Source organism: Choloepus didactylus, chromosome 27, assembly GCF_015220235.1.
Source record: "Choloepus didactylus isolate mChoDid1 chromosome 27, mChoDid1.pri, whole genome shotgun sequence".
In the NCBI taxonomy this organism is placed as follows: domain Eukaryota; kingdom Metazoa; phylum Chordata; class Mammalia; order Pilosa; family Megalonychidae; genus Choloepus; species Choloepus didactylus.
Genome location: NC_051333.1, coordinates 8349411 through 8472553, shown reverse-complemented (window position 1 = coordinate 8472553; position 123143 = coordinate 8349411). Strand labels below are relative to the sequence as shown.

Genomic DNA, 123143 nt, shown 5'->3' with positions numbered 1-123143 from the left:
CGTCTGTAGAGGAAACTGAAGTTCAGACAAAGTGCTTTCGCCAGTGCATGGAGAGCTGCCCCAGCCCTGCTGCCAACACCAAGGCCCAAGCACTTACACTCACCACAGTGACAAGGGACTCAATGCAGAACCCTGTGAGGCTCTTGAAGGGACGGAGGGGTACCAAGGCCATGAAAGAGACTCAGGGAAACTCCTGCCTGCAAATACTTGAAAGCCTGTTTTGGGGAAGAAATGATTCTATTCTAGAACCCCAAGGTAACCGGAGACTCATGCACAAGCCATGGCTGGAGGGGCCAGGCAGTTAACCCCAAAGAGCAAAGCACTCATCAAAGGAGTGGTAGGGTCAGAGGGGGCCACGTTAGACCACGAGGGCCGTCTGAGAGGCAGCCTCACATCCCAAGCATCGTTCTCCAGTTGAAATATAACGCGAGCCACTCAGGGACGTTTAAATTGTCCAGTAGTCGCATTAAAAAAAAAAAAAGTAAAATGAAACAAGTGAAAAGTAATTTCAATATAGTTTATTTAACCCAGTATACCCAAAATATCATTTCAGCAAGCAATAGAAAAATTAGTAAAGGGATATTTTACATTCTTTCAGATGAAGTTTTCAAAATCTGTTGTGCATTTTATACTCACAGTGCATCTGAATTCAGGGCCCCATATGGCTGGTGGCTGCTGATTGAAGAGTGCAGCTCTAGAGCCATTTTGTTTTTTTTTTTCTAGAGCAAATGAACATGCATTTTTGAGTTTTAAATGTGAAATGAGTTGGCAATTAATTCAAAAAAATTTAAATGTTGTGCAAGCCAAACAAAAGGCATCCACACAAAGGCCTGCAGACCATTGGTTTACGAACTGGACAGATGGGAGTTGTGGGGAGTTTAAACTGGGGTTCCCCGGCCCCTTTCTGGAGACTTCCTGATGGCAGGTGCTGTGCTCAGTTCTGGGGATATAGAAATAAATAGGATGTGCTCCCTGTGGGCATCTGGAAGAAAAGGTGGCAGTGCAGCGGATGCAAAGAGCTCTGACACAGGAAATGGGAGGAGTCGAGCTCCAGGCCTCACCGTGTCGCTTCCATGAGCATGTCACTTGATTTCTTCGGGCCTGAGCTGTGCTGGCTGTAAAACCAGAGTCGGGCCAGATTTAGGCTGATGACGTCCAGACTATCTTCAAAGAGGCACCTTGGGGCCGAGCAGGCAGACACCTCCCACCCCATCCCCACAGTCAAACTAAGCAGCCCTGCTTCAACCTTTTCCATATCAGACATCTGGACAAAATTCCTCCAAACAGAAGGCCCCTTGGCTTCAGAGACGGAAAGAAAACCAACAAAAAGTGTTAATTATAGGGTGGTATATGGGAACCCTGTATTTTATGCATGATTGTTCCGTAAACCCGTAACTTCTCTAATTTTTTTAGAAAAAAGAAAAGGCTGGAAAATCACACAGCAGTGTTAAACAGCATCAGGAAGCCCAGGTGCAAATCTCACCTCTGCCTCTCACCTGCTAAGCCTCAGTGTCCCCATGTGCAAAGTGCCCCCTTTATAGTGTTCTGAGATGTAAAGCTGACGTAAAGCTCAGTGCCTGGCACATACCCCATGCTCAGGAAATACCAGCTACCTGCCTCCTGAAGCCTCCCCTCCAGAGCCGTCCTCCAGGGGAACTGAGGCAGTGACGTGGAGGCTCGGAGTGACTCTGCAGACGTGGAGGAAGTCTGACTAAATCAGGGATCAAAAATCTAAAAGCTTCCAAGAGCCAGGCAGGGAACAGAAGTGGAAGGAACAGGCCAGGTATGAAGCAAATCTGGAGAGAAACATGGAAAATATTTCACGTTCCCTTTAACGCCACAATAAAAAATTAGCACCAGCTCAATAATAGATGGTAACAACCAGTTAGCCAAGGCCTGGGCCCGCGGTGAAAGGCTCACATCCCATCTATTCAGCTGCAGCATCTGTTGCCACGCAGAAATGAGGACCCAGCATTGTCAGATTGACTGATTTTTTTCAAGAGAAGCCAGAAATACAGATTTTATTGTGAAAATCTGTTTTTAAAGGCTGGCAACCAATTCTTTTTCTTTTTTTTTTTTAAACATAATGCAGCTCAACAAAATGCCACACAATGCTAAAACGAGGGTGGGACAGGAGCTGCCCATTTGCAACCTCTGAAATAAATCATCTGGAAGGTCCTCTGCAACCCTGAGATTCTGGAGAACTGTCAAGGAAGTTTCATCCCAAGATAAGAAGCATCTTCGGGGATTTCTCCCAGACCTCTTGCCCAGTGGAACGACGAGGAGTCGAGGTACAGCTGAGTCTTAGGAAACCCAGTTTCTCACTTTCCTGCTCCTTCCTGACCTCTGGTTGCCGGCAGATGGGCAATGAGGCAAAAGCAGAGGTGGAAAAAGGGGCTGGGGAAAAGGCTTGCAGACACCAAAGAGAGAAGGCAAGGAGTAGCAAAAGAGAGAGGTTTCATTTTCCTCTGTTTATTTCAAGAGAACAAAGAATCAGTTGCTCAATTCTGTACAAAAAAACATGGCATCAGAGCAGTGATGATTCTTGGGCCGGGCCCCTTCCCACACCCGGGCCCCTCTGCCCTGCTAATTGCCAAGAAAACAGGACATGATCAAAAAACCCAAATGCTGGAAAACATTATGAAAAAATCAAGGGAGACCCTCGTGGGCTTCCCCTCTGCACCATCCCCAACCCAGAAATGGGGAAAGGGCTGTGCTCACTACCTATGGTGGGAGGTGGGGTGTTGGCAGATTTCCTGTTTGGCAACCAGTGGGGTTGGGGTGCGGATCTGGAAAGGAGCTGGGAGGTCTGGGGGAGCGAAAAGATCTCCAACCCCACCTCGCCCCAATGGACGCTCCAAAAACAGTTTATAAAAATCAGGGGGCCGGAGAGTAGAAGAGAAAGGAGTCATCAGAATCAAAAACCAAATGGTGGAAAGATATTTTTTTTCTTTTCTAAAAGGCAAAAAACTACAAACAGCCCAGGTCCTGAGCTCCCCAAGACATGGGTCCTTGCGGCCCCCACAACCTGGCAGGAGGGGGCTGGGGAACGGAGAGAGATTGCTTCTTAAAAGAGTCACCCCTGGGTGGGAAGGCTCTTCGTCTTTTGCCACCTTCCTGGTGTCTCCCGCTGCCGAAAGGGGTCGCAAGGGTCAGGGCTATGCTGGCAAGCTCAGCTTCTTCCCCTTCAAGACTGTGAGGAGAGAAGAGGGGGTGCACGTTACTGCCAGCATGCTGCAGGGTGGGGGCAGCCTCCAGGACCCCGGGATGAGAAACTGGGGGGATCGGCCTGCATTCCCGAGGGGACAGAGGACGCTGGGCTTGTCCCAAGGGCTGAGTGCTGGAAGCTGAGGGAAGGCTCTGTCTCTCCCAGTGCTGGCTGCTCCCTTTTCACCCTCGAGGGACTCCCTGGCTGGGGACCTTACGCGTCCAAGGGACGTGGGATCAGAGACCACCCCCTGCGCCCTCCTGGCCTGAATCCCGAGGGGCTGGGGACCACCTCCAGGCTCTTACTCTTATTACACCTTCTCTCTCCGTCCCTCTACCAGTTCCATAGTTTTCAGATCTCCGCGTAAACATCATCTCCTCTGAGAGGCCTCCCCCCACCCCTAAGTGGGCCCCCCCACCCTCCAGTTGTCCGTCACATCCCTGCCTTATTTTCTTCACCCCCTTCTCCCTCTTTGCAATCAGCTTTCTTTACTTGTGCAATCACCATCTCCCCCCGCTAGAAAACAAGTCCATCTTTTTTCCTAATGCCATATCTCATCAGGCCAGATATGCCAGATAAATTTGTTGAATGAATGAATGAATGAATGAACGAATGGGCGGGACTGAGTCCCCGAGGATGAGGCCAGAGACCAAGTGACAGTGGAGGTCCTCCCTTCTCTGAGTGCCACTAGGGCTAAGGAGATGGAACTTCTGGATTTTTCATGTATGTGAGGCTGAAAAGCCACAAGGCTGGAATCCCGGGGTAGAAGGAGGGCTTGGGACAAATTCTGAGAGAGGGAAAGTCAGAGGCTGCCCCTGCTGCACCCCTGGTCCTGTCCCCACCCCACGCCATACACTTATCCAGGGGCTGGGCAGAGGGCGGCCCGGTCTCCCTGCTCAGGAAAGGAAGAGCAGGCGGCCAGGGGAACTGGGTGGAGGAAGCACAGACTTGCAGGAAGCCAGCCCCCGTCTGCCTGATCTTCACTCAAGGCCACCAGGGCCAAGGAGAGAAGCCCCCGGTCCTTAGGGAGGCAGGGCAAGAGGTCTGGATTCCTGGGAGGCGGCAGGCCTGGGGCCCTTCCCTCCCACCCCGCCGTCCACCCTGGCTACCTTTGGTGATGTAGAGGTAGAAGAAGTCGCAGTAGAGAACCGTCTGGACTAGGCCGGCCACGATGGCGATGAGGTCAAAGAAGCCCTCAAAGTGGTAGCGCCAGATCCAGTTGAAGAGATAGAGTGTGCGGTAGACGCCCAGCGCGAACAGGTAGTGGCTGGTGATGGTCTCCGCCTCGCCCGTCTTGCTCACCATGAACAGCTGCGGCAAGATGGCCACCGACTCCAGGTAGATGGAGAAGGTCCAGAGGATCTGCGGAGAGGCCAGGAGCGGGGTCAGGCAAGGCCGGGCAGAGGACAGGGAGGGAGAAGGCAGAGGGTGGCCTCGCAGTTACAGGCACAGACCCGGAAGTCAGAGAACAGACGGAGACACAGAGAGGGTAAGGGACTTGCTCAAGACCACACAGCGAATGGGCAGTTCGGAGCCAGTGCTCCTGAGTGCTCTGCAGTGAAGCCTCTGCAGGAGACCAGGGCTGGAATCTCAGCCCCAGGATCCCCCTCTTCTAGGAGACCCAGATTCTCTGAGCCTCCACTTCCTTCTCTCTAAAATGGGGATGATTTTCCCGCTCTCACAGGGGCGTCACTCGATGTACAGTCGTTAGAATCATAAATCAGGCAATGTTGTTCCTTGGCTTAAAACCCTTCAGTGGCTTCTTCCCATTGCAAACAGAATAAAATCAAAACTCTTTCCTTCCCCCCATTATTAGAGAAGTTGTGGGTTTACAGAACAATCATGAATAAAATACAGGATTCCCACACACCACCCTATTATTAACACCTTGCGTTAGTGTGAAACATCTGTTACAACTGATGACAGCACATTTTTATAATTGTACCAGTAATTAAAGTCCATGGTTTCACTTAGGGCTCACTGTTTGGTACTGTAGTTCCATGGATTTAAAAAAAAATTTATTCTGTTACCACATATACAATCTAACATTTCCCCTTTTAATCATATTCAGATATGTATTTCAGTGCTGTCAAATGCATTCACAATGTTGTGCTACCATCACCACCACCCATTACCAAAACATTTCCATCATTCCCTGTGTATTTTAAGCCTCAAATTCCCATTTCTTATCTCTCGTCCCCCGGGAACCCATAGTCTAGATTCTGACTCTATCATTTGCTTATTATAATTGTTTCATATCAGTGAGCTCATACAATATTTGTCCTTTTGTGTCTGGCTTATTTCATTCAACATAAATCTCCTCAAGGTTCATCCATGTTGTCACATGCATCAGGACTTCATTCCTTCTTACAGCTGAATAACATTCCATCATATGTATATACCACGTTTTGTTTATCCATTCATCGAAAGATGGACACTTGGGTTGCTTGCATCCTTTCACAACCACGAATAGTGCTGCTATGAACATCAGCGTGCAAATGTCTGCTCACATCCTTGCTTTCAGATCTTCTGGGTATATACCGAGTAGGGGGATTGTCAGATCATATGGCAGTTCTACACTTAGCTTCCTGAGGAACTGACAAACTGTCTTGCAGCATAAACGGCTATACCATTTTACATTCCCACCAGCAACGAATGAGTTCCTATTTCTCCGCATCTTCTCCAACACTTGTTATTTTCCATTTTTTTAACAACAGCTATTCTAATGGATGTGAAATGGAAAATCGAAACCCTTTACCTTAGCCTTCAAGACCCTTCCCTGATTCAGTGTCATCTCCTAGTCGCTGCCCTCGCTCCCCTGGCTGCAGCCACCCAGGCCATCCAGCTGGTTCTGCACACTCCTTCCCACCTCAGGACCTTTGCACGTGCTATTTCCACAGCAGGAGGCTTGTCTGCACACCGCCTCATGTCTGCCTCCTCAGCTCATCAGGCATCTCCTAAGATACACTGTCCTGACCGTCCCTGCACCCCGAGAGCTCCAGCAGGCCCACGGAGACCCTCGTTCAGGGCCTGAAAGAGTGAATGGGAATGAGCGGGTCTATAAAAGCTTCCCATGCACTCAGCTTGGGCTCCTGGGCAGCAGGGGACACTCAACATCGTGACTAGGATGGGGCACCCAGAAAGGGGAAGAAGCGAATGCAAATCTCCATCGGCCCTGCATTCAGTCCCAGGCTCCCCGAAAGTCCCACCTGGGGTGACTCATGATCTGCAGGGCCTACCGAAACCTCCCCTCAGAGAACCAGGCCAGGTGGCAGGTGGGGTCCCCGTCAGCTGTTCCCCTCAGGGAACATCAGGATGTATTTATAACAACTCTCGCTTACATAGCATTTACCACGTCGGAGGCACAGCTCTACATACCATACAGGTATTAACTGGTTTCGGCCTTAACCCTACGAGGTTAAGTACTACTGTAATCCATCCCCATTGTACAGATGAGGAAAACTGAGGCCCAAGGGGTTAAGTAATCTGTCCAAGGTCACACAGCTAGGATGTGGGTAAATCCGGGGTTCCAAACCAGGCAGCTGGGCTCCAGGGCTTGCTCCCACAGTCACCCAGAATCCTCCAGTGAGAGTCTCAGAAAGCCAGGTGAGTTGAGGCCCTTGGGTAACACACCCAGTAAATAGGTGCACACCCAACTCTTAGCCCTGGGTTCCCGTGAGGAAGAGAATCGGGGCATGGAAGAGGAAAGGGAGGGCCGATCACTTTTATTTATACATTTATTTCCGTGACACCTCAATTTTTTTAAACAAGAATATTTTCCTTCTACGATTAAAAAATAATACTGTTTTTTTCTCTTTTTTTTTTTAGCACATGCCAGGTGATAGCATGGGCTTAGGAAGCAGGGTTTAAATCAGGTGACCTCTCCCCTCTGGGCCTCACCCTGGTCCTCCAAATAACGGGACAAAGATGCTTCTGGGGGTCCCAGATACCAGGTGGGATGCTCCTGCATTCAGAATGGCCAGTGCAAGGCCGGGCACACAGCCGGTGCCAATACTCTGCACAAGGGACTTCCCCTTTTTGAAATGTGGGACAGCAAAGGCTGAGAGTTGAGAGGCCCAGGTTCCAGCCCGGCCTCCCTCCTGCATTGCCTCCCAGGGCCTCAGTCAGTCTCCCCATCTGCAAAATGGGCACAGTACCCTCCACTCAGCAGGGAGGTTATGAGGAAGTCGAGGGCCTGGGCAGGTGCTCAGGCAATGAGGATTATGTTTGCAAAGTCCCAAGGGCTAGAGCCTGGCTCAAGGTCTCCACCGTGGCAGGGTACAGCTCCCTCACTGACACTTCAGAATGGGGGCCCACGCCATGGCCACCTTCCATCAGGATTTGTCCGGCCTGCACCGTGCCTTTTGAAATATAGTTAGAATCTATGGAAAAACTTTTAAAACCGGGAGATCTCACATGAAGTGTCCTGAGTTATGGCTTCTTCTGTGGGAAACATCATTGGGGCCGGCTTCCAACCAGGTAAGAGTGGGCCTGGGGAAGGAACAGCTGGCCTGAATTTATGATCCCTGCCAAACCCTAGAAGGCATGAGTACATGGCCTTAGCAAGCGGCCTCCCTGAAATTTCATCCAGGAGTTTGTACAGGTCCCACCAAAATACCACGGAATGAAAACCACAAGAGCTAAATACTTCAGTCACTGAGCAGACACCGGCATGGCACTTAGGACCACGGGCAGGCACTGTGCTGTACAAGTGTTAACCACTTGTCACAACCCTGTGAGGCAGGAACTGATTATCCCCATTTCACAGATGAGGAAGCCGAGACACAGAGAAGTCACCTGACTTGCCCAAGGTCCCAAAGCTGCCAAGAGGCAGAGGTGGGTTTTGAATCTCCGTGCTCTGGTTCCAGAGGCTATGCTCATTGATGGCAGTAAATCCTCACAGTAATCTGACCCTCACTTTACAAATGGGGAAACCGAGGCACAGAGAGTCCAGAAATACGCCCAAGCTCACATTAATGGTAAGTGGCCACTGGTTGAAATTCAAGCAGCCTGCAGGCTCCAGAGACCCCGTTCCCAAGGCTTGTGCTCTCTAGTCTGGAACTTACCAGGCTGACAACCTTGGACGAGACACTGAAGACTCTCTAAGCCTCGGTTTCCTCATCTGTGAAATGGGGCTGTCATGAAGAGTAATGAATTAACTTCATAACGTAATGAGTTAATTTCCATAAAACGCTTACAGCAGTGTCTGGCACAGTGAGTACTGTCTGTTGTGTGGAAATCACCTGACTCCAGGTCCAGGCACTGAACTTTTATGCCCTGAAATCGAGACATTTGACGAACCCTGCAAGAGAAGAAGCCCCCGAGGGGGTGGCCTACCTCTAGAGGGGTGAAGTCATGGTTGACCAGGAAAGCCAAGATGGCCGTGGGAACGACTAGGAACTCTACCCGGAATGTGTCATGGTTCCCGTCGTAAGTGGCTTTGAACTTGCTGTAAATCATCCAGACCGTGGTGAAGGAGCAGGCGATGTAGACCACCTGACAAGGAGGAAGATGAGAAGGAGGCCTCAGCTCACAGCACAGGATCCTGCCCCCAAAAAGCTTGGACCCAGCCCCTCCTCCCTCGGACCCAGTAGTCCAGGACCCCAGCCCCTCCTCCCTTGGACCCAGGAGCCCAAGCCCCTGCCTCTCCACCCTCAGACTCAGTCAGGGTCCAGGCCCCCAACTTAGGCCCATGAATCCAGGCCCCCCCCTTTTCTCACCCAGCTCCCCGCTCAGGAGGCCGGGGGAGGTGGCTAGAGTGTTTACCTTCATGCACGTGTTGTAGAGTGAGATGTAGTTGGTGAAGAGATCCAAGTAGCGGGCGGTGAACACCACAGCAAACAGGACCTGGCTCTTCCCCGAGATCCCTGTGGTCCGGAGAGACAGAGGAGGAGGAGGCTGGGGTGGGCCCGGCACCCGGGACAAGCCAGGAGGTGGCCCCGGAGGCAGCTGTCCGCCGAGGCCTCCCCAGCCCGCCCTGCCTGAGAGCCGCCCTTTCCCAAGGCCGGCAGCCAGGGGGCGGCCCGCCCGGAAGCTACTCCAGCCCCAGGCTCCGTCCCGGAGCTAGGCCTCACAGCCGCCCCAGGGCCCCTGAGGATCCCCCCACAGTCTGGACCCAAGTGGGGCCTCGGGAGCACCCAGCCTGACCGCAGCACCCGGAACCAGTCCCCTCCCTCCACTCCCTTCCTGGCCGCCACCATCCACGTCACCAACTCCCAGCCATCTCCCAGCTCCCTGTTCCCAGCCCCAGAACCCCACAGTGCCCAGACGCAGGCGGGCAGGGGTTAGAAGTGGGGGCTCGGAGCACCCCCCTGCAAACTGTGTGCACCCCTAAGCTGGAGAGGGGAGCTGACCCCCTGGTGACCCCAGACCTTCCAGGGAGATCCCTGCAGCGACGGTGGGGGTTGGGGACTTGTCTCCCTAGAGCCCCCCCAAACCCTTTCCAGAGTTCTGGGCCCCCCCACCTCCACTCTTCCCCCCTTCTCCCGCCCCGGTGGTCTCACCGGCACAGGAGCGGGACTTCCAGATTTTGAGCAGTAGCAAGATGATCGCTAGGAGGTGGGAGAGGTCTCCCAGGAATCGGAAGAGATTCATGGCTGGGGGGCCGCGGGCACGGCTGAGCTGGAGGGAGGGAGGCTGGCGGGGCTGCCCCCGGGGCGGCTGGGCTGGGGCCGGGAGAGGCGCCCTCGTGCGGGCTCAGCTCCGGGGAGGGGGGCGCTGGGAGGCGGGGAGGGGAGGCCGGAGCTGGCGGCCGAGCGGGAGCCGGGAAGAGGGAGGCGGGGAGCGGAGGGGCGGGGCCGCCGCCGGAGGCCACGCCCCATGGGGGCGGAGTCCTGGCTCCCCGGCGCCCCCTGGCTTTCCTCCCCGCCTGCAGAGCCTGCCCGGAATGCGCCCCGGGGCCGCTGCCAGAGCCCCGCGGGGTCGCCGAGATCTGAAACTCCCGAATCCGGCGGCGGTTCCCCCCGGCAGTCTGGCTCTCTGGAAAGGGCACATCCAGCCGCCCGGCCACTGTCCCTGAGAGGGACTCATGAGTCGGGCCTCGAGCTTTAAGATCCCGGGCAGAGACCCGAGGCTGGTCAGCCGGTCTGCCCCTTTCAGGAGCCTACAGCTCCAATGCACCCACGAGGCGAGAAATTGGGTCCCCAGCCCCTCCTCCCTCAGACCCAGGCCCCCCTCCTCCCTCAGACCCAGGAATGTGGGCCTCCTCCTCCAAGCCTGAGCCCCTTTTAAGCACTGAGGCATCCTGACCCCCAGGACAAACCACTCTAAGGGACCCACCAGCTCCAGACTCAGGGATGTCATCCTCAGGCACCCAGGCCATCCAGCCCTCTGAGGAAGCCAATAGCTCTGCACCCCTTCTTTCACCGAGAGGCCCCGGCCTCCACCACCCATGGGTACTCAAACACCCAGAAGGACCACAGCATCTGCCCTACGTGGACACAGGACTGCAGACCACAGCCCAGGCCCCCTGAGGGTCCCCCAAGTCCAGCTGCTCAGCTCCTGCGTGTCCCACTAGGACCCAGCCCAGCACATGTAAAACCAGTCCCGCGGAGCAGTGGGACACAGGAGAGTTGGCCTCTGAGGGCCAAGGCTGGGAGAGGGGAGCTTGGGGGAGCAATCTTGGGGCAGGGGCTGAAACCCAGGTGTGGGTTCCTGAGGCTAGTTTGGGGTCTGACTTTCGCCCCGGAGCATGCTAGATGGGCTCCTGTTTCCTCCATCACCGAGGTCAGGAAGCCAGGGGGAAAGGCTCACGCTGCTGGAAAAAAAAAGTCTTAAGGCCTGAATTTGTGGGTTCCAGAAGGAAGAGGGTATCATGGATCTAGACTCCTGGGGCCAGGATGCTTGAGCCACAGGGTGGTTGAAGCTGAGACCAGAAATCCCAAGGAAGGGGTAGGAGGGGCTGGAGGCCTTGACTTCTGAGTCTGAGGGAGGAGGGGGCTGGGGCATTGGTCTGAGGGAGGAGGGGGTCATGGGTCTAAGGCAGGAGGGGCTGGGGGCCTGGATCTGAGGGAGTTGGGGTGCGGGGACCTGGATCCTGGCATCCTGATAGAGACCTACTTTGCTGGCCTGGCCCTGGGAGCCAGCGGCCGAGACTGAGGTGGGGAACGTTCTCCTGGTCCTCAGGCCTCCAAAGGGGGAGAAGCTGGAGGTCCAAAGCCGGTGCCTCAGCGCTGGTTCCGAGCCCCTGCCCGCCCCCCCACACACTTCCTCCCATTTTATTCGCGGCTCCTCACTCACTCCCTGTCCCAGGAGGAAGGCAGAGACCAGACCCAGGGGGCTGGGCTGGGGGGCTGGCCCCCATCCCCAGCCCTGGCAGGAGGAGGGGTCCCCAGGGAGGCCAGGAGGGGGGCTCTGGGTCTCCCAGCAGGGGCGGACGGGGACTGAATGTTAATCGCCTCCCGGGTGAGTGTGTGTGTGAGAACACAGCCAGTGTGCGCGTCCCTCCCGCTCCAGCTCCTCCAAGCTGTGGCCGCGCCGCCACCCTCCGCCCGCAGCCTGCCCGGGCCGCCGGAGCCCAGCTGGGGGGTGCTGGCCCGGGTGGGTCCACCCGGCCCCCAGGGGCCTCCCGTGCGTCTGCCATCTGCCCGGTGAGAATCTGTGTGTCCGGGTGTCTGGGGCTGGGCTGGTGGAGGGGGGGGTGTGTCTGTGTAAGGGCTGCGGTGGCCGAGGGAGGGAGGGGTCTGTCTGTCTGTAGGAACCCTGGACCGCCTGCTTGGGTGTCGCGGCCACCTCCACCCCCCACCCCGGGTCACCCCCCTACCCCCCCAAGCCCGGAGGGATGGTGTGTACCTGGGTTCCGTGCCTCCCGCCTGCATCTGGCTGGGCGTCTGGGTGTCCCCAGCTGCCAGTGTCCTCCTGTCTGTCCAAACATCCGCGGACAGCAGCAGCGGCCCGGCCCCCATTGCACACCCCCTGTGTGTGTGTGTGTGTGTGTGTCTCCCTCCTCAAGCTCCGGGGGTGTTGAGGGGGAAACCCAGGGAAGTGAGGTTGTGTGTGTGTGTGTGTGTGTGTGTGTTTGTGTGTGTTTCTGCCTGGGTTTGAGAGTGGGGGTGCTGAGGGGGGGGGGTCTGGAGGTGGCCAAGTGAGGAAGGGACAAGCAGTTCCCCAGACTGGCAGCCTCCCTGATACACACACACACACACACACACACACACGCACGCACGCCAGCCAACGGCTTCAGAGGTGACCCACACAGACAGACAGACAGACACGGAGGGGGTGGGGGTGGGGGGGGCGCTGAGGGCACAAAGCAGTGTGGGGGGGTTGTGAGTGAGCCAGGGGGAGGCGGGACCGGACACATGGACGGAGGGAGGAGCCGGGGCTGAGGCGGCCGAGGAGGGGTGGGACCCCAGGTGGGCGGAGAGGGGATCCCCACGGGGTCGGGGCCGCCGGGAGGACACCCCGACAGCCTCCGCAATGTCCGCGGCCCAACTTCCAGCGCAACATGTGTAGCCGCGTCCTCGCCTAGTCCGGGTGGCCGCAACCTTGGGGGGACAGGACCGAGGAAGAGGAGAGAGAGACGGAGCCAGGGACAAGCAGGAGGTCCCCACCGCCGCCGCTGCCGCCCCAGGGCCTGCCCCCCACCCCCACCCCCTCCATCGGCTCCCTGAGCCCTCTGCTGAATCTTCGGGTCGCTGGACTCCGGGTTCCTGTCCTGACCCCCCAGTCTCTCCCCCCACAGATCAGGGTCATGAAAAGGTAAGGCTGGGGCAGGGGAGGCAGGGGTGGCAGTGGGAATGTGGACCCCCAAATCTAGGACAGGGAAAGTTGGCCAGGGGCCTGGAGGAGGAGGGGTGCGGGTGGATGGTGAGCAGAGGTCTTTGCCCCCTACCCCAGCCTGTCCCTTGGAGACTCTCCTCCATCCCCTCTCTAAGCCCCTTTTTCCTGTGTCTCTACACCTCAGACCTCCTACCCACCCACCCCATTTCCCCGACACTTTGCTCCTTCTCCCCAGCCCTACATACCTCTGACATCCCATCTCTTTCTTTTTCCCCATCTCTCCATTTCACCTTCTCTCTGCCTCCCCTCCATCAGTCTCCCCCCTCGCCAGCCAGCCCTCCTCTGGCTCTCCCCTCCCTTCTCAGAGCTATGAGTCTGCTATTAATACCCCTGCCAAGGACCTTGAGGGCATCCAGGCCCCCAGCACCCCTCACCCCAAACCACCACTCCTTCCTCAAGGTTCTGGAACAGCCCTCCAGCCTCCTCCGAGCCTCAGGATTAGGGTGGGAGAGAACGGTGCTGTGGGGGCATGCCGTCTGCAGCACGACGCGAGGGGGGGCGGGCTGTTGATCAAAGTGGCCTCTCCTCTCCTGTGGTGGATGGGGGGAGCGACGGGGACAGGGACGCCCCAGGAATCTCTGGCACCCTCCTCCTCCTCAGCTTGGGGACAGGCTCTGCTGTGTATAGGACCCAGTGGGGTGACTGGGAGAAGCCCAGGAACTGGGGATGGGGGAAGATGCCAGCTTGTTGGGGCTGATGGGGTTTAAGGGGGCTGGAGTCTTGAACTCCCGGGTCCTGAGGGCGGAAGAGGCTAGGCGTCTGTTCACCTGGGTCTGGGGAGGGAGGGGAAGAAGGCCTGGACCCCTGGGTCCTGGGAAAGGATGGGGCCCAGCACCCATCCTCCAGTCCCATCCTTCTGGGTCCTGGGGCAGGGGGCGTTGGGAGTCAGTCCTAGGTCTTTAAAGAAGTTGGGAATCTAAGAGAGGAGAGGGCTGGGGGCTCAGTTTCCCAAATCCCTGACAGGGCAGGGGATGGAGGTCTATGCGAATGGAAATGTAGTCTGAGACTCAAGAGGAAGCTGAGATTAGATTGGGGGCTGGACCCCAGGATCCCTGAGCATGTGGGTTCTGGCGACTGGGCCTCTCGAGTCCTGGAGGACTAGGGGATGCCACGAATCCTTTTTGGGACTGGGCATCCAGGGTGCAGCTGGGGGCTGCGCAGCTAGGCCTCGGCAGGGAGCAGGACTTTGGGGTCCCCAAGGGCAGACGCCAGGCAGGGGTGGGTCTGCAAAAGGCTGAGTAGGGGCTGAGGGGTGAGCAGCCGCAGGGAAGGGAGGGGAGAGCCAGTGTTCACCCACAGGGGCCAGGCCACAGCTGTGGGTTATTTTGGGGTGGAGGGGGGGGTTGAGCGCTGACTGAGCCAGCTGCTAGGGGAAGGGCAGAGGAGGGGTGGGGCGAGGGGGGGGGCCAGGATTGGGGAAGGATGGACAGGCTGAGAGCCCCCACCCCATCCCTGGGGAGACAGTGGCCCGGGATGGCTGGGGAGGCAGGAGAGGGGGGGCTTTAGGCAGGGGATGGCCTCTCTCCCACCCTAGCTGTCTGAGGAGTGGACTTGGTCCGTGCTACCATGGCAACCAGAGAAGAGACTGACAGCCAAGAGAGAACCCTTGTCTGCCTGGACCCTCACCCCTTTCAGCAAGCCCGGGGTGCAGGTTCTGATCCCTCTTGGGAACAAGGAATCCAGGCCCCTGGCCCCTCCTCCCGCCAATACCAGAGACCAAGCTCCCAGCCCCTCCTGCCTCGGACCCAGGAGTCCAGGCTCCCAGCCCTGCCACCCCAGGCAGTCAGAATTCAACAGGGGGAAGAAACACTGTATTTCCTCTAATTTACTAAATTACTCCAGGCTGGGAGCCAGGGACCCTACCCCCACCAGCTCTTCACAGCTGTGCCCCCCCCCCGCCCCCATTAAACCTGGCATTCTAGCCCAGGCCATGACCCCCCTGTCTCGCTCTCATTGACAATGGAGGGGGCAGGGATAGGAGTAAGGGGCAAAAATGGGGTGGGGGTTATGGTGGGGTGGGGAGTTTGGTCACAGGGCATTTTCTCCTTAGGATGCCCCACTAATTTCTTCTTCTATCTCTCCCCCATACACCTGACCCCTTTTTCCGTTTCTGTCTCTCTCTCTTTCCCACTTTTTCTTCCTTTCATTTTTGCTGCCTCCTGCCACTCGCCTTCCCGGCCTCCTTTCATGTCTGTGCTGGGCACTTTCCTGGTGGGGGTCTCGATCCGGCTCTGCCTGGCTATATTTGTCTTCCCGGGTCTGCTCTCTCCAACCGCCTCCCTCCATATCTGTTTCTGCCTGTTTCTCTGCCTCTTGTGTGTCGGTGTCTCTTGGTGGCCGTGGGGTCTCTGTCTCTGTCTTCCTGAGTTTCTTTCCATCTTCCCCTCCGGCTCAACTTTCCCGGCTCTTCTCTCCCACCTTCCGGCATCCATCTCTCCATTTCTCCCTGCATTTATCGCTTTCCTTCATCTGTCTCTCTTGCTTGCTCTCCATTTCTGTCACTCCGTCTTATCTTTCTCTCCCTCCTCGCCCTGTTGCCGTCTGTCACTCTCTGAGCCTCTCTCCCTGCCTGCCTCTTCTCCATCCTCCCCTCTGCCCCCCATCTTGCTCATTTCATCCTTCTTTCTATCCCTCTGGGTTTTTCCTAATTTCTTTCTCTTCCTCTGTATCTTCCCCTCTCTCCATCACCCAACCCCACTCTGTCTTTGGGTTTTTCCTCCTTCCCTATAATCTACTTCTACCTAACTCTGTGACTTCCTATCTCTGGGTCTTTCTCCCTGTCCTCTCCACACCTCTCCCTCTCTTTCTGGGGTCCTTTCCCCAACTCTCTCTTCCTTCCACCTCCTTCCTTGTGCTCCCCTATCTCTGTGCATCTCTATCTCTACCCCCAACCCTTCCCTCTCCTCCCTGTCTCTGCACCTCTTCCACTCTCTCCTCATCTCCGTGTATCTCTACATCTTGCCCTCTTGTCTCTGTCCTTCCATCTCTGTGTCTCCCCGTCTGTCTCCCTCTGATCCCTGGTCCCCGGGTCTCCCCGTCTCTGTCTCCCCCCGGGCCCCCGCGCACAGAGGCCGCCCGGCGGGGCCCGCAGGCGATGCGCGGCGCCGGTGGCCCCCGCGGCCCTCGGGGCCCCGCTAAGATGTTGCTGCTGCTGGCGCTGGCGTGCGCCAGCCCGTTCCCGGAGGAGGTGCCGGGGCCGGGCGGGGTCGGCGGGGGCCCCGGCGGGGCGCGGCCGCTCAACGTGGCGCTCGTGTTCTCGGGACCCGCGTACGCGGCCGAGGCGGCGCGCCTGGGCCCGGCGGTAGCGGCGGCGGTGCGCAGCCCGGGCCTGGACGTGCGGCCCGTGGCGCTGGTGCTCAACGGCTCGGACCCGCGCAGCCTGGTGCTGCAGCTCTGCGACCTGCTGTCGGGGCTGCGCGTGCACGGCGTGGTCTTCGAGGACGACTCGCGCGCGCCCGCCGTCGCGCCCATCCTCGACTTCCTGTCGGCGCAGACCTCGCTGCCCATCGTGGCCGTGCACGGCGGCGCCGCGCTCGTGCTCACGCCCAAGGTGCGCGGGACCGGCGGGCGGGGGCGGGGCCAGAGGCCGGGGCGGGGCGGCCGGGGAGAGGCGGGGCCTTGGGGGCGGGGCCAGTCCTGAGGCTCAGCCTGTGGGACCAGGCGACGGGGAGGGTGATCAGGTCTAGGTGAAAGGCGGAGCTTACGGGGAGGGGCGTGGCCTGTAAGATGAGCCGGGGTGTCGCTATCGAGAGGCAAAGTCTGAGAGGGTCCGAGAGGGGCCAAATATCGATGACTAGGGTCTGGGGAGGACTTAGGCTCAGACTTTGCAGGCGAGGGTCTGCAGGATTGACGACTCGGGAGGACAGAGGAAGGGGAGGGGCTAGCAAGAAAGGGGCGGGGCCTGGGGGCCAAAAGGGGCCACCCAGAGATGGCCGAAATCTGAGGGAGGGCTGGGGTCTGGGTTCAGAGACCCAGGTGTCAAGAAACGGGGTCTAGAGGGTGAAGGCTAGGGAGGAGGTGGAAGGGGGGGAGAGTCAGGGAAAGGACGGGGCGAGCCGGTGAGTGGGGAGACGAGGGAGGGGGCGGGGCCTAAGCACTGGACGGTAGTGAAGGGGCGGAGTCTAGAGAGAGAAGGTCCTGGAGATCTTCTTGAGAAGGGGCCTTCTTTAGCGGTGAGGTGTGAGGTGAGGAAGCAGGAATGCAGGGGATGGGCCTAGGAGGCCCGCAGTAGAGGCGGGGCCAGCCAAGGAAAGGTCAAAGCCAGGAGACAGCAGGGGAGGGGTAGGGTAGAGGCTGCAGCTGGCTGTGGCCCGGGGGGGAGGTCTGCCTCCCCGGGGGCACAGGAGGGGGCAGCTGCAGCGGACTTCTGGAAGCGAAGGGGAGAGTTGCACCAAGCCTGGTCAGTGGACTGAGAAGGGGAAAATGGGAGGGGTCACCTAAGAGGAGTTGCTTGAGAACAGGGCGGGGCCTATTTGGAGTCAGTGGGGCAGAGAGGTGGGACTCCCTGGAGGGTGGAGGCCCCTCAATGGGTGGAGGCTAAGTCTCCACCAATTCCCTGCTCTGAGGACAGGTGGCTTGGTGACCGGACCACTGGTGCATGCCGGGACTCGCAGTTCTCTCCTGTCCAGAGCATTCTGGGAAGGACATCTGTCCAACTTTCTTTGTGTCCTTGGCATGGGGTTGTCCAGATTTGTAGGCAGATCACCATCGAGGTGAACTAATTACTTCCTGGCTGCCACATGCATGGCATACTGAGAAATGTGATCTCTCGTGCCTCCGCTGCTGCTGAGAAGTTGTTGTCTGTCTGCCCTGTTTCATTGTCTGCCGGGCATTGTCATCTGCTCAGTGTACACTCATTGATGCCTGGGAAATGTAGTCCCCTCACTGTCCTTGGATGGAAGAAAAAGTGGTCCTCCTAGTTCCCTTTGTGCCCCCAGTGAACACTGGGATTGTGTCCCTTAAGCATGCCTCCACCTACTGAAGGGTGAGGCCCCCTCAGGGTTCTCATTGCATGCTGGAGACCTCAGCCCCTCAGGACAGCTGCCTTGTCACCTCCTCAAGAAGGCTTTCCCTGACTGTCCCATCTATTGATGGGGCACACATATCCCCACAGGCACACACCTCACTGTGCTCATTGCACTGCTGGAAGGTTTATTGAGGGCCGATTCTGCACCAGGGGTGTTCTAGGATCTGGGGAACAGAGTTGTGGGGAAGAAAAACACACAAACAAAAAGAAAAGGTCCCTGCTCTTATGGAGCTTGCATTCTAAAGGGGAGTCAGACAAAATGAGTAACAGATAGTGAAATCTGTTATGGAGGTAATACACAGGGTGATGTAAGAGGGAGCTTCAATAGATGGCGCAGTCAGGGAAAGCCTCCCGGAGGAGGTGACAAGTGGTCCTGAGGAATGAGGAGGGGTAGATCCACTATGAGGAGCTGGCAGAGAGTGTCCCTGGGAGGGGCAACTGCAAAAAGCAAAGCTCCTGAAGCATTAAGGAACTTGGTGTATTTGAGGAAGATGGAGGAGACAGGTGCAGCTGGGGCAGACTTGAGGGGAGGGAGTGACGGAAGATGAGGTCAGAGAGGCAATGGGGTCTGGTTCACGCAGGGCCTTGTTGGCCCCAGTGAGGATTTTGGCTTTGATTCAAAGAAGGGTGGATTGCTATTGGAAGATTTTCAACTGAGAAGGGAAGTGGTCCAATTAAGATTTTTAAACAATCACTCTGGCTGCTATCTGGAGAACGGACTGGAAGATGCAAGGTTGGAAGTATAGATGGGCAAGGAAGCTGTTGCAGTTTTCCAGGCAAGAGAAGAAGGTGGTGGCAATGAGGGTTGTGACAGTGGCAGGAATGCAGAGTGGACAACTGGGGTTATATTCTGAAGAGAGAGCAGAGAGGACTTGGAGATGGCCTGGATGTGGGTGTGAGGGAAAAGAAGGGAAAGGATGATCTAGGTTTGGGGACTGAGCAGCTGGGTGAATATGGAGCACAGAGGAAGCAGGTTTGTAGTGGGGGAAAGATCACAAATTCTGCTTTTGACATTGCTGCTTTTGAGATGCCTCTTGGAAAGCCAAACAGAGTTGAATAAAGGGGGATAGGTTCATCCTAAGCACACTGGAGAGGTTGTGACTGAGGATAGCAGCCATCAGCATATCCAGCTCGGTCCAATAGAACTTTCTGCAATGATGAAGATGGTTTATACCTACCACTGTCCAATATGGTATTAACCACCTGCAGCTGTTGAGCACGTGACAGTGGTGGTGCAACTGGGGAAGTACAGTTTAAATTTATTTAATTTTTATTAATTTTAATTTAAATAACCACAGGTGGCAAGTGGATACCGTATGGGACAACACAGGAAACAGTATTTAAACCCATGGGTCTGGATGCAATTGGAAGGGTAGCCTCCTTAGCGATGAGGTGTGAAGTGTGGGTCTCCAGGAAGGAGACAGAGAAGGGGACAGGGAGATAGGACGAAAACCAGAGAAGGGAAAGTCCACTCAGTAAAGCCTCTTCCTGTCAGGAGATACAGTTACCTTCAGCATCCTCATTACCGGATGCTGGGAGTTGTCGTTGCTTCACTGGATCCTGGGACTATTAAGGCAATGTTAGCTGCTGTAACAGATAAACCCCCAATCTCAGTGGCTCAACCCAATAGAAGGTTGCATATCACTCATATAAAACCCAAATGGGTGTTCCTGATTGGAGGCGGCTCTCCTCCAGGGGTGACTCGGGGACTGGGGCTCCTTCCGTATTGTCGCTCTGTGATCCCCTAGGACCTCAGAGTTATTTTCTGGGGCCTCCGCATCTATCTACAGACAGGTAAGAGAGCGAGGTTCATAGGGTGAGGGGTAGTTTTATGGGCAAGCCTTGAATAACTCAGTCGCATGACTAAACCTAATCCGGTCTGGCTCAGTGCCCGAGGAGTAACCGAGACAGGCTTGGTGAATAGCTCCTCAGACCGTGTTGAGAACCGTGACCCGCCGTGGCCACTAGGAGACAAGCCTTCCTCATTGGCCGCTGGGAGACGAGCTCCCTCATTGGTCTCTGGGATACGAGCTTTCCTCATTGGCCACTGAGAGATGAGCTCTCCCATGGGTCGCTGGGAAAGGCGCTCCCTCATTGGCCGCTGGGAGCTGTGGGTTTCCCGCCCCCTCCCCCGCGCGCTGGCTGCTGGGAAATGTTGTTTCTTCTTGATTGCTGGGAGGTCCCTTGTGGGCACTGTGGGCCCCACTTCTGGTGGCCTGACGTCCTCCAACCTCCTCGCAGGAGAAGGGCTCCACGTTCCTGCAGCTGGGCTCCTCCACGGAGCAGCAGCTTCAGGTCATCTTTGAGGTGCTGGAGGAGTACGACTGGACGTCCTTCGTGGCGGTGACCACACGTGCCCCTGGCCACCGGGCCTTCCTGTCCTACATCGAGGTGCTGACCGACGGCAGCATGGTGGGCTGGGAGCACCGCGGGGCGCTGACGCTGGACCCGGGGGCGGGCGAGGCCGTGCTGGGGGCCCAGCTCCGCAGTGTCAGTGCGCAGATCCGCCTGCTCTTCTGCGCCCGCGAGGAGGCCGAGCCGGTGTTCCGGGCAGCCGAGGAGGCAGGCCTCACCGGGCCTGGTTACGTCTGGTTCGTGGTGGGGCCCCAGCTGGCTGGAGGCGGGGGCTCGGGGGCCCCTGGGGAGCCCCTCCTCCTGCCAGGAGGCGCCCCACTGCCTGCTGGGCTGTTTGCAGTGCGCTCAGCTGGCTGGCGGGATGACCTGGCCCGGCGGGTGGCAGCTGGCGTGGCCGTGGTGGCCAGAGGAGCCCAGGCCCTACTGCGCGACTACGGCTTCTTGCCCGAGCTCGGCCACGACTGTCGCGCCCAGAACCGCACCCACCGCGGGGAAAGCCTGCATAGGTGAGTGGGCTCCGGGAGGGAGGGCTATAGGGCCCGGGGCACTCACTGGCTTTGTGAGCTCAAATGGGTCACTTCCCCTGGGGGAACCTCAGTTTCCTTTTCTGTAAAATGGGTGTCATTGGGTCTCCCTTATGGGATTGAACCAGGTAATTTGGAGGAAGCACCTGAGGCCCAGTGAGTGTATTATCATATTTCATAGTTCTGAGATCCACGTTTTAACGTCTTTGAAAATCAAGATGGGTCTTACAATTGATGGCTTACTGTGGTTTAATGGGCAGTACTTTTTCTTTGTATATAATATAGCAGCATAGCTTTCAACTGATGGCATCTTAGGTTCAATGAAATCTAGTTAAGAGCAGGAGCTGAGCTTCAGAAACAAAAAGACTCAACAATTCGGTGGCTGAAAAAGAGAGAAGTTTGTGCCTCTCTCACACAACAATCCAGAGATGAGTGGTCCAGGTTATCAGGGGGCTGGTGTTCCATGTGACCATCAGGGACCCAGGATCCTCCCTTGTTGTTGCTCTGCCATCCGCTTTTCTGCACAGTCCAAGCTAGATCGTGGGCATTTCTGACCCTTGCTCATAAGAAGGGGGAAAGAGGATGTGGAGAGCAAGCCATTTCCTTTTGAGCCAGCAAGGCAGGAAAGAGCACATCTCACCTCTCATTGGTGAGATTATAGTCACATGGCCAGGATGAGTTATTAAGTAATTTGAATATCACTCTGGCATGGGGCCAGAGCTTCCTGCAAGGAAGGCTGGGAAATGTAGACTGTGGCTGGGGGGCCATGTCTTTATTACAGTTTATTATTTTATTATACTTCATTATTTTAGAAGAATAGAGTTTGGTGGAAAATAGCATCTCCACCACAGGAAGCTTTGGAAGTTGGGGAAATGGACGAGTTTGGTGGCAGAACAGTGGAGGGCCCCTTCATCTTGAATGAGGGTGAGGTGACCTTGGGGAGAGGCACTGGGTGAGGGGAGAAGATCTAAAGGAGGAGGACTGAGAACTGGTGGGTTGGGAATCAGGATCAGCACCAAGAGGGTGGGAAAAGCTTCCCTCCTTCATAAATAGTTACTGAGCACTCTCTAGAAACCAGGGCCCATGCTGGGCGCTGGAAACACAGAGATGAACAAGACTAGGAACTTGACTCCACAGAACGCAGTGTCCTGTAGGGGTGGCAGACAAGGATGGGGATAACGGGATAATGATGACGCAGCACAGAGCCTGCAATGACAGAAGTAGCTCAGGTGCTTGGGAGCCCGGGCAGGAGTACTGTTCAAGCCAGGGGTTTTTTTTTGTTTGTTTTTTTTTTAATTAGAGAAGTTGTAGAAAAATCATGTAGAAAACACAGCATCCGTATGGTACCTTTGTTACAAATGATGAGACAATATTGTACTATTATTATACTTCAGCTATTAACTATAATCTATGGTTTATATTAGGGTTTACTGTTTGTATTGTACAGCCCTAGGTTGTTTTTTGTTATTGTTATTCTAGAAACATATATTCACCCTAAAATTTTCCCCTTTAACCATGTACAAATACATAATTCAATAGTATTAATTACTTTCTACCATCACCACCATCCATCATCAAAACTTTTCCGTCACCCCAAAAAGAAACTCTGTCCCCATTAAACAATAACACTACATTCCCTACCCCCACTCCGCCCCTGGTGACCTGTATTCTAGTTTCTGACTCTATGAATTTGCTTATTCTAATTATTTCATGTCAGTGAGATAATAGAATATTTGTCCTTTTTTGTCTGGCTTACTTCACTCAGATGATGTCTTCAAGGTTCATCCACATTTTCACATACATGTATCTCAACTTCATTCCTTTTTACAAGTTGAATTAATATTCCATTGTATATACATACACTATATGGTGTTTATCCATTCATCTATTGATAGATACTGGGGTTGCTTCCAGCTTTTGTAATTGTGAATAATGCCACTATGAACATTTGTGTGCAAGTATCTGTTTGAGTCCCTGCTCTCAATTCTTTGGGGTATATACCTAGAAGTGGGATTGCGCCGAGTCATATGGTAATTCTATACTTAACTTTCTGAGGAACCACCAAACTGTCTTTCACAGTGGCTGCACCATTTACATTCCCACCAACAAAGAACTATTCATTGTGTTCCTTTTTTTCCACATCCTCTCCAACACTTATTTTCTGTTTTTTTTTCAGTTGTAGCCATCCTAGATTGTGTGAAATGGTATCTCATTGTGGTTTTAATTTGCATCAAATCAAATAGCTGATGATGTTGAACATCTTGTCATGTACTTTTTGGCCATTTGCATATCTTCTATGGAGCAATGTCTATTCAAGTCTTTTGCTTATTTTTAAATTGGGTTGTTTATCTTTTTATTGTTGAATTGTAGGGTTTCTTTATTATTCTGGATAGTAAATCTTTATCAGATATGTGGTTTCCAAATATTTTCTCCCGTTTTGTAGGTTGTCTTTTTACCTTCATGATGAAGTCCTATGGTGCACAAGGGTTTTAAATTTTTATGAATTCCCTTTATCTTTTTTTCTTTTATTGTTCATGCTGCTGGTGTAAAGTCTGAGAAACCATTGCAACGCAAGTTCCTGAAGATGTTTCCTTATATTTTCTTCTAGGAGTTGTACGGTTCTGGTTCTTGTATTTAGGTCCTTGATCCATTTTGAGTTCATATTTTCATATGGTGTGAGGTAGGGGGCCCTTTCATTCTTCTGCCTATGGATATCCAGTTTTCCCAGCACCAGTTGTTGAGTGGACTTGGCTCCTTTGTCAAAAATCAGTTGGCCTTGGATGTGAAGGATTGATTTCTGAACTCTCAGTTAAATTCCCTTGTTTGTCCTTGTGCCAATACCATGCTGTTTTGATTATTGTAGCTTTGTAATAAGTTTTAGAACCAGGTCGTGTGAGTCTTCCAACATCGTTCTTTATCAGAATGTTTTTGACTATTCAGGGCCCCTTACCTTTCCATATAGATTTGATGATTGACTTTTCTATTTCTGCAAACAAAGCTGTTGGAACTTGGATTGGAATTGCATTGAATCTGTAAATCACTTTGGGTAGAATTGACATCTTTACGATATTTAGTCTTCCAATCCACGAACATGGACTGTCTTCCATTTATTTAGGTCTTCTTTGATTTCCTCTAGCAGTGTTTTGTAGTTTTCCACATATAAGTTCGCCAGGACATTTTTGGTTGCAAGAAACAGTCTCATTCACGTTTCCTCTGGAAAAAGGAAGTTTATTGGGAAGGTAAACATGTACAGAATCTGAGACATCAGGAAGTGAGGCCAAGCCTGGGACTGGTCACTCTTTGATCTCCTTCTGACTCTGTCTCTTCCTTACTGTCTGTCTCTCTGCCCACCTCTCTCTCTCTCTCTATCAGGCTTGCCTCTCCCCAAGGCTGGTCAGTTCTCTCACCACCACTTACCCAGAATTTCTGCTCCCTCATAACTTCAGCCTGTCCTGGCCACTACCTGTCCCTCCAGATCTCACAGCTAATGTCTTTCAGAGAAAGGAACGTTATCAGCCCCATCAGCTTTCCAAAGCAGCCTATGCTAGTCAATATGTGGAGTCAGGAAAGCTTCTGAGAAGAGAGAATATCTAAACTGATACTGAAGAATGAGTTGCTCATTCATTCATTCATTCATTCATTCATAAGCCCTTTATTGAGAGTCCACTCTGTGCTGAGCACTGCTTTAGATGTAAGGTTATAGAATTGAACAAGGTCCCTGCTCTCACTGAGCCTACAGCCTAATGGGGAAGACAGACAGTGGACAAACAAGAAAAGAAAGAAGAGAATACCAGCAGGTGATAACCACTGAGAGGAAAATAAAACAGGGAGAATGTGATAAGGGATGCTGACAGGGCTGGGTTAAGGGTGATGGTCAGAAAAGGCCTTTCAGAGTGGGTGAAGTTTGGAGGTCAATTATGAATAAAGGGAATGAGCCAAGCCTTGGAGGATCTGGAGAGAAGGGAGTCAGACTGGCAAATGCAAAGGCCCTAGGGCTGGGACAGCCTGTTTGGGAGCCTGAAACAAGGCCAGTGTGGCTGGAGCATGGTGAGCCAGAGGGGAGGGAAGAGGAGGGGTTGGAGAGACACAGCCCAGCTCATATAGGGCCTTTAGGCCAGGGTAAGGTTTGTTTCTTGTTTTTTGTTTTTTTTTATTCTAAAAGTGGTAGAATTGCTCTCAGGAATAGATAGGAATAGAGAGGGAACAGAATGTACAGAACTCAGGAGGGGAGAAAACCTTGGGCAGGTTGATGGGACTGCTGTAGTTCAAGGTGGATGAAAGAAGTGGAATTACAGGTTGGGGGTGACAGGCTGGGGAGGTGGACAGGACCAGGCCACAGGGGCCCTGGACACCAGATTGAGAAACCCTGAGCTTTGTTTCAGGGCTCTGGGGCACCGTGAGAGGGTGTGAGCAGGGGAGGGAGGTGGGATCTCTTCTTCTGGGGCCAGGGGGTAGGGGGACAGACTGGAGGAGAGAGATTGGAGTCTGGGGTGCCCTCTCAAAAAGGGGAGGATGAGGCCCAAACCAGAGCCAGGGCCATGGATATGGAGAGGAGGGGACTGGGCAGAGAGAGCCCCCAGGGCAGGGAGGACAGGGCTGGGGACTGATAAACTGGAGGAGGAGGGAGGGAGAGGCAGTGGGTGAGGATGGTGGCTAAGGGGAAGTGGGTAAGGGGCAGTCACAGATTTGCAGGCGATGTTGCATAATGAAGCTATCTAGGAGTCCAGACACTCCCCCGGGCTTCTTCCCAGAGAAAGTAACATTTGATCAAGGTCTTAAAGACACATAAGAGTTGGTCAGGATGAGGAGGATGTAATAAAGCGTCCCAGGCAGCGGGACCCGCACCTGTAAAGGCCTGGGGATGGAAATGCCCTTGGTGTGTCTAGGGGACACCTTGTCATTCATTCTCGGTGGAGCACGAAAAGGGTTTCAAGGTTGGAAGAGCTCGAGAGGGTGAGGTGATGAGATGGGGCTGCAGAGGCAGGTGGGACCAGCCGAGTCAAGGCCAGGCTGGGGGGCTGGGACCTTGCCCAGTAGCCAAGGGGAGGGCGCCGAGCGGTGAAGAGGCGTATCTGTGCTTTCAGAATCTCAGAGGTGCGGGAGGAGAGGTTCCAGCTGGGGGCCAGGTGGTCAGTAGAAAGGGGACATTCTCTGCCCTCAGCCATGGAGGCACCAGGTCCCCACATGGCCCCGTTCCTCCCGGGCAGGTACTTCATGAACATCACCTGGGATAACCGGGATTACTCCTTCAATGAGGAAGGCTTCCTGGTGAACCCCTCCCTGGTGGTGATCTCACTCACCAGAGACAGGACTTGGGAGGTGGTGAGTCCCAGCCCAGCCGAGATCTCAGGGCATGAGAGAGAGAGAGAGAGCCCAGGGTGGGGAGGAACTGGGAGCCTGGGGGGAAGATGGGACTGAAAGCCTAGACTGCTGGCTTTAGAGGAGGAAGGGGCACTTGGTTCTGGAGGGAGGAGGGAGATGGCTCCCAGACCGACTCCTGGAACTGGAAGAGGAGGGGCTGGGGACCTGGAGCCCATGTTCCCAGGTCTGGGGGAGCAGGGACATGGAGGCCAGGACATCCTGGAAGTCCTGCCAGGAAGCCTGACTCCCCTTCTTCTTGGCCAAGGTGGGCAGCTGGGAGCAGCAGACTCTCCGCCTCAAGTACCCACTATGGTCCCGCTACGGCCGCTTCCTGCAGCCGGTGGACGACACGCAGCACCTCACGGTGGCCACACTCGAGGAGAGGCCATTTGTCATAGTGGAGCCTGCCGACCCCATCAGCGGCACCTGCATCCGGGACTCTGTCCCCTGCCGGAGCCAGCTCAACCGCACCCACAGGTGACAGCTGGGGATCCGGGAGCTCCAGCCGCAAAACCTTCCTCCCTGGCTGCCCAGTAGTCCTGGGCGACCTCAGCCCCCTCCTCTCCCGGGACCCAGGCGTCTGGCCCTCCAGCTGTGTGCTCTTGGACAAACCACTAACTTCTTCGAGCCTCAGTTTCCCCAGAGAGCGCGCACCGCAGTTTAAAGGGCCGCCTGCCCTCCCAATCCCTCACCCCACGGGAGAGTCTAAGAGTTCCCAAGCCCGGTTGCTCCCTGCAGCCCTCCGCCGGACGCCCCCCGCCCGGAAAAGCGGTGCTGCAAGGGCTTCTGCATCGACATTCTTAAGCGGCTGGCGCAGACCATCGGCTTCAGCTACGACCTCTACCTGGTCACCAACGGCAAGCACGGGAAGAAGATCGACGGCGTCTGGAACGGCATGATCGGGGAGGTGGGCGGGCGGGGCAGCGCGGGGGCGGGGCCTGGAGGAGAGCCTCGGGCGGGAGGGGCGGGGCTTGGGGCTGAGACTTGAGCAGGCAGGGCCCAGCGGAAGGGGCGGGGCCAGGAGGCTATCGCGGCGGGATCAGGAGGGAGCGTCATGTTTGGAAAGGGCGGGGCCTGGGGCAGAGAGGACAAGGGTGGGGTGGGGTGGGGGTGGAGCCAGGAAGGAACTTCCAGCCTGGAAAGGGCGGGGCCTGGGGTGGAGTCGTGAGAGAGGGACCCCTGGGTCAGAGGAGGCAGTGTCAGAGGGAGGGAGCTCATGCATCCCAGGGAGGGATCCCTGGAGGGCAACTGGGTCAGAGGAAGCAGAGCTCAGAGGAAGGAACTTTAGGGCTGGAGGAAGCGGGGCTAGGAGGGGGAACTCCTAGGAGGAGGCGGCAGGGCCTGGAGGGTGGAACCCGAAGCCTTAAGGGGTGGTGATGGGGGCAGAGGCTGCCTTTTCCCGCCCCTGTTCCCTGTCTCTCCCCCCCCACCCTCCCCTGCCCCACGCTGCGTCCCCCTTATCCCTCTTTCTCTCGCGCCTCCTGGGCCGGTCCCTGCCCTCCATCCACCTTTGCTGCCGCCCGGCTGCAGCCCCTCACCTGGCGCCTCGCCCCCACCCCAGGTGTTCTACCAGCGCGCGGACATGGCCATCGGCTCCCTCACCATCAACGAGGAGCGCTCCGAGATCGTGGACTTCTCCGTGCCCTTCGTGGAGACGGGCATCAGCGTCATGGTGGCGCGCAGCAACGGCACTGTGTCCCCCTCGGCCTTCCTCGGTGAGCCGGGGCCCCGGTACCCGGAGCCGGGCCTACGGCAGTGCGGGGTCAGCGGTCCCCAAGGGCGTGGGCCCTGCGGTCTGAAAACCTGGGTCCTACCCCGGTAACACCTGTACCGGCTGCATGACCTGGTGAAGTGACATCACTTCTGGGCCTCAGTTTCCTAATCTGTAAAAGGAGAGAAGCAGTTTTATCATGAAGCTAAGGAACACTGAGCTTCTGGAGCTTTCTCTGGCTTGGCTCCTTCCAATATCCTGTGTTGGTTTTGTATGTATAATTCTGTATTATTTTTTCTTAAAGAGGGCCCCCCAAATTCTATAAGCTTCAGGCCCCACCAAACCTGAGTCTTCCCCTGCATGTAGGGGTGAGAGGAGGAAAAGAGATAAGCACCGTGCTCCAGGAGGCAGATGCAAACCCTGCCCCTCAGGAGCTCCTACCTGCTGGGGGAGACACTAAACTCTTGAAGGGACACACTGAGAATACCACTTCAGATGGTGATACATATCACAGAGAAAATAAACCATGGTGAAGCATGAAGAGAAACATGGAGGGGACACTGTGGGTGGCCAGGCAGTGTCCCTCTGAGGAGGCACCCGGCCCTGTAAAGATCTGGGTTGAAAAGTATCCTGGGCAGTGAGAACAGCAGGGGGCCCCAAGGAGGGAATATATGGGCAAGTATTTGGGAAACAGCGGGAGGCCAGGGTGGCTGGGGTGGAGTGAGTGAAGGGGACAGGGGCTTGAGGTGAGGGTTGACAATGAGTGAGGCAGGGAGGAAAGGGGGAAGGGGAGCAGGTCATGCAGGGCCTTACAGTAGTTTGGGTTTTATGCTTATTGCAGTGACAAGGGTTTTAACCACAGGTGACCTGGAGGGAATGTGAGCAGATCTAGGCTTTTAACATATCTTGCTGGCAGCTCTGCAGAAGCAGGAGGCCGACGAAGCTACTGCAGTTATCTGTGCCAGAGAGAGGTTGGGGTGTGGGATAGGAAGGTGGGGGTGAGACAAGTGGGCAGACTTGGGTTCTGGTTAGGAAGCTCATGCACCAGATGGGCTGGTGGTTTTGATGTGGATCTGGAGGAAAGGGGAGTCAAGGCTGACCCCCAAAGCTCGAGCCTTCGGGTAGAGTTCCCATTCATTGAGCTGAAGAAGGCAGGAGAAGCGTGCTTTGGGCCAAGGGTAGCAGTTCTCAGAGATTCCCACTTGCTTTCTGAGGTCTGAGCAGAGCTCCCAGGAGAGGGGAGGGGCCGGGAGAAGGGTCGTCCCTTCCTTTGGTTTTGTTTTCTGTTTATTTCCCCCAGCAGGGTCTCCAGTGGCCTCTTTGCATGGAGGTCCCTGCAGGGCACACTCAGAAGCACAACATGGGGCCCTTGCCCTCAGGCAGCGCCCAGCAGGGGAGTGACAGGGTCATCTTTATGTCCCATCAAGTTGTTCAGCAGAGGCAACAGGCATGTCAGCAGCTGCTGCAGTGACAGTCCAGGGCGGTGACCCTGCTGTGATGGGGGCAGCCCTGGCAGCTCGCCCAGGGAGGTCAAATCACCCGGTTCTTCTCTCAAGAAAGTGGTGGTTTGGATTTGCTTGCCCGTGAACCGCTGGCAGCGATGCACAGCTAGCTGATGTGAAGAGGGCGCGAGAATGGGAGCTTAGTTGATGGACCGTCAGGGTGGTGCCTGCCTGTGGCAGCGGGAGCTGCAGGGCCAATGCAGGGAGGGTGCGGAGGGAGAGTTCTGGCTTCTTGAGGAAGCAAGGCTGAGGGGCTGGGACCCTCCCATGGTGGCACCAAGGGAGCGGGGCAGGGAGCTGTGAGCAGGGGAAGGGTAGAGTGAGCTCTGGGAGGGTGCAGGGGAAGGGCTGAAGGGAGGGACTGGAGGCTGTGGGGCCGGGAGATGGTCTTGGGGGAGAGGAGGAGGCCAGGGCTGCAAGAATGGAGAGGAAAGACCAGGGTGGAATCAGAGGGCTGGAGGATGGGGCCTGCGGGCTGTGGCAGGGAGGGAGAGAGGGAAGGGGTGTGGCCAGCACCAGGGGGACCCGAGAGGAGGCCTGGAGCATTGAAGATGGGGCGGGGAAGGCTGAGACTCAGGTCTGGGGCTCAGGAAACAGGAGACATTTGGATTTGGATGTGGTGGTTGAACATGCAGAAGGGGTCCTTGAGAGCCTGGTCTCCCAGGGGTCTGGGTGGGCATTGGGGCTGTCCCTGAGATGGGTCAGATCCAGACCAAGTCCACAGGTCGGCCTGGGTGTCTACACCCACATGCCTCGGGGTGAGCGGGTCTGTGGCCCTCCAGCCCTCGCCTGACTGAGCCGTGACCACACACCCCTTGTCCCCAGAGCCCTATAGCCCTGCCGTGTGGGTGATGATGTTCGTCATGTGCCTCACCGTGGTCGCCGTCACTGTTTTCATCTTCGAGTACCTCAGTCCTGTCGGCTACAACCGCAGCCTGGCCACGGGCAAGCGTGAGTGCCCTTCCTCCATGGCCCTGCCTCAAAGCTCCCTGGCTGCACAAGGAACTACGTGTCCCAGCAGCCCCTGGAGCAGAGCCCTGGCCCCTCAAGGGATCAGAGGCCGCAGGGGCCTCTGGGAATTGTAGTTTTCTGCTCCCTCCTCTAGCAGAGGGATCTGGGGTTCATGTCCCTCTCCTGGCTCCCTGCAGGCCCTGGTGGCTCAACCTTCACCATCGGGAAGTCCATCTGGCTGCTCTGGGCCCTGGTGTTCAATAACTCGGTGCCTGTGGAGAACCCCAGGGGGACCACCAGCAAGATCATGGTGCTGGTCTGGGCCTTCTTCGCCGTCATCTTCCTCGCCAGCTACACCGCAAACCTAGCCGCCTTCATGATCCAGGAGGAGTACGTGGACACTGTGTCTGGGCTCAGCGACCGCAAGGTATTGGGGGGTGTGTGGGGAGGGGAGGCCTGGGCGGAGGTCACAGAGCTTGGCACATGGGAGGGCAGAGGAGGATCCAGTGGGGGTGGGTGAGCTCTTCCTAAATTAGTTCCAGAAGGAGAGGATGGAATGTTCCAGAAGGAGGGAGGGTATGTTTCAAAATGAACCAATTAAATATTACCAGGGTGTCACCAAACTTTTTAGAGGCAGAGGTCTGGAATGGGAGGATCTAACCCAGTATTTCTCTCAAACTGTGATGAAGGGCTGCCTTTGAAATTTCTAATCCATTGGTTTAATAAGTTCATAAACGTCAGCATCAACTGCACAGACTGCGGTAACTCAATTCAGTTCAATTCTGACTCTAACTGCCCGGAGCGGGCCAGACCCCACAGGTTCAGGGCCCTCGGCTATGTGACTGCTCTGCAGGGAGCTGCTGCAAGCTCAGGGGCCCGGGTCTGGCTCTTCTAACCCCCTGGCCACGAATTCGGAGTTCCCACCACCCCCTCGGGTTCGCTGGGACAACTCCCAGAACCCCCTGGAAGCATTATACCGAGAAGCCTGGTTTTATTAAGTGAGAGAATACAAATCAGAAGCCAGAGAAAGAAGTTTCCATTGGGGAAGCTCACTGGAGCTTCCAGAGTCCCCAGGTTATCTGGGGGTCTTATTGAGTAGGGTGATTGGTGGGGTCTGTGCTCACGTGGTCTCCAGCCCCCCTTCCCCTTTCCAGAGGGCAGGCTGACAAGACACAGCTCCGAGCCCCAACCCTCTAATCTCAGAGTTGGTCTTTCTGACCAGCTGCCCCCAGTCTCGTTAGCACATGAACTATCCGGGGCCTGGAACCACCGTGAATAACAAAACAAACCAAAACACTCCTTCTGTGGGAAAGCCCAGGGCTGTTAAGGTTACCTCCTCAGGAACTGGGGGCAAAGCTGGCCAGGTTTTTTATTATGCGACACTTGCAGACCAGTCCTTTTGCAAGATGCAATAGAAATGAATTACTTGAAAAATGAAATGAAATTTTAAACCGATAAATAAAAAATTCAAGCCCAGATTTTGATTTATTGGAGTCCACAGACGGAAAATCCTGCCAGCAGCCTGCTCCCGCTGGGTTCGGTACTCACTTTAGCAGGGACCCGTTGGATCAGGGTCTGGCTGTCTGCAGAGCGCACTTTAAGACTAAAGTGGTTAACGGGACGTCTTGACTTATTAGCAGGTTAAAAGATCAATTCAGTGGATGCAACAAGCATTTTATTTGTAATACGATGGAAGAGAATAGACTAGAAAATATGTTGACCTCATCTTTTGTAATAAGAATGAATATTGGCTGTATGAAACTGATTTTAGTCATAAACACAACCAGCCTGGCTACCTTTGTTGGTGAAATGTTTGTGAACTAATGGGCAAGTGGTGCCCGCCCCCAGCCCCCAACCATGCCGGCTCTCCCCAGGGCAGGGGTGGGGGGGCGCCTCGCATGGTGCAGCACCTTAAGGATTAATGCCTGACCTGTCGGGCCTTCGGGACCCTTCTCCAGCTCGGTAGCCAGTGTCCTTTCTGATTGAACCATGATCAGGCAATTTTGGGTTTTAAAATATTTCAACATTACTCCTGACTATATCCACGTATCTGGGGGGTGGGGCAGGGTGCTGGGTCCGGAGTAGAGAAGTATCTCTTGTGGGTCATAGTCAAACAAGGTAGAGAAACACTTCCAGGCTGGGGTGGCCACCAGCTGATGGGTGGCCCCCAGATCAGGGCATCTGGGTCTAGATGCCCCCTGGGGACTCTCTCCTGACTCCCCTCCCCATTCTTCCCCAGTTCCAGCGGCCCCAGGAGCAGTACCCACCCCTGAAGTTTGGGACGGTGCCCAACGGGTCCACGGAGAAGAATATCCGTAGCAACTACCCTGACATGCACAGCTACATGGTGCGCTACAACCAGCCCCGCGTGGAGGAAGCGCTCACACAGCTCAAGGCAGGGTCAGCGCAGGCTGGGGCTGGGCACGGGGGTCCACGGGGGGCATAGGTCAGCCTGGGAGGTGTAGGCCCTGAGGATGCTCGGAGACGGGGAGGGCTCAGTGCACTGCCCTCTGCCTCAGGTCAGGCTGGGGTGGATGAGGCTGGAGGCCGGAGACCACTGGGGGTGGGAGAGGACTCATCCCTCCCAGGAATAGGGTCCCTGTGATGTTTTAAAGGATCTATTAGTTACAGATTCTGGGGCTAGATTGCCACGGTTCAAATCCTGGCTCTGCCCCTTCTTGACTGTGTGACCTTGGGCAAGTTACTCAACCTCTCTGAGCCTCCATTTCCTCTTCTGAAAAGGGGTGATCACAAGAGGACCCACCTCATAGAGTTGTTGTGAGGATTAATTTAAGTAACCCATGCAAAACACAACAGTGCCCAGCAGGCTGTAGGTTTTTGCTGCTGTCGTCGTTGTCATCATCATCATCATCATCCTATCAGCAGATTCACTAGAATGAATACTTGGATTATGGGTTTTTCACAGCAGTTCTCAGATCATTGGGATAAAGTTAAGTTCAGGCTCCAAAGCATGGACAACAATGCTAGATGCTTCCACTCTCCCTGCCTCTCCTGTATTTAGTCATTCGAGGTGCATTTATTTTCTTAGCCCCTACTCTATGCCAGGAGCAAACAGACAATTCCTGCCCTCAGGAAGCTTAGAGTCTAGAAGTGGGAAAGAAACAATAGATACATAAACCGAAAAATCAACAAGGTCTTTTCAGCAAGCCCTAATGGGCCAGGGTAACTGAGGAGGGGTATTTTCAGCAGGTAGTAAGGGTGGGCCTCTGGGAGGAGGTGAGGGAGGAGGCTGGTGGACTTCTGGAGGCAGAGCCTTGCAGGGAGAGAGAATTTCAAACGGGAAGGTGGGTGATCTGATTTCTGTTTTTAAAGGCCCCCCCTGGCTGCTGTATGGAGAATGGAGGGAGGAGGCATAAGCGGGACCAGTTTGGAGGTCATTGCGTTGTCCAGTTCACCTCCTCCAAGGCCCAGCCTCTGCTCACTCCTCATGTAACCAGTCCTAACCAGATTTTTTTTAATCCCTCTCTTTTGACTAGGATTGTTGGGGTACAGGAAAAGAACCCACTCCATCTGGTCTAAGTAAAGTAGATGGTTTAGCATAAGGATACAGGGGAATCCCTCAGAACCTGTTGCAAAAGTAAAGCTAGGCTTCGTGGAAAGCAAAAGTCACTCATTCATTCATTAAAAATTTTTTAAAGAGCACCGACTGTGTGCTAGGCACAGTTCTTGGCACTGGATAACAGTAATCAACAAAATAGGTGAGTTGGATGAGTTAGGAGTGCCTAAACAGACAGAGGTTTGTCTCTTACAATAAGAAGTCCAGGGCTGGCGTGATACTCAAGGATACGGTCAGGGATCCAAAATGGTTTCCACGTTTTTGTTCCATCCAACCTTGGAGTCTAGACCTTCCTGGTCATTCTGGTTGCCTTGTGGCTGCAAGCTGGCTGCTGCCCCTCCACAGAGCAAGCATATCTTACTTCCAGGCAAGGGTCAAAGAATGCAGGGCTTTCTCTTGGTGAAGCTTTGCTTTTTTATAGGGGAAACAGGGCTTTTGCAGGGACTTCCAGCTGCATTTCAGAATGTGTCAGATTCTGCAAGGGAAGCTGGACAATGGAGCATGTTAGCCTTCCAGCCTCTGTTTAAAAAAGGGCAAAGGAGGAGATTGTAAATGACCTGTGGTAGTCAAAGTGTCATGTCTGCCAGAGAACTGCCCTCGTGAAGTTTGGATTTTGCCACCTAGCAGGTTCTCTCTCCCTTCCTTTTCCTTCTCTCTTTTTCTGGGGGTCACGTGATCGCTTGTCTTGCATCTTTCTCTGTGTCCTCTCTGTGCTTCCCCTGCACGTCCCTCATTTCTGATACTGAGAACTTCAGCACTTCCTTGTCAGTCCCCTCTTCATCTCGCCTCTGGGAACTGCTGCTCTTTCTGCCCCACTTCACGCCCTTTGTGGAATTGCCTCTTTCTCCTCCATCCCCTCTTGAATCACCATGAACTCGAGGTTGCAATAACAAGCCTTTCCTTTTGTAACCGAGGCTTAAGGCAGCCTCTCCCCTAACACTGGTGCTCCCGTACAGATGCCTGAGTATTTAAAATCTGTGAATAAGCCAGCAGCCCATACAATGTGTTTGGCCCTCCTACCTTGACAAATATACCTTTATAACAATCTGTCAGGCTAAGTTCAGAATTCCACGTGAGAACCTGACCCCTTCTCTTCCCACTGCCAACTCCACTTTGCCTTGGGAGGGTCTCAAAGTGGGCAGTTCAGTCCTCACACGTCCACATCCGGCACAAACAGCCTTACCTTAGCCACACCTCAGGCAGGTGGCCTCCTGGTGAGGCTCTGCTTTTTTATAGGGGAAACAGGGCTTTAGCAGGGACTTCCAGCTGCATTTCAGAATGTGTCAGATTCTGCAAGGGAAGCTGGACAATGGAGCATGTTAGCCTTCCAGCCTCTGTTTAAAAAAGGGCAAAGGAGGAGATTGTAAATGGCCTGTGGTAGTCAGAGTGTCATGTCTGCCAGAGAACTGCCCTCGTGAAGTTTGGATTTTCCCCTTCCAGGGGAAGGGCTGCCAGGCCCTCGGTGTGAGCTTGCGGTCACTGGGCAGGGCACTCCAGGCTCTCAGGTTCTGTATGACTTTCCTGTGACTGCTGTAACCAATACAACTTCAGTGGCTTAAAGAAACACAAATTTATTCTCTAACAGTCCTAGAGATCAGAAGTCTAAAATGGGCTGTGCTGCCTGTGGAGGCTCTTTGCCTTCTCCAGCTTCTGGAGGCTTCCCACATCCTGTGACTCCTGACCCTGAGCACTCTGACCCCTGCTCCTGTCGTCACACCTTCTCTGACTCTGCCCCTCCTGCCTCCCTCTTCTAAGGAGTCCTGTGATTACACCGGGCCCCCCTGGATAGTCAGTCTCCTCTCCCTGTCTCAGGATCCTTAACTCCATCTCAACTGCAGGGTCCCTTTTGCCATGTCAGGGAACATATAGATTCCAGGGTGGTAGGCATGCCCCGTTGGCCCGAGGGACTCCTCTTTCTGTGGGAAGGGGCACGGCTGGAGGAGGGCCCCCAAAAGTCACAGGGTCCAGAGCAACACCCACTTGCTGGGAGCTAAGGTGGGTAATGAGTTTGGATAATCACGAATCACAGACAGAGTTATTAGGGCACAGCACAGAACAGAAAAAACACATTAATCTTAAATCTGCACATTCATCCATCCGCTAGTTCTTTCAACAAGTATTTATCGAGGGCCTCTGATGTGTCAGGCGGGATTCCAGATGCCCAAGTCCTCCTTTCCTGGAAACTTCCATGCTAGTGGGGGACGGTGGGAAACCTGCAGTTATAAAGGCATATCCCTTCAAGTGGCTCGGATCTTCCCACGGGCAAGTTTCTCTCTGGCCATCTTCCTCCCAAACCCTGCTCACCTCCGTGTGGCTCCCCACTGGCTTCCCCTCTCGCTGGGGACCGGGTGTCCATATCTCACCCTATACCCCTGGGGTTATGGGGTTCCCGGTGGTTCAGGAGTTCGGATGCTGGATTCTGGCGTCTCCGATGCTTCGGCGTTTATAACACAGTCCTGGGGCGCTCACCAGCACTGCTGTTAGAACCAGATGGCCCTGGGTTTGAAAGGAGCTACATCTCCTATTTGCTGTGGGCCCTGGGCCAGCCCATTTGGCTCCTGAGCCTCGATTTTCACCTCCGTGGTATGGGGTTCCCAGTCCCACCCGTGGATACAGTAGCTCTGGGAAACTGAGCGGCAGCAGCCAAGGCTCCCCTTTCTTCTCTGCCTCTCTTTCACTGGGGCCAGCGGCCCTCGTCCCGGTCACTGCACAGTGGGTCAGGGCTCGGCTTCAGCAGCGCCCGCCACCTCCGCGCAGCCTTCCGGGGACAGCGTGCGGCCCTGCGGGAGAGATTGGCCTGGAGCAGCCGATTGGTCCAACTGTCGTTAGCTGCCCACGCCTGGGCCAATCAGCGGCGGCTGGGGCGGGGCATGGCCACGTGGTTCGCAGGGCTGTCCGTTTCCCACTTGGGGCTCAGTTCCTAGGAAAGACAGATGGGACCTTGCTGGGAGTAAGGACTCGAGATCCTTTCTAGGATACCCTTGCCCCGTCCAGCCCCCTACCCAGGGCTCCTGGTCCCGGGAACGCCCCCTTTTCTCTGTGCCGGGCATCCTCACTCTCCACTTTCACCTGCCTTTTGAAGGAACTCTCCCCTTCCCAAATTCTTTCTTCCCCTCCCTTTAAACTTTTTATTTACATAACACTTGCTTATGGGTAAAATAATAACGTAGTGCATAAGGCAACAAGCGGAGACCCTCTCATCTTCTTCCTCCTCCTCATTCAGTTAATGGTTTGAAGCGTTTCCTTCCAGCCTTTTTTCTAGAGCAGAGCTGATCAAAGAAACACAATGGGAGCCTCATCTATGTAATTACATTTTTTCTAGTGGCCACATTAAAAGAAACATGTGGAACCAATTATACTAATATGCTTGATAGCCCAGTATCTCCAAGCTATCATTTCAGTCTGCAGTCAATATGACACATTAATGAAATGTTTTACCTTTTAATTTTTTTGTACTGTCTTCAGGATCTGGCCTGTAGGTTACAGTCAGCACAGCTCTATTTGGACTAACTATATTTCAAACTTGCAATCGCCACAGGTGGCTAGTGGCTGTCATATTTCACAGGGCAGAGCTAGAACTCGGGCGTATTTGTTATTGTGTGTCATTTTGTTATTCTCCATCCTCTCCTGGCCTTCTGTCTTCTTCTACTTTTTTTCCTCCTCTTTCTCCTTCTCCTCTTTTTCTTCCATGTACTTCTCCTCCTTCTCCCTTTTCCACTTCCTCTTCCTTCCCTTTCCTACATTCCCAGATGACATCCAGGTTCTCCCTGCCCCTTAGGATCTAGTTCACATTCGCTGCCACCCCATTCCTCTCCCCATTCGAAGTCCAAAGCCCTTCCCAAGAATTCTGCAAATTCCTGGGCTGAGTACCTTCCCACAGTTACCTGGCCTCAAGCTCCTAAATTTGCCAGATTTAATTCCCTTGCTTGCCACTCCATCTCGCTGGCCGGGGTGCATCTTCCTGTCCCCAAAGCCTGTTAACCACAGTAACAAGGCCCCGGTGCCCTCAGGCCTAGGTGTGTGGACATCACTGAAGACTGGGGACCTTAAGGTGCCAACAGGAACTCAATGCGGGCCACCGCGTCATTCTAAAGATCCTAGCAGCCACATTAAATCCATCAAACAATACAGGTGAAGCTAATTTTGAGAATATATTGTACTTAACCCAATATATCCAAACTAGCATTCCAACCTGTAATCAAATTAAAAACAATTGAGACCTGTTGCGTGTTTCGGCCGCCCTCTGAAATCCGGTGTGAGTGTGCCCAGGACGTCTCCACTCAGCTCCCTGTGTCCAGGGCTCCACAGTCTCAGGGAACTAAACTCGCCAGGTGCGACAGCAGCAGCCACCTTGGACAGCACCGTACGGCGTCGCCAAACACGGAAGGTTGCATCTTGAACGTCATGAACACAGAATACAAAAGGGCTCTGGCTGCCCTCCAGCCCCCCTGGGGCTTTTTCACTTCCTTACTCATTCTTAGAATTTCCTCCCCAGCTCTCCAGCCTTTCTTCTCCGTTCTTGCTTCTTCTTCAGCCCCTCCCTCCAGGAAGATCCCTGGCAATTTCAGTTCCCCTCACTCTCTTACTCAAAACAGGGATGCTCTGCCAGGCTCTGCCCTCCACCCCTACTTCACTAGCACAAAGCCCCTTCTCGGAAGGCAGGGAAGGCTGCATGTGGAGGGGTGGCCTTTCTCTCTTCCCTCTACAGGGATTCCTTGCAGTCCAGTCTATCCAGTCGTGCATTTGGAAAGCAGGAATTCAGATATTTGGGGGACCCCATTTTCCAAGTCCATTTGGATCCTGAGTTTTGGATAGCAAGTCAGAAGAGGGTGACTAGCAAGAGATACCAGCCCAATCTCAAAAAATGAATCCAAACCTATCCAGTCCCTAAATTCTGTGAGCAAGGGATGCCATCAAACATAAAGTCTCCCGTTTTAACCATTTTTAAGGATTCAATTCAGTGGCATTAATTACTTTTACAATGTTGTGCTACCATCACCACCTTCCAGTTACTAAAACTTTCTCACCATCTCAAACAGAAACTCTTTACTCATTAAGCACTAATTCCCCATTCCCCTTTCCCCAGCCCCTGGCAACCTCTATTCTACTTTCTGTCTCTATGAATCTCCCTATTCTGGATATTTCATATAAGTGGAATCATACACTATGTGGCTTTTTGTGTCTGCCTCATTTCACTTAGCATCGTGTTTTCAAGTTTCATCCACACTGTAGCAGGTATCAGAACCTCATTCCTTTTTATGGCTGAATAATATTCCATTGTAGGAACAGACCACATTTTGTTCATCCATTGGCCAGCTGATGCACATCTGGGATACTTCCACCTATTGGCTATTGTGAATGGTGCCACTAGGCATATTATCCTGTGCCCATTTTATAGATTTTTCACTTTTTAAAAATTGAGGTATATAGTAAAGTCCACAAATCTTAAGTGTGCAGCTTAGTGATTGTTTACACATGAATATACACCCATGTGAGCACACCCAGAAGATATAGAAAACCCCCAGCTCCCCTCCAGGCACCATAGATTATCACTGTATATTAATTTTGCCTGGATTTGAGCATGATTCAAACAGAATCAAACTGTGTACATACTTTTGTGTCTGGCTTCTTTTCATCCAGGTCGTCCAGGTTGTTCATTCTTTTTCATTGCCATGGTGAATGTCATTGTATGAATATATCGTAATTCTTCTGTTCTGGTGATGGTAGTTGCGTTGTTTCCAGTGTTTGGCCATTATGCATGAAATTACCCTGAGGATCTTGTTCAGGTCTTCAGTGGACACACATTTTCATTTTTCTTGGGTATATTCCCAGAGGTGGAACTACTGGGTCATAGTGAAGGTGTCTGCTTAGCTTTAATAGCCACTGCCAAGACATTTTCTAAAGTGGTTGTACCAATTTACACTCTCCAGCAATGCAGGAGAGTTCTAGTTGTTCTACCTCCATGCCAAGGGTTGGTGCAGTTCCTGCATCTCTTAAATTTCCTATAGTGTTTATTATAGATCAAGTTCGATTCTACTTCATTTAAGTTCATAACAGTGTTACACGGTGTTTTCATTTCCTAGGCTGCTCAAGCAAATATCATGAGATGGGTTAGCTCAGAGAGTGGGAATTTATTAGCTTATGGTTTTGAGGCCAAAAGGAAGTCCAAGTCAAGGCGTCATCAAGGCGGTGCTTTCTCCCCGAAGACTGTGGCGTTCTGAGGCTGGCTGCCAGCGATCCTTGGCTCCTCTGTCATATGTCAAGGCACATGGCAGCAGCTCCCAGTCTCTCCCTTCTCTTCCGGGCTCCCTCAGTGTCCAGGCTCCTGCTTCCTGTGGCTTTTCCTCTGAGTTTCATTCTGTTTATACAGGACTCTAGTAATAGGATTAAGACCCATCCTAATTGAGGTGGACCATTCCTTAACTGAAGTAGCCTCATCAAAAAGTGCTAATTATGGTGGGTTCACACCCATGAGAATGAACTGGATTTATGAATATATTTTTTGGGGGTACATACAGCTTCAGACCACCACAGGTGGATATTATTATTATTATTCCCAGGCAGGGCCCTCAACTTATAACTGGCAGAGCTGGGATTTGAATCCTGACAGTGTGATTCTGGAGCTCAGGCTCGCAACCACCCTCTCCACCCCAGTAGCTTCATGGAGTCACAAAGGATATCCTTGTTTCTTGTTCTCACCTCTTGCTCCAATTTCCTGCTTTTGCTGATTTCTTTTCCTCACAATATTCCATTTTATATTTTTTCCCCTAGTTTTTAGTTCTACTTTTATCAGAGTTATACAGCCACATGGTTTGGAGAGTCAAATACAAGTTTTGTTTTGTTCTGTTTTAATGAAAACCAACAGTCCCCATCTACCCACCTTCTATTTCTCCTATCACAGAGGAATCTATAGTCACCTCATGTATTGTATCCTTTTGCTATTTATCTTTCTGTCTCTAAACACCACGTTTGTGTGGCTACCTCTTGCTTTTTCAATTTTAGCCATTTCCCATTCACTTCTCACTATGGAAGACACATACTCATACTCTTTAAGCCACTCCAGCCACCCACATTGGAATTCTGGTTAGATGAATATTCAGTGTTTACATTATGACTATGTAAACACTCTTGCAGCTGCCAGAAGTAGTAATCTGTGATTACTTTCCTCTCCTACACAATTCTTTGTTTTTCCTGGAGTTCATAATTGTCTTTTTTTTTTTTAATCAATTACTTAGTTTTCTTTGTGCCTAATTCTAACCCAGACTTTCTGCTAATTGCCTCAATCTCAAGAGAGATGCTCAGAAGCATTGGCTACTTTATTAATTTCACTGTACTGAAGAAATTTCTCCCACGGCCTCCTGGCCCACCCCAGTTTTAAGTATAGCTGCCATTTGGGATTACGCTTTACCTTCATCCCTTCATCTTGCTCTTTTTGGACTTTTCTCCCTTGTTCTTGTGAGCTTCCTGACAAAAGGTGCATAGGAGGTAAATTTTTGGAGACATTGCAAACCTGAAAAGTCTTTATTCTGCCCTCACACTTGATGGGCAGGCTGGCTGGATGTAGGAAACTGGGTTAGAGATCATGTTCTTCCAAAATCGTGAAGGCATCCCTCCATCATCTTCTGGTTTCCAGTGTTATTGTTGAGAAATCCAAAGCCATTCTGGTTCCTAAGCCTTTGTGTATGACCTGGTTTTTCTTTTCCCTGTCCTCAGTTTGCTAACATTTATCAGCAGTGTGCCTTGATCTATTTCCATCGCTGTGCTGGGCACTCAGTGGGCCTTTCAATCATGTCCTCCTGTCTTCCTTGGGGGAAATCTTCTTGAATTCTTTCATTTATGATCACCCTCTCCTCTTTATTCTTCTGCTGTTTCTGTCTGGAATTCATATTAATTTGATCTTGGGCTCTCTGTTCTGTTCATTGATTTTCTGTTATTTTTCATCTCTATCTTTTTGCTCTGCTTTCTGAGATTTCCTCAGTTTTATCTTCTACTCCTTTACTAAGTTTTTCATTTCTGCTAGTATATTTTTTTATTTATTTATTTTTATTGAGACTCAGGCAGGTTTATCCTCTCCTTTGCAGTAACGAGCTTCATAAGGGCAAGTACCGTGATGGAGGGGGCTTGGCACATCAGACCGCCAGTCCTCGATGTTTGTGAGAACATTAGCAACAATCCAGGTGAAGAAGTCCAACACTTCACATTTCCCCCCAGCTCCTCAGAGCGGCTCTTCTGCTAGCGTATTTTTAATTTCTAAGAACCCTCTCTCAGAATGTTCCTGTTTTATGGAATCCTATTCATGCTTCATAGTTGCAGTATCTTGTCCTATCCCTCTTATGTTACAGATCGTTGCTTTTTCGTTGTTGTTTTTATTCTTCCAGTCCTTTCCTTCCCCCTTATTTGTTAGTTTTATTTCTTTCTCAGTACAGCCTTTATCTGATGCCTAGCAATCCTTAGTAGCGTGTTCCTATTTAGGAGTGGGGGTCTAAAACTCTTGAGTTGCGCTTGTGAGTGGGGGAGTGGGGTTGTTGACACTGAGCTTCATTTTAGGGTGATCTGTCTGGACCATTTTTGTTGGGATAATTCCAATGTCAGTATTTTTAGGTCTCTCTTCTTGGGGGTATTTTTACACACACACACACACACACATATAACATAGACAGGAACTAAGAAGAAAATAATGAACTCCAACAAGATAACCCCTAGTGCTATGCTATGAAAGGGAAAAAGCATTCATGCATTCATTTCCTCATTCGATAAATATTTTTGAAGGTTTTCTTGTGCCAGGCACTGGGCTGGCTAACAGAGGTATAGCCATGACCAAATCAAAGTCCCTGCTCTCCTGGAACATTCATCCTTGTGGATCAGCATTCTCCAGTGGAACTTTCTGCAGTGACGGAATGTTCTAGACTTTTGCAGTTCAATACGGTAGCCACCAGCTATTGATCATGTGAAATATGGTTTATGCAAGTGAATAACTGAATTTTTAAAATTTTAATTAAAATTTAAATTCAGACAGCCACATGTGGTTACCACAGTGGACAGCACTAGAAAATTCTGTCCTAACTGGGTGGTATGAGGGAAATTTGGCAGCCTCACTGGGCTTTGGTTGACTCACATGCCAATTATGGGCTTACCCTACAGCTGAGGGCAAGCAGGTTTCACAGGAAAAGAAAAGAAACGCAGCACTTAAGAAATAAGGAAACACAGCTTTCCTCCCAGTCAGATCTGGAAGATGTAAAATTTCTTTTCCACACAGGAGGGCCAAAAATGAATCAGCCAGTCCCCTTTCCCAAATGTAACATTATTTTTTATTTCTTTCCGATCAGTTAAAACATGCCTGCATACACACACATCTTTATATATTGTTTTCTACAAGTCCACAGTGTTCTCATCTTGCTTTTTCCATGGAGGAAACCTCTTGGCATTCTTTCCATATTAATGACATCTTACCTCTCTGCTGCAGCGCCTGGCCCAGAGAACACCTTCCTCGAGCCAGCACAATTCATTCATTCAACAACTCTTTACTGAGCGCCTACTGTGTGCCAAGTGCTGTTCTAGACTCTGCGGACACAGCAGTGAACCAAGCAGAGCAGGTCCCTGCCCTCACGAAACTTAAAATTCCAGTGCAGGGGTCACGGGCACCAAATAGAATAGATCTAAATATCTTATAGTGCATTAGAAGGTGGTAAGGGCTTGGGGCAAAATAAGAGTAGGGTGGATGAATTTGGGGGGGCTGGGAAGTAGGGTACAGGGTGCAGAATTATCTGGGGTGCTGGGGAAGGTATCTTTTGAGCAAACACTTGGAGGAGAGGGGACCAGCCAGGCGTCTCTCTGGGGGAAGAGTGTTCCGGAAAGAGGGAGGAGCCAGTGCCAAGGCCCTGGGGCAGGAGTGTGCTGGATTGCCTCAGGACCAGTGCAAAGGCCAGTGGGGCCGGAGGGGAGGGAGTGAGGAGGAGATGAGGGCAGAGGGGTAAGGAGGCGTGAGGGGGTGTTGGATGCCATAAGGCCTTGTCACTCTGAGTGAAGTGGGGAGCCAGGAGAGGGGGGCAACCTGAACAGGGAGGGGAGCTGACACAAATGTTAACAGGGTCCCTCTGGTGACTAGGCTGGGAATGAACAGGAAAGCACAGACAGAAGAATTTTTATTTTTCTTAAACCTACACCCAAACACTGTAGGACGTGGCTGAGCTTCCCTGGAGATTTAGGAACAATGCAGGGTAGGGGGTGAGGTCATAGAAGGCATTGACTCCCAAAACAATGATTAAAAGTATTAGACCCCCTCCCCTTTTCTTGAAAGCCCCTCAAACATTCCCCACACTTGAAAGCCCTGATTTTTAGCTGCCTTGGCTCCTTGGATTTCTCTGCCTCTCCCCAGGCCCCCCAAGGACCCTTGAAGATGCTTTTTCCATCTCATCCTAGTTCCCAGCCCCTCACTCCCTCCTCTTCAGCCTGATCCAGGCTACTTCAGAGCCTTCCCACTTAAAAGATGTGCAGTAGTTCACTTTTTGCCCCCAAGGTCATTTTCCTAAACAGAGAACTCTAGACAGAAATTACAGTTTGCCCAGGAGACAAAAGTGCCCGCAGGCAGTTGTAGGATTTTTCTTGCCTGTGTGTATGTTTCCAGATGTCAGCTGGGACCCTCCCTGCTGGGTAGGATCCATGTAATATTAATTCAAACCCTGAACTCCGATTGTAGGATGGAGAATGCCCTCCCAATGATTCTGCTAATTCCCCTGAGTTTTTACTTTCTTTGTTTCACCTCCAAGTTTTTGCTTCAGCCAAACCAGCTCAATTTGGGGAATCCTCTCACTGTTCTGTCTCTCCATTTGGGGTGCAGGGGACTAAGACTTGGAGTTCTGCCCTTGACTCTAATTTCCAAGAAGCTAGCCACGCAAAGGCACTTTTGTGAGCGTGTAGGGGGTGCTTTACAGACCCTTTGGGGACACAGCGGAATTTACATCACAGATGGACAAACAACTCAAAAGGCGGGGCCAGGTATTCCTGTCTGGAAGACCCTTTGCCTTCTCTGCATCCAGCTGCGGGTCTTCATCTCTCTTGCTTGTCCCCGATCTGCACTGTCCTATGCTATCTAAATTTCAATTAGTTAAAATTAAATAAAATTCCGGGTGCTCGATAGCCACAAGGAGCTGGTAGTTGCCGTGCTAGACACAGGGAGAGGGACTATTTCCAGCATTGCAGAATGTTCTTTTAGACAGTGTGGGACTAGAAAAAGACAGGTATCTCCTTTGAAGAGCTATTCTGGTATCTGCAGTTAAGATGATAAAAATTCCATCCCACTGTGTATATAATTAAAACAATTAAATAAGGAGTTATACTCTGTAGGGTTCTGAGACTAGTTTTCTTCATTAATACACCCTGGACATTGTAACATCAGACAATTAAAAACTTACCTGATTTCAGAGAATGGTCCCACATTGTTCCATGATGAGATTCATTTATTCACTCATTCATTTACTCTGCAAATATTTATTGATCACCCCTAGGTGCCAGAGTGTGCTGGGGCCAGAGCTGAGAATGGGGCTGGCTGGCCGGGGCGTACAATCTAGTGGGAGAGGCTGAGAGGAATCAGATAATCACAGAAATTCATGAAAAGGGTGGCAATCCTGAAGAAGAGTAGCTGTTCCTTGATGTGCCGGGCTGGAGACCAGATCCCACATCCCTGTCCCTCTTCCCGCCAAGCCGTGGAAAGCATGGCTTGGCATAAGGACCCAGGGCAGTCCAGATCAGTTTCCTGGGCCTCCGACTCCCAATCTGAAAAACAGATATTATTTCCTGAGTCACTCGACTATGTAGTAATGTGTCTGGCACAATATAATTGATAATTATCGTTATCATCTTTATGCATCCCCTTTCTGAGCCTCAGCCCTCCTCCTTAAATGGAGGCATAAACAGACCCTTCTCTGAAGGACTGCAGTGAAGATTAAGCAAGTAATTACTCCAATAATTAACACCCTCCAGGTCCTCCTATGCACGAGGCACATCCCACCATGATGGCCAACCCTGGAGGGGAGGTATCGCTGTGAATCCCATTTTCACAGATGTGGAAACTGAGGCTCCAAGAGGTGCGGTGACTTGCTCAGGAGCTGATGGCTAGTTAGGATTCGGCGCAGTTGGGGGTCAAAGGGGAGGGCATCTGGGTGGACTGACGCTACCTCCGTGGCCCCCTGCCCCCAGGAAGCTGGACGCCTTCATCTACGATGCGGCCGTGCTCAACTACATGGCCCGCAAGGACGAGGGCTGCAAGCTCGTCACCATCGGCTCGGGGAAGGTCTTCGCCACCACAGGCTACGGCATCGCCCTGCACAAGGGCTCCCGCTGGAAGCGCCCCATCGACCTGGCGCTGCTGCAGTTCCTGGGGGACGGTGCGGCTGCGCGCAGGGATCCGCGACCTGGGCCGGGGGTGGGGGGGTGGGGGGTGGAGACCAGGGTCCCAGCGAGAGATTGGGACACCAATGTGGGCGGGGAGGGTCCTCGCAGGGTTTCCGTGGCAGGTGATCCCACCTGACACCCCTACCCCCACCCCACTGGCCCCCCAGACGAGATCGAGATGCTGGAGCGGCTGTGGCTCTCCGGGATCTGCCACAACGACAAGATAGAGGTGATGAGCAGCAAGCTGGACATCGACAACATGGCGGGCGTCTTCTACATGCTCCTGGTGGCCATGGGCCTCTCCCTGCTGGTCTTCGCCTGGGAGCACCTGGTCTACTGGCGCCTGCGGCACTGCCTGGGGCCCACGCACCGCCTGGACTTCCTGCTGGCCTTCTCCAGGGTACTGGGCGAGGGGGAGGCCGAGCGCGAGCACCGGGGGAGACGCAGCCCGAGGCGCGCGGGTGCACTGACCCTGCCCTCCTCTCCCCGGGCCCCCGCAGGGCATGTACAGCTGCTGCAGCGCCGAGGCCGCCCCGCCGCCCGCCAAGCCCCCGCCGCCGCCGCAGCCGCTGCCCAGCCCCGCGTATCCCGCGCCGCGGCCCGCGCCGGGCCCCGCGCCCTTCGTGCCCCGCGAGCGCGCCGCGGTGGACCGCTGGCGCCGCGCCAAGGGCCCGGGGCCGCCGGGGGCTGCCGGCCTGGCCGACGGCTTCCACCGCTACTACGGCCCCATCGATCCGCAGGGCCTGGGCCTGGGCCTGGGCGAGGTGCGGGCGGCGCCCCGCGGCGTGGCCGGCCGCCCGCTGTCCCCCGCCGGCCGCGCAGCCCCCGCAGAAGCCGCCGCCGTCCTACTTCGCCATCGTGCGCGACAAGGAGCCCGCCGAGCCCCCCGCCGGGGCCTTCCCCGGCTTCCCGTCGCCGCCCGCGCCCCCGGCCCGCCGCCGCCGCCGGGCCGCCGCTCTGCCGCCTGGCCTACGAGGACGAGAGCCCGCCGGCGCCGACGCGCTGGCCGCGCTCCGATCCCGAGAGCCAGCCACTGCTGGGGCCCGGCGCGGGGGCAGCCGGCGGGCCGGGGGGCGCGGGCGGAGGGCCCCCCGGCCGCGCCGCCACCGTGCCGCGCCGCGCCACCCCCCTGCCCGTACCTCGACCTCGAACCCTCGCCGTCGGACTCGGAGGATTCGGAGAGCCTGGGCGGCGCGTCGCTGGGCGGCCTGGAGCCCTGGTGGTTTGCCGACTTCCCCTACCCGTACGCCGAGCGCCTGGGGCCGCCGCCCGGCCGCTACTGGTCGGTCGACAAGCTCGGGGGCTGGCGCGCCGGCAGCTGGGACTACCTGCCCCCGCGCAGCGGCCCGGCCCGCCTGGCACTGCCGCCACTGCGCCAGTCTAGAGCTGCCTGCCGCCGCCGCGCCATCATCAGCTGCTCGCACGACGGCCTGGACGGCGGCTGGTGGGCGCCGCCGCCCCCACCCTGGGCCGCGGGACGCCCGCCGCGGCGCCGGGCCCGCTGCGGGTGCCCCAGGCCGCACCCGCACACGCCCGCGGGCCTCCCACCGCGTGCCCGCCGCCGCGCCCCCACAACCAACCGGCACCGGCGCGCCGCGGGGGTCTGGGACCTCCCGCCGCCCGCGCCCACCTCGCGCTCGCTCGAGGACCTCAGTTCTTGCCCCCGCGCCGCCCCCGCACGCCGGCTCACCGGGCCCTCCCGCCACGCGCGCCGGTGCCCCCACGCCGCGCACTGGGGGCCGCCGCTGCCCGCCGCGTCCCACCGGAGACACCGGGGCGGGGACCTCGGCACCCGCAGGGGCTCGGCGCACTTCTCCAGCCTCGAGTCGGAGGTATGACGCGGCCCGGGAGGCCCCGCCGCCCCCTCGGTCAGCGCGGGCCACGGCCCGAGGGGGCGCGCGCAGTGGACAAGACCCGCGTGGGCGGGCAAGGAAGGAAACCGAGCCTGTCGGACCCCGCCTGGAGCAGCGCCCCACGCCCCCCTTCGCTTGGGGGGAACCGCGAGCCGGAGGGGACTTGGTCCCCCAAACTCCCCCAGTTTGAGAGCGAGGGGCTGGGGTGGGGGGACGAGGTCTCGGCGCTCACCGAACATTTTTTAAACCCGACAAGGGCTTTTTAACGTCACCAGATGGGGCGGGAAGTGGGGAGGGGGCACGCCCCGTCCGCGCCCCACCCCCACGCCCGGGGCCGTGGCCCCCACATCACTGTGCAGCTCCCCGGCCCCAGCCACGCCTCCGGGGAAGCCCGTTTTTAACCTTTCATCCATGGGGACTCAAAACTGTGAGACGCGTTCGCCAAACTGTGACCCCAGACTTGGGCCCCGCCACCCGTAAAGTCTCTGACCCCAGACTGTGACTTCCGACCCCTCAGTTGGTCATCCGACCCCAGAATGTGACCCCTGACCCCGAACTGTGACCCGACCCCCAGACTGTGCCCCAACCAGACCGTGACCTTTGACGTAAACCATGACACCCCTCCCTTCCCAAACTCGGTTGCTTTCCCCTACTTTGACTTAAAACACGCCTCCAACGGAAGCCCCGCCTCCTCCCTTCACATCCCAACCCTCTCCCGCTATACCCCAACCTTCCTCAGGCCAAACGACCTGCCAAGCCGCACCTCTCTACCATGCCCAGGGGTCCCCAACCCACATTCTTTCCACATCCAACCCTTATTCGTGTCCCTTCAGTGATGCCCCCGCCAGACCCTCCCAAGCCTCCTCTTCCCGGCTCCCCAGCCGGGTCTGGGGCCGAGTGGTGGAGGGGAGGGTCTGGAAGTCCGCACCTCCCTCCCCACGCTCCTGTTCCACATTGCAGTGTTTGGAATAAACCATCTTTTTATGCCTCCTCTATCTGAGCGTGAGATCCATATCTGTCTCCTGGCCCCCCTCAAATTCTCTGGAGAAAACAGACACTGAAAAAAGTTGCATAGAGGAAGAGGGGTCAGAGAGAGATTTAGGAGGTAGGTTTGGAGGGGGGTGGGCAAAGACAAAGCAGATGGTGGGAAGAGACCCCAAGAAGAGAGGGACAGAGGCGGGGAGGGGGTGGGTGGAGGGAAACTCAAGAGGGAGGTGAGAGACTTCAGGATCAAGCCTAGGGACCCATTTCTGCTGCTACAGGCAACAAGCCTTGCTAGATTCTTAATACCCTATGCATGTAAGCGAGGAGAGCATCTAATATATCCCAGCAGTTCACATCTCTTCCATACCATTCATCTCACCAATGTGAATCGTACCAATTAGGGTCCTGGGTGGGCGATCCGGAGAGCCAAAGCATTTACAACAGCTGCCTCCGGAGGGCAGAACTTCTGATTAAGTGCTCGCTGACCCTGGCTGCTGTGGGAACGCCTGGTTAGGCAACTGACTGCCCGTAGAGGGTGCATTCGACCGGCTAACACATAATATCATCCTGTCTACACTAACGCATTTTGAAGGAAATTAAAGCCATCGTAACAGGGAGGGAAGGAGAACCGGCTTTAGGGGTCCTCAGGGAACAGACTCCTCGCCAGTAAGGGCAAAGATTTGCATACATGAATAATTAATTAAGTGGAAAGAAAGCCCTGGGAGTCAAAGGTGGGAGATGGAGTCCGGGCTCGGACCTCTTCTAGTTGCTGGGAAAACAGGACTCCTGTGGAACTATAACTCCCAAGAGGCCCTGCCACTGCTGCACGGCCCAAAGGCACGCGGGAGATGTAGTTTCTTCGTATCCGCAGGCCTTTCGCTAGGCCTTACTTAGTGCGCCTTCTCTTTCCCCTTCCCCCACCGCCCTCTCTAATTGGTAAACAGGGAGGTTTCCAAGGTAACCGAACAGCAGGGTGGAGATCAGAGGCTGGAAAGCACAGACCGGAAGTGACGTTCTTAACTCGCGCCCGCAATCAGAGGGCTGGAAGATGGCGGCTCGCAAGGGTCGGCGGCGCACGTGTGAAACCGGGGAACCCATGGAGGCCGAGTCAGGCAACGGAGGGTCGGAGGGCCCGGCGCAGGTTTACCTGCCCGGTCGGGGACCGCCGCTGCGCGAGGGGGAAGAGCTGGTCATGGACGAGGAAGCCTACGTGCTGTACCATCGAGCACAGACCGGTGGGGCTGGGGGCCCGGACTCCTGGGTCTTGGGGAGGAGGATCCGAAATTCTGCGTCCGAGAGGCTGTTTCTGGGCCCTTAACTTCAGAGGCTCTCTGGAGGAGAAGGCTGAGGTCTAAGAGACAAGCTGTCAGTCTCGAGAGGGCTGTTCCCTGAGGGCGGTGGGGGCTGAGCTCCCTTCGGGCCCTTGAGGGCTGAGGTACAACCGTCCCATCCTAATTCTCTATCCCCTCCTTCCATCCCCAGGCGCCCCCTGTCTTAGCTTCGACATAGTCCGGGATCACCTGGGAGACAACCGGACAGAACTTCCTCTTACACTCTACCTGTGTGCTGGGACCCAGGCAGAGAGCGCCCAGAGCAACAGGTAGGTGAGGCCTGAGGCTTTTTCAGAACCAGGAACCCAAGTCCCCAGACTCTTCCTTCCTCAAGATCCAGGAGTCTGGGCCTCTGTTCCCCTCCTTCCTCTGGACCTAGAAGTCAGGGCTCCCACATCATGCCTCCCTCCGACACAGGAGTCTGAGTTTCCAACTTCCCTCCATCCTCAGGACCCTGGGGCCCAGTGCTTTAACCCCACACTTTTTTCCAGACTTATGGTACTTCGGATGCACAATCTGCATGGGACGAGGCCCCCACCCTCAGAGGGCAGCGATGAAGAGGAGGAGGAAGATGATGAAGAAGAGGAAGAAGAAAGGAAGCCACAGCTGGAGCTGGCCATGGTGCCCCACTATGGGGGGGTCAACCGAGTCCGGGTACAGACAGTCCCACAAGCCTGTTCTGTGTTCTCTGGCGCGTGTTCTCCCATGTCTGTACTTGTCCCACACCTCATGCCCCTCAGTGTTCAGAAAAGTACCTGGCACATAGTTATTTTTTTATATATATTCTAGGCATTATAATGCTGTAAGGCTAGTTGCTCTTTTAGCCTGTGGTGTGACTTTTTACGTTTTTCACTTTCTATTTTGGTAAGGTGGCAACGGTTACAGAATTTACCTGCTGGGGCTGATGTGAGGATGAAATGAAGTAATGTGCAGTGCTTAGAACAGCATCTGGTTGTAGTGTAATGAATGTGTTTCTGGTTATATTATCACTCAGGAGCTGTTCTAGGCTTTTGGGATACTGCATTGCTTCCGAGTTCCAGCATTCTCTGATCAGTTTGATGTGAGAATGAAATAGAATGATACATGAGCAGTGGTTAGATCAGTACCTGGTTCATAGCTTGTGATGTGTATTTCTGTTGAATTATTACTACTGTGTCTCTGGTACTTTTCTAGACCCTGGAGATTCAACAGTGAGCAAAAGGTCTTTGGCCCTGTAAAATTTACACGCTAGTTGAAGGGAGGGAACGACAACAGAAAACTAAGTAAAGGAATAGTATCCAAAAGGTGCGAAGTGCTGTGGGGGCAAAAAAAAAAGAAAAGTAAAGCTGGGTAAGGGGAGTAGTGTCTTCCTCAGGTGGTGAAGAATTCACTGATAATGTGCTATTTGAAACTAGAACCACAGGAAGTGAGGGAGTGAGTGAAGGATATCTGCGGGAAGAGGTAAGGGGCAACCAAGAGCAAAGGCCCTGAGTGAGCATGTTTGAGGAGCTTCAAGGGAAGCTGAGAAGGCCAGTGTGCTTGGAGCAGAATGGAATGGGGGCAAGAGTTAAGATTTGGGGGAGGGAGTACAACAGAGGAGACAGGTTTTAGGGTCTAGTGGGCCATTGTAAGGACTTAAGCTTATATTTAGGAGAAATTGGGTGCCACGAGAGGGTTTAGAACAGGGAAGAGATGGAATCTGACATGTGGTTTAAAAGGTTCTCTGGCCGTTGTGTTGAGAATCGATTGCAGGGAGGCAAGAGCAAATGGATAGAATCCTGTGAGGAGACCGTTGCTGTAATTTGGGGGAGAGAAGATACCAGTATTAGTGTGGTGACGACTGTAGAGGTGATGAGCAGTGAGGGAAGTGGTGCAGTTTGAGGGTAGCCAGGGTGCATGTTGGGTACGAGGAGTAAGAAACAAGACAAGAATGGGTCCTAAGCTTTGGGCCTGAGGTGGGGAAGATGGCGGAGGGGTAGGTTGTAGTTGGCAATCAGGAATTTGGTTCTGGTCAAGTTAAGTTTGAACGGTTGCCTTAATACAAGTGGAGTGTAGGAGCGAAGTTAGGCCTGGGGGATGCTGGGAACCTTGAGGCTGGCAAGGGATCTCCTACAAAGGCAAAGAAATCCCAGGGCTGAGCCCCAGGACCCTCTCCCATTTAGATGGTTACTGAGAGTTGGAGTCTCCTGAGGGCTGCTGGGAAATCATAGCCTCAACTCCCAGGAGTTTGGGGGCTTCGTTCCTGACCCACCCAGCCCCTGCCACTCCCACTACTCCTATCCCCCAGAATGGGTTGTTACCCCAGTTGCCAAGCTGGTCTTGCGGGTGCTGATTCCTTCCCCACCAAGCCCCAGGCCTGGATGAGCTAAGGAACCACAGTCCTGGCCCTCAGGGATGCTGGGAACCGCAGTCTCCACCCTGAGCCTCTCGTCACCCCCACAGGTGACCTGGCTTGGTGAGGAGCCCGTGGTCGGGGTCTGGTCAGAGAAGGGCCAGGTGGAGGTTTTTGCGCTGCGGCGGCTGCTGCAGGTGGTGGATGACCCCCAGGCCCTGGCAACCTTCCTCCGGGACGAGCAGGCCCGTGTGAAGCCCATGTTCACCTTTGCCGGCCACATGGGCGAGGGCTTCGCGCTCGACTGGTCCCCCCGTGTGCCTGGTGAGTCCCTGGGCTGGGCACGTGGCTCCGGGAGGTGGGAGAGAACAGTGTCCACAGCCAGGGTGGACAGTTAGACTCCGGGGAGGGGGGTGAGGTCGTTTCCCGACTCCCCTCCCCAGGTCGCCTGCTGACTGGTGACTGTCAGAAGAACATCCACCTCTGGACACCCATGGACAGCGGCTCCTGGCACGTGGATCAGCGGCCATTCGTGGGTCACTCGCGCTCCGTGGAGGACCTGCAGTGGTCACCGACTGAGGACACAGTGAGGGCGCGGGCTCCTGGGTCCTTTGGGAGGAGGGGGCTGGGGACCTGGGTTCTGAGCCAGGGTTGGGGCCTGAGAGAAGGGTAGGGGCCTAGATTCCTGGGTTGATGTTGGGGGGATCTGGGGACCTGGAATTCTGCATTCTGGGGAGGAGGGGTCTGGGAGCCAGATAGAGATGCAGCTTGCAGACCAGGTCCTCAGGAGATGGGCACCGAGAGAGAAAGGGGATCACCCCTGGTTCTGTCTGGTCTTTGGGGAGGGGTGGGTACATCTGGGTCACTCTGTCTCGCCGCACCCAGGTGTTCGCCTCCTGCTCGGCCGATGCCTCTGTTCGCATCTGGGACATCCGGGCACCCCCCAGCAAGGCCTGCCAGCTTACCACAACTGCCGCCCATGACGGGGATGTCAACGTCATCAGCTGGAGCCGCCGGGAGCCCTTCCTGCTCAGCGGCGGGGATGACGGAGTCCTCAAAGTCTGGGACCTGCGGTTGTTTAAGGTATTTCTCCAGCAGGATATTTGGGGGCCCGAGAAACCAGTGCTCCCAGCAGCCCCTGGAGCAAAGAAGCCCCCAGGCTTCTCAGGTTTTTCCCTCCTTTAATGATTTTATCAAACCAGAATTAGGGAGATCCTTAGGATTGGAGCCCAGCCCCTTCATGGTACAGATGGGGAAACTGAGGCCTGGCGAGGGGCAGGGTGTCAGTCTGCCGGGTGAGTCGTTGACAAGGGATGGAAGAAGGTTGGGGCCAGCAGAGACGACAGCGCCCATCTGCCCACAGCCTCGAGGGCTTCAGGGAGTTGTAGTGTTTTTTATGTTTTAGTGGGTTTTCTAGAATAGAGCTCACTCATGGCAGGAGAGGAGGCTGAGGCACAGAAAGTGCAGGAGCCAAGGTCACCCCACAGCTGAGCTCCAAGGGGATGTGGTAGAGCTGAAAGGGGCCTGGGGCAGGGGAAAGTCCAGCTTTGGCCATCCCTCTGATGGAGCCTGTAACTTCTATAGCTTCCGGGGCCATCATGTTTTAACCCTTGTTTTGTCTTCTAATGTAATGGGCTTTAGAAAATCAATGCTAAAGATGGATTCTATTCTGGAGGCCCAGAGAGGGCAGGTGGATGGTTGGGTCATGTGGCCGGGTTGACTGACCACTGGAACTTTGGAGCTGCTTCTCCAAGAGCAGAAACTTCAGTTCCCAGCAGTGCTCTGTGCTTTAGTGGAAGTGCTCTGTGTAGTTCTTCGGTTCGGCCGCCCGAGGAGCTTCTGGTTGCTGTGGTTCTGCCCTCTTTAAGTTTTTCATAAAAGTGCTCGAAAAACCCACCTCTTCCTCTGATGAGAAAGGAAACCAGGGCAGCCCCTGGGAGGAATGGGGGTTGGGAGTGTGTGTTCCCTGGAGCTGGGAGGGGCTCCCTTGCAGGTGAAACCACCCCTTCCTGGGGCAGGAAGCCTGAACGTTGTCCTCCGTCATTTTCGAAGCAATTGGGCTTGCGGGGGGCTTAAAGGGTCCTGGTTGGAGGAGGCTGGAGAGGGGTGGGGGGCTCTGCCTGGGTCACCATGGGGTGAGGCCGAAGCATTCTGAGTCCCCGACTGTCCCTTCCTCGCAGTCCGGCTCCCCAGTGGCCACCTTCAAGCAGCACGTGGCCCCCATCACCTCCGTCGAGTGGCACCCCCAGGACAGCGGGGTCTTCGCAGCCTCCGGCGCAGACAACCAGATCACGCAGTGGGACCTGGCAGTGGAGCGGGACCCCGAGGCTGGCGACAGGGAGGCGGAGGCTGACCCCGGGCTGGCGGGCCTCCCCCAGCAGCTGCTGTTCGTGCACCAGGGCGAGACGGACCTGAAGGAGCTGCACTGGCACCCGCAGTGCCCCGGGGTGCTGGTCAGCACCGCCCTGTCCGGCTTCACTGTCTTCCGCACCATCAGCGTCTGAGACACGCTGGGGACGCTGGCTTGACCCTCCTTCCCGCAGGATGGAGTCCTTCAGCTCCGCTGGCTGCTCCCCTCGGCCACAAAGACTTGGTTTGGCCACTCGGCTGCCACAATGGGCTCTGCTAGGCTCATTTTTGTCTCCCAAAGGATTTGGTTTGGTCCAGTGGCCCCTGCAACCGGAGGACCTGGTTTGATGCCTGGCTCCCCAAAACCACATAATTCGGCCCCAGGGACCCGCAGCTGCCTGGGACTTGTCCTGTTTCGGTAGCCTGGGGGTGGCCTGTGTTGTAGTGGTGGTTTTGTCAGCTGTGACACCTGACTGGTGGCCCTTTGACCTCTCTGCCCAAGGACCCCTGGGGACCGTCACTGCTTCTCAATGGCTGAACCAGGGTGGGGTGTGGGTTCCTCTTTGACCTGCTCTTTGACTTCCTCCCAGCTGGATTTGGCCAGGATTTCCCGGTGAGGTGCCCCTCCTCCATCCCTTCCCTAAGCCCAAGGTGGGTGCTGTAGGGGGTGGGTCGGGGCCCCTGGGAGGCAATAAAGGACCAGAATGAGGCTTGAAGTCTGGGTGACTCCCCTGTGGGTGAGCCGATGGCAGGAATCCGGGAGAGGCCACTGAAGGGCCCTGCACGTTCTGTCCCACCCTCAACCCCTGGTGCTGTCCCCTTCTGCCTCCCCCCAACCCCTCTGGAATTCACTCTGGGTCTCTGAAGTAGGGCCCCACCCTATGTCCCCAGCTCTTGAGCACCCCTTCAACATCCTCTAATCATTTCTCACTGTCCCCTCGTCTTTCTCTACCCGCCTGTGTCTCTGCGTCCGGCCCGGGTCTGCTTCCCTGCCCGCCCCCCCCATGCCTGTCCCCGCCGCCGCCTCTGTCTACCTGGGCCGCAGCCCAGTGCCCTGCCTGGCCAGCCTCCTGGCTCCCCGCTGCGGCTGGGAGCTGGCCCCGCCCCCTGGCCCCCCTCCATCCAGGCCTTTGATCCGCCTGTGGGCTCAGAGGTCGGTGCCCAGCGCAGGGCCCCGGGGGCCGCAGACGGACCCACAGCCCCTGGGCGCCCAGGGACGGAGGCTGCGGAGGCCATGGGGGTGGGCCGCCCCACCAGGTAGGTGCAAATGCGCGGGGGCCTGACAGCCACCCCCGCTGCCCCCCACATCCTCCCACTGCTTGTTTCTGGCCGGGGCCACCTCTGCTCCAACATTCCCCTGCCCCCCACCTCCCCCAGGGAAAGCCTGGCTGCCTCACCCTTCATCACGGATTCTCACCAGAATCTCATCCTCTAGCTTCAGTGCCTCCAACTGTCACCCCCCAGCCCACCTGCCCTCTCCGGAGCCTGTGTTGCACCTCGGCTGTCTGCACAGTGCCAGCTCCTTGGCCCTTGCCATTTAAGACTTGATCTCCATTTCTCTCTGGGTCTCTCCCTCCCCTCTGGGGCTGTTCCTTCTCTTGGGTCCCTGTCCCCCCCGGGTCCTGACCTTCCCTCATTCCCAGGGCCCTCAATAGACTCTTCCTGCCCAGTCTCGGTACTGTCTCCCTCTGTGGTGTGTCCCTTGTCTTTCTCTCTGCAGTCTGCCCCCACACTCCTTTTCTGTCCATCTCTGTTTCCCAACCTGCCAGACCCCATTGGTGGGGAGGGGGGGCAAAGTGTGGGATTTGGGGGGGAGGGGGAAGGTTGGACAAGGCTGGCCTTGGGGCGGGGCCTCTGGCCCCAGATTAGACGGCGACTTTGACTCGAAGTTGACCAACCTTAAGCCCCGTGGCTCCTTTATATGGAACATTAAGCTGCTCTCGTGGGTCAGGTGGGGGGCGGGGGAGGCTGGATCCTGTTCCCTCCCGTCGGGCAGCCTGGGAGCTGGGTGGGCTGGGGCGCGGGGACTGGGCACCCTGGGGGCTAGGACCCTGGCTGCGCTGAAACGGGCACAGGCACGCCTGGCTCAGCGCCCGAGGCCGGCCACGAGGATTCAGGAGGCAGAGTCCAGGGTCCAAGAGGCTCAACGCCAACCAGCACCCCTCAGCTCCACCCCTGGCACCGAGTGGGCCTGGCCAGGGCTCCCGGCCTGTGAAATGAAATGGGGTGACGGTCTCGACCGCCCAGGGGCCCCAGGTCTGTATGACTGGGAGGACCTGCCTGGCCCCTTTGGACTTTATTCCCCCATTTCACTGTTGAGGAGACTAAGGCTTTGCTGAGATAGGATTCATGTCCCATACAATTCACCTGTTAGTGTGTATATTCACGTTGTATACTCAAGTTTGTGCAACCATCACCACAACCAACTTCAGAACACCAATAAGAAACCCCATACCCTTTAGCTATCAACCCCCCCCCAAAAAAAGATCATTGCCCTAGTTCTAAGCAATCATTAATTTACTTTCTGAATTGATAGATTGGCCTATTCTTGACATTGTGTATAAATGGAATCATACAACATGGGCACTTTGTGACTGGCTTCTGTCACTTAGTATGTTTTCAAGGGTCATCCGTGTTGTAGCAGGCATCAGTACTGCATCTCTTTTTATTGCCAAATAGTTTTCATTGGATGGACAGATCACGATGGACATTTGGGTTGTTTCCACCTTTCAGTGGTTATGAATAAACCCCACTCTGAACATTGGGGTACAAGTTCCAGTATGCACGTTTTTGTTTTCCTTGGGTATGTATATACCTGGGAGTGGAATTGCTGGATCATATGGTAACTCTCTGTTTAATTTTTTGAGGAGCTGCCAGACTCTTCCAAAGCGTGTGCACCATTTAACATTTCCACCACCATGGTGTGAGGGTGTCATTTTCCACATCCTCACCACTTGTTACCCTTATGGTTATGGCCTTCCCTGTGGGTGTGAAGTGGTATCTCATGATGGTTTTGATTAGCATTTCCCTGGTGGCTTACGATGTTGAGCCTCTTTTCAGGTACTTACTGGCCATTTGTATATCTTCGTTAGAGAAATGTCTAATCAGATCCTTTGCCCATTTTTGAATTGGGCCGTTGGTCTTTATTATTATTTTAGACACAAATCTTTTATCAGATAGATGATATGGAACTATTCCATCCTGTGGGGTGTCATTTCACTTTCTGGATAGCATAAAAGTTTCAAATGTTGGTGAAGTCCTATCTATCTACTTTCCCCTTTTGTTGTGCTTTCCCAGCCTTTTTCTGAAGGGTACTGACCCAGAGCCCAGCCTCATTTCTCCGGGCTGTGATGCTCAGGTCACAGCAGCAAATTCACAACTCGGCAGTTATGCGCACAGAGGCTGGCGCTAGACCTCCGAGTTCAAATCCTAGCTTACTTAGCAGTGACCTTGGGCCGGCTACTTAACCTTTCTGCACCTTGGTTTCCTTATCTATAAAATGTGGATAAATAATGCTTGTCTCACAGATTGCTGAGGCTCAAAAAAGTATACACATGTAAAGTGCTCAGAACGGTGCAAGTCACTGTGTAAATCTCTGCTATAGTAGAATTATTGTTGGGGGGCTGGCTATAGTGCTATAGTATTGTTACCCATACAGTCAATTTCTGTTTTCACTCTCCGAGTACCTCCACTCTAACGACATGCACGGTGGACAGTGTTCCCCAAGTTTACCAAGTGAGGCCAGGAAGACCCAGAGAGCGTGCCTGGGTCCTCCATTTCTGGCATCCCTGACGATCCTGCCTGATTCTTGTTCCCCCTCCCCAGCAGGATCCCCCGCCGAGCGGCCGCCCCCCACTAGGCCAGGTGGAGGGTGGTCCCCCCCCCACTAGGCCAGGTGGAGGGTGGTCCCCCCACCCAATGAGCCTGGCCAGGTCCCTGCGCCGCCTGAGCGGCGCCCTGGAGTCAGAGGACGGCCAGACAGGCGACGAGGAGGAGGCCAGGCCGGGGCTGTGCCGCAATGGGTGGGCGCCCGCGCCTGCGCCTTCACTGTCGGGTCGGCGCCGCGGGCGCTTCGTCAAGAAGGACGGGCACTGCAACGTGCGCTTCGTGAACCTGGGCGGCCAGGGCGCCCGCTACCTGAGCGACCTGTTCACCACGTGCGTGGACGTGCGCTGGCGCTGGATGTGCCTGCTCTTCTCCTGCTCCTTCCTCGCCTCCTGGCTGCTCTTCGGCCTGGCCTTCTGGCTCATCGCCTCGCTGCACGGCGACATGGCTGCGTCACCGCCACCCGCGCCCTGCTTCTCACAAGTGGCCAGCTTTCTGGCCGCCTTCCTCTTCGCGCTGGAGACGCAGACGTCCATCGGCTACGGCGTGCGCAGCGTCACCGAGGAGTGCCCGGCCGCCGTGGCCGCCGTCGTGCTGCAGTGCATCGCCGGCTGCATGCTCGACGCCTTCGTCGTGGGCGCCGTCATGGCCAAGATGGCCAAGCCCAAGAAGCGCAACGAGACGCTCGTCTTCAGCGAGAACGCCGTGGTGGCGCTGCGCGACGGCCGCCTCTGCCTCATGTGGCGCGTGGGCAACCTGCGCCGCAGCCACCTCGTCGAGGCCCACGTGCGCGCGCAGCTGCTGCAGGTGTGTGGCTGCCCCTGGCCACGCCCCCTGGAGGGAGGGGCCCTTCGCGGGCTGGGGCTGCGAGTCCTGGGGCACTGTGGGAGTTGTAGTCCTGAGAGTGAGGCCTGTGGCAGGCTTGAAGGGGGCCTGGACTACCATTCCCAGCACCCTCTTGGAGCTGGTTGCCCTTGTGGACTGAGGTCGGTTCCCTGAGCGTTTATAGGAGGTGGAAACTCAAGGAGAGGTCTGTGAGCAGCTCTTCCTGACGCCCTGGACAATTATGGTCCAAGGATCTTAAAACATGAGATTCCTGTGACTTGAGGATAGATCCTCCAAGGGGCTGTGGGATATGTGGACCTGTGCCATCCACACGAGACCGGCACAGCCTCTGAATTATCAATCCCAGATGCCTCTGGGGCAGGGAAAGCGCCCGGATGGGGTGGGTTGAGGCGATGTAATTTTGTTGGTGGGATGGGGTCTTTATGACCCCTTGAGGACACAGGTTTACAATTCCCAGCGGACACCGTGGCACAGAAAGGCCTAGGTCTTGGAAGAGGCACCTATGGAACTCCTGAATCTGGGGGCTGGACGTTGTCTTTGCCCAGAAGTCTGTGAGGCAGTGAGGTGGGGCTTGGGAGCTGGAAATGGAGCCAGTACGTAGGTGGGGTGAGATGGCAAGTACCTGTAGGCCTGGGGACTGGATGTTCACCCCCTAACCCCCACAATGGGATGGATGTGGTTGGGCTGGGGAGGGGGTGCAGAAGATAGCCCAGGGGCTAGCCTGAGGCAATGGTGGAGTTAAGGGTGGTTGTATTGAGCTTGTCTCAATGCCCCGTCTTGCCAACTTGGTTTGTCTTCCCTAGCCATATATTGAAAGCCATTTTTCTCTCCCTTTCTTCCTTCTCCAACTGTTGGTTGCTGAATATCACCCTCATCTTCCATTGTCTCTTTCACTTTATGTCTTGCTGATTTCTGTGCTGCTATGGTTATGTCATTGGGTCCATTTCCCTCTCTCCCTCCCTCCTCCCCTCCTTGGTTTCCATCCCCAAATTCCGTCTCTCATTGTCCCTCTCTATCTCTGGGTCTCTGCCCTCCCCACCCTGGGCCTCTGTCTCCCCCTCTCTCTGGGCCTCTGTCTCCTTCTCTCTCTGTGCCCATGTTCCCACGCCCGCCGGTCTCTGCTCTCTTCTTTCTCTGCCTCTCCCTTCCTTTCTCGTGCTGTCTCTGCCTCTGCCCATCTCTCTGTTTTCCTACTTTGCCCTCTTGCCTTTTGCTGCAGCCCCGCGTGACCCCAGAGGGTGAGTACATCCCGCTGGACCACCAGGATGTGGACGTGGGCTTTGATGGTGGCACTGATCGCATCTTTCTTGTGTCTCCCATCACCATCGTGCATGAGATTGACTCTGCCAGTCCCCTGTATGAGCTAGGACGTGCTGAGTTGGCCCGGGCCAACTTCGAGCTTGTGGTCATTCTTGAGGGCATGGTTGAGGCCACGGCCATGACCACACAATGTCGCTCGTCCTACCTCCCTGGTGAGCTGCTCTGGGGCCATCGTTTTGAGCCAGTCCTCTTCCAGCGTGGCTCCCAGTACGAGGTTGACTATCGCCACTTCCATCGCACTTATGAGGTTCCAGGGACGCCTGTCTGCAGCGCCAAGGAACTGGATGAACGGGCAGAGCGAGCTTCTCACAGCCCGAAGTCTACCTTCCCTGGCTCTCTGGCTGCATTTTGTTATGAGAATGAACTTGCTCTGAGCTGCTGCCAGGAGGAAGATGAGGAAGAGGAGGCCGAGAATGGGGACGGGACACAGGCAGAAGACAGGGCTGCCAGCCCCCGAGTTCTCACACCAACCCTAGCAGTGACCCTGCCCCCATGATGCAAGCTGGTGTTCCCACATTTGTGCCCCCTTCCCAGAAGCAGCGAGATGGAGAGATCGTGCCCTCTCCTGGGATGGGGGCAGATGTTTCCCCAAGGCCGACAAGCCTGCTGAGTAAATTATCTGGGCAGACCCTGCCATGCCTTGTGGACATACCAGAGCTTCAGCCCTCTGTGTTCCATGCTCCCTCCTGAGATTTCTTTATGAACCTAATTCCTGAGTCTCAACAGAGCTGAGGAATCTAGAATTTTGGACCACCCCAGAGGCAAGGACTAGTGGTTCTAGATTTCTCTGTATGGCTGGTCCCGGGTTGGTGAACAGGGTCGGGAATCAGTGGTATTGACCACCTCTGGGGGAGGAAGTTGACAGTTCTCAAACACCAAGAGGGATCAAGAGATTGTAGGTCTGAACTGATCTGAGATTCAAGAGGCTGTTGTTTCTATACTAAACCAAATCATGTGTTCTAGAGCACCTAAAGAGGAAAGGCTATGGAATGCCCCAAGTGTTCAAGACTATCTTGAGTGATAAAAGACAAGGACCAAAGGTCTGGACTGCAAGTCAAGAAAAAGACCTGTGGCTCCAGAAATCCCAAGAGTTGAGATTCTGTGAGTCTAGATTAACCACAGAGGCAAGCACTGGTGATTTTCAACTAGGTTTGACCTAGAGAGTCAACTACTCTAGAAGTTAAATAGTTGTTTCTAGAGTGCTCAAAATAATGGAGAGTCTGTGAGTCCAGAAGGCTTAAAGTTATAGATTGGGAGTTTCAATATTAGATGTCTTCAAACCACTGACTGCAGAACATCCAAATGAAGGGATAATCATTGCTTCTGAATGATCCACTGTATGTGTGTATGTGTGTGTGTGTATGTGTGTGTGTGTGTGTGTTTAAGTGTCATTCTCAAATGCCCAAAGAAATCAGAATTCTGTGGGTCTAGAATTATCAGTCAAGGAAGAAATGGTGATTCTAGATGTCTGAGATTTGCTGGTTCCAGTTTGCCCAAGTATTCAGAATCTCAGTGATTCTGGACTGTTAACTGACAGAACAGACTTCTTTGTGGTTCTGTAATGCCAAAAGGAATCAAGACTACAGGGATCCAGAGTGATCTATTACCAAAGGCCTACAAAGGCCACCTGTTCTAGCAGGTGGACCCAGGAATTGCTAAGCAGCATTTTGGGGCTATCCAAGAAGATGCAAGCCCTGGTGGAACCCTTTAGGTAAGAGGGCTGGTTGGTGAGCAAGGGGAGGGGGAGACCCAAGGCTGGTGAGTCTAGAATGCTCTGGAAACCTACACCTAGTGATGTATATCTTTATTTCTTAAAGATGTTATACCTATAGGTATTATATATATATGATATCTATTTTGTTCCCCTGGTTTCTACAATAAGGTTAGAAATTGAGCACAGTCCTTTACAAGGATCTGGGAAGCTTTACTCTAAATCCCAACTTGGCACCAACTTACTGTGTGACCTTGGGCAAATCACTCTCCTCTGCCTCGGATTCCCCATCTGTAAAATGGGGCATTGAAACCTGAAGTTCTCCAAGGGCCCTTCCGGTAGGATGGCCTCTCACCTGACTGAAGGTGAGGGGTGGGGTGAGGGTCTCCCTAGCCTTGGAATGCTGACCTGGGAGGATACTCTTGAAGGCTGGCTCTGAACTCTGGTGTCTGAGTCACAGGGCAGAGGGCAGGCAAGGGGTGCTGTGGGCTGTGACCAAGGGCAAAAATCACCTCTTCCCTGGCTCCAGCTTGAACGGTGGGGAGAAGCTGGGGAAGGAGGAGGTAGCTCTGACTGCTGGGACTTTTCCCAGTGTGGTGGAGATGTGTGTTTTAGGGGAGATCTGTCCCCCAGATTAAAGAACTGGGAGCCCTGGTGGATGTGTCTGGGAGAGTGTTTCTGGGGCCTGCCCCCCACCGCCTGCCCGCCCATGTTCCCATCTACCTAAATGCCCAGCAGGATCGGAGCCAGCCACAGAGGGAGCCAGGGCCAGTGAGGAGGGCACGGTCTCACCCCTGTGTCCTAGGCCACAGGGGCCTGCCCAAGTGCTGCATCAACCCGGGCTCCCCCCTTCTGTCCTCCCCAACCCCCTCTATTCTTCAGAATCCCCAAGTAATAACCGGATGGGATTAATTAGCTGGCTGCTCTCTCCCAGCTCAGAGTGTCTGGGATAGGGACTGGGGACAATGGGAACACAGAGGTGGGCAGGGGAATTCAGATGGGAGTGAAGGGATGGGGAGGGGGGTCTGCTGGAAAGGAGAGAAGGGGTAGGACCGGCATGGCCTGGGTCTCCATTGGGGGGGGGGAGGGGAGGGTCTGGGACGCTCAGAAAGGTCAGTAAGGGGATTAGGTGGCTCCGTGTCTAATCCATCAGCTTAACCAGGCCCTGGCCCTGAATCTGTCCCTACCTGCCCAGCCCAGGGCCAATGAATGAGGACACTGCCCAGACACCACCTCAGCTCCAATTAGGGGCCTGACCCTCTTGAGCAGTACGCAGGTTTCCAGGCTGGGGAAGGGGAGGGGCCTCAGAGGAAGGAAACGATTCAGAGGGGGGAAGCATGCCCAGGAAAGGGGAGTTTTCTTAGGGGGAGGGTACTAAGGTAAGGGAGGAGTTTGGGGGAGGATATTAAGCCGGGGGGGTGGAGTTTAAGAGGAAGGGTGGAGCCTGGAGGGGAGGGGAAAGGGGGAGGAGCCTGAGGAGCAGAAGGGGCCAGGAAGGCGGAGCCTGCGCTCTCACTATATTTGGCCTCCCCTTGTCCCAGACTCCTTGCAGATTCTAAATAGCACAGAATTTGGGAGGAAAAAGTCACCACTCGTTAACTCTAAAGAGTCTGAGGTGGATGGGGAGGACACAGGAGAGTTTAAAAAAAAAAAAAGGTGCGCCAAGCTGCGCCCGGTTGCATAGCAACCGCTGCCGTCAAAAGCCAGCCTGGCCTGCTTAGGAGGCGTGGCTCAAGGGAACAGCCGACAGCTGTGACCCCGCCCCCTGGCAACAGGGCTAACAAAGTACCAACCCCCAACAACGCATTACTAGAGGCGGGGCTCAGTTGAACAAGTCTCCCCGTGCCCAGAGCCCTTGCGCAGGCGCATTTCTCTTCGATCCCGCATAGTCCCACCTCCATGCAACTCCACTCCGAGGCTTCTCATTGGTGGGCACTCCTGCCAAGAGCTTTCTTTTGTTCCGGAGGCGGGGCCTGGCGCCCTGACCGCGCTCCGATTGGCCCCTCCGACCGTCTACCTCTATCCCGACATTGCTATGTCCGCTCCTCGTGCACCCATTGGTGCTGGAGGACGATCTTTCGGCATCGGGGGAAGAGCAGGCCAGGGACCCCGCCGTGGATTGGACGATGTCAAAACGAGGGGCGGTCCCTACTGGCGGGGCGGTTGGGAGGCGCAGGGAGAGTCTTTTCAGCGCTGAGGACTGGCGCTGAGGAGGCGGCGGTGGCTCCCGGGGCGTTTGAGCGGGCTCATCCGAGCCCGCGGGCCAACGCGGATCCCGGCCCGACCGGCGGCACCGCCCCGGACTCCCCGCGGGCCTTCCTAGCCGCCATGGAGGACGGCGTGTACGGTAGGTCGGAGAGGGGCGGGGCCGGCCGGGCGCGGACGCGGCGTGTGGTCCCGAAGGTTCCGCCGCGGACGTCCCCCCCACCCCGCGGCCCCGGCCCGCGCCGCCCCGTCGTCGCCCCGCTTTTGTGGGGTGCGGGACGGGCTTCTGGCGCGGCTCGAGAGCGGGGCGTTCCAGGCCATTGTTTGGGCCGAGCCTGTTTCCGGTGGCGGCGGGCGGGGGCGGGATGGAGCGGGGAGGCGCGGCCGGGAGAGCCCGGTGGCTGCCGGGAGCGGGGTGGGGAGGGACCTTGGGGGCTTCGCGGAGCCCGCGGGGGCGGGACCCCCGATGCCCCGCCTCCGGCCCCTACCAGCTGTCTGTCACCAGTCAGCCCCGCCTTAATTACTCTCCTGGACCCGGGAGTCCGGCCGCCCGGCTTGGTGCTGGCTCAGCACCCGAGAGCCCGGGTCCCCAGCCCCCTCGCCTGTAATGGAGTCAGAAAACCACGGCTTCAGCCCTCTCCCGAGTAATGGACCCAGAAGTTCAGGCTCCCCGCAGATCCCAAGTCCCCTCCTCCCCCAGGACTCGAGTCCAGATCCCCAGCATTTCCTGCCCTGGGCAGAGGAACCCACCCTCCAGCCCCTTCTCCCTCAAACACCAGGCATTCTGGAGTCCCCGCCTTGCTTCCTTAAAACATGGGAGTTGGGACCCTCATCTGTATCTCCCTCCACCCACCCACCCCCAGGACCTAGTTGCCCTGTCTTTCCCCCAGATTGTAAGAATCCAGGTCCCCAGACCCTGAGGCCTGACCTCCCACCCCTGACTTTGGCCTCCAGAACCCCCAGACCTGACTCCGGAGGAGCGGATGGAGCTGGAGAACATCCGCCGGAGGAAGCAGGAGCTGCTGGTGGAGATCCAGCGCCTGCGGGAGGAGCTTAGTGAAGCCATGAGTGAGGTGGAGGGTCTGGAGGCCAATGAGGGCAGGTGAGGGGCTGGGGCTGGGGCTGCAGGGGGCCCGGGCCAGGGGTACCCAGGCACTGACCCTCCGCCCTCCACCCTCTGCCCCTGCAGTAAGACCCTACAGCGGAACCGGAAGATGGCCATGGGCAGGAAGAAGTTCAACATGGACCCCAAGAAGGTGCTTGGGGCCTTGAGAACTGGGATCTGGAGAGGGGGATCTGGCAGCTCCAGCTTCAGGCGGGTTTACTGTGGGTGGTCAGACACTGAATCCTAATCCCTGGATTCAGCTATTCATTTGTTCATTTGTGCTTTTGTTCTTGGAACCTTAACCAAGTGGTGCAGTCTCTTAGCCTTTGCTTGGGCTGTATCCCCTGCCTATGAGGGTGCTTTTCTCCTTTCTACTGCTGTTTCTGGATCCACTTCTGGTGTCACTTCAGGCCTTGAGAGGAGCTTGAATCTGGTAGGGGACACATACGGGGACATGCACAAAGGACGATTAACCAATGCCATGACAGAGGGAAGTGAGACCCAGAGCAGTGGACACCCAAGGAGGGAGGCTGGTGGAGTCAGGGAGGGCTTCCCTGAGGAGGGGACGTTCGAAGCAGGTTTGAAGGATGGGTAGGCATCCCCCGGGTAGACGAAGGCTGTTCTTTCACCCAGTTACTCATTCAGCACCCATTTCTTAGGTCCTCCTGTGGGCTGGGCTCTGTGCTGGGCAGTGTTGGAGACCTAAAGAGGAGTTAGACTCTCCCTTGTCCTTGGGAAGCCCCTTGACACAACCTGCATGCGGAGCGGTGCAGGGAGAGCCAGAGAAGCCCCCCGCCTAGCCTGGGGCCTGGCCTCCACGGCCCTTCCTGGACTGATGTCTGCTGACAATTTCTCACTTTACTTTTCTTGCCAAAAGCAATTGTAATCTGTCCCAGTCCTTCAGCAAGCGTTTACTAAGCACCTGTTCCTTGCCAGGCCCTGTTCTGGGTGCTGGAATTAACCAGGCAGAGGGAGCAGTGGGTGCAAAGGCCGTGAGGGGAGGTGGGTGTGGAAGGACCTGAGAGGAGCCTGAAGGGGAGACCTGGCCCTGCCTGTTGCGGGGAGGGGAGTTGGATGCTGGGGTTCCTGGGGGTGCTGACGGTCTGGCTCAGCCCCGAGACTCAGTTCCTCCCTTCCAGGGCATCCAGTTCTTGGTAGAGAATGAACTTCTACAGAACACACCCGAGGAGATCGCCCGCTTTCTGTACAAGGGCGAGGGACTGAACAAGACGGCCATTGGGGACTACCTGGGGGAGAGGTGGGAGCACCCCACAGGGTCCTGCCTGCCCCATGCCCCCAGCTCCTGCCCTCACATGGCCAAACCAGGCTTCCCGCAGCCCATGACCCTGCCACGAGCATGTTTGGAGCATCCCTCATCCCTCCCCGCTGCTGGGCCCGTGGTGGAGGTTGGGTGGACACTCGGCCTCCATGCTGGAAGAGGCCACCGCCTTCCCTGGACTTTGCTTCCAGTCCCCTCCCATGCCAGCCTCCCCAGATTCCTTCCTGTTCATGACTTTGTCCCTGTCCTCCAGGGAAGAGCTGAACCTGGCGGTGCTGCACGCCTTTGTGGATCTGCACGAGTTCACCGACCTCAATCTGGTCCAGGCCCTTAGGTGAGGGCGAGGGCTTGGGAGGGCGGAGTGCACCTCTTGGGGCTTTCTCAGCTGCACATGCCAAACTCTGCTCACGTGGGCTCAAGCAAAAACAAACCCGAAACCTGGGGAATTGATTGCCTCATGTAATGCCTCCCGCAAGCGCTCAAAGGGTATTAGGACGTCAGCTTCAGCTCTTGGTTGTGCTCCTTGCTGTGTTGGCATTGCTCTCGCCAGACCCTCCTCCCACAACATGAGAGAAGCTTCTAGCAACCATCAGACCTACGGAGCACCCTCAGCAGAAAGAAAGAGGCAGTTGCCTTATAAGTCCTTCAGAATTCTCAGGGACGGTGCTCTTTGGTCATGTTAGATCATGTGTCTATCCCTGAAATGAGATTTGGGGTTCTTACTGTCCAGTTCCAAACATGGGGACTGAGAGTGGGGGAGGGGGTCTTGCCAGCCCCAAATCCATACCTTGCCCCTCCTCCCCCAGGCAATTTCTGTGGAGCTTCCGCCTCCCCGGAGAGGCCCAGAAGATTGACCGGATGATGGAGGCCTTCGCCCAGCGATACTGCCTGTGCAACCCTGGAGTTTTCCAGTCCACAGGTGGGGCCCAGGAGGGGCTGGGGGCTCAGACTCCAGGGTCTGAGGGAGGAGGGGGTTGGGGGCCTGGACTCGGGGGGCCTGCACACCCCAGTCCTCACCTGGCCTGTCGCGGTGCAGACACCTGCTACGTGCTGTCCTTCGCCGTCATCATGCTGAACACCAGCCTGCACAATCCCAATGTCCGGGACAAGCCGGGCCTGGAGCGCTTCGTGGCCATGAACCGGGGCATCAACGAGGGCGGGGACCTGCCAGAGGAGCTGCTCAGGGTCAGGCCCCCTCTCCTCTCCGCACAGCCCCTCAGCCTTGTCCCCCTTCCTGCTGGAGCCCCCCTGGGGACCCCTTGTGCCTGCCTCTCCTGGCTGCTCACACCGGGCTTCTGCCCTCCCACAGCCCTCCTGGTCACACCACCGTGCGTCTGTCTTTTTCCCTCTCCCTGCCTCCCCTTCTGTGGCCATCCCTCTGTCTGTCTCTCTGAGGGCCCGACTCTCGGTGCTTTCTGTTTTTGGCCCTTCTCTGTTTCTTTTCTCTGCCTCTCTCCGGCGTCTCTCAGGTCTGGCTCCATCTGTGCTTCGTCAGGCTCGTCTCTTTCTCCAATACTGTGTCAGGCTCTTCTGCGTCTGTATCGGGTGTCTCTTCATCTTTCCCCCTTTTCTCCTCTCCTCCTCCCCGGCGCCCTCCACTCTTCCTGCTTTCTCCTCACCGCCTCCCCAGCCTCCTTTCGCCCTCCCTCCAGGAACCCCACTTATCCCACTCCTTTAGCCTCCCTGGCTGCTAGTACCACCCCCACCCGCCCACCCCCAGCAGCCCCGGGAGAGTGCCGGGGTCCTGGAGTGGCTGACCTGGCCCTGGCCCCGCAGAACCTCTACGACAGCATTCGAAACGAGCCCTTCAAGATTCCTGAGGACGACGGCAATGACCTGACCCACACCTTCTTCAACCCGGACCGAGAGGGCTGGCTCCTCAAGCTGGGTGCGTCTCCTGCAGACCCTGCCGGCTGCCTCTGCAGGGGTGGGGGTGGTCCCAGACTCTGAAGGCAGCTTCCCCACATACCACTGTGTGACCTTGGGTGAGCAGTTCAACCTCTCTGAGCCTCAGTTTCCACCTCTGAAAAATGGAACTGATATTGAGCACAGGCCTGCAATGGGCCCAAGCACGGGGTCTGACGTGTAGTAAGTGCCCCTAATCCCTTCTCTGCCCCCAGCAAATGTTTCTGGAGCCTTCTCTGAGTCAGGCATAGGTCCAGGAGCTGAGAACTCAGTGAGAACAGCTAGCACAGTCCCTGACTGGTAGGAGGTTGTTGACTCAGGATACTGCAGCTACAGTGACTAGAGCTAACCAAACCCAGTCTCAGGGGACTCAACACCCAGAAACCCCTGACTGGCTTGGCAGGAGCTCCCAGTTGTCCCCAGCAGGGCCAGCTCCACTCTGCTGTCTGTTGGCCTTGGCATCTGGCCACCACTGTGGTGACTATTCCAGGTGTCACATCTGTCCCCAAAGCACACCCATAGGTAGGAAAGAGCCCTCCTCCTCCAGCCAGGAAACTTGTCGTAGGGTCCCCCATGGGCTCCTCAGCCCTTGACTCTTGGAAGGGACCCTGGCCTGGCTTATGTGACTGTGAGTCCCCAGTGGGGTGGGGGCTGCTCCACCTGGAAACGGGAGCCGCCAGCGAATCCAGGGGCAGTCAGCAGGGGGCCTGGTGGGCCGGCCCGTCCTGGGGCTGCTGCAGGTGGTGCTCGATGCGATGCTGGCTACACAGGAGCCTCATGGGGGGGTTTGGAAATCCTGATGCCAAGCCCCCAAGTCTTTGAATCACGATCTCGAGGGCAGCATGGGCTGTCAGTCAGTCATCTTGGAAGCTCCCAGGGCTTTCCCATGTGCAGCCGGGGTCAAGAACCCCTGGCTCAGAGCACTTCTGGGAAGTCGGTGCCACGTGAGCCTTAGCTGTGGCTACGAGGGGACAGGTGACTGAGGAAGAATCGCCAGCCAGGGCCAAATGGGAGGTGGCAGGGGGTAGTGGAGGTTGAGGAAGGTCTTTTCTCAGGGGCCAGGACAGCAATGGCTCGTGGCTTTCCCACGGGTCTCGGGAGGCCACCACTTCCTGCAGAAGTGCAAAGGTTTCCTGATACTTAAAAGATGCAGACCACTTCCTAACCCACACACTGGCCCAGATCTCTGCTTCAGATCTGGGGAGGCGTATGGGGCTGGGTCCTGTAGGGACCAATGGGAGAGGGGTTTGGGGGGAACTTGTGTTCCTCGAGGCACAGGGCATGAGCAGGAAAGACGAAGGCCCTGGGAGACTCCCCCTCAGCAGGCCCTCTCCCCACTTTCCAGATGAGGAAGTTGAGGCTCCGAGTACAGAATGTCCGTCACCCACCAGCAGCCACTGGCTGGGCAGAGGCGGCCTTGGGCCCAGGTCATACCGGGCCCCTCTTGGTGCAGAAAAGGCCCCCATTCCTTAGAGAGCCGCAGTGCAGGAGAGGGCAGGTGGCAATGGTCGTCAGTATTCACGAGGGACCCGGAAGCAGATCCCTGTCAGCAGGGAGCCGGGGGGGCCTGACCATGCCTCCCAACCGCCCCCTTTCCAGACTGGAGCCCAGAGAGGGCACGAGATGGCCCCTGGGTCCCACGGCCAGTTTGTGCTGGGGGCAGATGCACCCCCACTCCCACCTTGGGGGGTTTTGCGTCCTCTCTTTGTGGGGTGACCTCTGGTAGAAACACCTTCCAGCCCAGGGCACGTCCTGGGGGTGGGCTGCAGCCCTGCGTCGAGGCCAGCACGATGGCCTCCCCGGGAGGGAGGGTGCTGGGCACTGCTCCCTCGTGGATGTAACTGGTTTTCTCCCCTCTCTCTCCCTCCTGCCCTCCCTGTGATTCCCTCCGCTTTGTTTCTGTGCTGTCTGCCCCGTCCCTGCACACTCCTCACCTCGCCCACGCTCTGTCGCCCCGCACCTCTTGGGGGCACCCCATTCTTCTGCCTTCCCTTCTTCTGCGTCTGGTCCTGCCTGCTTTCTCGCTGTCTGCCCCAGGAGGTAGGTACCCGGCTGGGCCTTGCTCCCCGACACCAGACCTGGGGAGAGGGCTGCCCTGGCCCCGGCCCCAGAGGGGGGTGGGGGCTGGGGGCTGGGCTGACTGGCAGCCTCCGGAAGTAGAAGCCCCAGGCAGGGGTGGACTGATTCCGGGGGGCCCAGGCCCCGCCGTCCCTGCTTGCCTGTGTCTCCCCTGCGCTGGCTTCATCTGGGCCCCGAGAGCCCTCCTTTACTGCTCTGCCCCACACTTCCCTGCCCGGCCCCCACAGAGGCCCTGGCCCCCCGCTGAGCCCAGGCCCCCTCCTGCCCCTTCCCTTTCAGGGGGCCGGGTGAAGACGTGGAAGCGGCGCTGGTTCATCCTCACTGACAACTGCCTCTACTATTTTGAGTACACGACGGTGAGGTGGAGTGGGGCTGGGGTCCGGGGGCACTGTAGAGGATGGGGCTGGGGGCTGGGACTCCCGAGTCTGAGGCGGGAGGGCTGGGTCCCCAGGCTTCTCAGCTCTGGGAGGAATGGGGTGCTGGGGGTGGGGCTCGGGGGTCTAAGTTCTGTCTGTCTGGTCTTTCAGGACAAGGAGCCCCGCGGAATCATCCCTCTGGAGAATCTGAGCATCCGAGAAGTGGATGACCCCCGGAAACCGGTAAGCCCCTCTTGATGCCTTCCTGCCGTGGTGTTCTCAGGCCCTGGGGCTGGCTCTCAGTGGCTGTCCCTCTTCTCATGTCTCCCCAGAACTGCTTTGAGCTTTACATCCCCAACAACAAGGGGCAGCTCATCAAAGCCTGCAAAACGGAGGCCGACGGGCGGGTGGTCGAGGGTAACCACATGGTCTACCGGATCTCCGCCCCCACGCAGGAAGAGAAGGACGAGTGGATCAAATCCATCCAGTGAGCTGGGGCTGGGGGGCTGGGGCCTGGCTCCTGGGTCCGAGGAAGGAGGGGCTGAAGCCTGGCCTCTTTGATCCTCACCCTGGGGTCCCTCCCCTTCTGCAGGGCAGCTGTGAGCGTGGACCCTTTCTACGAGATGCTGGCGGCGAGGAAGAAGAGGATTTCGGTCAAGAAGAAGCAGGAGCAGCCCTGACCCCCTGCCCCTACTCCATTATTTATTGCAGAGCTGCCCCGCCCGGGTGGCCGGACCCCTGGGCCTGGGGCTGTGGATCATGGATCCCGGTTCCTGTTTGGAAAATTCACCACCTGGCGCTCCTCTCTCATTATTTGTAATTAACGCTGTTGGTAATATTATTTAACCCCTTGTGGCCTGTGGACCCCCTCATTTCTTGGGGTTGACAGAGTTGAGGTGCTCGGTGGAGCCAGCCAGCTGGCCATCCCCTTGATGAGCTGCTGGCGCTGCCCCTTGGTCCTCAGGGGACTCTGGTGCGTCAGTTGTGGGGCTGCAGTGAAACAAGACGTTTAATGTGGACAGAGCTAATGTTGAGTAGAGCTGCTGCTTGGGGACATGGTGTAGAAGGTTCCTGGACCTCAGACGTATGCCTGCTGTGCGCCAAGCTGACAGCCGTGGGCCAGGCAGATGGTCTTCCCCACTCATGCTCTTAAGGGGCTTGTGGCCTTTGAGGGGGCCTGGTGTCTGCTGGGGCGTGAGTGTGCTCAGTGCTTTGAGGGCTGACCGCTCCCCGGGAGGCTCGGGAATGAGGAGTCTAAAGGGAGAGGGCCCTGCTGACCAAATATCCCTGGTCAGGGCCCGGGTGCAGCAGTGGTGCCACTCTAGTCCGAGGCAGGCTGGGGCCCACAGGGCAATGGGGCCAGTTCTCCCATGAGAGGATGCTTCACCCCAAGGACAGGGTCAGGAACCTGTGTTTTCCACATCCTACCCCCGCCCCTTTCCGGGTAATCTGACAGCCTCAGAAGTGTGGGGATTGCCTTCTTTGACGGTGGGTCCTGGGAGGAGCTCCAGTGCGGGCCTGTTCCCTCCACCCTCCAGTTTGAGGCAGTCATTGTGTCCCCAAAGGAAGAGGAATCTGGTAGGGGCGTGTTGGGATTCTCCCAGTTTTGGAGCCTTGTGACTAGAAGACACTACAACTCCCGGCAGCCCCCGAGACCAAGACACCTGTGAGAGAGCAGCCTGCCGCCCGTGTGTCCGACTGGTGCCCTCGAGGAACTGACCCCTTCACTGCTGAGCACTCGCTGTGGGAAGAAGAGCGTCCCGAAACTCGTACCTTGACCGCAGGCAGCCGCCGGCGTGAAGCTCCGCGTGGTGCAAAACAACATAGCCATCCTCGAAGGCTTCCCCCTCACCCCATGCGGTGAGATCGCCTCGGACTGCAATTCCCAACAAGCTGTGCGGCGCTGGCCACCTCACTGGCGGGAGAGCCGGTCTCCAGGTCTCTTGGGAGTTGTAGTTTCTCACGACTCCACCGTCGTGTTTGCCTTGATCTGGCCTGGCTTTCTGAGGGTTAGGAAAGGTCGTCTGGCTCCTTCAACCCCCGGGGGCTGGTGGGAAATGGAGTTCCCAAATAAGGAAACGGAATTCCCAGCTTCTCCCAAAGGTGCCAGAGAAATCGTGTCATCAGGCCCCGGGAGATCATGAGGAATGAGGTGCCTGGGTAAATTGAGGGCGGCCCCAGCACCAGCCTCCCTGTGCCGCCCTCCTCGGCTGAGTAGTGAGCGCCTGCACCTGGAGAAAGCCGGCTCTCGGCACGTGGGGATGAGCGTTCCAGGCAGAGGGAACAGCATGTGCGGAGGACTCATAACAGGCGAAGGCTCCATGGCCGGGAGGAACCGACAGCGGCTGGGGGTGAAAGGGAGGAGGTGAGGGCGGCAGGGAGGCCCAAGCCCGATGGTTTGGGGCCTGGGGGGCCATGGCAGGGACCTGGGTTGTATTAGGGCGGATGAGAAGTCAGGCCAGTGCGGGACTGAGGTTATAGGGAGGTGTCTCTGGCTGGTATGGAATAGTTGGGAGGTGAGAAGTGGAAGCGGGGTTGGCCCAGGAGGCGGTTGCAGGCATCCAGGTGCAAGAGGGGGTGGCCGTGGAGGTGGCCAGACTGGACCCAGGGGAGCCTTTGAGGGAGGAGCCACAGGACTTGCCGAGGGCTGGGTCAAGAACTTGAGAATTCTGACTTGAGCAACTGGTGAAGGGAGTTGCCATTCACTGAGATGGGCAAAGGGAAATTTGGGGGGAGAAAAAATTTCAATGCTTCTGTTTCGGCCAAAATAAACTGAAGATTGCTGTGGTACAGGAATTAACATTGTCCTTCAGTTCTGCCCCTAATTCCTCTCCCCAAAGACCAAGGATTCCTGCTGCCGGCCTCTGACCCCAGGCGTCCAGGCCCTCAGCTCCCTCCCTGGCTTGGTTTCCCGCAGCACCCACTGGGGGGGGGGGGGGGCACCTGCCCAACAGTAGCCCCAGCAGGACCTGTTCTGCCAGCAGGGGCAGCAGAGGGAAGAAGCAAAAGCCTAATCCTCCCGATCCCTCTTTCCCCCACCCCTGCGATTTACACGTGACCCTAACACCCACCCACCCCCACCCCTAATCTTCATTCCCAAAACAGGAGTCTCCAGCATTCCGGCTGGGAACCCACGCTTTGCGCCTTCCCTCTCCCCTCATCCAGACTACATCCCTCAGATGGGCACGTGAACCAGGTGCCAGATGATGGCGGAAAGGTGAGGCAAAGAGAGCAGAGACAGCTCCAGCCAGAGGGGAAAAGACAGCTGGAGGCCCAAACCGTCAGAGTCCTGGAGAAACCGAGAAAAAATAGATACACAGGAAAACAAAAGGCAGAAGGATCTACTAGAGACAGGAAAGTGCCAGGAAGACATAGACAAGGAGAAAAAAAAAGTGAAGACAAAGAAATAGAAATAGAATTAGACAGGGAGAAGGAGGCTGAAAAAAGGAAATAGGTGCGGAGAGGTGGGTCAGTGCCAGCAGATGGTGGACGCGGGAAAGGACCGGGCAGAGGAGGCAAGAACTGGGCCAGAGCGAGACCAGGAGCCAAGTGGACGAAAAGAAAGAGATGTGGACGGAGAGATGCAGTTGGGTTGAAGGTCAGGGAGGTGAGTGATCACAGGGAGAAACAGGTAAACTGAGGCAGGGCCACCATGGGCTGAAGACAGAAGCTGAGCCCCGAGGAACAGGCAGTGCCGTCCTGGGAAGGTGCGTGGGTTGGGGATCGAGAGCCAGCAGGTCACTCCTGAGACCCCTGTCAGGACCAGGCCCTGGGGCAACTCCCGGCTGTGCCCTGGTCATGCTGCCCTGACCACACCCCTCCACCTTCCCCAATCCCCGCTGGCTCCTCGAAGCTTCTTGAACCAAAAAGTCGAGGCCACAGCCGAAGTTGCGCCAATAGCGGAGGGAGCCGGGCTCCTGCCGGCCTCTGAACCTCCACATCCAGGGAGGACATCCTGGGAGGGGAGCCTTTTCCTGGGCCGCACCCCACTCCCTGCATCTGTCCCCCGGAAACACACACGGGCCCTGCGTTCCTCCAAAAAGTTGTCTTTGTCTTTTTTAAATAATGTGAAAATGCCACGCGAAGGTTTGAGCCCGAGGCCCCTCCAGGGGCCAGGCCAGGGAGGGGAAGGGGAGACGCGGGTTGGGGGATCCGGGTCCCCGAAGCCTGCGGCCCCTGTGCAGGGCCGGGAGCGGGCGAGGAGGGGCCTCCGCTGTGCCGAGGGGCACCAGGCCCAACAGAGTTCAGTTTCAAGAAGGGTGGCTCTCTGGGGACGGGCGAGGGGGGCTTCCTGCCTCATTTGGCACCAAGGGGGTCGGGGGGGTCAGGGGAGCCGTCTGGGGGGCTGGGGGTTGGGGGGCTGGGGCCTCCCGTTTGGCACGTGGTGGGGGACGGGGAGGACCCAGACTCGGGGGCCTCCCCAGAGGCGGCATCTGCGGCGGTGGCAGTGGCCCCGTCGTCCACGCAGGATTCCACTCTCAGCTCCTCTTCTGAGGGTGCTGGGGTGTCGGGCCTTTGGGGGGTCAGTTCTCCACGGGGCCTGAGGCCAGAGGGAGTAGAGAGAGAGACAGAATTACAGGGTGGCCGTGCTCCCAGCTTCCAAAGCAAAATCCTCACCGCGGCCTGCAAGGCCCCGCTTGCTCTGCCCCATCCCCTCTCTGCTCTCGCCTCCAGCCAAGCAGCTCCTGGCCTGCCCCAGGGCCTTTGCACTCGCAGTTCCCACTGCCTGGAATGCTTTTACAAGGGGTCCCCACGCGCCACCTCACCCCTGATGCACCAGCTCCTAACTGGGTGGCCTGGGTCCAGTCACTGCCCTTTTCCCTGGCTCTGAGCCTCAGTTTCCCCCTCTTTAGATGGGGAAAATGACCCTCGTCTCCTCAAAGGAGTGGGGAAACTGGCATTACGCAGCACCGAATAAATGTTAAGTGGATATTAGCAGGGGGTATGGGGGAGAAGGAGAAAACCCACTCCAGACCTCCGCCATTATTGCGGGGGACAGACAGGCTCAGCAACTTCCCAGCCCACACTGCAGTGGGAATATCTGTCAACTGAGTGAAGGGATTTGGGGTTTTGCATGACTGGCTCCTCCGTCTCCTCTCCTGGCTTAATCGCCTGGTGAAGTCATCCTGCTTGCTCACCCCACCAGCCTCAGCCCTGACTCACCACTTGGCCAGTGTCCCCACACCCTGGAACCCACACCACCCTGTCCTCATGGGGCTCTTAGAGGGGAAGTGACATTTGACTCCTTGTGCCCTGTCCCCATGGCCCCAGCTAGGCTCAAGCCCTGTCCTCTCCCCTCCTGGACCCTTGTCCCAGCCTCCTCCCACCCCCTAGTCTCTCCCCTCCAGTCTACCCCCAACACAACCCCAGAGGGGCATTTCTACCCCCAGAGCTGCCCGTGCTCCTCCCCGTGGCTCCCCAGCACCACCAGGACAAAGCCTTAGCCCAGCACTCAAGCCCTCCATGGTCTGCCTCTGCCCACCCTCACCCCCTGCACCCACCCGCCACTCTCTCCAAGTCACCCCCAGCCACTTCTGTTCCTTGGACTGGCTGAGCTCTCTCCTGCCTCAGACCCCTTGGACAAGCTGTTCCCTCTGTTAGAATGCTGTCCCCTTGTCCTAGTTAATGACAACCAATCCAAGTCTCTGGTAAAAGGACACTTCTTCCAGGAAGTCTTCCTGCATCTCCAGACAAAGCCTTTTCCTCCTGTCATCTGCTTTCCCAGCAACCCTGAGTTTGGAGCAACCACACCCCCACCCCAACCCCACTCTGGACATAGACGACGCTCAAGGAGCATCTATTTAATTAAGCTCGGGGACAGCCAACAGTTAGAGAACACTGTTACAGGGCCAGGCTCTGTGCTGCAAGCACAGGGAAAATGACACCATTTCATCCCCTTCCCAATCTTAAGAGTTAGAGCCTGTGATCACCCCCATTCTACAGATGAGGAAACTGAGGCACAGAAGGGAAAGTGACTTGCGCCGGGTCACACAGCCAATAAACAGCAAGGTTGAACTCAGGCAGGATTTGGGAGAGCAGGTATGGAACTCTCCCTTCCACTCCCTCAGCTCTGGGGAGCTCCCCGGGGAAACCTCCACTGGCCCAGCCCCACGCCAGCTCTGTGTCCTGGGGAGTTCCTTGGGGTGGCAGCAGGGGCAGCAGAGGGCCCGGCGGGGCACCAGGCAGCCCCGGTTCCGCGGGGAGAGATGTGGCAGTGCGGTCCCCTCTGAGAAGGGTATCAGCTTGGGACGCAGCCAGAAAATGCATGTGGCCCTGAGGATGTGCGATTCGGGGTGTGTGCAAGGCCACGGGAAAGGAGTCTGATAAATGGGGGCTCAGGCCGGGCAGCCTGGGCTTGCATCCTGGCTCCCCAGTTTTCTCGTTGATAAAATGGGGATGAGACCAGAACCCACCCCAAGGGATTAGTGCGGGGACAAGATGGGGTTGAATGTGTCAAGCACAGTGCAGGCCCACGTCGGCCTTGCTCTGATCATTATCAGTAGCGTGGCTGCTGTCAGCCGAGTCCCCGGCCCTGTCCCCCACTGCTCCGGCTCACCGTAACCAGCTGTGAGCACCCCGTTTCCTCTCTCCCCTTGTCTGCCTCTGATTGACATTTCTCCCTCAAACTGGGCTGAGCTCAGGGTCCCGGCAAATGCCACACAGGAGTCTGGACCCAGAGACGGGGCAGACAGGGGCAGGGCTGGGAGAGGCTGGGGAGGGGATTACAGAAGGAGAAACTGAGGCTCGGGGAGGGGAGTGACTGCCCAAGTCTATCTGATGGCACCCCCGCAGAGCTGTGCTGCTCCCAGGGTTGGGGGAGTCTGAGTGGGGAGAGCTGACTGCGAATGGGGGAGGAGAGAGCGGGCGGGAGAGGCTGGAAACCCAGAGACTGGCGCAGGGAGAGACAGAGCAGGCGCGGACGCAGCTCGGGGCAGAGGCAAGGCCAGTACCTGCGGGCCGGGCGTCGGGGGCCCGGGCGGGGGGCCCCGGGGTCTCCAGCGCAGGCGAGACGGAGAAGCGGGAGAAGCACAGCGGGGGGCCGGGTGGGGGCAGGAGGGGGAAATCCTCCGCCCACTCGAAACTGCCTCCTAGTGGGGGGGACAGCACGCGTCAGACCCTGCTAGTGTCCCCGCGACTTCAGCTCCCGCCCTCAGACTCTGCTCCCTTCCCCCGCAGCTGCCCTCACCCCCTCCCGGCGCCCACCCTCAGGCCCCACCCGCCTCTCACCAAAGCCGCTGTCGTTGTTGGGAAACCCATCTCCGGGGGTGGCGGGGTGGGGAGGCGTCGGGGGCGCTGGGGGCGTTGATGGGTCCGTGTCCCCCTCGGGGGGGCCCTGGACGCTCAGCTCGTTGGTTGGAGTCTCCTGAGACGGCAGATTAGGGGAGGCGAGAGGGGGCGAACCGTCACATCCCACCCAGTTCATCCCCAACAAACAAAACCCGCCCCACATTTGTGGGGCGCAGGGCGCTCCGACTCACAATCCCTGACTCGCACCCTCTAGAGGGGAAACCCACCCGAACCCCTTTTCTGCCTTCGAAGCCTCGCGCCAGCCTTAACCCTACCCAAGGCCCCGCCTCCGACGACCGAGCCCCGCCCAGCGCCCGACTTCTCCCCTTGCTCCTTAAAGCACTGCCTCTGCGGGAGCCCCTCGACCCAATCGACCTCCGTTAAGTCCCACCTTTCACCATGAGCTCCACCGACCCGGAGATCTCAGCCTCGGGGATTCAAGGTCAGGCCCCCGAACTACCTTACCCCAGGTTTCCTCTAACCCCCTACCCCATTCTGCACACCTCCCAACCAGGGATGAGCCGACCCCGCCCCCGGGCCCCTAAGCCCCCCCACCCCCAAGTGGCCCCGCACCAGCCCTCCAAGTCCCGGCCCTTCGTTTCAGTGGCCCAGGCGCCGTCTCTGGGCTTCGCCGCGGCTTAGGACCCTGTTTTCACAAGATCTTAGCCAGGTACGCCCCGCCCCAGGTTCATCTAGTCACGCCCCAGCCCACAAACACCAACCCCGTCCTCCCTTTTTCTCAGCTCTATCTAACCCTGCACTTTTCTAGGCCCGGCCCCAGCTACACAACCCCTCTCTCTAAGCCCCGCCCATCCCTGACCCAGCCCCCAAGTATCTTACCACTACCTGCCCCATCTCTAAGCTCCACCTGCAGCCTTCTATGGGTAAGATTCGCCGCCATCCTGAGCGAGATCTCCTCCCACCAGCCCCACCCCAAACCACACTAAGCTCCACCCACACCGCCCAGGCCCCGCCCTGACACCGATTATACCCCTTTCCTTCCTGATCCGCTTTCATGCCCCAGGCCCCGCCTCTCCTCAAGTCCCGCCCACACTCGACCCTCCAAGTCCCGCCCTATTCTTCCTGGTCTAGCTCCAGGCCCCCCACACACCCAGGCCCCTCCCACACGACCAGGCCCCGCCCCTCCCAGACCCCGCCCCCACCCCATCCCCATTCCAATATTCTACTCCAAGTCCCGCCCCATCCAGGCCCCGCCCCATCCCACACATTCCACCAGGCCCTGCCCCGCCGATTCTTCCCTTGGGCCCCGCCCTCACCACACAGGCCCCGCCCCCGCCCTCGGGGACCCGCGCCGCCGCCGCGCCCACCTGGTCGAAGAGGTAGACGGTCACGTCCCCGTGGAAGGAGACCATCTTGCGCTTCCTCTCCAGCTCGCTGTCCTCGGGCTCGTCGGCCCCGCGCGGCGACTTGAGCAGCCCCCGCAGCGGGCGGGCCGCGTCCGCGTCGGCGCTGCTCACCACGACGGGCACCGGGGCTGCCCGCGCCCTCCCGGGGCCCCGCGGCCCCGCCGCCGCGCCCGCCGCCTCCTCGTCCTCCTCCTCGTCCTCGTCCTCGTCCTCCCCGTCCTCCTCCGCCGGCCCCGGCGACCCCGCCCCGCCGGCCTCCCCGCCAGCCGCCCCGGCGTCCGCGCCCTCCCACGGGGGCCGCCGGGGGCCCGGCCCCGGGAACGGCGTGAGCGTGAGCGGCGGCAGCGCCAGCGAGAGCCGCGAGAGCTTGGCTGTGAGGGGAGAGGCCCGGTGAGCCCCTGCTGCCGGGGAAACCGAGGCAGGCCCTCCCGCCCAGCTCTGTGCCCCCAGGTAAGCCAGTCGCACAATCTGAGCCTCAGTTTCCTTCTGTGAACTGAAGAGCTGCACGAGGGCCTTTCTCCACGCAGGATGGGAGAGTGATTTCCACCCACTCCTGGGTTTAACCTCCCCGTGGCTCCCCAGGCCCACAGCATAAAGCCCCAGCTCCCTACACCCCATTCTGCCCCCAGGCTCTAGTGCCCAGACTTGGCTGACTTCTTGTGCCTCAGTCCCCACCTCATCCACCCACATGGGTCCCCCTCCCTGCTTATCCCACCTCTGAGCTTTTGCATGTGCTATTCCCTTCTGCTTGGAACTCCCTTTTCTAACTCAAGTTCTGCTTATCCTCCTGCCCTTGGGCTCCCAAAGCCTTCAGGGATCTCCCCGGAAGCCAGGCCAGGCCACTGTTCTGCACCGCACTGTTCTGCACTCTTCTTCTGAATAGATGATTATATTGCCGTGGTAATGCAATTAGCGCTTGTCTCCCACAGCACAGAGCCTGGCTGGGCTGGTTTGTGGTTGCATCCCCACTCAGTCAACATCTGTAGGAGAATGAATGCTCGTTCCCTGCATTGTGACAGGACCAAAGAACTTCCCCTCTCTGGCTCTTGCCCTCCAGACAAAGTTGGGATATCTGAACCATCTGCAAGCCTCTTCCTTGCCCTCAGGCTTCCAGATCTCAGCCTGAAGGGTGGGGAGGACTTCTGGTCCTTGGGAGAGGAAAAACGGCGTTGAGGCCCCAGCCTACCCTGCTTGCTTGCTGTGTGTCCCTGGGCAAGGAGATCCATCTCTCTGAGCCTCAGTTTCCTCACTGGTAAATGGACAAGGGCCACTCATCTCTCCATTGGGGCATAAATGAACTGTGTGCCAGGCCCTGTGGGGGGTGATGGTGGGGATGAGAGGAGGGGCATGGAGAAAGCTGGACTCCTCCCATCATTCTGTCTGCTCCGGCTTCACTGGCCTTTTTTGATTCCCTGAACATGCCAAGCTAGAGCCCATCTCAGTGCCCTCTCTGCCTGGAACCCCCTTCCCCCAGCTGTCCCCCTGGCTTGCTCTTTTCTTTTATCTCTGTTCAAAAGTCACCTCTTTGTTGAGGCCTTCCCTAACCATCTATCTCAGGGGGCTGTATAGAGGGTGCCAAGAGGGCTGTAAGTGCCCAGATGCAGGATGGGTGACAGCCTTTAGAAATCAGCAGGGCTTCCCAGGAAGGCGACATTTGGGTGGGGTTTTGAAGGATGAGTAGGAGTTTACTGGGGGGGGGGGGGAGTCAGGCCCTTCCCAATCTCTTTTCAGCCAGCAATCCTACCCCCACTCAGATCAACTGAGGCATCTCAGCTGCTCATCCTTTGACATTTTTATGCTGTGTGGAGTCTTCCCTGACACAGTCCTTGGCTGCAGACTCCCCATGACAACCCTGGGGAAGTGGTAATGTTTGAACCCCGGCTCTTGCCCTGTGAGCCGCGGCCTCTCTTTATAAACAGAGATGATAACCGTTGCCTCCAGCGTGGCTCTGAGGTTGCCAGTATGAAACAGGGGCCAGGCCCTGGCACACAGTGGGTGTCCGACCCACGGGAGCCACCGCTCCTGCCGACCCACCTGTCCCCTACCACCACCAGCTCATTTGAAGCCTTTAGAACTTTCAGAGCAGGATTTAAGGAAATCAGGCCTCATGGCAATTCTGATGAAACCACAGCCCCTATGTCCACATCTAAAAAGGAGCTTTTTATCTTTACCCTCCATTTCCCTTCTTTTAAATCGTCCCCTCTCTGTGACAAAACATTGCCTGTGTTGCCCCCAAAATTCCATTTTCAAAAAGGGCATTTGCACCCCTCTCAGGGGGGCGTGGCAGGGTCAGAGCGCTCTCCCGGAGTGCCTGAGCTGGTGGGGAAGTTCAGAGCCGAGACTGCACAGCTGCTGCTGGGGGCCCTGACCGCTCGGAGATGGGCTGCCTTTGAATTGGCTGCAACCACTAAAAAACCCAGGACTCTGGCTTATCAGAGAATGTGGCAGCGTTGGCCACAATGGGTGGGCCTTCCTGAATGGAGCTGAGAAGTGGGTGCCCCCTCTGGCCAACGCGTTTCCTCCCCAACTCCCACCTCCCCTCCTCCGGCCTCTTCACTCACCCCTGTACTGCCCGGCCTGGGGGCATCTGAGTTTGAGACCCTGGGTCTCAGTGATTTGCAGTAACAAGCAGGTATTAGTATGAGCTCATGTCACCCTCCGACAACCCTAGGGCTGTCATGGGGAAACCAAGGCACAGAGAAGTCAAGGCATTTGCCCAAGGTCACAGAGCTAGGAGGGCCAGAGCCCAACCTACGGTCTCCGGTCCTCAGGAGATCCTCCACCGGGTCTGCCCTCGCCCCCGCCCGTCTCCCAGCAGCCTGCTCACCTTTGATCTGTTCGCTGTTCCCCTGCGGGGGTCCCAAGTCCAAGAACAGTCGTGGCATCTCGGGGCCCTTCCTCTCGGGCTTGGGGGGGTCCCCGTCTCCGCTGGGTGCCGTGTCTCCGGCGGCCTTGCTGTCTGGGGCCCCGGGGTCTCCCTCGGGGGCCCCCTCCGGCCTGGCTCTCGGGGGCGCTGGTTCCGGCCTCCTCGGTTGCGTCTCCGGTGGTGGCAGTGGCAGCAGCGGTCTCGTGCTGTCTGCCCATCCGGCCTTTGCGTCCACGCCGTTTCCGGGGCCGCCGCCGGGGGCCGTCCCCTGGCCCACTGGGGCTCGGCCCCCACTCCCGGGGTCCAGCCTCCCAGCCCCGGGGGCTCTCGGCGCCCCCCCACTCTCGGGGGCTCTCCTCTCGGTCTCGGGTTCCAGGGCCCCGCTCCTGGGGGCCGGGCCATGGGTGCCAGGGGCTGTCTCCCCGCCGTTCGGGGGCAAGGCCACTGCCCCGGGCTCGGGCACTCTCGCCAGTGAGGTCTCTGGGGCTGGCGCCCCGATCATGGGGGCTGGCGCCCCACTCTCGGGCATCTTCTCCCAGGGCCCTGGGGCTCTCCAAGGCCCAGTCTCTGGTGGCCTCTCCGTGTTCCTGGGGGGTCTCAGGCCCCCATTCTCTGATACCTCCTCGCTCTTTGGGGGTGTCAAGCCCCCATTCACCAGTACTTTCTCCACGGCCTCTGGGGATCTCAGTCCCCCATTCTCCAGTACTTTCACTTCTCTCCTTGGGGGTGTCAGCTCCCCATTCTCCAGCACTTTCTCTTCTCTCTCTGGGGACCCCGGGGCCCCATTCTCCGCCACCATCTCCTCGATGCCTGGGGCTCTCTGTCCCCCGTTCTCCAACACTGTCACCCCGTTCGCGGGGAGGCTCAGGTCCTCGTTCGGGCTTGGGGCCCTCTTGCCGCCGCCCGGGACTGTCGGGTCCCTGTTCGGGCCTGGGGCTTTCTCTCTGCTCCCAGGGCTTCTCCCCGTCTTCCGGGGCCCCCCCTCCCGGGGGGTGGCCCCCTTCTGCCCCAGGAGGTTCCTTGTCACATCCTCCCGCAAGGACACCAGCAGCTGCTCGGTGCTCACTTGGACCACGAAGGTTGGCTTCTCCCGGACTCCCGGGGCCGGGAGGGGACCTGGGTCTGGGGGTGGCCGGGGCGCTCCCGGGTCGGGTGGCTCGGGGGGAGCCCGCGGCCGAGGGACCCCTTCCTCCTCCTCGGCCGCCCCCCCGCCTGGGAAGGCTCCCTCGGGGGAAAAAGGGGTCTCGGTCTCGTAGCCGCTGTCCCCCGGCTTGGGGCCCGGAGACGACAGGCCTGAGCCGGGACTGGCCACGGCCGAGGGGGGCTCGGGGGACACGGCCGGGTCCGCGGGGGCCCGGGGTGGTGGCGGCGGGGGGGGGGGGAGCGGGGGGTGGCCCCCGCCCGGGGTACTGGGGCGCCGCCGCCCCCATGAGGGGGTCCAGGAATTCGGGGGGGGCCGAGGTGGGGGGGGCCATGGGCAGGTCGGCCAGGGAGCCCCGCTCTGCCCGCAGGGACGAGTCGTCCTCGGGGGGGTGGGGGCAGCCCAGGGCAGGGTGGCCCCCCCAGCCGGCCACGGCGTCCCCCCGCTCCAGGGGCAGGCAGGAGCAGGCCCCCTCCCGGCTGCACAGGGGGCAGGGCAGGGGGCCCCGGCGACTGGGCCCCCCCCCCAGACTGCTGCTGTCCTCGCCGGGGGAGCTGCCCTCCTCCTCCTCCTCCTCCTCCTCGGCCCACGGGGCAGCTCCCCGCTCCCCCAGCACCTCGGCGGGGTCTCCGGCCAGGGTCTCCCCGGCGCCCCGGCCCTCGGGGTCCCAGCCGCTCAGGAGGAAGCCGCTGGAGGCCGCGGCCTGGGCGGGGAAGGAGCGGGGTGCAGGGAAGAGGGGGGAGGCCCAGGTCTCGGACACCAGCTGGGGGACCTCGGAGGGGGCCTGCGGGGGCTGGGAGGGGGGCACTCCCGGGTCCAGGGGATCCCAGTCGTTGGGGAAGAGGGGCTCGGGTGGGGAGCCGTGCTCCTCCAGGCGGATATAGTACTCGCTGCCCACCGAGGGGCTGCGGGCGCTGATGACCGGCAGGACGCTGGGTGTGGACAGCGCCTCGTAGAAGGGGTTCGAGGGGTTGGCGTGGGGGGCTGGAGGCGCCGAGGCCGGCTGCCAGGCCGGGGCCCCCCCGCCGCGGCCCGCACCCCTCCGCGCCTTCTCCCACAGGCACTCGAGGTTGAGGCCGCGGCTGCTCTCAGTCACCGTGAGCACGTCGTCGGGGTCGGCCCCCGGGAAGCCGTCCAGGAGGGGGAACGGCGAGGACAGGGTGCCCGGGCGGGGCGGCGGGTGGGCCGCGGGCCAGGGCCAGGGGAAGGGGCCATCGCGCGGTGGCGGAGGGGGCGGCGGGGGCCGCGGGGGCCGCTCGGACAGCAGGTAGGTGAGCTGCAGCTGGAGGTCCGAGGCCGAGGGGCGCTGGGCAGGCGGCCGCCAGCAGGACTGCAGGATGTCGTACCTGAGCAAGAGAGGGGAGGCCGGGATGAGGGGCTGGACGCCCGGAAAGAGGGGGACAGAGACCCGGGGGGGTGACATAGAACCAGAGTGGGGGTGTGTGACAGATGGGGGATGGGGCAGAGAGCCGGAGAGAGGAGTCGGGGGCAGGTGTGGGTGAGGCTGGGGGGCCAGGGGAGGGCACGGCCCCTACCAGTAGTCGGCGTAGGGCAGCTTGAGCCTGGGCCGGGCCAGCTTGACGTGCTGCTGGCGCACCACGAAGGCCAGGACCTCCTCGTCTGACAGGTGGCGGTAGGGCTGCGCCCCGAACTCAAAGAGCTCCCACAGGGTCACCCCCAGGGACCTGCGGAAGCAGGAGGGCCAAGAGGGGGTCAGAGCCCAGCCTTTCTCTTGCCTGGGAGCCTCCCCCACAGCCCAATCCCGGGCCTCAGTTCCCCCGTTTGTAGAGCCCGGGATGCCATCGTGCGGCCACCCCGCGCCCCTCACCAGATGTTGCTCTCGCGGCTCTGGTCCACCACCATGAAGGAGCCGTGCAGCTCCCCGAGCAGCTCGGGCGCCGCCCAGCGCAGCGGGATCCACAGGCGCTCGGGGGTCAGGTAGTAGTCCTCCTGGGGGCGGCGCGGGTCAGGCGGCGGCGGGGCCCCCGCAGCCCCCCGCAGCCCGCGCCCCCCGGAGGGCACCCCCACCTTGTAGTTGCTGTGGGCCAGCCCGTAGTCGCCGATGCGCACCGTCAGGTCGGAGGTCAGCAGGCAGTTGCGCAGGGCCAGGTCGCTGGGGGCCGGCGGGGGTCGCCGTCAGCCGGGGGGCGGCCTGGGACGCCGCCCGCCCTCCGCGCGCTCCGCCCTCCTCCTCCTCCCCTCACTCCTCCCACCCCGGACACGCCCCCTCCGCCGGCTCCTCCTCCTCCCAGTGACTCCTCCCCATCCCCCCAGGTTCCTTCTCTCACCGCCAGGGTTTTCCACTCATGTCCCTCCCCCAGCTCCTCCCCCAGACCTCCCCCCTTCCTTGGGCTCCTCCCTACCCCCCGTGGCTCCTCCCTGCCCGCCCACCTGTGCACGTAATTATGGGCGTGCAGGTGGGCCAGACCGCGGGCGATCTCCAGCCCCATCCTCTGCAGCGTCCGCAGGTCTCGAGGGGGCAGCTCAGGGGACAGGCCCTCCGGGGGCCGCTGGGCCCGGAGGTAACGCTTCAGGTCCCCCTGGGAGGGAAGCCAGGGAGGGGTCAGCATTCAGCAGCCCCTCCAAGGCGCCCACACCTCCAGCCAATCCCAGGCGACGGTGGGCGACCTTGGTGCTCAGTGGACAGCCCCTCTGAGCCTCAGTTTCCCCCGCTAATTACAATGGCTAATGACAGAAGCCACCTCTGACGGGAGTGCTCATATACAGTAAGTGCTCAATAAGTGGTAGCAGACGCAATACCCAGTTGTCACCACGAAGACTCCTAGGACTCTAGGCTCACCCCAACTCCCCGACCCCCCTCCTTCCACTCCTCCCTCCTCACCCCCAACCCTCACCAGTTGACAGAATTCCATAATGAGCAGGAAGGGCAGTGTCTCCACACAGAGGCCCAGGCACTGGAGGACGTTGGGGTGCTGCAGGCTTCTGGGGGTGGGGAGGTGGCTGGGTCAGGGAAGCAGCCCCTTCCTATCCCACACCAGCCCCTTGCTCCCACCCCACCCACCCCCACAACCTCCCAGCCAAGCCCAACGGCTGCTTCAACCGCTTTGGGTTTCCGTGTCCTCACCTCCAAATCCTCCCCACTCTTTCCCCAAGTGCCCATCTCAGGAACACCTCACTGTCCCCCAGACTCGGGACCAGACCCTCAGGTGCCTCCTCCCCCACTCCACACACACACACACACCCGCCCAGCCTTCCTTCCTGTCCCCTGGCTCTTCTCCACAGTCCTGGCTCAACCCTGGTCCTCTCCAGCCTCCCCCTTCTCAGCCTCCCCTCGGCCTCCCTGCCTCCAGTCCATCCCGTGGCTCTCCAGCACCCTCAGGAGAGAGCCCCAGCTTCTTGGCCCTTCCTGTCCCTCCAGCTGGTCCCTGCTGCCTTCCCTAGTGTCACCCCCTCACCCCACATACACTTCCCCAAACACACCGGCTGCCTCCCCAGGCCCCCAGCCTTTGCACTTAGGGTTCTCTCCGTGGAAAGCGTCTCTTGCCCCCTCAAAGTCATCCTCGCCCCTGAGGCCTCTGCTTCGACATCCGCTCCCCAAGAAGCTTTCTCTGCCCCCTAGCCTGTGAGGCAGGCACCCCTCCATCGTGCCCCAACTGTAAGAGCCAGGCTCTGGGGGTTTGAATCCTGACTTGGCCCTTTCCAGGAGTGTGACCTCTGATCCATCACTTCACTGCTCCCTGCCTCAGTTTCCCTTCTCTGTAAAATGGGGAAAGTAACTATAACTCCTTGATGGGGTGGTGGAGATGAATTGAGGACCCAGCCACTCAGTGAGAACCCAGTGGATCCTAGCTAGGACTGTCATTCTTATTTTATTGCATTATTACAGAATAGCTGCATTTCCAGGCCTGCTCACTTCTCAAGCTATTCCTGCCTCACAGCTTTGGCACCTGCTGTTCCCTCTGCCTGGAACGCTGTTCCTGACGCTGTGCATGACTCTTTCCTCCTGGTCAACCCAGCCTCCCCAGTGTTCCTGTCTGAAGTGGCCCAACCCCACCGTCTCTCACAAACTGCCTTATTTGGCAACCGTCATTCTCTGATATTTTCTTTTTAATTTATTTCTTCATTTATTTATCAGGTTTCTCCTCCACTATTCCGTAAGCTCCACTAGGGTGAGAATTTGGGGCATTTTGTCCCTGGTGTACAACCAAAATGGCAGGGGTGATGGCTGTCACCCTGATATGTGAGCTTCATGGTGACACATAGGGGTCTGTCGGGAGAATTAAAACTTGCCGGGCGCACAGCCCTGAGCCCGCCGAGTGTAGGCGCTTGGTCATGGGGCCTAGCAGGGGGCAGGGGCCTCTGTGCCCTTCCAACTTGAGGAGAAGAGTGCCTCGCATTCCTGCTTGGGGGGAGAATCCTGCACGAGGAGTTCATAAAGCACCTGGCACGTGCTGGGTCTCGAAAAATGGCCGGAACGTCCAATGGGGGAGATTTAGGATGTTAGATATAGACCCTCCTAACCTCCCACCTTCTAATCTGGGCCAAGGATGGCCCCTCCTGTTACCAAATCCTCTCCACGACCCGCCTAGGCAGGACGGTGGTCCCTGTTTGATCCAGGAGGAAACGGAGGCTCAGAGAGGTGAAGCGATTTGCCCAGGGTCACACAGCGGGATTTGATCTCAGGTCTGTGACTCACTCGGCAGATGTGCAGGTGACGAGATGGACCCTGAGCTGCCAAGCTAGACCTGTGCTGCTCGACAGAACATTCTGTGAAGGTGGAAGTGTCCCAGATCTGCCACTGGCCACATATGACTACTGAGCACTAGAATGTGGTGTGTGCGGTGGAGAAAATGAATTTTTCATTTTATTTCATTTGATTTAACTGAAATTTACATAGCCATATGTAGCTAGTGGCTTCCGGCCCAGGCCTAGGGAGAGGCAGGCAATAAGCAAGTAAACAGATAAAATAATGACAAACTGAGATATGTGTGAAGGGGAAAACACAAAGATGACATGTTGGAGTGTCCCAGAGTCCTTAGATGGGGGATCAGGACAGGCCTCCCTGAGCTGAGACCCGAGAAGGGGAAGGAGCTCAGAGCCCAAAACTGGGTGTGGGGGAGTAGGGAGTGATATTCTAGCAGAGGGAATAGCAAGGACAAAGGCCCGGTGGCAGGAAAGAGGTAGGGTAGGGTGGGTGGCTGGGGGGAGGGGGAGAGCAGCAGGAGGGGACAGTTCTGGTAACAGGACCAGGCCATGCAGGGCCTGTGGGCTGTAAAGAGGAGGAGTCAAACTTTGTCCTGCGGGCAATAGAGAGCCATGGGAGGTTTTGGAGCAAGGGAGTGCCCAAGTCCAATATCTGGCTCTCAGAGTAAACTCTACTTTTACAACTGTTCTGATAAGGGTTCTCTGAGGACACATCCTTTCCATGACAGGGAACTCACTACCTCACAAGGCATTTATGCAGAAAATATCTAGTCCTTATCCTAGGATCTGTTAGAGTGGTGGGGAGATCAAGCAGGGAAGAGAGACAGTCCTGCCTTCCCAGACTTCACATTCCAGCAGTTGGAGAGTAAAGGGCAGAGGACAAAGCTCCTCAGTGGCCTTCTTGGGGGTCAGCTCAGGGCCCTGGTCTGAAATTTATTTTCTGTCCTTCCTCACCCACAAGCAGGGGCCTAAGGAAGGGAGGCCCATCAGGTACCCAGCTCTTAACACAGTATATCTCCTTCAGCCACCCTCTACGCAAAGACACCTGGGCTTCCTGGACACTTTCCTGAAGAAGATACCGAAGTTCAGGGTGGAGAGAGGCAAGCCACTGGCTTAGCTTCCATGCTCTCTCTCCCCATCCTGCTGCCTCTTGCCTGCTCTGTCCAAAGGATGAACCAGAAGCTGAGAGGAAAATTACCTTACCAGAGTCACACAGCCAGGATTCAACCCCAGACTTGACCCCACACTATGCTCCTTCCACTCCCAAATGCCACCTTGTGAGGCTACACCCACTAAGTCTCCAGTACCTGTATGGCTGCGCCTCCGACACAAACTTGCGCTGCTCCAGGGGCCCCGCACTGGCTCGGAGCTCCTTCACCACCACCTGGGCTGGGGTGTAGTCGGAGAAAATCTCCCCCAGGATCACCTGGTCGGGGGGGACCGGGGAGTCACCCCACGCCCTCCCCTAGTCCCGTCCTCTGGAACCAGCTGCACCGGACCACATGGTTCCCAATGACCCCCTCCTTTCCAGCCTCCTGATTCATCCCTGCCCCGCCCCAACCCTCATCCCCCACCAGATGTGGGGAGAGAGACTCACGGGCCCAGAGTCCGGTGGACGCAGGGACGAATGGAAGAATGGACAGATGGACGCGTGGAGAGCCGGGTGGCGAGGCGGAGTGGTCAATGGAGTGAGGAGGGAGACGCTGACGGACAGATGTGGGGGGATGGGGTGGATGGGAGTGGGTAAGAGAAGAGGACAGGGGTGAGGGGAATGGGGGAGCTGAGGGGGCGGGGGGAGGAAGCGAGGGACAGATGAGAAGTGGTGGGAACAGGGAGGGGTGGACGCAGGACAGAGTCACAGCCCCCCCACCCCGGCCTCACTCACCTTCCCAAACCAGCCACTCCCAATCTCCTGTAGGTAGCTGAGGTGCTGGCGGCTAAGGCCCAGGGGCGTGGTCATGTCTGGGGTGCGGGATGGGGTCAGAGAGAGGGAGAAACCCCTGAGCGTCTCCTCCCAAGTGCCACCCACAACCTCCTCCACTTTAGTGGGTACCGGGGTCAAAGCAGACGCCAATCTCCTCCCATTGGTTGTAAACAGTCTATGTCAGGATGTTTCAGCCTCCTCATTGGCTGGCCACAAGATCCCAGCATCCAATCAGCCCTTGTCTTTGGCGACCCAAGAGCCCATGGCGCGATTCCAGCCTCCCATTGGCTGCCTCCGCGATCTAGCTCGAGGCTGATCTCACCATGATCCTCCAAGATCTGCCCCACAAGATCCTCCAAATCTGGTTTTGGATTAAGCCGTGGCTACCCCCAGCACGACCTGAGCCTCCCTATAGGCTGCTTCCCAGGCTGGATATTTTAGAGTACCCCCCACCTCTGCCTCCCCCATTGGCTGCTGAGGAAGACTCTCAGGGCCTCCGGCCACATCCCGGGGTCCGTGGGGTCTCTGGCCGGGATGTAGGGCAGTACCTGAGTGGGAGGGCTGCGGAGCAGGCATCGGCAGGGAGACCTCAGCCAGCGGCAGAATGTAGACATCAGGCAGGGACTGTGAGGAGGAGGTCTCCTCGGCCGGGGGGGGTGTACTCCCCAGAACAGTCCTCCCCTTCAGGGTTCTCAAACTCCTGGGGCCAAGAGGGGCGAGGGGGCAGCACCCAGGGCCGGGAGACCCACCGTCAGCCTCATAACCGTCTCCACAGTCCCAGCCCAAGCTCTATCCCAGGGCTCAGGTCATGCCATTGCATCGGGCCCTAGGGTGCCCCAACTCCGGGCCTTACTACCCTCCTCCCCACACCCGGCGCGGGCCGGGAAAAAGGACTTTGCTGGGGTCTTCCTGCCCACCTTGGATCCCCCCAGCCACCTCACCTTAAAGCCCACATCGCCTCGTTTGCAGCACAGACAGGTGAGGAGGAGGAAGATGAAGGCCAGCAGGCCGGAGCAGGAAATGAGGACCACGGCGTAGGGGGGAGCCAAAGGGGCCTGGCCCAGAGCGAATCCACCTGAGGGCACAGGGCTGGGTTGGGGTCCCGGCTTCAAGCCCCCCACCCCCAACTCTGGACTCCTTACCCCTCCCGCTCTGGGCCAGTCTCGGACTACAGCTCCCATGAAGCTCCGCAACCAGGAACCTCCCTCGGCAGAGGAGCCGGATGGCCCGAGGCCTCCTGGGAGTTGTAGTTCAGGGCCTTCCCAGGTGGTTGGTTGGGCTGGGGGTGCGGTCCCTCCTTCTCTCGGCCCAGGCCGGGGCGCCCCCCAAATTCCTCCACACAGAGCGTGGATGAATTTCAGTGAGGACTGAGGGAAGGGAGCGTAGTAGCGGGGCCTGGGATGCTCACAATGTAAGGTACGCTCCCAGGGATAGCCTCATTACCGCTTATTTGGGGAGAACGATGAGCCCCCAATTGCAGGTTTTTCTTTGAGATACGCTCGAACCACACACATGTCCCCTGTCCCCAGCTCCAGCCCCCTAAGAAGGGAACTGCCAGCCCCGGGACCCCCCCACCCCAGGCCGGGGCCAGCTTCCGGGGCTGTCTCCCTCAGAATTAGCCCTGCTCCCCTCTGCCTCCAAATCCCCCCAGACTTCCCGCCCCCTGCACACACTTACACGCACGCATGCATGTGCACACACACACATGTTGCCTACACGGACCCCCGCCCGCCCGCCCCCCAGCCTTCCTCCCACAGGCCCTGCTGACAGGAGCTCCATCCTCCCGGGGCCCCACTCGGCTGCGGGAAGACGAACAAACAGGTGAAGGAGCCTGAGCCCCGCAGACAGACCTCAGGGCCAGCAGCGAGGCCGGGATGGGGGTGGGGACTGCTGGACAGACTGATCGCCGGACAGACTCACCCGGGTGGGCCAGGCAGCCGGAGGCGGAGACGGCCGCGAGGAAGATGAGGGCGCCGGAGGCGGGCATCTTGTCGAGGATGGGAGGGAGATGAAGGTGGTGGCGGCTGGGGAGGGGGGGGCGGGCCCTCAGCCCCCAGCCATGGGGACCCGCACAACCCTGACCTCCCCCGGCCCAGGAGAGGGGCAGGAGATGCCGGACAGGGGGAGGGAGGGGCTGCTTACTGGCTCAGGTACCCCCCTCCCCCTTTCAGAAGGGACAGACAGATGAAGGGACAGAGAGGCGGACAGAGGAGAGGAGCTGGGGAGCCAGGGTTGCTGGGGTGGGGGGGGAAGAAGGTAGGATGGGGGGGAGAATGAGGGCCCCGCCCCCAAGGGCAACCAGGATTGGGGGAGCAGAGAGCCTGTCAGAGGAAGGGTGGGAGGAGGGAGGATGGAGGGAGGATGGAGCGTCGTCATGGCAACTGGCTCCCGGTAGCATTGGCTGCCAGGAAGGGAGGGGAGGAGAGGGGAGGGGGAAGGACAGACAGGGACTGGTAGACCCCTGGGGGCCCCAGGGCCCACAGTGCCTGGCCCGGACATTGCTTTGACATGCCACTGGCGTGGACACGTGTGCTACACGCCAGGATGCAGATGTCATGCAGGCATACGCAGCCCACACACAGCTGCCACATGTCGCAGCGACCCTCCTAGACAAGCACATCCCATACAAAGGTGGACAGCCATCGTTTGACGGGGACACGTACACGTCACACACAAAGACGCAGGGACGAGCCACACTCGGAACGCACAGGCAGGCCAGCCCCCGGCACAGATGCACCGGGCCACGCAGGCACGTCAAAGCATCACAAAGACCCACAGACAGAGATCCACGGCGACGTGCTGAGGCAAGCGGGCACGGACACACATGGGCAGCCCACAGACCAACGGGCAACAGAGAACACCCCTAGACACAAGCATAACATACACAGATACACCCGGACACGCACATCACATAGATACACGCAGACACACATCACAGGCGTGGATGTACACAGACACATGACACGTACATGGACAGACACACATCGCAGACACACTTCACATAGATACACATGGGTACGCACAATTCATACATGGGTATAGACGCACACAAAACATGCTGAGATACACAGCTACACAAATGATGTACAAAAATACACATAAAGATATCACACAGACACATCGAGATCACATCACATATTGATGTTCAGAGACACACGATATACACAGATACACAGGCGCACACAACAAATCATAGATACGCACACTGAGACATATCACAAATATACACACATTTCACACAAGGTCACAAAGACACGACCCAACCATAGTCACACACATCAACACACACAGACACACACACCGCAAATACCACATTTACTCTGAGGTGACAGAGACATACACTACACAACCATAGTTGCTCTCTTATACAAAAATACACAATTATATTTTTATTTATTTTTTCCTTACGAGCATTGTCTATGTGCCAGGCATGGCTGTCAGCGCTTTCCACATATCGCCTTTTAATCCTGGCAAAAACTCCACGAGGTTGTCTATACTATCATCCCCATTTACAGATGGGGAAACTGAGGCACAGCGAGGCGAAGCCACCCGCCCAAGGGCACAGGGCCAGGAAGTTGCAGAGCCGGGATCGGACCCCGTCCGTCGGAGGTACAGACACAACAGACAAGGACACGCACATCACGCGCGAAGCCGCCGCCGTCTCGGGGCCACCCCTCACCCCCCCGGTGCACCCTGAGCTGCAGACACACCCGGAAGCACGGACTCCCACCCTCCGCGCGGACGTCTCCATCGTCCCCGAGCACCTGCGATGCGTCCCGCGCTGGCTGAGGCTGCACCGGAGCAGCCCAGCCCAGTCGCAGCCGCAGCAGCCACACACCGCGTGGGCGACACAGGCACCCCCGCCCCAACCCGGCTCCCCGCCCCCCGGCAGGGCCCGAGGCTTTCCGCCGGAACGCGCCCACGGGGTGGGCGGCCCCCAAACCCCGCAGCGCAGCGCTTAGCCCTCTTAACCCCGGACCGCGGGAGAGAGGCAAGGGGGCGCTGCCTCTCGGCGGTCTCACTGGAGAAACTGAGGCAGGTTGATCGGGAGGCAGGAGTGGCCAGGACCCTGCCTCCAGGTGGAGGGAACGGAATCGGGGGTGGGGGGTGCGCGCGCAAAGATGCAATTAGCTGCCCTGGTGGCTGAAGGGCAAAGAACCTGGCGGAGGCAGGGGCTTGTGGGAGTTGTAGTCCCTGGCCTGAGGACTCTGGGAAATGTAGTTCTGGTTCATCCGGGAGGAAGGCTCAGGTTAAGCCTCTCCCAGGGGCGTGGCAGCGGTTAGATGGGGGTGGCAGGAGCCGAGAATCGCTACCTGGGTCTTTGAAGATGGTGTGAGCGGAATTCTTGCGTCTGAGAGAGCGGCACAGGCGGGGTTGCAGTCCTAACCTTGCTCCTGGCTTGCTATTAGTTCATTCATTCACTCAACAGTCATTTATTAAGTGCCTATCATGTGCTTAACCAGAAGTTATGTACTGTGCCAGCAGCTGGAGTGCAGATCCGTTCCCTGCGCCGGGGAGGACAACTGGGGATCAAAGAAAACAGCCAAGTAAAATAAACAGGACTTAGCATTGCCAAGCAGTGCTGAGTCAGGAGAGCAGACTGAGTCGGGGGAGGGGTAACAGAAGGTCTCCTAGAGTATTCCAAACTGTGGGCTGTGAAATCAAGCAATTTGGGGGAAATGAAATAGAATAAGACACAGCAGAATGTATACGGGGGAAAATGCTGATGCATGAAACTAATTTTGGACAGGTCCCTGGTATGAAAATCTGGGAGCCAGATGTGTTTCTGAATCTGGAATTTTTCTGATTCTAATGAGGTCATCAGAACATATACTACATGTTCTGAACACCCCGGGGTGGTCTGGAGCCGCCCCTCTGTCATCCAATGCTTTAATATTTCTGTGGCGAAACCCTGGGAGGGACAGTCTCGCAAGGAGGATAAAGAACATAAGACTGTAAATTGTCTTGGGTCCATTAGGTCGGGTTCTGTCGCCAAGGTTAGGATTAAAACCTTTTAGTTTTTGGAGCTTTATTGATTGCATGACAGTGGATAGAGGATCCGGGACTCAAAGTAGTTTTCAAAGTGTGGTTCCGGGTCCCCCAGGGGTCCCCTAGACCCTTTCAGAGGGTCCACGAAGTCAAAATTACTTTCATGCTAACACTGAGACACTGCCTGTCTGTTTCACTCTCATTCTTTCCGAATTGTACAATGGAGTTTTCCAAAGCCTGTGTCGAGTGTTCTATGACTACAGCTACGAGAATCCAGAATCTTCTATTAACCAGACATGAAAGGGAATTGCAAAAACAGGTAAAACAATGCTAGTCTTCTATTTTTTTAAAAATAGTTATTTTATTAAAATAGGCTTATACATTTACTTGCAATGGACTTACTGCTATTAAAAATGAATGAATCCATTTTTTAAAAATTTATCTCTTAATTTCTAATGTGATATTTATCAATAAACATAAGCCACATAAATAATAGTCCTTTGGGGTCTTTAATATTTTCTCTTTTTTATTTTGGTAATATATACATAAAGTTTGCCATTTTAACTATTTTTAAGTGTGTAATTCAGTGGCATTAAGTACATTCACAACGTTCTGCAACCCTCACTACTGTCTATTTCCAAAATTTCTCATCACCCCAAACAGAAACTCTGAACCCATGAAGCAATAAGTCCCCATCCGTCCTCTCCCATCCCTTGATAACCTCTAATTTATTTTCTGTTTCTATGAATTTATCGAATTTAGATGCCTCATTTAAGTGGAATCATGCAATATTTGTCCTTTTTTCACTCATCATAATGTTTTCAAGGTTCATCCATGTTGTGGCATGTATCAGAACATCAGTCCTTTTTATGTCTGAGTGATATTCCAATGTATGACACACTGCATTTTGGTGATCCATTCGTCTGTTGGTGGACACTTTGGTTGTTTCCACCTTTTGGCTATTGTGAAGAATGCTGCTGTGAACATTGGTGTACAAGTTTCTGTTTGAGTCCCTGATTTCAGTTCCCTGCTTTTCATTTCCTGGGAGAGGATCTCCCAGTCATCTGCTAATTCTATCTTTAACTTTTTTAGCAATCAATAATTTTTAAGAGGGGCAAGGTTTGAGAACTACTGCTGTGTGTGTGTGTGTGTGTGTGTGTGTGTGTGTGTGTGTGTGTCCCCTAACCACAGTTTTTATTTTTATAATTTTTACTGTAGGTTACAGTAAAACTGAAATACGACTATCAGAGAGAAAGTCTGAGTCAGGAGACCCATGGGAGTCAGCCAGGGGGAGAATAGAGGGAACAGCATGTTGGGGCAGAGGGGACTGCACATGCAAAGAGAAAGGTAGGAGGTGGCTCCTGTGGGATGAACTGCGCACAGTTTACTACACCCACTTACCTCATGGAGCCCCCTGCCTAAGGAGGAGGCAGCTTTTGAGCAAACTTTCACACAAATCAACGTGTAGCTATAAATAGTTCACACAAATCAATGTGTAGCTACAAACGGTGCTAAATGTGACAAAAGAGATTGAGGGGGTTGTAATTTAGACTGGGGGAGGAATCAGGGCAGACTTCTCTGAGGAGGTGACATTAAAGCTCAGATCTGAGAGGGAAAGAAAAGAGGTAGGCAGAGAGTAGGGCAAAGAGCACTGGGGCAAACAGGGAACAGCACTGGGGGCGGCCCTGAGGCAGTGCGCTCCTTGGGGTATATCAGAAGCAAACAGGAGGCCACTGTGGCTGGGTGCAAATGGGCAGGGAGGTGGGGGCATGAGAAATGTCAGAGAGGTGAGCAGGGCTCAGTAGGCCAAGCCTGGTGAGGACTTTGTGTTTATTCTCAGCCAATAAGGAGCTATGGGAGATTTCTGAGCAGGGGAAGTACAGGATTTGACCTGGATACTTCCCAGCTCTCTCCAGCTATCCTGTGGGGAAAGATTGAGGGTGGAAGCCTGGAGCCCAGGGAGGAGGCAACTGCAGTAGTCGAAGGGGAGGATTGATGGTGGTGGCAGTGAAGGCAGAGAGGAATGGCTTCAAGATACTAACAAGTGTTGTAAGGATGTGGAGAAATTGGAACCCTCATCCATGGCTTGTGGGATGGTAAAATTGTACAGCCACTTTGGAAACCAGTCTGGGACTTCCTTAAATGATTAAACATAGAGTTACCCTATGATCTGGGAATTCCATGCCCAGGTTTATGCCCAAGAAAAAAGAAAACCCATGTCCATGCAAAAACTTATAGACAAATGTTCATAGTAGCATTACTCATAATCACCAAAAAGTATAAACAACCCAAAAGTCTTATCAGCTGATGAATGGAAAAACAAAATGTGGCCCTTCTCTGCATTGGAATATTAGTCATCGTTTTTTTAAAAGTCTTTTTTGTCATCGTCGTTTTTTTGTTTAGTTTTTATTCATCACATTTGATAATGTCCTTTGATGCAGAAAAGTTTTTAATTTTGATGAAGTCCATTTTATCTACTTTTTCTTTTGTTCCTCATGTTTTGGAGTAAAATCTAAAAGCCCAATGCCTACTACAAGTGTTTTCTGATAAGTGTTTTTATAGTATTAGCTCTCAAATTAAGGTCTTTGATCAACTTTGAATTACTTTTTTGAGATGTAGGTGTCCACATTCCTTCTTTTGCATGTGGATTTTCAGTTGTCCTGGCACCATTTGTTGAAGAGACTTCTTTCCTCAATGAATGGACTTGGAACCATTGTAGAAAATCAACTGGCCATGGACGTGTGGATTTACCTCTGGACTCTCAATTCTATTCCATTGGTCTATATGTCTCTCCTTACGCCAGTACCACACTGTTTTAATTATTGTAGCTTTGTAGTGAGTTTTGAAATCAGGAAATGTGAGTTCTCCAACTTTCTTCTTGTTTTTCAAGGTTGTTTTGGCTCTTTGGGATCTGTTGCAATTCCATATGAATTTGAGGATCAGTTTTTCCATTTCTGCTATAGTGCTGCTGGAATTTTGATAGGGATTGCATTGAATTTGTAGATTACTTCTGGCAGTATTGACATCTTTTTTTTTTAATTCAATTTTATTGAGATATATTCACAAAACATACAGTCATCCATAGTGTACAATCAGTTGTTCACAGTACCATTATATAGCTGTCATTCATGACCACAATCAATTTTTGAACATTTTCATTACCACACACAAAAAAAGAATAAGAATTAAAGTTGAAGTAAAAAAGAACACCCAGAACATCCCATATCCCCCATCTCTCCCTATTATTCATTTACTTTTTGTTGTCATTTTTCTATTCATCTGTCCAATTACTGTATGAAAGGAGTGGGAGCCACAAAGTTTTCACAATCACACAGTCACACAGTGTAAGCTATATAGTTATACAGTCATCTTCAAGAATAAAGCCTGCTGGGTTGCAGTTCAACCATTTCAGGTATTTCCCTCTAGCTATTCCTATACACTAAAAACTAAAAAGTTATATCTATATAATGCATAAGAATAACCTCCAGAATGACCTCTCGACTCTATTTGAGATCTCTCAGCCACTGAAATGTTATTTCATTTAATTTGTCTTCTCCCTTTTTGTCCAAAAAGGCTTTCTCAATCCCACAATGTCAGGGCCAAGCTCATCCCCACAAGTCATGTCCCATGTTGTCAGGGAGATTTACATCCCTGGGAGTCATGTCCCACACAGGGGGTGGGCAGTAAGTTTACCTGCTGAGTGGGCTTAGAGAGAGAGGCCACATCTGAGCAACAAAAGAGGTTCTCTGGGGGAGACTCTTAGGCAACATTTTAAGTAGGCTTAACCTCTCCTTTGCAGCAACAAACTTCATAAGGGCAAGCCCCAAGATCAAGGGCTTGGCCTTCCAAATTAGTAGTCCCCAGTGCTTGTGAGAATATCATCAGTTCTCCAGGTGGGGAAATTTAATATTTCCACATTTTCCCCCAGTCCCTCAAGGGGACTTTGCAAATTTACAAGTAGAGAGCTACTATGTCACAAAAGTAAAGAGTATTTATTTACTGTGTTCAATAAATTCAGTGAAGTAAAAAAAAAAAAATCACAAGGGAAATTAGGAAATATCTTGAGACGAATGAAAAGAAATTAAAACATTCCAAAACTTATGGGATACAGTGAAGGTAGTGCTCAGAGGGAAACTTATAGCTCTTTTTTTAAATTTAAGTGCAGTTTATTGAGATATATTCACATAACATGCAATCCTTCAAAGTGTACAGTTTTTTATAGTGTCATCATGAAACTTATGGCTATTAATGCCCACATTAAAAAAGAAGAAAGATCACAAATCAATAACCTAACTTCACACTAAACAAACGAGAACAAGAAGAGCCAACTAAACCCAAAGTTAGTTAGAAGAAAGGAAACAGTAAAGATTAGACCAGAGATGAATGAAATAAATAGAAAAACAATAGAGAGAATCAGTGAAACCAAAAGTTGAAAAAAAAAACTAATAAAGAAAAAGAGAGAGAGAGAGGACACAAATAACTAAAATCAATAATGAAGTGAGGACATTACTAATGACCTTACAGAAATAAAAAGGATTATAAGAGGGTACTATGACAATTATATGCCAACAAATTAGAAACCCTGGGTGAAACAGACAAATTCCTAGAAACATACAAATTACCTAATCTGATGCAAGGAGAAATATAAAATTTCAACAGACTTATAACAAGTAAAGAGATTGAGTTGGTAATTAAAGACCTACCAACAAAGGAAAATCCAGGACCATATGGTTTCACTGAAAGATTCTACCGAACATTTAAAGAATATTTAACACCCAACATTCTCAAACTCTTCCAACTGTTATTGTAGAACTATCTATTTCTCCCTTCAATTCTGTCAGTTGTTGCCTCATATTTTGGAGCTGTGTTGTTAGGTGCATATGTGTTTATAATTATTATATCTTCTTGCTGGATTGAACCTTTTATCAATATATAATATCCTTCATTCTCTCTTGTAATCTTTTTTGACTAAAGTCAATTAGTCTGACAATAATATAGCCTCTCTAGCTCTCTTTGATTACTATTTGCACACAATATCTTTCTCCACCCTTTTACTTTCAACCACTTTGTGTCTTTGTACCTAAACCTAGTCTCTTGGAGCCAGCATATAGATGGATTATGCTTTTCATTCAATCTGCCAATCTCTACCTTTAAATAGGGGAGTTTAATCCATTTATATTTAAGGTAATAACTGAGAAGAAAGGAATTCCTTCTGTCATTTAGCTATTCGTTTTCTATATGTCTTGCATGTTTTTTGTTCCTCATTTACTCCATTATGGCCTTTTTTTTTTTAATTTAGTTGCTTTTTTGTAGTGTACATTTTGATTCCCTTCTTTCCTTTTCTGTATAGTTTTAGTGGTTATCTTTGCAATTACAATGAATATCTTCACCTAATACTGTAATAACCTTGTTCACAAGTAACTACCTAGTTTCAGTAATAGCCAAACTCTACTCCCATGTATCTCTGTCCCTCCCTCTTTATATTGCTATTGTCTCAGATTACCTCTTCATACATTCTGTGCTCAATAATAAAGATTTTACATGCTATTTTACACATTTGTCTGTTAGGTCATAAAGGGGAGAAATGCAATTACAAAGCAAACATACAATAATATGGATGCTATGTTTACCTATGGAGTTACCTCTGCCAATACTTATTTCTTCATACGGCTTCGAGTTACCATCTAATGTCCTTTTATTTCAGCCTAAAGGACTCCTTTTAGCATTTCTTGTTGGGCAGGTCTTCTGGTAGTGAACTCTTTCAGCTTTTGTTTATCAGTAAATGTCTTAATTTCTTCTGCATTTTTGAAAGAAAATTTTGCTAGATATAGAATTCTTTGCTGACTGATTTTTTTTCCTTTATGCCATCCATGGTCTTCTGGCTTCCATGGTTTCTGATGAGAAATCCACTGTTGATCTTATTGGGGATCTCTTGTATGTGACAAGTCACTTCTCTCTTGCTGCTTTCAAAATCCTCCTTTTGTATTTATTTTGACAATTTTGCTATAATGTGTCTTGGTGTAGATTCTTAGAGTATATCCTGCTTGGGGTTTGTTGAGATTCCTAGATGTGTCTATTCATGTCTTTCATCAGGTTGGGGAAGTTTTGGGGCATTATTTCTTCAAATGGTTTTTCTGTCCCCTTCTCTCTTTCTTGTCCTTTTGGGGCTCCAATGATGAATATTTTGGTATGCTTGATGATGTTCCACAGATACCTCAGGCTCTGTTCATTATTTCTTTTTCATTATTTTCTTCTTTCTGCTCCTCACACTGAATAATTTCAATTTTCTTGTCCTCAAGTCTGATGATGTTTTCTTCTGACTGTTCAAATCTGCTGTTGAATCGTCTGACGATGTGCCGGTTTGAATGTATTATGTCCCCCAGAAAAAGCCATATTCTTTGATGCAATCTTGTGGGGCAGACAGAATAGTGGGGATTAAGTTGGAACATTTGAATTAGGTTGTTTGCATGGAGATGCGCCCCACCCAACTGTGGATGATAACTGATGGGATATTTCCATGGAGGCGTGGCCCCACCCATTCAGGGTGGGCCTTGATCAGTGGAGCCATATGAACGTGCTGGCTCAAGGAGATGGAACTCAGTGCAGCTGTGAGTGACGTTTTGAAGAGGAGCAAGCTTGCTAGAGAGGAACGTCCTGGGAGAAAGCCATTTTGAAACCAGAACTTTGGAGCAGACGCCAGCCACGTGCCTTCCCAGCTAACAGAGGTTTTCCGGACGCCATTTGCCATCCTCCAGTGAAGGTACCCAATTACTGATGTGTTACCTTGGACACTTTATGGCCTTAAGACTGCAACTGTGTAACCAAATAAACCCCCTTTTTATAAAAGCCAATCCATCTCTGGTGTTTTGCATTCCACAGCATTAGCAAACTAGAACAGACGAGTTTTTCATTTCAATCGCTGTATTTTGCAGCTCCAAAATTTATATTTGGTTTCTTGTTTATTATTTGGCCTCTTTATTTTGTTCAGTTATTATTTTCATAATTTCCTTTAGTTCCTTGAACATGGATTCCTTTATCTTATTGAACGTATTTAGGATTTGTCTTTGACTAATAGTTCCAATGTATGAGCGTGCTTAGGGGTGGTTTCTGGCAAATTCATTTTCTCCTGTGAGCGAGCCATACTTTCCTGTTTATCTGTGTGTTTTGTGATTTCTTTGTTTAGAACTGGACGTTCCGAGTATCATGGTGTAATAACTCTGGAAATTTAGTTCCCCCACTCCTCTGGGATTACTAGGATTTTATTGTTGTTGTTGAGGGCAGGAGCCATTAATTTGTGACTTTTCCAAACTCTTTTTGCTCTCACACAGGAACTGGAAAAAGAGGAAGAGTGAAAACAAAACAAAAACCTACTGCCTCTTTAAGGCACCTCTGCCACTTTTGCCTGCGGGTGGTTGGAACAGTGGCTGCCCTCAGAGCCAACCCCCAGCATCTGTGGCCGCTGATCAAAAGCAGTGATCAGCGGTTGGACCACACACCATCAGATATCAGAGGCCCCCTGCTGCCTGCCACGTGGTTGGTGGATGGTGGGTGGCGGCTGCTGCAGGAGGGTGAGATTCACTGATATTTACTGCACTTTACCAGCCTCTTCCTCCAGCTTTTCCCTGGATGCTGCACAGTCTTCCACTAGATGCCAGAGTTTCAAAATAGTTGATTCAGACACTTCCTGCCAGTTCAGTAGCTGTTTTGGTGGAGGGACTGATCCTGAAGCTTCTGCCAACCTCCTACGATCCTCTCCAGGAGATGTTTTAAGCGGAGATTGTACTGGTCTTGGCCATGGTTTGGGCGCAGGGGTCAGGGTGGGGGGCTGAGGAAGAGGAAAACATCTAGAATGCTCACCAGGATGGCTTGGATAGCTGGGAGATTGGAAAGCATTTTGGCTGTTTCCTGGCTTGTAGGAAGTATTAAACAAATTTCAATTCTTCCTATTATTAGGGTGGTCTTGTTGAAACCTGAGTCAGATGCTGACCCAACTTAGCTCAGAACCTCCTGTCTCATTCACATTAAAAGCAAAGTCCTCACTGGGGCCCACCAGGCCCCACGGGATCATCTGTCCCCACCCCCACTTCTGTGTTCCCTCTCTTACCTCACTTCCCACCCTCTCTCCTCCCACCCACCAGATCCAGCCACACCAGCCCACCCCCTCACGATTCCTCCTACATCCAAGCACAGTCGCGCCCTGGGGCCTTTGCACTGGCTTTTCCCTCTGCCTGGAATGCTCTCCCCCCAATACCTACATGGCTCCTTGCTCACCTCAAATGTCACCTCCTCAGTGAAGCCTTCCCTGACCACCTCGTTCCTCACCACCTTCCTCCCCCATGGAATCCCGCTTTTGTCTCCATCCCTGTAAATCGACCCCTGGCCCCCAACCCCCATGGACTCTTCTTGCCAGTTAGCACCAAAGTCAGCTCAGTCCCTCCTCAGCTCCCAACCTTTCCATGGCCCCCGTCTCACTTGGAGTAAAAGCCAACGTCCTCCCCACAGCTCACAAAGCCCTGAGTGACCTGGCCTGTGAGACTTCCCTGCCCTTGTCGCCCGCCCTCTCCCTGTCAGCTCACCCCCTCCAGCCACACTGGCCTCCTCCCTGTTCCTCAAACCCACTGAGTTAGTAAGAAGCTGCCCCGGGGCCTTTGCACTGGCCGTGTTTTCTCTGGGGAAAGCCCGTCCCACAGATGGCACCCGGCAGTGCCGTTGCATCAGATGGCCTCTCCCACACTTGGCCTGCTCAGGGCAGCCTTCCCTGCCACGGGTGACAGAGCAGCGGCCCCAACCTTTGCCTTCTCCAGCCCCTGAATCCGTTTTATTATTTTAAAATTCGTCGGATTTAAGATGACTTCTGACTGCAGGTTTGTGTTCGGAGCCCGCGGTGGCAGGTTTCTCTGCCTATCTTGTTTCCTGCTGTCACCCAGCGTGTGGCACCAGCAGGAGCTCAGACTTCGGGTGCCAGGTGACTGCAGGTTTCCAGTTTGCTAAACGCTGCCAGAATGCTAAACACCAGAGATGGATCGGCTTTTATAAAAGGGGGTTTATTTGGTTACACAGTTACAGTCTTTAGGCCATAAAGTGTCCAAGGTAAGTCATCAACAATCAGGTACCTTCACTGGAGGATGGCCAATGGTGTCCGGAAAACCTCTGTTAGCTGGGAAGGCACATGGCTGGCATCTGCTCCAGAGTTCTGGTTTCAAAATGGCTTTCTCCCAGGACGTTCCTCTCTAGGCTTCAGCTCCTCAAAAATGTCACTCTTAGTTGCTCTTGGGGTGTTTGTCCTCTCTTAGCTTCTTCAGAGCAAAAGTCTGCTTTCAAAGGCCATCTCCAAAATGTCTCTGTAAGCTGAAGCACCTCTCTCAGTTCCAGTGCATTCTTTGAAGTGTCCCTCTTGGCTGTAGTAAGCTTGCTCCTTCTGTCTGAGCTTATATAGTGCTCCAGTAATTTAATTCAGACTCACCCTGAATGGGTGGGGCAACACCTCCATAGAAATTATCCAACCAAAGGTCTTGTCCACAGTTGATTGAAACACATCTCCATGGAAACACCCAAAGGATTCCAAAAGCTAGTCAACACTAATATGTCTGCCTACACAAGATTGCATCAAAGATAATGGTGTTTTGGGGGATATAAAACATCCAAAGCAGCACAACTGGACTCAGGCTGGGGTGATGGGTGAGACGGGTCTAAGCCGCGGTCAGGGGTGGGGTTGCCGGAAATCTCTGTCTCCCGAGCCAAGGAGCTGGGCATCCGCTGTTGGGGGCACAGGGGGTTGATCGTGGTTGGGGGCACCCAGCCTCCTGGTTTGTAAAATCGAAGGCCCTGGGATGTGAGGGGCAGGGGAAGGTTATTCCCTGAGTTCAGGAGCCTGCCCAGACCGCGTTCACGCATTCATTCCGGAAACAGGCCTCCATCATGGCGGGCCAGTTGGCATGGACACAAAGAAGGAAGCAGCAAGGACAGCAATTATTAGTAACAAAATTTTATTTCATTTCTGGTTGGTGTATAATTTATATACCGTAATGTGGTGGTTTGGAGCCATATGAACCCCAGAAAAACATGTTCTTAAATTTAATCCCTTCCTGTGGGTGTGAACCCAGGGAAGTAGGACCTTTTGATGGTGTTACTTTGGTTAAGGTGTGGCCCACTTCAACCAGGATGGGCCTTAATCTTCTTACAGGGGTCCTTTATGAGAGAATGAAATTCAGAGAGAGAGAGAGAGACAGAGAAAGCCACAGAGAGAGGAGCGAGAAGCTAAACATCAACCAAACTTGAAGAGAAGGGAGAGACCAGTAGAAGCTGCCATGAGCCTTGCCATGTGGCAAGTTACAGAGCAAAGACAGCTGGCAGCCAGAACTAGAACACGTCTTCGAGGAGAAAGCATCTCCTTGATGCCTTGATTTGTATTTTCTCTTAGCTTCAGAACCCTGAGCTGATAAATCGCCACTATTTAAGCTGACCCATTGCCTGGTGTTCACTTGAGCAAAGAAAACTAAAACAAGTAATATGCACAGATCTTAAAGGTGCAATTTTATGCATTTTAACAAATGCATAACCTGAGTAGATAAACCCGATTAGGATAAAGAACATTTCCTTTCTCCTGAAAATTCCCTTTCCCCTCATCCCCCCACCCCTGATGCCATATTCCTTCTCCAGTCAACTCTGTTTCCTCAGGAGACCATTAATCTACTTTCCTTCACTATCAGTTGATTTTGTTCTAGAATATAGAATGAATGGAACCATATGGTACATATCTTTAGGGTTTAGCTCATTTGTACAGCATCATGATTTTGAGGTTAGCCACATCATCAAATACATCAGTAGTTTGTCCCTCTTCATTGCTGAGTAGCATTCCATTGTAGAGATGTGCTACAATCTGTTTATCCATCTCCTGTTAATGGACATTTGGGTATTTTTCCATCGATGGCTGTTGTGAATATTTGCATACATGTCTCGACATGGTCCTGAGTTTTCATGTCTCTTGGGAAAGTACCTAGGAGTGGGATTGCTGGGTCTGAGGGTGAGGAAATGTTCAACTTTATAAGAAAAGCAGTTGTACTTTTTGAGTGATTACACCCATGCTGAACACTAAGCAGGCATCATGTTGCCATAACCACACCTTCAGGTATTTATTATTATGAGCCCATCTTTCAGAAGAAGAAACAGGAGTTCAGAGTGGTTACCATCCTTGCCCAAGGCCACACATGCAGGACTTGACAAGGGCTGTGCTGCCAAACCCAGATCCATTCATTGGATTTTATCTAGGGGAGGAGAGAGAAGCATTTCTACAGATACATCCACAGAATCTGAAGCAGCATCTCCACTTCCCAGCTTCTCCCTGTCTGTCTCCTTATTTATTTTCTTTGATCATCATTTATGTAAAAGGCACAAAACTGGAAGCTACCTCAGTGTCCACCAGTAGGGGGTTGGTTAAAAAAAAACTGGTGCATCCTCCCTATGAACTATTATACAGCTGCTAACAAGAATGGAGGAGAGTGATATCATGGAAAATGGTGGAGTACAGCACTCGAGGAATCAGTTCCTCCACTGAACTAACTGTTCACTCACTGGCAAAGACTGATGGAATCAACTTTGTGGAACTCTGGAATCTAATAAAAAAAATTTGCAGCAAACTAGTGGGAGCTTAATGAAGAAAAGGATGGCTGAACTTTGGCATTTAAGGAAATCTGTCGGGTTACTGGCTGACCACTGAGATAATGGAAGACACTGAGATAATGGCCACACATGACAAGGAATACAGTCTTTGCAAAATTAGTTTGGAAAAGTTACTAAACAAGCAGATGACTGCACACCACAACAAACAACAACAGTAGCCATGGGGAAGAGGGAGAATCTGATTTCCACCCATTATATTATTCAAAATGTCGTTTTTCAACAAAATTATAAGGTATACAAAGAAACAGGAAAGTATGGCCTATTCACCGGGAAAAAAATCAACAGGAACATTCTTGAGGAAGTGCAGGCATTGAACTTACCAGAGGAAGACTTTTAAAAGGATGAGGGAAAGCTTTGTGAAGTGATAGAGAAAGAGCACCCAGTTATACTGTTGAATGGCAAAAGCAAATTACAGAACAATGATTAAATGTGATCCTATTGATGTTAAGAAAAAAAAAAAAAACAACAGAAAGCAACAACCCAAAGCTGCATTTTTTGGGGCACACATATATATGTGCCCATAAAAAGGAGTGCAGGGCTATAAAACAAACTTATAATAGCAAAATTGGAGGTGGGCTCCAAAATTGTGAGGTCTTAATGGTTTGCATTTTTTTTAAAAGAAGAAAAGTATTCAAGTATGTAGTATCTCTCTTTATTTTTTATTGTTCATTTAAAAACTCAGATATTGCTACCCAGAAAAGCCCAAAATATCTTGAAAAAAGAACAAAATCAGAGGACACTCACTTCCAGAGTTCAAAACTTACTACAATGCTACGATAATAAATGTGGCACTGGAATACGGATAGACATATAAACTAATGGAAAATAACTGAGAGCTCAAATAATCCCTCAAATCCTTTGTCAATTGATTTATGACAAGGGTGATGTACTGGTTTGAAGCTGTTATGTACCCCAGAAAAGGCCATGTTTTTTAAATCCTTTCCTGTAGGTGTGGACCTATTGTGGGTGGGACCTTTTGATTAGGTTCTTTCAACTGAGATATGACCCACCAGTTCAAGGTGGGTCTTAATCCTTTACTGGAGCCCTTTATGAGAGGATAAAAGGCAGAAAACTCTAGAGAGCTCAGAGAGAGGAACAGCCAGTGAAGCTTAGAGGAAAGCCCTTGGAGGAGCTGAGAATCCACTGAAGCCAGGAGCTGAAAGCAACAAAACCAGGAGAGAAGGATGAGCAGACGCTGGCCATGTGCCTTGCTAACTGACAGAGGAACCCCTGATGCTAGAGAAGGTATCATTCTGTTAATGCCTTAATTTGGACATTTTCATGTTCTTAGAACTATAAATTTGTAAACTAATAAATTCCCATCGTAAAAGCCAACCCATTTCTGATGTATAGCATTCTGGCAGCTCTAGCAAACTGAAACAGGTGACAAGACCATTCAATGGGGGAAGAACAGTCTCTTAAAAAAATGGTGCTGAGCAGTTTGTTCAAATACCATAGTTGTATGGAACTTCTAATAGGAAGTGAGACCTGGCAGGTTTGCATAGGTTAGTGTGAAATTGCGACACATCCTAAAGCAATTTGGACAGAGAATAAAAATATCTATGCAGGGCCTCCCTGAGGAGCTGGGGGGAAATGCAGAGGTGTTGGATTGTTGCTGATGTTCTCAAGGACATTGAGGACTGGCAGTTTGATGTGCCGAGCCCTCTGTCACAGGACTTGCTACAAGTCTCCCCCTGAGTACCTCTTTGTTGCTCAGATGTGGCCCTCTCTCTCTTTCTAGCTAAGCCAACTTGGCAGGTGAACTCACTGCCCTCCCCGCTACATGGGATCTGACTCCCAGGGGTGTAAATCTCCCTGGCAACATGGGATATGACTCCCGGGGATGAATCTGGACCCAGCATCGTGGGATTGAGAACATCTTCTTGACCAAAAGGGGGATGCGAAATGAAACGAAATAAAGTTTCAGTGGCTGACAGATTTCAGATGGAGTTGAGAGGTCACTCTGGTGGACATTCTTACGCACTATATAGATAACCCTTTTTAGGTTTTAATGCATTTGAGTAGCTAGAAGGAAATACCTGAAACTACCAAACTCCAACCCAGTAGTCTGGACTCCTGAAGATGATTGTATAATAATGTAGATTACAAGGGGTGACAGTGTGATTGTGAAGGCCTTGTGGATCACATTCCCTTTGTCTAGTGTGTGGATGGATGGGTAAAAAAGTGGGGACAAAAACTAAATGACAAATAGGTGGGATGGGGTGTTTTGGGTGTTCTTTATTTTTATTTTTTATTCTTATTTTCACTTTTTCTGGTACAAGAAAAATGTTCAAAAAATAGATTGGGGTGATGAATACACAAGTATATGATGGTACAGTGAACAGTTTGTACACTTTGGATGATTGTGCATGGTATGTGAATATATCTCAATAAAATTGAATAAAAAATAAAAATGGTGCTGGGAAAACTGGATATCCACATGCAAAAGAATGAAGTTGTACCCTTACCTTATGCAAAAAATAACTAACAATGGATCAAGTACCTAAATTTAAGAGCTAAAAGTATAAAACTCTTAGAAGAAAAACTAGGGACAATACTTCATGACGTTGGATTTGGTAATGGTTTCTTAAATATGACACTAAAAACATGAGCCACAAAAGGAAAAATAGATAAATTGGACTTCATTAAAATTAAAAACTTTTGTGTATCAAAAAACATAGTCAGCAGAATGAAAGACAACCCATAGAATGAGAAAAAATAGTTGCAAATCATTTATCTGATAAAGGTTTAATATCCAGATTATATAAGGAATCCCTACAACTCAACAACAAGACAAACAACCCAATTAAAAAATGGACAAAAGGCTTGAAAAGACATGTCTTCAAAGAAGATATATGAATAGCCAGTATGCACATGAAATGATGCTCAACATCGTAACTTAATAAGGAAATGAAAATCAAAACCAAAATGAGATACCACTTCACACCCTCTAGGATGGCTATAAAAATAATAATAGTTTAAAAAGTAGAAAATAAGAAGTCTTGGTGAAGATGTAGAGAAATTGGAACCCGCAGGCATTGCTGGTGGGACTGTAAAATAGTGCAGTCACCATGGAAAACAGTTTTCTGGTTCCTTGGAAATTTAGACATAGAATTACCATACGACCCGGCAATTCCACCCCTAGGTGTATACTCAGAATAATTGAAAACAGGGTCTCAAGCAGATACTTGTACACCCATGTTCCTAGTGGCATTATTCAGAATAGACAAAAGGTGGAAAACATCCCAAGTGTCTATTGACAGATGAATGGATCCACAAAATGTGGTCTATCCTACATAGGAATAGTATTCAGCCAAAAAACGAATGACGTTCTGATAGATGCTACATCATGGATGAACTTCGCAGACATCATGTTGAGTGAAATAATCCAGTCACAAAAGGACAGATATTGTATAATCTCATTGATATGAAATGGTTTGAATATGCAAATTCATAGTCAAAAATTAGAATACAGGTTACCAGGAGCCGGGGTGAGGGTAGAGAATTGGGAATTAATGCTTAATGGGTAGAATTCTGTTGGGAGTAATGGGAACTTTTGGTGATGGATGGCGGTAATGGTAGCATAGCATTGTAAATATATTTAAACTACTGAATTGTATACTTGAAAGTGGTTAAATGATTAATATTAGATTATATATATGTTATCAAAATTTTTTTTAAAAACGTAGAACTGTACATTGCAAAGAGTGAACCCTAATATACTATGGACTATACTTAATATAATTATCTTAATATTCTTTTCAAAATTATTAACAAAGGTACCACACTGTTTTAGTTTGCTAAAGCTGCAAAATTCAGTATACCAGCAATTGGATTGGCTTTTAACGATGGGGATTTATTGGCTTACGTGTTTACAATTCTAAGGCCTCGAACAATGTCCAGATTAAGGCATCAACAGGATGATACCTTCTACCCGAAGACCAGTGGCGGGCAGTCTTCAGCTTGTCCTTCTCTCCTGGGTTTCATTGCTTTCAGCTTCTGGCTTCCGTGTCATCCTTTCTGGGCTTAGCTTCTATCTCTCTTAGCTTCTGTGTGTGCTCCTCTGTGTTTCATCTCTTAGCTTCTCTGCATGCCCTTCTCTCTAAACTTCTCTGGGGCTTTTTTCCTGTCTTTTATCCTCTTATAAAGGACTCCGGGAAGAGGATTAAAACCCACCTTGAAAAAGGTGGGTCACATCGCAATTGAAATAACCTAATCAAAAGGTCCCACCTGCAGTGGATCTAAACACACAGGAATGGATTAAAAGAACGTGATGTTTTTGGGGGGTACATACAGCTTCAAACCGTCACACACACACTAATGCAAAATGTTAGTAACAGGGAGAACTGTGGCGGTGGGGGGGCAGAATATGGGAACTCTGCAATTTTGGCATGATTTTCTGTACACCTCATATCTGCAACCTCAGGAAAAGGATGTGGTGGTGATGGGACAGAGCAGGGCCCCTCTTACGGAGCTTTCCTAGAAGTTCCGCCCTGCAACGTGCCCTTACATAGAACTAGCCATCAGCTGCAAGAGTGCTGAGTAATGCAGTCTTTGGGGTGGGCATAATTCTGCCTTGAATAAAATTAGGGTTCTGCGACTAAGGAAGGAAGAGAGAATTGCTGTTGGGTAGCAACGAGAAGCCTCTGCATTTTAAGTTAGGTGCACTCAGGAAAGATCTTGAAAGCTAGACTCTGTCTTCTTGGCACTGGGGAGCCATCGGAGGTTTTGGAGCAAGGTGGGGCATCCAGACCCCAGCTCAGCAGTCACTTTTTGAAAATTGTAGTATCATATATGTATCATATAAAATGTCCAGCTTAAGGCACTTTCAAGTATTCAATTCAGTGGTATTAATTACATTTGCAATATTGTGCTACCAAAACCACCTTCCAGGTGACCAGCAGTGACATTTTTAGAAACACCTTCTCTGGCCCCACAATCTATGTTGTTTCCTCTGTTTGATGCTCTCACAGAACCTGGCTTGTTTCTTTCAGATCATCTGTTCTTTCTTTGTTATTATATTATTAGTGTGATTATAAATATCTCCCCCCTCCCTCACTACACTCTGGGTATTAAGCAAGCAGGCTTTAATTGTGATTGTCTCCTCAGAAGCTAGCTCAGAAAATATTTGTGGAACAAATTCATGACATCCTCTGGAGCTGTTGCTTGAAAAGTAATAACTTCCTGTGCTCTCAGAAGTTCTCTACCTCTGGTTCAGGGATTCTTAGTCTGAGGTCTGTAGAGCCTCAAAAAGCTTGTGGATAGAATTCTTTGGGCCCATGAAATTAGATAAGAAAAAAAGATTACATCCCTATTTTCTCTAACTTGTAACCGAAATCTAGCATTTCTTTCCAGTTATGTGGCTGATTATATTTTCCAAAGGCGGCCTCAATAATATCTCCCATTTGACAAGCTCTTCTAGAACCTCCCCACCTTCCCATTGGCAGGTGGAGACTGTGCAGTGACAACCTCGAACACAGGGTTCCATGGAAGTAAAGCCACGTGACTTCCAACCACGGCTACAGCATAACAATGTCATGCGCTTCTGCCTTGTGCTCTTGGGACACACCGATCTTCAAGTTTGGTTCTATTTGAGTTTATCCTGTTGGGGTTCATTGGGCTTCTTGGATGTGTATCTTGTGTCTTTTGGTAAACTGGGGAAGTTTTCTGCTATTGTTTCTTTCAATGTTACTTCTTCTGGGACTGCCGTAATGTGGTTATTTATACAACTGATGGTGTTTCACAGGTCTCTTAAGCTCTGTTTGCTTTTTAAAAATTCCTTTCCTTTCTGCTTCTCAGCCTGAATCATTTCAATTGTCTTGGCTTCGAGATCACTGATTCTTTCTCCTGCCAGCTCTGATCTGCTGTTGAAACCTTGCAAGGAATTTTGCATTTTGGTTTTTGAGGTCTTTGACTCCAGGAATTCTGTTTGGTTCCTTTTTAAGATTTCTATCTCATTAAGATTCTCATATTGTTCATTCACTGTTTTCCTCATATCCTTTAGTTCTTTCTCTGTTTTCCCTTATCTACTTGAGCATATTGAGGATTGTTTTTGGTTTTAGTGGCTTTGTCTGGTGTGTCCAAAGTCTGATCCTCTTTGTTGATGGTTTCTGGATTTTTATCTTATTCCTTTGGATGGGCCACCATTTCCTGTTTCTTTGTTTGTCTTGCAATCTTTTTTGCACACTGTACATTTTGATATTTTAAAGTGTTAACTCTGGGATTTAATCTCTGTGCTGGTTTGGATATATTATGTCCCCCAAAATGCCATTATCTTTGATGCAGTCTTGTCTGGGCGGGAAATGTATTGGTCTTGATTGGGCTGGAGAGTTTTTTTAAATTTTATTTTATTTATTGAGATTGTTCAGATACCATACAACTATCCAAAGATCCAAAGTGTACAGTCAGTTGCCCAAGGCACCACCATACAGCTATGCATCCATCAACACAATTATTTTTTTTTCAATTTTTAGAACATTTTGACTACTCCAGAAAAGAAACAAAGACCAAAAAAAGGAAACTCACATCCTCCCATACCCCTAACCACGCCTCCTCCATTATTGATTCACAGTTTTGGTATCGTACATTTGTTACGTTGATGAAAGAATGTTAAAATACTACTAACTGTAGTATATAGTTTACAATAGGTATATATTTTTTCTCTATATGCCTCTCTATTATTAACCTCTAGTTATAGTGACATACATTTGTTCTAGTTTGTGAGAGAGATTTCTAGTATTTGTATAGTTAATCACAGACATTGTCCACCACAAGATTCACTGTTTTATACACCCCCATCTTTTAACCTCCAACTTTCCTTCTGACGACATGCATGACTCTGAGCTGACCCTTCCTACCACCTTCACACACCTTTTAGCACTGTTAGTTATTCTCATTACATGCTACCATCACCCTGTCCAGTTCCAAATATTTAAGTTCACCCTAGTTGAACATTCTGCTCATAATAAGCAACCGCTCCCCATTCTTTAGCCTCATTCTATATCCTGGTAACTTATATTTCATATCTATGAGTTTACATATTATAATTAGTTCCTATCAGTGAGATCCTGCAATATTTGCCTTTATGTGTCTGTCTTATTTCACTCAGTATAGTGCCCACAAGGTTTCTTCATCAACCCATTTCTTTTAAGATGGCTTTGTTCAAACACCATACACACAGGAGCTGAGACAGGAACTGCAGTTTACAGAGGCATTTTGGAGATGGCCTTTGAAAGCAGACTCTTGCTCCAGAGAAGCTAAGAGAGGACAAATGCCCCATGGGCAACTGAGAGTGACATTGTGAAGACGAGCTGCGGTCTAGAGAAGAATGTCCTGGGAGAGCTCTGGAGCAGATGCCAGCCACATGCCTTTCCAGCTAACAGAGGTTTTCCGCATGCCATTGGCCATCCTCCAGTGAAGGTACCAGATTGTTGATGCCTTACCTTGGACACTTTATGGCCTTAAGACTATAACTGTGTAACCAAATAAATCCCTTTTATAAAAGCCAATCCATTTCTAGTATTTTGCAGTCTGGCAGCATTAGCAAACCAGAACAGTCAAGTGCCTCTGAATTCCTCACCTCCTTCTGGAATTCTCTCTTTCACTGATGATGGATCCACCTCTCTCTCATATCCTCCCTCAAGCAAGTCTCTGATTGCATTGCTTCTCTCATTAATGCATTAAATAAATCTTTGACACATGTTCACTATATATTTGAATGAACTATGCTTTCCCACTGCTTTTGTAAAATTGTGCTTTGAAAATACCTCTTCAAAGGATGTTTTGTGAAGGTTTCTGGTTGACCAAGATGGCAGTGTTAGAGCCTCCAGGTTTCATCCATGTTGACATATGTTTCACGACCTTGTTTCTTGTTACTGCCATGTAGTAGTCCAACATGTGTATATACCACATTTTGTTGGATAATCTTTCTTAACAGGCCCCATAAGCTCTCCAAAGGAGTCTGTCCCCATTATCCATTACTTCCCAATGGATCCAAAAATCCCAAAACATGGTGACTTCAACAGCACAATCTATTATTATTATTCATGATCCTATGGGTGGACTAGGGCTCTGCTGGGTGGTTCATCAGCTGGTCTCATCTCACTTAGAGTCTCTTGTTAAGTTGAAGTCAGGGAGTAGCTGGGACTGGCATGTCCAAGATGGCTTTATCTCTACATCTGGCATCTTGGTGGGACAACCGAGAGGCTGTCAACAGAAGTCCCTCTCCATGTGGTCTCCCCACGTGGCTGCTTAGATCCTGTGATGGTTTAGAGCTGTGCATACCTCAAAAAAACATGTTCTTAAAATGAATCCATTCCTGTGGGTGTGAACCCATTATAAGTAGGACCTTTTGATGAGGTTACTTCAGTAAGATGTGTCCCACCTTAATCAGGATGGATCTTAGTCCTATTACTGAAGTACTTAACAAGAGAATGAAATTCAGGCAGACAGAGAGAGACAGTAACAGGAAGCAAGGAGTTGAAATCGACGAAACCTGGAAGAGAAGGACGACACCAGGAGACGCCGCCATGTGTCTTCCCACATGACAAACTAAGGACCAAGTTTCCCCAGCAGCCAGCCCCAGAATGCCACGTTCTTGGGGAGAAAGCTTTGCCATGATGATGCCTTGATTTGGACATTTTCCCAGCCTCAAAACCATAAGCAAATAAATCCCCGTTGTTTAAGCCAACCCACTGCATGGTATTTGCTTAAGCAGCCAGGAAACTAAAACGGATCCCAAGAGGGGGCATCCTGAGGACAAACCCCAACAATCAAGGGCTGCTTTGAGCTCCTGCTTGCACCAAGGTGGATCATGTCCCGCTGGCCAGAGCAAGTCATAAGACCAAGCCCAGTGTGCCCGTTGGGGGGACTCCACAAGAATATCAGTGTCTCCTGTTGTGGTTCAGTGGGACCGTCACAGGGTCCAAGGTGCAAGGAAAGGTTGAGGACCTCTGTGCTGAGTCTCCTCCAACTGTATGAACCCTTCACCTGTTCTGAGCCACGGCCACATCCCACCCATTCTGCATAACTCCTTGGCCTGGTAACTCCTGGTGGGTGCTGGTCTGGTACCACCCCACAGGCCTCCTGCCCTGGTGGCACATCAGCTCCCCTCCAGTGGGTTTTGGGGGTGGGTTATGTGTGACGTTTCTTCTCTTGTCCAGGGGGTGTCTCTAGACCTGGGTCCTTTGCCCCAGCACCACTGGCTCCCCCACCCCTTATGCCTCCTCCCCTCTCCAATCCCCCTGGAATCTCTTCTAAATCTATTGTTACGCCCTGGCCCAGGTATTTGAAATTCAAAAGCCAAAAACTTGATTCCTTCAAGGTCTGCGTTCTGTCATCCATGTCTTCCCTGAATCACAGCCTCAGAAAGCTGATGCCTGAGTAGGTGGATGAACAGGAAATATCCTGTGTATTAGTTTCCCTGTGCTGCTTAACACATTTCCCCCAAACTCGAAACAAGAATCATTTATTATCTCTCATGATTTCTGTGGGTCAGGAGTCTGGGAGTGGCTCAGCTGCCTGGCTGTGACCTGAGGCCTTTCACGCAGCTGCAGTTGGCTGTCCATTGGGGCTGCACTATCTTCCGAAGGCTTGACCGGGCCCTGGATGGCTGGCACCCAAGGCAGCTCATTTGCGTGGCTGGGGTCCTGAGGCCGGCCAGGTTGTTCCTCTACATGCGGGCCTTGCTGCGTGGTGGCTTGAGTGTCCTCACAACATGGCGGCCGGCTTCCCCAGGGCAGGCAACCCAAGACACCAAGGGGAGCCTTGCAGTGCTTTTTTTAATCTTATTGTATTTTTTTCTCTCTTTTTTTAAATTCCGTTTTATTGAGATATATTTACATACCCTACAATCATCCACAGTGTACAATCATTTGTTCACAATACCGTCATATAGTTGTGCATTCATCACCACAGTCCATTTTATATATATAAAATACATATATATATTTTATTGAGATTGTTCACTTACCATACAACTATCCAAAGATCCAAAGTATATAATCGATTGCCCATGATACCATCATACAGCTGTGTATCCATCACCATGATTAATTTTTTTCAATTTTTAGAACATTTTCATTACTCCAGAAAAGAAATAAAGACAAAAAAGGAGACTCAAATCCTCCCATACCCCTAACCACCCCCCACACCCCATTATCGATTCACAGTTTTGGTATCGTACATTTGTTACTGTTGATGAAAGAATGTTAAAATACTACTAACTGTAGTATATAGTTTGCAATAGGTATATATATTTTTCCTATATGCCTCTCTATTATTAACTTCTAGTTATAGTGTCATACATTTGTTCTAGTTCATGAGAGAGATTTCTAATATTTGTACAGTTAATCACAGACATTGTCTACCACAAGATTCACTGTTCAATAATTCCCATCTTTTAACTTCCAACTTTCCTTCTGGTGACATGCATGACTCTAAGCTTACCCTTTCCACCACCTTCACACACCTTTCAGTTATTCTCACAACATGCTACCATCACCCCTGTCCATTTCCAAATGTTTAAGTTCACCCTAGTTGAACATTCTGCTCATAATAAGCAAACACTTCCCCTTCTTTAGCCTCATTCTATATCCTGGTAACTTGTATTTCATATCTATGAGTTTACATATTATAATTAGTTCATATCAGTGAGATCCTGCAATATTTGCCTTTCTGTGTCTGTCTTATTTCACTCAATATAATGTCCTTAAGTTTTCTTCATCAACTCCTTTCTTTTAAGATGGTTTTGTTCACACACCATACATTCCATCCTAAGTAAACAATCACTGGTTCCCTGTATAGTCACGTATTTATGTATTCAACACCATTGCCACAATCTGTATAAGGACATCTCCATTTCTTCCCCAAAGAGGAGGAAGAGTCAAGGAAGGCAGAGAGACAAAAGAAAAAGAAAAGAGAAAGAGAGATAGAAATAAAACAACAACAAAAATGCCGGCTAGAAAGTAACAAAAGGAAAGATAGCATTAACCTAAAGTAGAATAAAGAGTCAGACAACATCACCAATGCCAAGAGTCCCATACCCTTCCGCTATTCCATCTCCCCCCATATGCATTTAGCTTTGGTATATTGCCTTTGTTGTTTTAAAGGAAGCATAATACAATCTTTCCATTAATTATAGTCTCTAGTTTGCATTGATCATATTTCTCCCCCAATCCCACCCTATTTTTAACACCTTGCAATGTTGACATTCATTTGTTCTACCTCATGTAAAAACATATTTGTACCTTTTATTACAATCATTGAGCACCCTAGGTTTCCCTGAGTTACACAGTCCCAGTCTTTATCGTTTGTCTTTTGTTCTGGTGTCCCACATGATCCCAGCCTTCCTCTTTCAACCATACTCACAGTCATCTTTGTTCAGTGTACTTAATTGCTGTCTTACTATCTCCCAAAATTGTGTTCCAGACCTCTCACTCCTATCTTTTCCTTTCTGTCTGCAGTGCCTCCTTTAGTGTTTTCTGTAGAGCAGGTATACTGTTCACAAACTGTCATTGTCTGTTTGAGAATATTTTAAGCTCTCCCTCATATTTGAAGGACAATTTTGTCGGATATAGGATTCTTGGTTGGCGGTTTTTCTCTTTCAGTATCTTAAATATGTCACCCCACTTCCTTCTAGCCTCTCTGATTTCTATTGAGAAATCCACACATAGTCTTATCAAGCTTCCTTTGTATGTGATGGATCACTTTTCTCTTGCTGCTTTCAGATTCTCTCCTTATCTTTGACATTTGATAAACTGATTATTAAGTGTCTTGGCATGGGCCTTTTCAGATTTATTCTGTTTGGGGTATGCTGTACTTCTTGGATCCATAATTCTATGTCTTTCATAAGAGATGGGAAATTTTCATTGATTATTTCCTCTATTATTGCTTTTGCTCCTTTTCCCTTCTCTTCTCCTTCTGGGACACCAATGACACGAACATTCCTGATTTTCATTTTGTCCTTAAGTTCCCAGAGACATTGCTCATATTTTTCCATTCTTTCCTCTATCTGTTCTTTTGTATGTAAGCTTTCAGGTGTCTTGTTCTACAGTTCCTGAGTGTTTTCTTCTGTCTCTTGAGATCTGCTGTTGTATGTTTCCATTGTGTCTTTCATGTCTTGTGTTGTGCCTTTCATTTCCATAGATTTTGCCAGTTGGTTTTTTGAACTTTCAATTTCTACCTTATGTATGCTCAGTATTTTCGTTATACAGTCCATCTCTTTTCCCATATCTTCCCTAAACTTTTTGAATTGATTTAGTATTAGTTGTTTAAGTTCCTCTATCTCAGTTGAAGTGTAATTTGTTCCTTTGACTGAGCCATAGGTTCGTTTCTCTTACTGTAGGTTGTAGTTTTCTGTTGTCTAAGCATGGTTTCCTTGGTTACCCCAATCAGGTTTTCCCAGACCAAAACGGGCTCCAGTCCCAGAAGGAACTGTTCAGTATCCAGTTTCCCTGAGGGTGTGTCTTAGAAAATTGGTACACCCTGTGAGGCCTCAGGTCATTGTGTTTTTCTGCCCAGCAGGTGGCGCCTGTCAGCCTGTAATTCCAGACTGGTGTAAGGAGGTGTGGCCTGTGGCTGTTTTCCCCCAGGCTCTGGGGTCTGGTTCTGAATGGAAGGCAGGTAGTAGAGCTGGGCCCCACCCCTTTCCTCTTAGGGAAGATAGACACCTTAGGGGGAGGTCATTAGCATTTCAGTGGTCTCTCTCTGCCTGTGATATCTCCACCCTTGTCTGGGTCAGAGCACTGGGAACAAAAATGGCTAAGGCTTTCTCCACTGAGCCGAAACAGGGACAGAAAGCCCCCTTTAGGGCCAGTCTGCAGCCACCTTCCAGCTCTCCAAGGTCAGTCTTCACCCAAAGCCTCTGTCTGCTTGTTGGGGATTCATAGCTTGTATCAAACAGTCCACACTTGTTAATTAAAACCCCAGTTGGAGCTCAGCTGTGCTATATTCACTTCCTCAGAGAGAGCTGCTCTCTGGCTCCAGGAGGCTTTGCAGCTCAGGCCATGGGGGGAAGGGGCTCCCAGCTTGGATCCGCAGTTTTTACTTACAGATTTTATGCTGCTATCTCAGGCATTCCTCCTAATTCAGGCTGGTGTATGATGAGTGGACAGTCACATTTGTCCCCCTACAGTTATTCCAGATTATTTATTAGTTGTTCCTGGTTGTTTGTTAGTTGTTCAGGGGGACTAACTAGCTTCCACTCCTCTCTATGCTGCCGTCTTAGATCTTGTCCCCACAGTCAATTTTTTAACATTTTCCTTACTCCAAAAAAAAAAATTAAAATAAGAATGAAAATAAAAGTAAAAAAGAATACCTAAAGCATTACATCCCTCCCAATCCCACCTTATTTTTCATTTAATTTTTCTATTCATCCATCCATACCCTGGATAAAGGGAGTACGATCCACAAGGTTTTCACAATCACCCTGTCACCCCATGTAAGCTACATTGTTATACAATCATTTTCAAGAATCAAGGTTACTGGGTTGTAATTCAGCAGTTTCAGGTATTTCCTTCGAGCTACTCCAGTACACTAAAAACTAAAAAGGGATATCCATATGGCTCATAAGAATGCCCTCCAGAGTGACCTCTCGACTCCGTTTGGAATCTCTCAGCCACTGAAACTTAATTTTGTTTCATCTCTCGTCCTCCTTTTGGTTAGGAAGGCTTTCTCAATTCCATGATGCTGGGTCCAGGCTCATCCCCAGGAGTCATGTCCCACGTTGCCAGGGAGATTTACACCCCTGGGAGTCAGGTCCCATGTAGGGGGGAGGGCAGTGAGATCACCTGCCAAGGTGGCTTAGAGAGAGAGAAAGAGAGGGCCACATCTGAGCAACAAAGAGGAACTCAGGGGGAGACTCTTAGGCACAATCATACGCAGGTTTAGCCTCTCCTTGCAGTGCTTTTTATGACCTAGTCTTGGGGGACATTCACTGTCATTTATGCTGTATTCCCTCGGTCCTGTAGCCAGCCTTGATCAATAGGGAGAAGGATTTCACAAAGCTGTGAACACAGGAGGGCACTGGCACAACTATCCACTTCCAAAATTTTTTTATCACTCCAAACAGAAACTCCGCACCCATTAAGCAATATCTCCCCAGCCCTGCAGCCTCGCATGTCTGTGACGCTCCCACAGTGGCTGTGTGGCCGAAGTGCTTCCCACTCACCGATCACCCACCTGGCGGTTCCTGGGGGCCTCGCTGCCCTTTATAGGGCCATCTGCCCCCAGCATCCCCTGGCTTTGTCTGTGTGTATTTGTACCTCTGCTATTAATTTAAATGAGACAAAGATCCTCGTGCTCTTTGAAGGCAGAGAATAAAGAGCTGTGGGTTTTATTATCCCTTGAGCATAAGGGGAGAAGGGGCGTGCACGCTAACAGTCCTCTGCTGGTTTGACAAAGGAATCTGATAAAGTAAGCCCTTTTGGGAATTCAGAGATGGCAGTTAAAATATGATACCAGATGTGAGAAGTCAGAGTTGTGTTACCTTGGACTGGGGGAGGGAACGGGAGGGACTAGCTTCCGGGATAGCTGGGAGTGTTCTCTTTGTAATCTGGGTGCTGGATAATTGGTGTGTTCACATCGAATTAATGCATCCATCCGTACACTTTTGAAAGGTAGTCACTTATGCGTGCACTTTATAGTCTCATAAAAACTTTTTAAAAAATGTTACTGCCCAGGTCAGCCAATGATCGAATAGGATAGCTAATTAGAATCACAGCCTTTTTTAGAAACAGACCTGCCTGGTGTTTAGAGCCTGGTCTGGGCCAGGCTGTCCCTCTTGGAATCCATCTGTGCCATCAAGGCTGTGTGGCTTTGGGCAAGTTACTCAACCTCTCTGGTCCGCAATTTGCAACTCTATGAAATGGAGAGAACACGAAGCAGGCTTATTAGTCCTTGAGATAAAGAGTGAAAAGCACTCAGCAGAGCAGTTGTCAAAGAGCAGACATTCAGTAAATTATGCTGCCTTTGTTGATGCCTCAGATGTGATAAATGGAAAAAACAACTAGAAAATGCAGAACTGCTATGCCAATTAAAAAAAAAGGACAAAGGACAGGAGCAGAACAGTCACAAGGCAGAACTACAACAGACTTTGAGGAAGAATATTTATCCTCATTATCAACCAGCCTGATAGCACTCGCTGCTTTGTGAAATGAGCTGGTCCGTTCTTTACTTGTTTGTTGTCTTCCTCTCCACCCCCCACTAGAATGTCAGCTCCACGTGGGCAGGGTTTTTGTCCGTTTTGCTCACTGCTGTATCCCCAGAACCTAGAACAACAATAGCCACGTAGTAGGTGTGCAATAAATATTTGTTGATTCAGTGAATGAAAACACAAATTAAAACGGGATCCAATTTTTTTCATTTACCGAGTTAGCAGAGCGA

At 53.7% G+C, this 123143-nt stretch overlaps 8 protein-coding genes and 1 long non-coding RNA gene across 15 annotated transcripts; 5 read left to right on the top strand and 4 right to left on the bottom strand.

Annotated features, from left to right (window-relative positions):
- Nucleotides 1-2440: 2440 nt before the first annotated feature.
- Nucleotides 2441-9941, bottom strand: KDELR1 (KDEL endoplasmic reticulum protein retention receptor 1). Its single transcript, XM_037819952.1, has 5 exons — nucleotides 9712-9941; nucleotides 8975-9075; nucleotides 8546-8704; nucleotides 4318-4570; nucleotides 2441-3193 (listed from the first exon to the last, which is right to left on the bottom strand). Exons 1-5 carry the CDS (start codon nucleotides 9800-9802, stop codon nucleotides 3159-3161), a joined length of 639 nt encoding a protein of 212 aa, XP_037675880.1. The 5' UTR covers nucleotides 9803-9941; the 3' UTR covers nucleotides 2441-3158.
- A 182-nt stretch (nucleotides 9942-10123) lies between these two features.
- On the bottom strand, nucleotides 10124-12789 carry LOC119521559 (protein piccolo-like). The gene is made up of 2 exons (XM_037819953.1): nucleotides 11999-12789; nucleotides 10124-11351 (listed from the first exon to the last, which is right to left on the bottom strand). The coding sequence occupies exons 1-2, from the start codon at nucleotides 12109-12111 to the stop codon at nucleotides 10868-10870; spliced, it is 597 nt and encodes a 198-aa protein (XP_037675881.1). The 5' UTR covers nucleotides 12112-12789; the 3' UTR covers nucleotides 10124-10867.
- Nucleotides 11433-14806, top strand: LOC119521560 (serine/arginine repetitive matrix protein 3-like). 2 transcript variants are annotated; one of them, XR_005214376.1, is made up of 3 exons: nucleotides 11433-11796; nucleotides 12648-12907; nucleotides 14523-14806. XR_005214376.1 is itself a non-coding variant. In XM_037819954.1 (2 exons), the coding sequence occupies exons 1-2, from the start codon at nucleotides 11594-11596 to the stop codon at nucleotides 12817-12819; spliced, it is 375 nt and encodes a 124-aa protein (XP_037675882.1). In that variant the 5' UTR covers nucleotides 11433-11593; the 3' UTR covers nucleotides 12820-12939. The 2 variants fall into 2 exon arrangements, 1 of the variants encoding a protein (XP_037675882.1); XM_037819954.1 differs by lacking the exon at nucleotides 14523-14806 and having other exon boundaries at nucleotides 12648-12939.
- A 293-nt stretch (nucleotides 14807-15099) lies between these two features.
- Nucleotides 15100-48223, top strand: GRIN2D (glutamate ionotropic receptor NMDA type subunit 2D). Its single transcript, XM_037819942.1, is given in 20 exon segments — nucleotides 15100-16538; nucleotides 20256-20875; nucleotides 26101-26215; nucleotides 26520-26731; nucleotides 26993-27161; nucleotides 27816-27969; nucleotides 30293-30418; nucleotides 30616-30845; nucleotides 32658-32818; nucleotides 46191-46378; nucleotides 46553-46785; nucleotides 46886-47191; nucleotides 47193-47317; nucleotides 47319-47469; nucleotides 47471-47737; nucleotides 47739-47774; nucleotides 47776-47793; nucleotides 47795-47914; nucleotides 47916-47958; nucleotides 47961-48223. Coding segments are annotated over 20 exon segments (3993 nt in total). The 5' UTR covers nucleotides 15100-16082.
- LOC119521561 lies at nucleotides 45467-47956 on the bottom strand. Its single transcript, XR_005214377.1, has 2 exons — nucleotides 47525-47956; nucleotides 45467-45767 (listed from the first exon to the last, which is right to left on the bottom strand). It is a non-coding gene; the product is annotated as an uncharacterized LOC119521561 (long non-coding RNA).
- Nucleotides 48224-50246: 2023 nt separating the features above from the next.
- On the top strand, nucleotides 50247-55929 carry GRWD1 (glutamate rich WD repeat containing 1). Its single transcript, XM_037819951.1, has 7 exons — nucleotides 50247-50457; nucleotides 50705-50822; nucleotides 51045-51207; nucleotides 52975-53188; nucleotides 53308-53450; nucleotides 53750-53947; nucleotides 55045-55929. The coding sequence occupies exons 1-7, from the start codon at nucleotides 50271-50273 to the stop codon at nucleotides 55366-55368; spliced, it is 1347 nt and encodes a 448-aa protein (XP_037675879.1). The 5' UTR covers nucleotides 50247-50270; the 3' UTR covers nucleotides 55369-55929.
- Nucleotides 55930-56214: 285 nt separating this feature from the next.
- Nucleotides 56215-63570, top strand: KCNJ14 (potassium inwardly rectifying channel subfamily J member 14). 6 transcript variants are annotated; one of them, XM_037819950.1, is made up of 4 exons: nucleotides 56215-56470; nucleotides 59042-59072; nucleotides 59104-59845; nucleotides 61104-63570. In XM_037819950.1, exons 1-4 carry the CDS (start codon nucleotides 56218-56220, stop codon nucleotides 61698-61700), a joined length of 1623 nt encoding a protein of 540 aa, XP_037675878.1. In that variant the 5' UTR covers nucleotides 56215-56217; the 3' UTR covers nucleotides 61701-63570. The 6 variants fall into 6 exon arrangements, with proteins under 6 accessions (XP_037675878.1, XP_037675877.1, XP_037675874.1 ...); XM_037819949.1 differs by having other exon boundaries at nucleotides 59042-59077; nucleotides 59109-59845; XM_037819946.1 differs by having other exon boundaries at nucleotides 59039-59072.
- Nucleotides 63571-65040: 1470 nt separating this feature from the next.
- Nucleotides 65041-74634, top strand: CYTH2 (cytohesin 2). The gene is made up of 12 exons (XM_037819943.1): nucleotides 65041-65262; nucleotides 66075-66222; nucleotides 66310-66376; nucleotides 67365-67483; nucleotides 67758-67838; nucleotides 68311-68423; nucleotides 68541-68689; nucleotides 69281-69392; nucleotides 71768-71844; nucleotides 72016-72087; nucleotides 72177-72331; nucleotides 72437-74634. Exons 1-12 carry the CDS (start codon nucleotides 65244-65246, stop codon nucleotides 72522-72524), a joined length of 1200 nt encoding a protein of 399 aa, XP_037675871.1. The 5' UTR covers nucleotides 65041-65243; the 3' UTR covers nucleotides 72525-74634.
- Nucleotides 74635-76218: 1584 nt separating this feature from the next.
- LMTK3 (lemur tyrosine kinase 3) lies at nucleotides 76219-94938 on the bottom strand. Its single transcript, XM_037819941.1, is given in 18 exon segments — nucleotides 76219-76384; nucleotides 78795-78932; nucleotides 79072-79207; nucleotides 80460-80869; nucleotides 83326-84745; nucleotides 84747-85851; nucleotides 86041-86190; nucleotides 86334-86455; nucleotides 86534-86618; nucleotides 86897-87045; nucleotides 87361-87448; nucleotides 90478-90596; nucleotides 91056-91132; nucleotides 91643-91748; nucleotides 91750-91794; nucleotides 92036-92169; nucleotides 93015-93118; nucleotides 94805-94938. Coding segments are annotated over 18 exon segments (4446 nt in total). The 5' UTR covers nucleotides 94846-94938; the 3' UTR covers nucleotides 76219-76367.
- Nucleotides 94939-123143: the final 28205 nt, after the last annotated feature.

Coding starts and splice junctions, on each gene's coding strand:
- KDELR1 (XM_037819952.1), bottom strand. CDS start 9,802: ATGAATCTCTTCCGATTCCTGGGAGACCTCTCCCACCTCCTAGCGATC. Junction 9,076..9,711: donor GAAGTCCCGCTCCTGTGCCG/GTGAGACCACCG, acceptor TCCGGACCACAG/GGATCTCGGGGAAGAGCCAG. Junction 8,705..8,974: donor TCTACAACACGTGCATGAAG/GTAAACACTCTA, acceptor CCTCCTTGTCAG/GTGGTCTACATCGCCTGCTC.
- LOC119521560 (XM_037819954.1), top strand. CDS start 11,594: ATGTTAATCGCCTCCCGGGTGAGTGTGTGTGTGAGAACACAGCCAGTG. Junction 11,797..12,647: donor GTGCGTCTGCCATCTGCCCG/GTGAGAATCTGT, acceptor CCCAACTTCCAG/CGCAACATGTGTAGCCGCGT.
- LOC119521559 (XM_037819953.1), bottom strand. CDS start 12,111: ATGGGGGCCGGGCCGCTGCTGCTGTCCGCGGATGTTTGGACAGACAGG. Junction 11,352..11,998: donor GCGGGAGGCACGGAACCCAG/GTACACACCATC, acceptor TTGGACCTCCAG/CTTCTCCCCCTTTGGAGGCC.
- GRWD1 (XM_037819951.1), top strand. CDS start 50,271: ATGGCGGCTCGCAAGGGTCGGCGGCGCACGTGTGAAACCGGGGAACCC. Junction 53,189..53,307: donor CTGGTCCCCCCGTGTGCCTG/GTGAGTCCCTGG, acceptor TCCCCTCCCCAG/GTCGCCTGCTGACTGGTGAC. Junction 53,948..55,044: donor GGGACCTGCGGTTGTTTAAG/GTATTTCTCCAG, acceptor CCTTCCTCGCAG/TCCGGCTCCCCAGTGGCCAC.
- KCNJ14 (XM_037819946.1), top strand. CDS start 56,218: ATGCCTGTCCCCGCCGCCGCCTCTGTCTACCTGGGCCGCAGCCCAGTG. Junction 59,073..59,103: donor GAGCGGCCGCCCCCCACTAG/GCCAGGTGGAGG, acceptor CCCCCCCACTAG/GCCAGGTGGAGGGTGGTCCC. Junction 59,846..61,103: donor TGCGCGCGCAGCTGCTGCAG/GTGTGTGGCTGC, acceptor CTTTTGCTGCAG/CCCCGCGTGACCCCAGAGGG.
- CYTH2 (XM_037819943.1), top strand. Junction 68,690..69,280: donor TGCCAGAGGAGCTGCTCAGG/GTCAGGCCCCCT, acceptor CTGGCCCCGCAG/AACCTCTACGACAGCATTCG. Junction 71,845..72,015: donor ACTATTTTGAGTACACGACG/GTGAGGTGGAGT, acceptor CTGGTCTTTCAG/GACAAGGAGCCCCGCGGAAT.